The 144,179-nt window shown below is 43.8% G+C and overlaps 1 long non-coding RNA gene across 2 annotated transcripts; it reads right to left on the bottom strand.

Annotated features, from left to right (window-relative positions):
* Positions 1-45,444: 45,444 nt before the first annotated feature.
* LOC308072185 lies at positions 45,445-124,824 on the bottom strand. Of its 2 annotated transcripts, none has more exons than XR_013931567.1 (2): positions 108,937-124,824; positions 45,445-108,746 (listed from the first exon to the last, which is right to left on the bottom strand). It is a non-coding gene; the product is annotated as an uncharacterized lncRNA (long non-coding RNA). The 2 variants fall into 2 exon arrangements; XR_013931568.1 differs by having other exon boundaries at positions 119,045-124,824.
* Positions 124,825-144,179: the final 19,355 nt, after the last annotated feature.

Genomic DNA, 144,179 nt, shown 5'->3' with positions numbered 1-144,179 from the left:
TTTTTCTCAGTGCGTGTGAACAGCCACCAAGAGTGGTTCCTGTCACCAAAGACCCTGTCCACATGTAAAGGCAGAGCTTTGCTGGGACACATGGACCCAATGTCCAGATGTCAACCACAAAAAAAAAAAAAAAAAAAAAAGAGATTTTACTGAAATTTTACTGGTGTGAAAATAAAGGCATAATTTGGGGGCTAAAATTTGGCTATATCTGTCCTGCTGTCCAGGTGGAAGTATTTAATCAAAAAGTGAGTTCATAATCATGATGCAGTCCAGTTTAAACATAGGTTAAATGGGTTAACTTGTTTCCCATCACTTTGGCCACAAAGTGAGGAAGCTTATCCGCTTCTTCCTCCCCCATGCCTTGCAGCACCACACACTTAGACATCTAATGCTAATTAGATGAGTGGGAAGCTGATCTTCCCTTTATTCCATCGTGATTAGTTGTTTTGAATGGGAAAGACAATAGAAGTATCCTATTTATTAGTACAAACTTTCTGACAAATGTTGTAGTATGTAAAAATAATGGTGTGACAGACTCTTGGAAAAGAGCTAGTCTTTCTCCTGTGTATGGTACCTACACTACTTCTGTCATTTAACCCTTTGCTTCCCAAGCAGAATATATCTCAGACTCTATAAAGGGGCCATAATGTTCAAGGAGACCCAGAATGGATTAAGTTAGCATAAAATGTATGTAATCGTGCAATCAAAATCCTGTAACATGCAAGAAACGTGCAATGAAGTAACACAGAAGAAAGGTACTCCTCTTTTTCATTAGACATCCTGCTTTATTTTCAAAAAAGGAGGGAAGAATTAGAGAGTAAGGAAAAGCTGTCCTTGCCCTCTGGAATGCAAAATGTAGGCTAATAATTTATATCCTCGTCAAGCAGAATTTGCTAGTGGCTGCTGAAATGGCTTTTTTGGTGAGGTTTCTTAAATATGGGTTGTCTTTCTGTTCCTACTGGATTGCACTCTTGGCAAGTCACTTGTCAGTACTTTAAGAACTTTGGTTATGGGGCTGCAGAGCCTCCTTTCACAAATCAGGTAAATCGTAAGTAAATTTTGTTGTTTTGTGGGGTTTTGCAATCTTTTAATGGTTTTACTTTATTTTATTTTTTTAATTACTTTTGTCCAGACCTTGCATTCCCTGCAGGTCATGAGACATGCAGTGTGTTTAGCAGTGATGCCTGCTGGAAGAGTTTCCGTCTGCTGCTTGTCATTATAAGTGATGTGCTCCTAGGCAGAAAGCTACAATTTGCTGGTTGGTGTTTGTCACTGCCTTCAAGAGGAAACCTCTTATCTAGAAGCTAGGGGGAGAGCTTTTCAAATTCACTGTCTTACACAAGCCAGCTAGAGCTTATCGCTCCCCATGTGTCTTGCTCTGTCTGTGGAACCCATCCATTTCAGGCTCTGAGCTCTTCTTTCACGGAAACCATTATAAAATTCTCTTGTTTACTAAAAAGAATAAATAGAACTGGGTTTTGGTGTGGGAAAGAGGGCCCTATCTTTTGCACTTTGCTTTTTAGGAGACCTGTCAGGCTCCAAAAGACTGAGAAATTACTGTTAGGAAAACCTTTGGATAAATAAGATGATAATTTCCTCTGCAGTCTCCTACTTTCTGTCCTTTGGGTGGGACAGAAATGCAGCTATGCTAAGTAAAAATGCCCAAGTGGGATGAGTTTGAGGGCAGAGTTTTTAACAAGTCTATTTTAAGACAAGACCACTCTGGAAGGCAAGAGCTGTTCCCCAGGGGTACGGCTGGCATCGCGAAGGCAGGAGTGAGACTGGCAGCCAGACAATCACCCCTTGGCCAGCCATGCCTCAAAGGTGGTGGGTGGGAGAACAGTGAAAGGCAGCGGTTTCAGCCCCTGCATAAGGGAAAGCTGCTTTGTCCTGCACTTCAGTAATCGATTCTCCTTACCTGAGCCCACCCTCCCCCCAAAACCGCACGCATAAATGGAGAGGAAACAGGATCTAGCCCTCCCAGGGGGCAGCAAGTATCCTTGTAAAACAGGGTCTTTATGGGATGAAGGAAAAGAAAGTTGTAGGGGCTCCATCTGTGCAATAAAATATTTAAATATACTCTGGGACCAAATCAATAACTCTTAGTTTAAGCCAGGCTTGCTGCTGTTTTCCTTTTTATTAATATTACCCAGTATTAAAAAGACCAAAGTTCCTAATCCAAAAAAGTTGATCCAAAAGTTAATCCAAAAGTAATACAAAAGTTAGTAAATTCTACCCAAGTCAGCCTTTGACCATTAAGGCAACTTTAAACCTCCTACCCCACTGGTTCATGCCTCAGTTTACCTGCCCACAAACAGGACAGAAACCTCCTCTGACTGAGAGGCAGTGGCTGTGCAAAAGGGCTTTGAGGAGTTGGATATCATGCGTCAGAAGGACACTGGAAAAGAACTTCAAAACATTGAGTCAGTAGAGGTGTGGTGATTAAGGGAAGCTGAAGATCTGCTTTTCGATCGTTACATCCATTTACAGTGGGAATTTCACCTTATCTTTAGTGTTGTTTTAATAGACCAGAGCCTTCCCTGCTGTAAAGAAGCACAGCTCTGTTGGGGTGTTCTTTTTGTGCCAATTGAAGATCCTGCCAGAGTAAACAAGAATAAGGCTCCAGCCTTTTGTATTATAGGATGAAGGCAAAAGATGTATTACAAATTATAGGATTGCTCCAAGGAAAAGGTGTCCATTTCAGGAAGCCTCCTGTCAGCTTGGAAGCCACCATTGCTAGCTAGGGACGTGTTTCCAGGAAAATATCTCTCATTATATTAGTTCATGTCTTGAAGACTCTTAAATGTACTTAATTTTATTCACTTTCTCAAAGTGCAAGCGCAGCCTTGCCACTTATAACAGCCGTTTTCTTCTTGTACTTGCTTTGTTTAAAAACCTGACTTTTCTGGGAGACAAGATCGAAGGTCAAACAACCTGGTATTTCTTATACAAAGTTTAAATGGGCGCTGAAACATTCTGTGGTGGTTACTGCAGGAGAACCAGCGTTCACTGCTCAAGTCATATCTATTTAAGAGAGACACCACCAAAGAAGTGCTGTACTTACTGTTCATCTCCTTTTTGGGTGATTGTAACCTCTCAAAAATTCATCTCAAATTCAGTTTTAATCTGCTTAATGACTTCTTCAAGAGCTAGCTGACTAAGGTTACAGGGACGCCACCCCACAGGAGGTTCCTCCTTGCAGTCTTTGCACAGCAAGATGTTGCTGCAGAGCTCAGGACAAGATAAGGGTCCAAACTACAACATTTGGCTTCAAATTTCAAATATCCTGAAGCTTGAGGGGGATTCAGTTCTGTGGTTTTATTCATCTCCTCTCTTCAGAGCTACTAACAGATTTTAGGCTTTTTTTTTTTACTTTTTTTTTTTTTTAATTTCTCTTCTGGTGCTGTGGACTTTTACTGAAACATCGAGGACCCCAAGGAATAAGGACTAATGTTACTCTGTACACAGAGTTTCCCAGAACATCGTAACATGAGGAGATCTTTCTGTTGAGGAGCAGAGGTTATCTGAACTGAAGATACTCTGCCAGCTGTTACTGGTGTGTAGTCTGCACAACACAGAGGGGGATTCTCATCCCTGAGCTGAGATACACGCTGCTGCCAGTGCCTCCTCTTCCTCCTCACCCTGTTCCTTTGACTTAAGTCAAGACTTCCAAGTCCTATGCTTTTTAAGTATGCATACATATCCTTCTATTTGCAATTCTGTCTGGAATACACCAGTCTTAGAATTAATTACACCAGATATAGATGAGATAAATACTGTCATCATAAAGTTATACCAGATTTTTGTCGGCTCTCATGGTGCTGGTGAGCACGTGAATGGCTCAGCTGGACCCTGAAGTTAAAGTACGAAAAAGTTAATTAGTTTCATTCTCACTTTTTATCTGGAGAAGCATTTTCTAAATTAAAGCAGTCATATTGCTAAGCTCTTTAGAGTATAATATAGACTTGGACGACAGAACCTAGTAATACTGCAGGTTTATAAATCTACTCAACTGCGTACTGAGCCATGTCCCTTCTAAGTTAAAAAAAGAAATGTTCCACAGTTGCTTGCTAACTCCTAATGCACTTTAATATTAAGCAACCCAACCTATTTCTTTGGCTGCTGCTGTATAAAATGAGGTCACCGTTGGCTGTAGATGCATGCTGGAGTAGGACTGTTGAAGAGTGTCTGCTGATAATAAGGATATCTATTCACAGCTGATAATACTAGTTAGCACTTCTGTAGCACTTTAGTGCACACTCTCAAATCACTTCACATGTAAGTAATACTTTTCAATCCCCTCACCATACCAGGCAGATCTGAAAGAAATCTTATTCAAGTCACCCACATAACAGGCTACGTAGTGAAAAGGCCAAGGAGAAAATTCCCTAACATTGACTGGACAACACTGTTAATTTTCAGCTTTTATTACAGTGCTTCCAAACAGTCTCCAGCATTTTCATGATGTTTTCTTTTATGACATTGTGCACAGATCTGCCTGCTACAATAGAAAACACTTTAAGAGATTCAGTAAAGTGGAAAGTTATGTTCCACCTACAGCACATTAATCAGTGTGTTTATTTAAGCCTAAATGCTTGAAATGTGCTTGTCTTATCAAAAGTGTGCTGACCACACTAACAAATGCCTTCTTCTGGAAATATGGCTTCATAAGGCCCGTATGACCTGCCAGCACTGTCCATTCTTTGTACTAATTATGGGCTCCTCCCTAGGGGTTGGAAGTTGCTTTTGGTTTGCTTCAGGATCCAACATTTCAGATGCTAAACCAAACCACCTGTGCCTGCAAAACGGATAGAGATCTCAGGCGAACTGGTCATCTTTCATGATCTTTCCATTCCTTCCGCTTTGGCCAGAAACACAAAGCCATTAGTCTCTCCCGTGCTATCGTGGTGCCTCAAGTCCTGGAAAAACAGAGGCATTCAGGCCTTGAAGGATGTACTGAGGGAAAAATGCAATTGAAAACCTGTTTTCTTTTTAACTAGCTTCAGAAATCATTCAAGCTCTGACAAAATTGCTCAAAGTTATTTTGTTTAACCTGCTTGCCTGAGCCTGTGGCACATGGGTAAGGACTGTTAGCTTTGCCGCTGATGGAAGAAACCTGATGCTGTGTTAATTATAGAATTTCTGTGGCTATGATGTCAGAAAAGTAGAGCTAATTGGGATTTTTTGGCTTTTTTTCAAGAATGGTGATTTGCCTAAGGAAGAATTTTGTAGGAATATGCTGATCTTGACAGAGGTGACATTGGAAAGGCTTCTTAGGAACATGATTCAGTCACTCACAGAGTGATGGACATCCTTGTATTTCCCATATGCTCAGTGTGCTCTGACGCATCACCCTCACATCCCTGTGCAAGTGCCTTACTAACAGATCTACTAGTCCTTCTCCTCTGCTTCTTATGCAAACATTTAAATGCTTTTGTTTCCTATTCCACAGTAGGATTAAATCTCCTAGAAAGGGAAAAGCACTTGTTACCTAACGCTGCTTCAGTGGGCTGTACATGACCTTCTAGCCAGCCAGAGACCTAAAATCCCAGCTCTTTTAGGACTTGCCCAGTATGCCCATGGGGTTCAGTAAGCTTGGCTTACAGCATCACTAGCATCACTGTGTTTGCTCCAACACCACAACATTAGTGTCGTTGCACTTTAAGCATCGTAGAGCCTTTTCTTCATGCTCCCAGCACACTGTTGCAGCAAAGAACAGGAATCCTGGCCCATAACCAATATTTTTCTCATGAAAAGTGCTAAGGGATCATTAGGGTCCACCCAGACCAGACAAAACTCTCATTTTTAAGGCTTCATCTGAAACACCCACCCACTGTGAAGCGAATGGGACTGAATTTATCTTGAGGAAGATAAAGGCTGAGTCAGCCCAGCTGGGACTTGGACCTGTGGTTAGAGAAAAGTTAGGCACACCACACTTGAAGGTTAAACCACTAAGACATCCCCATGAGTTAAGGTAAACATACCATCATTTACCCTTCCTATCTTTTGCTTGCCAAGCTATGTATTATGTGCATAGCAAAATATGCATATAACTCAACTGCTGGAATAAACATGGGAGACTCTGAAAAAAGCTAAAGTACACTCTAGCTGGCTACAGGGACAGCAGAAGCGCACGCTTGTTCTCATAAAAGGTAAAGCAACTCAGCCTCAGTTTCCTAGAAGGGTCTTCCACCTCCACCACAGATTGGGTTTAGCCCCCTGCCCCAAACCCTCTCTCTGGGGAGAGCAGGCTCCTTCCCCCTCGGCAATGCCACAGTGTAAGGCAAGCTGCTTCTTCGTCTGAGCCGTCTGATGGGGAAGACAAATAAGGGCTGGAAGGATTGTTCTGAAGGGAATACAAGTCAGCTACATTTAAGCCTGCTGAAGAGAAGCTGTTCAGGCTTAGTGCCTAACATAATAACAGGAGGAGAAACCAGGTCAGGAGCCATTGCCCTCCAGAAGCTCAGTCCTCCTACTGAAGTCAAGAGGGAAATTATCATCGAGTGCAGTGGGACAGGAACTAAGCCTTGGAGAGGGAAAAGTAGCAGTACCTTTAGCAGGGCTGCCTTAGAAAAGCCTTTGCCTCCTGCTTTCTCCATGCTGTTTCCCAAAGCAGCACTCTGCGCCAGCAGCTGTGTTTGCTCTGTCGAGACTCACCCACCCAGAGTAATTCACCTTGATCTCTCACTGAGGAGCTGATGGGAATAAGAGGTCAGGCAGTAAGAACCATAAAAAGAAACAGCATCCACAGATGGAACTGCATTCCCATTTTTTCCATCTTCCTTCTGATACCTGGGTCTTTCAGCTTTCATTTGGGAGCCAGCGTTGGTGGTGTTGTGGTGCAGCACACTTTGCGTGCAGATCTTTACCCCCTGTCTCCTCATCCCCTCCATCCACTGCACCATGTTACCTTACCTAATTTATGGTCTGTGCATCAGATTCAAAATGTTTCAGCTCAAGAATATCAAACATGTGCTGGGTAATTTAATTCTGGTTTAACACTAAAACCAAAATGGTCTTTAATTTTAGGCAAATTATTAAGTTCCAGGCTTTGTTTTGTTTTTACAAGACATTAATATCCATTAAAAATGAGTATGTTTTCCAGGTGCATAGTTTCCTCTCCAAAAATGATTCCTTCAAGTGTGTGTTTAAGTCTGTAGCTCCAGCTCTGCTCACAGGATCCTTTCTCTTTAAATGTACCTGAATATGTTTGCCTTGGCTGTAGAGACTGGGCAGTATACAAGACATATTGTATACCCTGTGCTTTGCCAGATGAACTTCAGCAAGTTCATCCTTTACCTTGAGCTTCATTTTTCTGAATGTGAAATAGGGATAATATGGGGAAAAAAAGCTGTCTGAGCTCATAACAGAGCCACCTGAAAGCACTAGGTGAGGGTGTTAGCGTGCACGTTATCCCCAGTCCTCTACCATGTCATGGGCTGCCACGTAACGTGCATTGGAGCTTGCCTTGTTTTTCAGGGTGCAAGTTTGCTCCATGAATGATGTAGCCTCTTCCTACAAGCCCTGTATTTTGTCTGTCTTCACATACTGGCATGAAGCAGGAGAGCACAGAGAGGATGAGATTCAGTACCAGTTATAAAGAAAACCTGCCTCTAAAGCTGGGCCATTGCCCCATTTTCCCATCCCTGAGCATGCAGACTGTGTTGCACAGGGGTGCCAGCTCCTCAAAACACATGGGAAAAGGAGATCCCTTGGGACAAGGCAGGCACTTCACTCGTGGATGCAGAGATGGACAAGTTGCCCAATTCCTTATCACTCTTTCTTAACCTGGAGGCTTCTTTTCGGGAGGGAGATGGGTACAGCAGCACAGAGGTTGCTCCAATGCAGTCCTGATCCACCACCTCCCCGCAGTGGGGTGTCCCTGCAGCTGGGTCCTGCCATTCACCACCCTCTGGGTACGAAAGCTGACAGCTTCGCTGGCCCACTCAGTGTGAAGCTGTTCAGGTGCAGCAAGCTGCAGAGAGCTATCAGCGGGGGAAAGGCCACCTTGGGCAGCCTCTGAAGAGCAAATGTGCTGCCCAGCTGGCAGCTGCTGGGAGGTCGCATTTCAAAATCACCTGCCCTGGCTGAAAATACAGGAACTCGCCTGTCAGCCACTGCCTGGTATTTACACCAGGCTCATCTGCACCTTCCCTGGCTGCATCCTGATTGAAGTTTAACAGGTTTTGTCCTGAGTGTTTGAAAAATAGGCTTCTCTCAGTTAAGAATCAAGCCAATTAATATAACAGCTGAGTCAATTAATAATAGCAAATGCTTTATGCTCGGTTGGAAAGTCTGACGGTGCAGGTAAAATAGGCGTGCTCACACGTATGGGAGCCGTACTCGCACCTCTGCAGGAGCCTGATGCAGCCTTGCTCCACCAGCAGAAATCTGCAAAGGGCAGCTCTGACCCAAGCCACCAACCATAGCCATGACTGCAGCATTCCTTGTGGGTTCTCGGGTGCAGGCCCCCAACACCTCCAGCAAATCCAAACTGAGCAAATGCAGCATTTGAAGTGGCCTCTGACAGACTGCAAGTCAGGCTTTAGCCTTGCTTTATTTCTCTTAAAAATCCACTATCTCGGACACTTGTACAGTCAGTGGAAAATGGGAGAGGGGTACTCTCCTCATTGCTTGCTGCTAATAAGAAAAAGATTTCCTAAGTATATGAAAAGCATTAGTCTCAGCATAATGTTTCTTTTATGCAAGTGTCTGTGATTGCAAGGGAGCTATGGTGTAATGCTAACACAGAAGCAATGACCAGAACAAACCTTTAGAATAATAGTTCCAAAGACTTTTCATGGCTTGCTGTAAAGTATTTATTAATTTGGTTAAGAGATGGCCTTATGCCATATCCTGAATCTAACTATGTCTAAGAATTCCCCTGGATACTCCCTGGAAAGATTTGCCATTCCCATTACATGATAATGGGACAACTCAAAAAACAGATCAAAAGATGGCATTTTCAGAGAAGAAAACACTGAGACTGCTGTCTTCCTTACTTAGTCATGGCCATGTACAGCAGACTTAACTCTGGCCTTCAAGCTGCAGTTGGAACTTTGTTTTCTCTGGAGTCGTTTGCAATCTGAAAAGACATCCAATTTGCTAAGCGGAGGTTGTTTGTAACTGTGGGAAGCAAAACTCATTTCTCTACTGAGCCTGATTCTTTTGTGCCTTCACTCTAACCACTTCTTGGTTTGCTGCTATTTTTAATTGCAGTGTAGCTAAAATAAATAAAATGCTTGCCTACAACAGAAAAAGGAACAGCTTCAACCTCCAAAACGGAGGTGGCTATTGTCATTGTAATTTGCCAGCCTGTGGGAAGCTGAGATGACAGATCTGGCCCAGCTTAGATCCTCTTGACTTGTTTTGACTAGAAGACCCCCAGCTTTATGCCTGCCTATGCCTGCTCATAAGTGGACATGTCAAATGTGAGCACACCAGAAAGAGCTGCCTTAAATGCAGTACTTCTGTGAACAAATTTACAACATCAGGCCACTTAGGTAACTTAGACCAGGCCCATCAATCTATGAACTATCATCCTCCCCAAAGAGACCGCACAGAAAACATTGAGTATTCAGCAATACATCAGCAAAGCTAAAATTGTTTCAGTGTGATAACATGAATCACAGTTTGGCTGTATGCTCCAGAGTCTGATATTTTCCTAAGAAGCCTGTTGGAATATCATGGTATTTACAGCACTGGGAGTTATAACTGGGTTTGTACCGTGGCTGTTAGATGATAAATGATTAACTACAACCTTGCAGAGCTGTGCACCATAGCAGTAATGCACGTTGACTTCTATATTGGCAGTTTTTCCAGACAATTACCAAAGGCACAGTGAAACCCTGCAATATCAGGTACCAGCAGAGCCTGAGTGACATTCAGGCATCTGCGTTTCTGCAAAGAAACACATATCCCTCTCCTAAACCCAGATTTCTACATGCTGGTTTGCTCTACAGCAGGGCTGTGACCACAAAGGCCCGGCAGACACTACCGGTGTTTTTCCATGCTCCAACTATTCACTGAATTTTTATTTGTTATCTGTTTTGTTTATGGTTTGTTGCAATAATAGCTAACCCCTAAGACTTGTCTTAGGAAGGTGGGAGCATCTCACCTTCATGCTGTACTGAGCTGATCCTAGCATGCATCCGAAGTCAGAAAGCCAAGATCTTGGCTACTTTTTTATTAGTGTTGTTTTTGTCATTACTGATAGCACTGCTGAAAAACAAGGCAGAGTTAAATGACCACTGAGGCACAGTTTCTTTTTCTTAATATAACACTGTTCTATAGGGACTTGGGGAAGGATTTAGATGAATCGTGTACAGTAACACTGAGCACCTTCCAAATACAGTACTTTGGTGAAAGTTGTTCATTACTTGTTTAATAAAGATCATGTGCCCTGTTATAAGCATCAAAACTTCAGTCCATTAATCTTGGGAGAAATTTTCCCTCCAGTTCAGATCTTGACTTGAGGTAGGGGGAAGGGGGGCAGGGAATGGCCATTGAGGGTTTTTTCCACTTTCAGAAGAATGGCATGTTCCTCAGGGAGACAGTAAATTGAAATTAAGGCTGTTTCAGTTGGCCTACAGGATATGCCTGCAAATGTAGACATATCGAAATGGTGAAAAAGTCTGTCTGTGCCCATTCATATAAAGTGAATGGGTTGTAATGTTCTCCAGCCCTTGGGAACGGTGGCTAGATTGAGGAAAGAAGGCAGGAAGAATGAGATGGATTTGACATAAGTATATTTAAGTGCACTGAAGGCTTTCTCTCCTCCCTGTGGTTTAATGGTATATTCCACCGGGGTCTACAAGGAAGAAAGAGAGTGAATCCCTACAGCTTTTCTTTTTAAGGATAACAAATCTTAAAACAGGTGTGAGCACAGAAAGATCCTCTTATGTGTTGTTTTTAAGTCCTTCTCAGCCAGCCGGCATTCTGTGTGTATTATTATCATTCCACAGAACGAGCACTGGGGAGAGGGGACTGGGAGGGGAAGAGGAGCTGGAAAAAATAAATGACTGCAAATGAATAATATGAACTAAGTATGCCGGTCATGCTCTATGAAATTTATTATACTGTGGTTACCAAGAAGACATATTAGCCAGAGTAAAAAGCACAGAAAATAAAAGGTTGCACTGTAGGGAAATACCTTCTTGCCTCTTGGCAACACGCAAAACATGGGAATAAGCGTGACGGGAGCTCAGGCTGCTGAACAGCTTCCCTAGCCAAGGGGGCAGGCTTAGGCCGTCGGAGCACAGAAAGGTGTGCTCTGAAATTGCTTTCAATAAAATATCAGGTGTGTGTCTATGGGCAGGGGGGACTCCCTGAGGTGTTTTTTCTGTGGCCAGTGAAGTGGTGGCTTCCCCCCATGAGAGCTGATCCTGGCACTGCCACCCCCAGGTGGGGCACAGGAGAGGACACGGTACCACCTCAGCTTGCATTTTCAGAAGCTGCTTGTGAAGTCCTCCAGGTCCTCCCTCCAAGAGTACCCGAAATGGTATGCTCATTGACCAGGGCCCGCTTGCCAGGACTCCCCGATTGCTGTGCACCCTGCTGGGAATTTCAAAGGAGATGCCTGGATGTGGATTCCTGCTTAGAAAGAGGGACTAAGCACGGCTGGTGTCTCTGCCTCTTCTTTCATGCTCCCCGCCCAGCCCCTCTGGGGGAAGACTGGGGCCGACACAGCAAGCTCCAGTTGTCGCTTTGAGGGGCCTAGCAAGGTTTATAAGTCTTTCCCACCTGTGGGACGGTGCTGTCTGAAGTCAGAACCTTGAGGGGTATTAAAAGCATAGTAGGTCTCACTGAGTCTCTGGGTGTTAGGAAATGTCTACTGGGAGATTTTGCCACGGTTCTCATAATCCTGGTGAGGACTAAACAGTCAGTGGTTTTAAGGAGTGCGATCAGCCACACTGCAGGAGTTCACGATATGGTAACTCTTAATAAACAGGAAATAAAATTAACTTCCTTGCTCCCATTCCAAAGTGTTTACTAAAAGAGGAGACTAAACCCCGAACTCCAGAGCAGGCTTCCCCAAGTGGTTGGACCTTTGAAACTTGGAAGGGAACTTTACAACCTTTGCCCATATGTTTCTGCCCCCCTTCAGAAGTCTGGCAACTTTGCAGAGGTTTCCCCTTATAGTTGTGAATTTCACATGGAAATGTAATGGTTTCATCAGGAGTTTTGTGTTTCAGTTGTAATAAAAGAAGAGATAGGAATCAAAGACAGTTGTTCCAAGGGAGTGGAGTCTGTAGTGTATAATTACAAGTCCCTCAGCCAAGGGCAGATGCTTGAACTATTTCAATTCTTTTATTACTCTCTAGAACATAGCCAGTGAAATGTTGCTAACATACAAGGCTGCAATTGCCTCTCTTGTTTTCCCTTCTCTTTTTCCCTTTTGTTCGTCTCTTGGACAGGCAGGGAGAAAGCAATGCTCTTTCCCTGGATATAGCCCAGCAACACTATTTTTCAGTGAAAGGAATTTTCACCTGTAGAAAGTTAACACCATTTTAATCCCAGGTAAGATTTCATGGGTTTGCCATGAGCTACCTGAGAAGGTTTTTTGGCTCTGAGCAAGGGGGACCACCATGACTACCTTCAGTCAGGCTTGAGTGCAAACCCTAGGAAATATGTCACAGAAGCTAAAAACATCAGTTTTCTGGATGCAACACTAAGTTTTTGTGCATAATCTCTGCTTAATTAGTTGGTCTCTGTGCTACCGTTGACACAAATATAAAACAGTCCACCTGTTTAAATGTCATTGCTGTTGACACAAGTGGGAAGGGTATTCGGAGTCCAGATTTCTAATGAGGATTTGTCTTAGGCCAGCTAAAGTAGACCTGGATTTCATTTCTCTGGTTCGTTTCAACAGTTGTCTCTATTACATACTATAATTCCTGCATGTAGCTTTTTCAACCTGGCATAAGGACAATAGGTAATTCAAATATCTATATTGTCCCTGCACCCTATAATGGTATTACAATGACAATTTTATTACTCTCATAAAATTTTTGCAACTTCCCCACAGCACATTGTAATTTCACCAATGGTTGTAAAAGGTCTTAAATTATATTTGTACAAAATTGAGATGAATGGGTTTTAGTATTAATGCATTTCTCATTGTGTAATAAGAATTTTTGTCCCTTTCCTTTTGCCAAGTGCAGAGAAAAAGCAACTCAGTTTCAAGTATTTGTCAACTCCCATTAGAAACATTTAATACTAATAAAATTTATGGATTTAGTTTCCAAAGGATACTGCCAGCGAAGTTCATGATTACTAAATCAGTACTTAAATACAACCATTGTTCACCTTATAAATTTATATATGTTGTTTGACGTATATAAAGTGCAGCTTTGGAGGCTGAGTCAGCAGTGGAGGAGCTTTTTGCTTAATTCAAACTTATAAAATAAAAGAAAACTTATTACCAACAAACCAGCAACAATATGTTAAACGTTACATAAACATTTCCTAGGGATGGCGGGCAAAATATACCCTGAATCAAGAAACAGGTGGAGCTTGCTCTGTTCCTCTGAGCAAGGCACTGTAATTTAAGCTGCAGGTAATGAGAGCAAAGTGGGGTTTCATAAATTTGCTCTGCCGCCGCCTCCTGATTTTAGAGAAATCAGCCTGCATAAGAATAAAGTACTGAGCTGTGAAGTGCTGGCGTCCTTGTGAACGCAGCTCCCGGTTTGAAGTTTCAGTCTGCCTGATCAGTTATCTACATTAAAAAGCCTTGTCCAACTAAACGTGCAGTGAAGTGCGAAGGTACAGTTTGAGTTGGCTGGAGTCCATGCAGTTGTGATGAAACAGAAGGGGAAAAAAAGGTGGCATCAAGGGAAGGGTAAATTCTGCTCTTGACATCTTCAGCACTGGAAAAATATTGCAGAGGGGGAGAGGAAGAAAGCTGAACATCTTGATTTTTATTACACATAAACACAGCACTATTTCAGAAGCAGGAGTATGAAAACAAGTTTCTGTTCACGCTCTAGTTTTACTTGCCATTTCAGTCCTTCCTGGAGTTTCTAAATTCAGGCAAATCCACCTGCAAGGCACAAATGAATTTATCGTTCAAAATAGTCAAAGAAAATTGACTCAAGCAGACAGACTTTAACAGAAAAAGAATTGGCTCATGCAGCACAGGAGATTACTAAAAATACAGAAAGAGCAGAGCCCGTTTTATTTGCAAGAGAATCTTCTGTGGACTTTTTGTGTTTTCAATTTTGACTACATTTGTTCAGCTGGCTGCAGCTTTTGATTTCTGCATGTTTTGATATTCTTGTATTATTATTTTGGATAATAATTCCAACTTCCCTGGCTAGGACACTCCTTTTTTTTTTTTTTTTTTTTTGTTCCACATATGAGGAGCAAAATAATTGATGCTGTAACTCCCTCAGGCTCACTGAGCGCCTGGGAGAAAAACGGCAACAGCATTTCATCTGAAAAAATGTTGCTTGAATGAAAAACAAAAAGCTGAAGCCACATGTTTGGAGCAAATGTGCTTTAACTAATGGATCCCAGCATATTATTAACTCACAGTAACTCATAAATATGACAAGTGGTTTTTTTTTCATTTTACACCAGTGTCCAATTAGAGCCAAATGACGAACCGTCATTTGTGGCTGAGCTGGTGTCCCTGAACAGTACTTATCTCCTGAAGGATTGTCTGCAGGCCTGAGCCCGGCCGGGGAGGTGAGCGGGGAAGAGGGTGGCAGGAGCAAGCTGTGAACACGAGAAGACATTACAGCAGAGCTCTTGCGCACGAGGCGAGGAGCAGGGTGTCACCTGGCTGCACCCGCGGCCGTAAAGCTGACAACAAGGAGGAGAAACTAAGTCTTGCGGGGCTGCGGTGGGAGCAGGGAAGGGCTGAAGAGGGAATTATTGAAGGAAAATTTCCTGACAAATTAGTTTGTATTTTCTGGTTTTGTTTCTGACACGCGGAAGGAAATGCTCTGTGTTTTCTTAAGGAAGTGCAAATTTCTCCACTTCATCCATTTTAAATCCTCGCCCTTAGGCCTTTTGTACTGAAGCATAAAGTTTGGAGGCCTTAAATGGTAATAACGCTTCCCTGTAGAATTTGGCCTCAGAAACCTACTAACAATTCTGGAGGGCTAAAAAGGAAAACCATTTTAGAGCAATTTGGCAACATCCATTTATAGGGGGGTTCATATGGAGCATCAATTTATTCTCATGGTTTCTTTACCATATTTGATGAAATATAAGATGCAATTGGAACAAGCGGCTAAAGAAAAAAGACCATAAACTTTGAAATGGTGTTGTAAAACACACAGTGTGTTAACGTGAAATAAGTTACAGACTTAAAAGAATTTACAATGGCTTGCTCATATAATAGTAGTACAATAGGCTTGCAAGTTGCAGATGTTTTCTGGTAAATCTGGTATTTTAATACATGTTCTCCTTCAGTGAAACTGTGAGATTTGGATCTGGATAATAATACCTCAGTGACACTGGAAAGCAGAGTTGAAGGAAAACTAGTGAAAGAGGGAGGAGGAGAAATCAAACAAAAATAGAAAGCTCAGCAACTGTCCACTTAAGCAATACTCCAATATATTTCTGTGTGGAAAAAGTGTTAAGTTTGCAAGTCAGTCAAACAATCAGGTTTCTTCTGCTTTCCCCAGCTCAGTGGCCCTCATCCGGCGAGTGGGATGTGTGTTTCCCGGGACTCTCCACCCCTACATGGGGTAGGAAGTTTGGCATGAATACAGCAGGGAAGGGAGAGCAGCTGGGAGAGGAGACAGACCCTGGGCTCATATGCCAACATATATTCCTCTCCTGCACAGGTCCCAATTTGTGGCACAGGTCCACATCAGAAAAAGCTTGTTGCAAACTACCAGGAGCCACGTCCATCTCCAGGGGCAATTCCCAAACCCACAGAACTCATTTTGCCGAAGTCACTGCAATTTTTATTTATCATTGGGGTCTTCAATGACAGCATGGCCACAGCCTTATAGCATACCACATAGCAATGTGATTTAAATTATGTGATTTAAATTTCAATCTGCAGAGCTGTGGTATGGAGAAAAAATATCAGCATCTCATCGTCAGCTGTCCTAAGTCAGCCTTACAGACCAGCACGTGGCCTAAATGCTCCCACCACTCTGTTGGGAAACTGGGACCTTTGTGATTTCATGCCAAGGAGAATCAACCCCAGTGCTAAAAGTGCTGGAGCTTGTTCGTATCCTGGCAATGGACACATCAATTTGCAATCGGCAAGCATTGCAGGAGGGCTTACACGTGCTGTGACTGACAGCGTCTTTTTCCCAGCAATGCTAGTTTAGAGCAGAAAGGTACGGTTTAGCTATTAGTTTCCTTAGAAAACTGGGCTCAGCCCAATGTTTGTGTCTGTTTCTGTAAGCTGGCAGAGAGAAGGATGTGCAGCAAAGCCGTTGGTCCTCAGTAACCACCAGATTCTCTCTGAGGGTTGAATTCTCCATCATCCACTAGCCACATGGTGGAAACTTTGTTCCTCTGTGTGGATCTCTTCCACATGGGAGCAGAGAGCATTCTCCCACCATGCCAGTATGCCACCAGCCAAAGGCTTCCTTCACACTGGCCGTAAATGCAACGTGGTCTCTGCTGTCTAAAAGTAGGCAGCAGCAATCACGTGCAGCTTTCAGCCCAAGGACAATCAGCCCTGTGACATCTCCTTTATGCAGGAGCCAGGCCCATGTGAAGAGTTCGCATTTCAGTGCTTTTCCTGCTGCCTATATCAGGATAGGTCCTGCACACTGGAGCCTGAGCCCCCCAAAACAGGGAGTGTTCCACTTCTGGGTATATTTACACTTTTCACCAACAAAACAGGGATGTATTGTTCAAAAAAAAAAAAAAATTGTGCTTGGTTCTTTGCTGACATTTCAAAATTTGTCATCAGTTCTTCGCCCTCTCTTAGTCTGGGTGTAGTACCGACGTAACACACATGGTGCAATGTGGATGCATCAAAGACAGAGAAAACAAGAGAGAGGAGGGTCATTGCACCATTTTTCAGAGGAGAAGTAGGCAGCCTCCTTCCACCCTAGCTCTGGTAGTTGTAGAGCACCTTGCCCAGATTTCCTCTGCCATCAGTGGAGGCACTTTGACAGTGTGATTCCCCTCACTCCATCTTTCTTTGGCAACAGTGTGAGATTTCCAGAATGACTGGGACAGTTCTTTTCCAGCAACATGAGTTCTGACCCAAAGACTTGTTCCTGGCACATAAAGACCAGGAAAGGCAGCTGGAAGCAAAATCAGAGCAGGTCCCTGTCTTCTTCCTTGAAGACAAAGCAACGTTTTGATGGAGAGAAGAAAATCAGTGCAGTTGTCTCAGCTCCGCCATAGATACCAACCTGAGGTTGTCAGGCTCCTGTTAATGGCTGCAGTCTGGGCTTTCGGGTAGCTGTGGATGGCATTTGATCTCTGGGCCGTACTGCGTGACTCATTGCTGCAAAGATGACAGTGCAAGGAGGCTTAGTGCGCTGTTTTACATAATAGCTCTATTGAGTCTGTTTTCTTATAAAAGGAAACCCCTACACACTGGAGCAAAACTACTTTTTCAAGTAGAAAGAAAATACCGGAAGCTGCTGAAATTAAACTGTGGGGGAAAACATCCCCCATTATTTTCTTTGACCACATTGTTTTGTTTTTTAATAGATGTTTGGAAAAGTTCTGTTTCTAGAGTGAACATTCATATGAATCTGCTACCGGAAAGAAATGTCACAGAAAATCTACCACAGGATTAGAGAAGTCAGGAAAAGGGAAATCAGTCAAGTCAATATTGATAGGGACAAATCTCTGTTTAGTTTAGTTTTATGTCCCACAAAGAAGGGGAAGGGAGGAGGGAGTGCCAGGGAGGCACAGAGAGAGGGAGCTTTTCTGTGTGTAGTATTTGCCTTTATGGGTAACGATTTCCAGGATTAAAGTTCCCATCCAGGTTCCTGAGAGGGGGAATAGGAAAAAAAAGAAATGTGATCCATAAACATCTTCTCACAAACACTCTGAAAGGCAACCACCCACTGGAGTCATACTTTGCGTGCATTTGGACGTGTTAAGTAATCTCAGCCACCTAGTTGTCTTGCAAATGCCCTTTTTTTGTGGATTGTGAGCTTAGAGAGAGGAATACCAGAAGGAACCTCATACACCAGAGCAGGGCAATGCCACAAGACTGCTCCTGATTTGCAGCAGTGGGATAAGATGAGAACTGGGCATTGCATTTAAGCCTACAACATTAGTATTATATGTACTCTGTGTGTGTGCTCTGCTTTTCACACTCTCTATAATCTGATTCAAGCACATGTGCACTCTACTCAACAGAGACCTATTTTTTTTCTCTTGTATAGTTCAGGCCTGAGGTCACCTACAATATGAGACAATGCCAGTACAATATTTCTTTGTATCAGACTTGCCAAAACACCACAACTCTCCACTGTGTTTAAAAAGAAAAAAAAATAAAGAAACCACAAGGAATTTTTATTTTCTACAACCCCAATCAGAAGGCAGAAGAAGCTGCCAAATTATATGATAGAAACTCCTACGCACAGAACCCAGTAGAGTTGTAAACTGAACTTCTGTAGCTTTTCAATTGTAAATCCAGATGCTTTTATCCACAATTCTTTTCAATGACCTTTCACTTGAAAGTCAATTTGTCAGTCTACTTACAGTGTCTGAAGAAATCATCAAAGCCACAACACCAAGTCATTCTGAAGATGTTGTTCCCGGCACAACTGCAAAGTTGCTACACTTGTTTCCTGAGCCAGGATGCTCACATCTTGCTCCTGCCTGCAGGACTTGAACATGCTCCTTATTCCAGTCAACAGCAGCAGCACAGAACCTTGCCCTTTGTAATCTAAAGAGAGGAAGAAGAAGGGAAGGAAAATTACTAGGAAGCACAAAATCAAAGCCATTTCTAGTTGTTATCCCTGACCTCCATCGAGGGAATCCCCTTAGATAAATCTGGCTCTTTGTGTAGTTGCACAACTTGGGCTACTCTGAAGGAAAATACAGCTCAGATGCAATGGAAATTAGTAAATAATTTTAATGATGCTACAGCGCAGATGAATTTGGCCTCTGGCTGCAGGATGGTTGCACAGCATAGTGCTGGGCTTGGTTTCCCCAGCTGAGCACTGACTCTGAATTCCCCATCCAGGCGGGCAGAGCAGCACAAGGGATACTCATGTCTGCACACAGACCCAGTCACTGCAGGACTCACTGGCAGAGAAACCACAGAACATCCATTTGGAAAAAGCATCCAAGAGCTCAGATATGTTTCTTCCACTTCTTGGGCCTGAAAAACAGCCTTTAGAATTTCTGAAGTTCAGGCTCAGTTGTATTTCTGGTGTTTTCTAAGTTTGGGTGAGCCAGAAATATGTGAAAGCAATATTTGGTGAGGGTTGGATACTCTTGTTTGTTTTTGTGGCCAATACAGGACCTGCCAAACAGTGAGGATATAAAAAAGAACAAGGAAAGTTGCATGCTGCAGGAGGGTGTTTTAATGTGCAGTTTCTAACATGGAGAAAATTTACATGTAGGTTTTGAGAAAAAGCTTCTGGCTGGTTCTAATTATCACCTATCAGCTGATTCCATCAATCCTAAGGGTGGTTATGCTCCCAAAGTGTTGATTAATTTTACTGTTATTAATTCTTATTTATTTTAAGTGCTGACAATGTAATCAGCCCGATGAAGAAAACAGAACTAAAACTCCTGCACTGCTGAGGTCACAGGCTACAGGATAGGAATCAGCAAACAGATGATCTGAGTAGGCTTGAAGAAAGTGCTGATATTTTCAGAAGATATTTCCCTCTTCCCCTTTTTAGTTAGCAATGGACGGGGGAAAACATATACAACTTGTGGGAGCTGCTGCTCGTGAGTCATGAGGAGAGGACTCAGGGGTACAGAGAAAGGAGCAGAAGACGTAAAGAGCTAACAAAGCTGTCTGGCAGTCTTCAAATGAAGACCAGGAGAGAGAGAATAAAAAATTAGATCGTCAGCTAGTGCAAAGCTGCCCGGGGTGAGGGCCACCAGGGCCATGCATTTCTGGTAGGGAGGAGAGCAACAGTTTGGAAAATACAGTCTCTGTGTCTTTGGACTGACTAATTCTCCAGTCATTAATGAAAATATTTAACACTGGATGGGAAAAAGGCCAGTAAAGATGACAGTTATCCCCAGAGATGCAAAAATCAGTCCGAAGAGAGCCAGACCTGCCCTCAGCTATCATCCAAACCTTATATGGAATCGAATGAAAAACTTTTCAGGTTTGGAAAAACAAAGAAAAACTGGGTGAGTTTGGAAGCACAAATACAGGAGTATCATGAGGAAATCTGTTCTTCTATTACTGGCTCAGTCAAAACCAAGCAGTATTGGAAAGCTCATGAGAGAGTCTGTGTTTGTGCGATTCTAGTCTGATTTCTACAAGAAAAAGGGGTCAAAAGTTTATCCAAAGTTTAACCAGTATCTGAACTCTCCAATGCTGAGCTGAACTGAACCTCTAACCCAAATCACTCCTCCAAATGTGATGCTATTTAGATCCACTTTTTCAGTTAACCCACTTCATGCTCAGTTACAAGACTGCCTTCACCCTGTCTGCTCCTCCTTACTAACATGCATCTTTGGAGTTAATATTCCTACTATGGGGATGCAGCAATTGGGGCATGCCCTCCTCCTACTTGCTTTCCTTGTGCTCTTCCCACTTGGCACCTGGGCATGCACATTAACCCATTGTACATGTCCTTTACACTTGGGTAAGGGACTCAGCAGGGGAGATGTGGGCTGGATGGCTGCAATCACCCAGGCTGCTGTGGCTGCTGCTTTCCCCGCCGATCTTGGTCTCGCTGCTGTGTGGTGCTTTCCTGGTTTACCAGTGGGTCTTACTCAGTGCCTTTGCCTTTTGACAGCCCAGCCTTGGGGGCAGGGGTCGGGGGTCTGTGTGTGTCTCCAAGAAAAGTCCATCACGAGAAAGCTATGGCTCACGGTGTCACTGCAGCACAAGTGCACAGGCATGGTGCTTAAAAAGTATGCCAGGGTCTAAATACAGGAAAAGGTGCGGGGTTCCGGGGGCAGACTGGGATGGGGAGATTGCTACTTTTACCTCAGACTGTCTCTGCTGGCACCCATAGGTTCTGCTTAAGGCTTTTCTGCATTATCTGTAAATCATAGTGTAAGGAGAACAATACATTCCATCTCTTGCATGTCTCAGTGCAGATGCAGTTTGAAATAGCAGAACTGTGTTCCAACACAGCCAGGCCAGCCTAAGAAGCAAAATAAGTTCTTCTTGTAAAGCAATCCCCAGGTAGCTTTGTCAGCTGTAGGGACTTTAGGCAGCAGTTGTATCTGCCGCCGAGTTGCTGCTTCTTCACAGCTCTGAGCTGCATACTCCGCAGCAAAAATCTGGTAAGGTTCCACATAGCCATGAGAGTAAAAGCAAATCCTCCAAATTATTTAAACTGTGAGAAAGTAAAACCTGGAAAGTGAACTCTGAGGCTGTATAAATGAGGATCCCAAACTCGCTTTATAATTTAATCCTTAGACTTAATCTCTAAATTGATAATTGTTGTATTAAAAGCAGGAGGCTCTGAAATTTATTTAAACAGATACTGGAACTGTATCCCCTTATAAAAAAACTTCTCAGATTCCCCTAGGCATTTGTATTTTCCCGGCTGACTTTTCTGTTTCAATAGCAAGAAGAGATGCAACTTATAGAGAGACACCACTTCTCTTCTGTCAAATACTGCACATTCCAGAGTGCTTGCTCATGCTACATCCTTCCCTATGGAGCGGCTGCCTAACTTTCCCAAAGCTGATATTAATATCACAGACCATTATAATACAGTTATTTTCATGGAAGCCAGGGAAGCCTCCCATGGAAGCCTGGGAGGAAGTCACATGGCATTAATTGGTCCCTGGTGCCCATAAGGTCTCCATTTAGTTTGTTGTTTTTACTCACATAAGCAACAATGAAGTGAAAAGCTGAGGAAGTAGCAGTGATTGTCTTAAATGAGTAATTTTTTAGTACCTGTTTTGTTAATGAATCATTGTTCCTCTTAATTGGATGAACATATTTATTAGGCAGTGCGAGGATACACGCATACACATTCTCCACCAGCCAAACAGTTTTCACACCTTCTCCACATCTGCAAGGGCTGGACTGCCCTGGGTACTGGCAACAGTGTGCTGTGTCTAATGCCTTTGGGCCAGGCATCATCCCAGCTCTGTGTCAGGAAGGAGTATGATGTGGTGGCTGTACAGTCATCTTCCTCTGCCTCTGTGCTCTGCTGAGAAACTCAAAACAGTAGCAACACACCCGTGCGCACACGCACACACACACACACACACAAAGGATCTTTCTTGCCAAATACTTCTGCTCCTGTCACCTGCCAGTTCAAAGCAAATACAGCTCTTCCACTGGTGCTGCCTCCTATTAACCATATGTGCCCCATTTTGAGACAGCTAGAGCCAAGAGTGGCAGACTTGTCTGGCTATAAACTTGTCAGCGCATGTGCATGTGTGTACACTGGAAAACAGGGCATTCTGTGTCTGGCTACATGCAACATGAGTGCAGCGGAGAGGTGGGAAAGAGCACGATTCTGCAGGCAAAGGACAGCGCTGAGAGTCCAAAGAGCTGAAGTCTCATTGGTGACATGTAGCTTCTACAAGAATTAGCAAACTCCCTTAATACTGGGGTCTAATTATTTGCAGTGCTCTAAGGACGTGGTTTAAAGCTCTTCTGTTAGAGCTGGCTGGAAAAAAAAATCCTGTCAAACAATTTTTTCAGTAGAATATTGTACGTTAACAATTTTTTTTGTTACAATATGTACTTTCTGACAATTTTGTTGACTTTGCATTGAAGAGCTGAAAGTCCTCAAAACCAAAAAGTTTTTGCTGAAAACAGCAACAATTCAATTCAGAAATGCTACTGTGGTACCTCACAGGAACAGTAATTTGGCTGCCTCTGCCTTCTCAAGGATGTAGAATCCTCAGGTTAACACCACCTCCAGTATGCATCTCAGGGAGGACTGCCACCGTGCACCTTGACATCTTCCCTTCTAGGAGGAGCGCAGGTTAGAAGTCAGTCAGCTGGGAATGTGCTCCAACAGCCATTCAAACAAATGGATGGATACCTGAGGGAACTAATCCACCAGTGTCATACCAGCATTTCCTAATCAAAACTGTCCTCTTTTTTTTTTTTTTTTTCCTCCAGAATTTTTCAGGTTTGGAGGTATTTTGGGTGAAAACCCAGGTTTTCAAACATCTATGAGAAAGAAAATATTTTCCCACAATATTTAAAGGAAAAATGGTATTTGTGTATTTCTTTGTATTTGCATATATTTGTGCCTACATTTCTTAGCCTACAATCAATGTGAAAGAAAACCTCTGGCAAAGAGAGTAAAAGACTGCATCCCTCTAATCCACTGAATTGAAAAACTCTCCTGATGGTTTTGAACACTGGCATTGTGGGGCATACAGTGCTGGACATTTTAGCAACAGCACCCAATTTTCCCCATGTTCACTTCAGCTGCTTCCAAAGCTCTCCTGTTGCCAAAATCTTCAGCTTCTCTTTTGCCCATCAAAAAAAGGCTCCAGTGGCATCATCAACAAAGCCTGCATATTACAATCATGCCTGATCAACAAACAATTTTCAGTAGTATCAAGAACTGACTAGTAGTGCTAATGGACATGTTTTCAGCAGGTTGACACTTCATCAAGACATGCTATTGAACAGTATCAGCGCCTCTAAAAAGTTACAGCTATCCATGCCCCAGTCTGCCTGCCTTCTCCTAAAGCCCTGCCCATTACAATCACAGAATCATTTAGGTTGGAAAGGACCTTTAAGATCATCAAGTCCAACTGTTAACCTAACACTGCCAAGTCCACCACTAAACCATGTCCCCAAGTGCCACATCTACACATCTTTTAAACCCCTCCAGGGATGGTGACTCCACCACCTCCCTGGGCAGCCTGTTCCAATGCTTGATCAGTCTTTCAGTGGAGAAAGTTTTCCTAATATCCAGTGTACACCTCCCCTGGCACAACTTAAGGCACAACTTAATCCTCTTGTCCTGCATTGGGTGACCAAGGAACCCATCAGACGCAAAAAGGCCTCACAAAAGAAAAAGCTGGTTTTTATCTGAAATCAGCCATTTCAGTCCAATTCTATTCTGTAAAGAACTGAAAGGCTTTTTTGTTTTTATTCCAAAGCTGAATGAAAACAATTTTTGAACTTTAACAGTTGTTGCAAAGTGGAATTGTCATCTTGTGGACAGCACCACTGAGCATATGGTGTTACTGTCAAATAAATCTCATTTAATATCAAAGTGAACAATGTTGCACTGATCACATTCTTCAGTGAATTTTTAGCTCACTCAAGCCCTATCTTTTCTCATCTAAATAGACCTTTCAGAGAATCTAGGAGTTTGCCTGCAGCATTGAGTCCATTTTTCTATGCAACATATTTTGCTATGCAAGCTAAACATTTTGTTATGGTATTTGATTTGCTCTGCAAGGGCCACCACAACAGGAAAAAGCCTGTTTGCTTCCTCTTCCTGGGAGCATTGGACATCTTGCAAGAAAGCTTGTTCATCAAACTTTAACAAGCTATGGCTCAGCTTTGCTGTTCCAAGCAATTTGGATAATCTGGAGAAACATTCTTAATTTTTTCCTAAGGGGCCTAGTCACATCAAAGCAACCCTGCATTGTTAGTGTGCCTTTAGATATTTGCTAATGGAAGATCCCTAGATATCCAACCATGGCTGACCAACTGCGGCAATTTGTACCTTCACTTCTGCAAATTTCTTATCAATATGAGATTCCTTGTAGGTCTCAAATCTAAGCTAAAAAAAATATTTTAAGATGTTTGAACTCATTACATGCCTGTGAGGTACAGCAGTGTAACTATGTCCAGTACACCCAAGGGGAGCTAAGGTTCAAGGGTGTGAAAACTTACATCCTTGAGAATTTTGGTGCAGAGACCCTTAATGTCAAACCATGTTTGAGGAGCTGGACCAGAAGAGGTCCTGAAAGTTACTCAGAAAATCTGGAGCAAAATAAAGTAGTGGCCTGGGGTTTCTCAGCACCCAGCTCAGGTGAGGCAAACACCTGCATCAGCTGTACCTTTCTCATCAAGGTCCTAAGTATGCCCAAATGTCAAGGAAGCTCTGAGGCTAAAGCACTACGCTTTCCCTTTGCATTTCTTTATTTTTAAAAGAGAGATAGGATAATTGTTCTGCAGTTGTTTGCATTCAGTTTTATTTTGAAACTTTCTTGTTCTTTCTGAAATAGGAACTGCACACATATAGAACAGGCTGAACAAGTCATTTCAGCTCCCTCTGTCTCAGTTTCCCTTTCTGTGCAGTGAACAATGAAACTTCTATAAAAGTGTTGAGTACATATGGATAGAAAGATTGGTTCAGTCAAATTTGACACATTTCACTATAGACTGCATGGTTTTTTCTCTGTGTCCATGTTCGTGTCAAAAGATAGGGACAATTAGTACTCACAAACTAGCACCATACCTTGAAGGGCTACATCTTCGCCTGCTATGAACAGGCACAGCTCCATCCACGAAGCTGTGCCAATTAACCAGCAGAAGACCTACAGCTATAGCAAGGAGCAAAGGCAGGCGCAGCACTTCCCAGGGTTTTATGCTGACTTCAGCTCCTCTTGTCCAACACTTCACAAGGGGCCCAAGCTAAATAGGAGACCAGAGGGTAAAGGGCAAAAGAATGATACTAATTCACAAACAGCCTCACAAAACTATTCTTATTGGCCCTTTAAAAAGTTCTAACTGTCTGCCAAAATAACTACATATGGATGAGGTCACCATGAGCAGTCAGCAAGCCTTGCTATGCAAGAGAAACTTTGGTTCACATTTTACTTAAATCAATAGAGGTGTAAGTACAACAGAGGGGATCACAATCTGGCCAGCTGCCACCGTCCACCTATTTCCTTATCAGGCAGTCACCAGAAGTGGACAAATTTGTGCTTCGGTCTTAACTTAGTCGTGTCCATCGGTTAAAAAAATACACGTGACCCAGAGATTGTTTCCGTAAGCTGCTGATTCCCAGTTCAGCAAAGCACTTCAGGATATGAAAGTACCATTGGATTCACTTGTCATTACCTGCTGCTTCATACAGAAAGGACCGACCTTGCACACAGGAAAAGAGCCTGTTTTACTACTGTCAGTCAGGGTGCTCTCAGTGTTTTCTTTTCTTTACATAAGCTATCTCATTAGGCAAATAAAAGAGATTGCTGAAGAATACCACCTGCTCTTCTGTTTACAAGGGAAAAAAATCGCTTTCCACCCCACAGCTTTTTGAATCTCATAAATACATCGTTTGCATACCAGATTACTGTTCAGTTCCAGATCATATTTTATTCAAGTGTATCTTAGAATTCCATTTTTTTCTTTTGTCATAACTTCCCTGTCCCATATTTATCAAACAGACCTTTACTAACAGCTCGTTTTTTGTTTGTTTGGTGTGGTATGGTTTTCTGCCAACTACAAAGATTATTGATTTATTTATTGAATTGGTTTGGCAAATGGTAAAACTTCTTTCTCACGTAATTTTTTTGTGAGTTCTCTTTCACTCTTTCTAAATACATCATTCCATTAAGCAATGAAGCCTGCTACCTCTATATGCCTCCCACACAAGAATCACTTCGTTTATCACAGAGATGCAGCTATGAAGCAGTTATCATTTTACTTTGTTGCTTTTTTTAGAGAACTAATAAGGATAGTTTTATGAGATTGTCTGTGAATTAGCATCTATAATTTTCCGTTTGCCCTCTGATATCTCTGTCTGAGACCCTTGGCAAAAGCAGAACAGAATGAGCACAAGTTAATACAAAACCATGGGAAATACTGTGCCTGAATTTGTTTTACTCAACAGCTGGAAGGGAGCAACTTCAGTGGTGGTGCTAAGCTTATTTACACCAGGTGAGGACTAAGGATTTCAACCAGATGAGATAATTAGCATATGTATGCTCTGAAACAAATAGAGAAAACCAGGCTAACCAATTCAGAAATACTGGTTCAGTTAAACCGGGTTAGTCTGAGCTTTGGATGCTCAAGTTTTGATGTGGAAAACTGACTTAGTTGAGCAAGTGGCTCCACGAGGGCTAGAACTGCTTGAGTCAGGTCTAAGATGTCCTTGCCAGCACAAATTTTCTGCAGGCTACAAGGACTCAGCTCATCAGCCTTCTCCTCAATAAGAACACTAGCATGGTGTCTGTAGGAATTTTGTTTCTTCTAAACCTCCTGCCCTGTCCAATCAGGTTAAGTTGAACTGCCAGGTTCAAAAGTACTTGAGGGAAAGGACAAGCTAATACATACTCAGACACTCACACGCACATATGCGTGCACACACACAGAGAACACAATTGCATAAACTCCATTTCCTTAGGAAGTAAAACTAACATTGAAGTACATGTTTACATGAAATAGCAAAGCAAAGCAGCCAAGGCTTTGGAATGCTTTTAGCCAGATCCTTGTGTTCTGTAAATCAGTGTGGAGGGCAATGGAGCAGTACCAATTTGCACCAATTTGGTGCATCTGGCCCTTATTCTTGACTAGTCCATTGTATATCCAGTCTTTGCAAAATGAAAATGTCAGGGTTTTGAGACCAGGATCAAAGATGTGTTGGAAAGAAAGTTTGCTAGGGAATTGAAAACCCACAAGGGACAGACCATGAAGGCTAAATAATATTATTTTAAAGTAATGGCTACAACATTTTCAGGAAGCTTGCTTTCCCTGGATACATCCCATTTTAAGGCATCACTGTTCAGTCTCATAAAGAGTACCATCGCTGACAAAATAACTTCCAGTTCTTCTTGCTGTTTCAATTACTGCATTGATCAATTTGAAATGTCTGTTTGCTTGGCATGACTGTAAGTGTAAATGATCTGAAATGTGATATGGCATTACAAGATGATTTGAACCACGCTTTACAGCTTTCTTCCTTTCTTCAGAAGGGTGGTGGTGAGCCAAAAAAAAAAAAAAAAAAGAAACCTGATTTAGGGAAGCACCTACAACAGTTATGGCCTGCCTTCATTCAACCTGATTTAGGGAAGCACCTACAACAGTTATGGCCTGTCTTCATTCAATGTCCTGGATAAAGTGGCTATGTTGTGTTTCATTTAATAACAAAACTAAAACAAAAAGAGCCACAGAGTAAGTTCTTCTGACCACAGTTTATTAGGCAGCCTTTGCTCCCAAGCAATCTGTCCGTAAGGCCTTTGCAAACTGCTGAATTTCTGTACACACAATTGTGTCTCTGTCCCGGAGCAAATCGTTGCCAGGCAGGACCCTGAGAGAGTGGTCCAAGTGACACATATTTCTACATTTCATATGCTTCCAGGTAACTGGAACCTTCAGCTAGAGTCTTCATAAAGAAACAAAGAATGAGGCCCAAAGTGAATTAAGATTCATGCCCTCTACGGCACAAAAACTAGCTCTTTAGAAAATAATATCATCTAAGATGACAGGGAAATGTGTTTATAACATGCTCACTCCACAATCTAGAAGAAAAAGGTTAAAAAGCAAAAGGCCTGACCTTTAGGTCAGTGGCTTCTAAAGACTGTTGAGATGGGAACCCAACTATTTCTTTCAAAGTTGACCATTGGCATCAACATTACCATACTATAATCTTACAGAGAAAATAATTTGATGCATTATCCAAAAGCAAGGGTGTCATGTGGAAGACAAGGCACCTTGCCTATAGTCAATGAAAAAAAGACATCTCAAATATGAAAACAAAGGCAGCTGTTTTGGTGTGGTCTTTGTCCTTGTCTAATGAGCCGATCTGAAACATAGTTCCCAGAACCTGCCCACTGTGGGTGAGACTTTGAACAAGAAATCAGGTATTGTTACATGTGCACGTTCGCAGAGGCCAGGCACCAGATTTAGAAAAAGTCACTAATCTGGTTAGTATGGAGATTGTCTGAGCAGGTTTTACTTGTTCTGAATGGGTCAAACGTATCTCTTGTAATACCAAATATATCAAAGCATGATGTGTGAAAATTATAACCCACTTTTGCCCAAGTTTTTTTGTTGACTAATAGTTTATAACCTTTTCTTAGCTTGTTCCTTGTTTCTTCATGGTTGCAAGAACCACAGTAGAGAAATTAAGATCATACCCACCTGGCCATATTCTGGTCCAAGAAATCATAGTTCTATGTAGAAGAATCTGTAACCAGTTGATCACTGGTTATAATAAAACACAAACTCAACGATTTCCTTGCCCCAAGCCTACATCAGATTCAAAGTACTTCTTGTCAAGGCCTTCCACCCTGTTGTTTCTGCTACTGACTAGATGTGTACTGGAATCTGGCTCACCAAGAAGTGCTGGGAATATCTTCTCTGAGAACACATTTCATACTCTACAAAATAGTTTTGATCTAGCCAAGTTCCAGGAAAACATAAAATAGAGCTGACATCAGCTCAAAATCCAGGATCCATGCACCCTTAGACTTTTGGAGAAGTTCAGGCACGGATCCTAACTTGGCCACCCTCTCAGCTGCTTGATAACTGGAAATTAAATGCTGAAAATGCCTCCAAGAAACTTTGTGATGTGGCTCACAGGCATGATTTGAGTTGTTCCTCCTCCAGCAAATGATGCTATCAGCCTGATGCAGAATGAAACAGCCCTACTGCTGTTCAACTTTCTCTTCACTGCTGTTTCCTCATGAATCCAAGTACTGCTCCAGCATTTCCCACAAGGGCACCCTGTTATCCACAGCAATTAGATGTATGTATGTAAGGGTGATACTGAGGAACTCCTTGTGCAGACTGTCTCCTACCTTTTCAGAACATTTTCAAAATCTTTGTCCCAGATATCTTTGATAGAAGAAAATGAAGCTGTATGGCTTGGAAAATTGTCTGAAAAGATGCAATGTTTGGCTTCTTTCCTCAGATCCAGAATGTACTATGTGTTCCTTGGATAATGGACAGCTTGCTGGGTAGTTCCAGATAAGGTATCCAATAAGTCTATTTTGTATCCCCACTTTTCTTGCCTTTGTTCCAGAGAAAATTGGACAAGTGCCTGAGAAATAATTTTATTGTGAGGAGAGCTATTATGAAAATGTACTCTGCTATTTTTCATTGACCTCTAAAATGAACTCCCTAATTAAGTGCAAATGGGAAACTGACTTGGAGCAGGTTGTCTCTCATCTTGGACAAGACAGACAGAGTAAAGTTTATGAACTTGATAGACTGGACCTGCCAAAAGTTGATTTTGCTTTTCTTCCATACACTGCACATAGAATATCTATAACATGTTGCTGAAAATTATGAAAAAAGGGGATTCCTCAGACATCTGTTTGCACTGAAAATCAAAAAGGAAAAGCAGATGATATTCCATATGATAAACACTTGTGCAGATTAATCTTTTATGCAGCAGCTTTTACCTTCTTTTTAAAGAATCTTTTCTTCTTATGAAATATGAGTATATTACAAATTAGTATCTGCATGCATGCTGATAGAGCTACCAGAGATTTACCACTTCAAAAATGTTGAGCAAAAATGTATGGCATTGGCTCACATGAATGTGCCAGGCCAAGAAGTGATACCAGAATAAAGAACCCACCATAGTGGTTCACTTCTACACAGTCTGAACAATGGCAGTCCTGTATCAGAGAACCACTTGTTCCAGGATAAGGTTGCAAGCCAGACTTCAGAATACCCTAAGAGCTGGGGTGGGTAGCCCTACAGGTTGCCATGCTTCTAGGAGGTCCCCCTGGTAGGCATCCATGGGCAGGCACCACCATGGTGGCCTGAAGCTGAAACCCCTGCAGCTCAGTCTCAACTGCTGTCCTGTTTCATCTGCCTTACTTCCTCTACATTTTTGTTGTATTTTTTTTTAATTGACCATGATTTTGTGGCTTACCCTCATTTTATGGCCTTGATCTGAACACTAGATCCACTCTTGTGGTCTCCACAAATGCTCTTTCAGCTCATGTGCTTCGTGAGGGAGAGGGCACTGCCCAGCAGATCTGATGTCAGGCCAATGGACTACAGTGTTTCTCTTATTACCAGACTGTAGGGCATTAAGAGTAATGGAGAACAAGAGGACTCCAAATACAACTGTGAAAGCTAAGATAATTGAAATACAGGCCATAGAATGAATTTAGCTTCTGTCAGATTTCCAGTTTTTTTCCAGACCTCTGGCTGTAGGTATGTGACTGTGTTCCTGTTATTTCCCACAGTGGCGAAAACCAATAGTAGCTTTGCTGGTATCACTGTGAACTAGTTGGAAGATCAGACTTGAACTCAAGAGATTTATTCATCTGTTTTATTCAAAAATATGTAGTCATCAAAATCTGAAATGTGTTTTGTACCTATTCACATATATTCAAATACTCTTAAGTAATACAGATGTGAAGTCTCTTCACCAACCCTTGTAACACATCTGCTGGAAAGATCACCTTTCACCAGAAAGGAACGCTTTCTTTATGAGTGACTAAACTCCTTTGAAATCTTTTTTTTATTTCCCAGGGATGTGTTTTTCCCTAGCAAAAAATTTCCTCTTGCCCCAATAAGAAGCAACCATTAAGGTGTCTCTTGATAAAATCTTCTTTTGGCTCCTTGACTTTACCCGTCATTAGCGACTAGCATAGTATTGTCAGGCTTCTTGGTATCAAAAATGAAGGGCCATTTTCCTCTTTTGAGTCTGCAAGCAGAGACAAGCTAGAAAGTAGAGTTACAAATGCATGAGGAAACTGATACTTCTCTCATTGCAACAGACTGTTGTCGTAAATGACTAGTTTACACCAATGCCAGTGACATCAAAAAGAATATCTGCAGTATTTTAAGATGAAGAAATAGGGCAAGAAATGTCAAGTGACAGAAGAAAGGTCATTAGAGAAGATTCTGGGGTTAGAATTTGCTCACACTTCTGCACCGCAGTGCCTATGAATGTTTGTTGCATCTTTCTTTGAGCTTAAGTGTTAAGAAGCATCCAAACATGAATGCTTATCATACGTAGCATATCTAAGTACTGTATGAGTGATTTCAGAGTGTTCTGAATACAAGGGGAGCAGGACTTCTTCTCTAACACAGATTTACTACCTGCCATTTGGCAAAAAAAGTAACTTTCCATTTTTAGCATTCTCTCACAAAATGCTCAATTCTCCTGATGCTTAGAACTTTGTACCACATGGCCCTAACGATGGTAATATGATGTGCATAAACCAAATGGTGCCTCACAAGTGTACAGATGGTACTTTCACTGAAAGTCAATAGTGGCCACACACGTGCAGGCATGAGAAGATATTGCTGTAGAAGCTGCATATAGAAACCACATCTAAATTTTACTGTGCTACAAAACTGATCCTCAAAACTATTTTCAATGGCAAATGTCATCATTTAGTCTAACAGATCAAAACATGACATGGAAGTCCATCTGCACTATTCAAAGCCCTTGTGCTGCCAAACATCTTAAATCTAATTTGATTATTTTTTTACATGTACTTATTAGCACCTAATTCTGAGTTACATCACTGAAATCTTTCTTAGGACATCGGCATTTCCCCAGTAAGTCTATTTTGGCTTGATTTGTCTTTGTCTTGATTTGGCTCTATCGTGATCTTTCCCTCTGGATTTAATATAAAGGTATTCCTGGAACAAACACCTGCTGAAGTCCCTTGGGCATTCTGAGTCCAAGAAGAACAATAAAAAAGGCTTATCTTGAACGTAAGACTTGGTAAACTGATTTCTTGTAATAGGCAGCAGTGCATCATGATTCTGAATTGGGGTTGTTCCCTAGAGTGAGCCCTGAATGTCAGGTGTCATGAGAACGTGAGAACACCCACCTAATAAACAGAGATCCTTGTGACAGTTTCTCCACCAATTTTTTCACCTCATAAATATGTCACTTCAGCTCCATACTCTTTTTGAGAAATTTTCCACCAACTCTGATGAAATGGAACTATCCTGAAAGTACTTAAAGACAGAGCTAGGATTCCATGTATGCTTTTGCTGGAGAGAAGATATATTAATAAAAAAAATAAGGTCCCATTTTGGGTTCAGATCTATTAGACCGTCATGTCCCATCTTCATTTTGTCCTGAAGAGACTGGCTCTATGGACAAGTGCTGCCATGTGGGAGAGAGAGTTCGATCAGTTTGTCTCTGGGTTTTTAGAGCTGCAGACAGTTTGGAGAAACAGTAGGCGGTGGAATAGAAGAGACTGGAAATCTATTTCAGGTTCTGTTACAGATTTCCTGTGTCACTCTATATGCAATCTTTTAGGTCCAGCCTGTCAAAAGTCATCAATTAGATATTTGGAAAATTAATTCTGAGAGTTGGTTCGTATGACATCCAACTGCACCTCCTCAGTTCATGGCTCTTACAGAATTCCGCAGCATGCCGTACAAATATTGACTCTGAATACCAAATAAATATATTTTTAATCTTTTTTTATAAATGTGATCTTTCCTTCATATCATAGTAAAGATAAACTTGATGCTGGATATGCAAACATTCTTCAGAGCAGGACAAGGATTACTGAAAGACTTCCAGATAGGAAGGGCTGAACAGTGTGGAACTGTTCGATTTAGAGAAGGCTAATAGAAGAAATATAAAGAAAATTTTTTAAAACTAATCTAAGGAATAAAGAATGCTGTTGCTTTGCATTTCTTTATACTTCAAAAGAGCCAATGGATCATGTTCTGGCAATTAGATGGACTACTGAACTAAATGAATTTCTGCTGGAATCCCACTGGGCAATTCCTACAGCAGACACGGAAATGTGATGTGTGATGCAGGCCAAACTGAGGTCCTGCAAATGTGTTCTCAGTCATTACTCATCTTAAGGGAGTGCAATGCACTCTTAAAGATTTGTAAAGTGCTTGAGATTCTCTTATACAGGGTGTGAAAAATCCTAAGTGTGTGTGAGTGCATGTGTGTCTGCACATGCTTCTTTGAGAGGGTTTTAATTTATGGACAGAGACATTTGCACACAAATAAACACAGCCATACATAGTTTCATGTCCTTTTGAATTAACCCATCTGGCCAGACCTCAGTGTCATGGACTGGATTCATTCAGATAATGAAAGAGGAAAATAGAAGGATTAGTGAAGCTAAATGGAAAGTACAAGTGAACCCAGGGAAGCTGAAGGTGTCTGGACCTAGTCTATAGAAAATGTATTTTAAGCATCAGATTTTGTCCCAGTATCTGCCTAGTACAACTCTTGACACAGTTCCCATCACAGCAGTATCTGTGGGCTCTGTATCATGTGATGTGGAAGCTTGCACACCCTAACAAGTAGTCCCCTGGGCAGCTACTTTCTATTTTCTTTGCCTTGTTTTCAGTAATGTCACCACAGCAGCAGTTATGCTCAAGATGATGTGTCATGTTGAGTTACAGCTTGATCATGTCACATTTCTGTCATACTTTGACATTGGCTTCAAATTCAGTGATCATCTTCCATGTAAAATCAAAGTTACAAAATGCAGTCCTTCCCATGTGAGTAAACATGATAAGTAGAAGATATTAATTAAAAAAATGGGAATGTAAAGTTCTTTAAAATATTGCTAGCATGGGAGTTTAGCCCCATAGTTTAAAAGCACTTGATAAAGCTGTTTCCATGCTTAAAACAAGCTCTTAGCAAATGAGGCAGTATTTAATCAGGGTTTATTTATCATCATGGTCAATCTGATCAAGTTTAGTAAAGGAGATAAATATAGAGGGGTTTTGTTCAAATATTAAACATCTGGTACACTGGCAGCATTTTCATCGTGACTTAAATAGCAAAACTGTGAGTCCTTTTACTCACAGAAAATCAGAGTAACTCAGAGAAAGGGCATCACTGAAGCCAGCTTACTAACTGCTTGCCAAGGGGATTCACCCTGACCCCATAGGAGTTTTCAGTGCCTATGCTGTTGTTGTCAGCAAGCTGTAGAAAAGGATCAAAAGGAAGATGTGTGCCTAAAAGTTGGAAACGGACTTAGAACTCCTCAATCAGTAGCTGCTGAAGACCAGACTTGCCATCAGATGTTTGCAGATATGAAAGCTGCCTTCCTCTATTTTCATCCAAAGTTTTTCTTCTATATGAAATAAATGCATGGATTGAAGGAATACTGAGCTGAAAAGTGATGCTTGTACCTTACTCAGAAATTTAAATAATTTCTTCTGTTACCTTCCCCTTCAATTTCCTCCAGATTTAATAGAGTCTTTGCCTCCATGAGCACAGTGAAATTCAGCTTTGCTGATCATGACCTAAACACCACAGTCTTCAGCCCACTTGGTTAGGGCTCCTGCTAACTTCAGCAACATGGTACCAGGGCTCCAGTGATGTTTTCTTAAAAGCCACTTTTCACATGTGCTAATCTGCTAACCTCTTCTTTCTCCTCCTAGTGGTTATTACAGTAAAAGAAGTTAAGAGTAAGGACAGTATTTTTAAGGGAAACATGGTATTCTTAGTTTCACTTGTTGGTGCATAAAAGCTTGGAAGTGTGGGAATGTGACCTGATTGATTTCCAAGTACACAAACCATCTGCCAAGATCTGAGCAGACTTTATCAGGAAGATGGCTCAGTTCTCTGCCTGTGCCTGACTAGTCCAAAGGGCTTTTCTCTAGCCCAGGTCAGGATCTGCAACCATTTATAGAGCCGTTCAGAAAACTGAATTTTACAGACTTTTTTTATTTCAGTAAAATGATTCACAATCAAAGAACAGAAAAGGCTACCAAAACCTGCTGTTTCAATTACTGAAAACAAAACAAAAACCTCCAAAAAAACAGAAACATATTTAACTTACTAGAAACCTCAAGTACTGTTCCTAAGACTGAGTATGTTTGTTTTGAAGTTCCCTTTTACTGAAAATTTTCAACTAGCTTTTAATGAGCAGGGCCTTGGATCTGCTGTTGTTGAAGGCAACAAGACATCTGGCACAGGATCAGTCCTGCAATGATCAAAATGAGGATTTCCCCAGATGATCTCTTGCATAGGAATACTCTACACAAAAGTTACTGAAGAGAGCTGAAATAGAGCATAATGGAGAAAACATCCAGAAAAGTTTGAATAGGAGGCAGCAGATATTCTCAGCATAGGCATCTGTACATTAACGGTGACCCAGCTTTAAACAAAGCTTACAAGAAAGACCCTCTCCTGTTCCATACTCTTTTTTGGCTTCAAACACTGCAGATAAAGATGTGATACCTATTCCTTTCCACAGCACCTGGGACAAACAGTGCTGACCTTCCCCAGAGTTTTCATACATCAGTATTGACCTGATCCTCTGAAACCACTAATCCTTGACTACTTCTGAACGAAATAGAATATTAAAAGAGATTTCCTCCTGAGCCCAGTAAAGAGCTTGAAATTCTTCCAACTCTGCTAGCCTGCTAATCCTTAAATTATATATGTTTTTTTAATCTGGTCTAAGTGGGTGTCTCTGCTTTTAGTCACTGACAGACATGCCTTAATTTTGGTGACTGTTATCCTGGAATTTCTACAGCTGTACAGCCTAGGCTCATCATACGTCCACCATAAAATAAAGAGGACTGACTTAGATTTTAAAAAATGGGTGCTAGGCTGGGCTGCACAAAAAGACCTTCCAAAGGTTTGGACTTCAAATGACAATAGTCCTTTGGGTCTTTTAGAAGATACTGTCACCGGAACTTTATTTAGGCTCAAACTTAGTGCCTGGATTCTGCACGCTTAATGATCTGCCTGTGGCTTGCAGGGCCAATACTGGGAGCCGGCAGGCATTCAGTCCATTGGAAAATTGGGCCAGTTATCTAAATCCAGCCTGCAGAAATCTAATCTTAGCCAGAAGTTTGCACCATTTGTCAGCACACAACTCTTCCTTCTCCCCTCAGAGGTTTTCCAGATTGCACGTATCACATTTCACTGGGGACTCCTCTTATTTTTTGAGTAGCCTTATGCTACTTTTTTGGGGGAGTTGGTTGTTTTTGTTTTTGGCCAGCTCTGTCAAGAGATTTCATAAGGTAACTTCATTAAACTTAAGGAAGTTACCACACTGACAGTTTGCAGTGTGTTGTGAAAGGTGTAGTGACTTGGAAAGTCTGACTCGTTGTCAAAATGAAATGTGCTAGTGCTGTGTGTAAAAACCTACTGGCCCCTCAGGGAAAACAATGAAAATATTCAGCAAAGACACAAGCCTGCCTTTGTATTGTGTGTTTTCTGTTTCTCCTCTTCTATCTTTTTAGCTGTGGAGGCCCTCTGATAGAAAATTAAGGCTTTAGGTGTTTATTTTCTTGGTAAAGCAGGGCATAGAACTTGTCGCAATAGGAAATCAGCCAAATATGGGAGTGTAACTGCTAAAAGCAGTTAAACTTCTCTCATTTGCAAGGAATCTGAAGTGTCTAAAGGAGTTGTGTTCCATGGCAGCCTTCTTCACAGAGTCCAGATGCTGGTCCATGCACTGACTCACACCAGGGCCGTAATGTGCTCCTAGCAATTCCCAGGATGTCTGGAACTAAGGAACGTATGACCTGGAGCAAGTTCCCCAAGGACCTAAGTCCATGAAAATGTTCACTATCAATGTACCTGTTGTAAGAGGCTTCTTACATCAGGTGCTTAACTTAACCTACAAGTGCTTATATTGGTTCCTACATCTTCTAAGCTTGTTGCAAGGGAATGAAAATCACCTTTTAAGCCAGTGAAACTGCCAAGGAAGGGGGGCAATGGAATTATCTTGCCTACCCCATGCCCATCACCACGTGGAACAGGAGTAGTTGCTGGTGTTAATATTTGCCCTTCCATGCTCTTGATGCCAAGACGAAACCCTTTTTCCTTAAGGGCTTGCTTTTTCCTGGAGGCGATTCTCTGGATCCAAACAATGCACAGTGCCTTGTGTAAGGCTGAACTCCACCTGAGTGTGCCTGAAAGGTATAAAAAACACCAAGCTCCAGGAGTTCCCAAAGGCGATGGTTACTCCCTCTTCTACTTTTCATGTTAGATTTCCCTGTATGAGATCCATGGTGTTGATCTTTGTGATAAGTATTGTAGGAGGGACCATACATGGTTCTTCAGAGGACCAGGCCTCACCTTTACTTGTTAATTAAGCCTTTAAGAACAAACGGAGAGACACACACACCCAGGCAAAGAAAGGAGACAGCGCTGCATAAGCAGCAGCTTATTTCAGTTTCTCCCAGTTACATTGCTGTTTTGTAAGAAGACTGATCTGTGCCTTCAAAGAGCAGGAAAATCCAGACCTCACTGAAGCTAACAATGAAGCATTCATTTTTTTAACAAAACCCAGGTTTCTCTGCTCTCGTTCTACCTAAGTGTTTGAGGTACATTGGAATGTTATACTGCACCTTTGAGGGGAGAAAACCCTTCCTCACCACAGTAGCTGATCAAGTTGGACCCTGATGAACAGGGGTTTGCTCATTTTTAGTTTTCTTTCTGAAAAGCTGCCATTCTTTTCCCTGACTCATGTTAGACAATACCACATTTATTTATGTCCTGTTTCAGCTGCTCTCATGGCAGCTCTCTGGAGATGGGGATGGTGCCGATTGCATTTTAGCTCACGTGTGGCTCTGATAGATGATCCACCATTAAACCAGGAGTCCTTGCTGGCTCTTGAAAGAAAGATTAACAGGTAAAAGTTCAAGATGTCTGTGTCTGGCAATGCTTTCACTGCTATGCCATTAACAGACAAATAGCAGCACAAAATCTTCAGCGATAAGGCAGTGTATTTTATGAAGCAGGAAGCATAAATTACACAAACATACCAGTAGATCTTTAAAAGGCAGTGTTGTGAAAGTCATTTGCTGATTCAAAACACTTTCTTCTTTGAATTTTTCCTCATCTCTTCAATTTGTACTCATTGTTCTTAGCAAATAGAAAGAAGCAATACTGATGAAGTTGTATCAGATGAAGTTAAAACCAGTAGGAGGTCAAAGCCAAATAAGCTTATTAGAAATTAATTTGTTCCATTTTTTATTGAGAAACCATTTATCCTCTATTGATAAAGCAAGAGGCTAGCGCTATGTCCATCTCAGAGCAGGCTCTAGCTTTCTTTCTGTTGCACCCCTCTGCAACTCTGACATTAAATACAGCGGGTGCACCGGCCTGCATGGTTTCCTTCCTTTACTCCAAAATAAACCATAAAGGTAACACATTGCTGGTTTCTCAGGTGCCCTGTGAGTCAAGTGAGAGGGGAAAATGGGTCAACGGGTAGCCAACAGGGACAGTGATTCAAAGGGGATTATCTGGGATGGCGACCAGGCCCCCTCCAACGCCCAGGCTCAGCCCCTAGGCCCTGACCCTGGTCTGAGCCCAGGCGCAGGCCCTGCAGGTGCAGCAGGCCCGCAGCCACGGCAGTGCAGCAGACCCTGCAGCAGTGCCAGCGTCCCGGGGGAGCTGGCAGCCAGGGGGATGATAGAGCTGTCTGTCAGTTGCTGCTAATCCACTAGAGGCCATTGTGACACAGAGTAAAGGGTGCCTGACGGAGCATTTCACTCCAGTGCTGCTCAGCCGCCCTCTTCATTCAGTTCAAAATGTTAAGGAGTTTATTTAGTGGATGTGCAAGGGGCGGTGGAGCGGAGATGTGATTCCTCCATATGTTGCAAAATTTCCCGTATATTATGCAGGAACTTCTCCCAGGCAGAAGCATTGATTTGTGCCTGTAGTTCGTGTTTCAGCAATACAGCGTGTGTCTTATTGTGGCGTTTTGAACAGGATGTGCAGTACTGTGCAATTATTTGAAATCTAGAAAAACAACCCAACGATTTCTTTTCCTATTTACAGTATTTTAGAAAAGCAGTTTGCTTAAGGATTGGTGAGGAAATACTGTGATGGCAGTTAGAAGTTCATTAGTTTGCACTCTCTCATTTTCCATGAAAATGGAAGAAGAAAAGGGTCATTTTTGAAAGAGAAATGTGTTTCTGCTGTGGTGAGCAATCAGAAAACTTACATTTGCTACTGATGCAAAGGGAACCCTGGCAAATGGCGAAGGGGAGAAAAGGAATCCAATCAGGGCATATATATATATGGCTGCCAGGAAGATAATACAATGGTGAGAAAGGAACAAAAAGAGTTATTCAGAAGGGCAAGGGTCCTGGCCCCACGAGCCTGTGCGTCTCAAGGCAGACAAGAGATCATCTCTAAGATCTCCTCGGCCTACCATCAGAAGAAAGATCTGATCCATTTTAGTTGTCATTTCTATTTATCCCCGCACAGGCACCTGAAGATAGAACAACAGTATTTGATGAAATGCTGTAAGGTGGTCCACTGAGTTTTATCTTCCATTGAAAAGAAACCCTGACAAATTGTCAAATTAGTATTAGTGAGATAATTCTTCATCTCTTTTCTGTTATGTACTATACACTATACAACACAAAAAAAAACCCTTTTAAAATATATATATATATACCCAAAGATATTATTTCAGAAATCAATATAGGAACATTTAACATCTGCATGGAAAAAAACTACCAGAAAGTCTGCGATGATGCAGTGCCATCATAGCAAACATTGGGTTTTGTGGTAGCAATATCATAATCTTTCTTGCGTTGGGATTTAGGGAGCAGTAAACCTAATGATCCTTTCTCTGATCTTCCTGAGACTGGCAAAAATCAGGAACAATTCCACTGAAGTCAACAGACTTGACAATCACACACAGGTCCTGGGTACAGGATCAGGCTCCCTGTCTCAGGGTAAACATGAACATTGTCTCTCTTACCTCTTTTACCTGAAGCACCTGGAAACACATTCATGTGCGGAAAATACTTCTCTGGAAAACAGGGTAGCTTCTTGCATGTCTGAAGGGACTGATCGCACCTGTTTTTATGGCAATGGCTGCTCATTTTGTGAGGGTGTTGGGGAACTTGGTCAGAGTGGCTGTCAGCATCAAGTCTAAAATTAAGCAAAGCAGGAAACACTGATTTATTACACAAAAAGCAAATCTTTTATTTATGAAATGGAAAGTTTGCACACACATGTTTTCAGACAAGAATATTAAGAGGAGTATGCAAGAGACAGAGAGCGAAAAAGGAATGCTTGCTAGATAGGCAGGATTTTTTAAATAGAAATACATTAATGAATAAAGCATTGAACCTGCACTGTAGGCCCTGTGTTTTTAAAGATTTAGAAAGCTAATATAATATGAATCCAGCTATATAATCCTGTGTTCAAAAAATGTGAAATAATAATAACAATGTAACCTCATCCTCCGTATTTCCTCATTTCCTTAGGGCCACAGTTTCAAAAGGTCTTAAAAAACATAGCAACAATACATTCCAACACTTCCCTCCGATTATGGGAAAGCACCCTGCCCTCCAAGCCTAGGTAGGTGTTGACGTGCTCAGTACCTCCAACCTTTTCCTCTATGAGCAGTTAGAGGAATGGGTCACATGTGTGTGTGATGGGGGTCAGGTCTTTATTTCAGTTTTTGGGCCTGGCCCAGCAAGCATTTAAAATTAGGCTTGGGGTTTGTTATCTGAAGAGCTTTCATGGGTTTTCACTGAAATATTGTGTGGTACTTAGCACTGCTACCAATAATATTTTGGAGAACAGAGCTCCCTCTGCAAACTTCGATATTAATCTGCATATACAAGAGAGTGCATTTCCTTTTAGACTAAAGGACAACCTCCAAGTTGGTCTTTTAAATGACCTGTGAGGCCCTCATCCTGTGATAATACCACCCTGCCTTCCCTAGGCAGATTCCTCTATCTACATAGCAGCCTTGGACTCTTTCTGGGGTTATGCACGACCTCAGGGATCTATCAGCATGGAGCTTGCTGGAAGATTGATGGCTTGAAGAAAAGTGAGGGAAGAGTCAGACTTGTTTGGAAATGTTTAGCAACTTCTCTTGGGAAAGCTAGAAAAAGCCTGAATAACCGACAGGACAGGAGCAGGCATGGACAGACCTCTAATGCAAACTCTGACTAAATTGAAGAGTCCTGTGGACCTCACTAAACCACAAAGCAAACACAGTCTTTTAATAATGATCATGAGTGTCTCTACTTGTACTGAATATTTCATTCAAGAGTCTTGGGTAAATTTGTAGGTATTTTCTTTTTTCTGTGCATGAGTAAACTGAGGCATTAGAAAGCATTTGGCAGCTGATTTTGTGCAGATAACACCTGCAGATCTGGATCTATAATCGAGCAATTCTGATCGCTATATAACTGCTTCACAGTGCACCTAGAGAAAAAAAAAAAAAAGGAAATTATTTTTCTTTAAGCAATATAAACTAAACCATGGTTGTTTTGGTGTTTTGCTTTATTTGAAAATATTTGGATCTGGGTTTCCTTGTCTTTGAATGTTCTAGGGCAAAATGAACTCTACTCTAGTGCTATCATACTCTAAGTAGATTCTGGAAACTAATTTAATTGGATCCATCCCTTAATTTTAAAATAAGGGGATGTAAAATTATTTTGAACTGTTGTTTCATCAACTAATTTTAGTTCAGGTAAATCCTCTGAGGGATTTGGCTGTGTTCATGATTTTGTAATAAATAGTCAAAACACTACTATCAAAACAGCCTTTCCACAGCTAGGACAAAGCCACATCACCACCACAACATTTTGGTGACTTCAGCAGCACATGTTATGACAGAAATGCCTCAGTCTTGAGAGTAGCTACTTCCCTATTTTTTTAATTGTCTCTTTGTGCCAAGAATATTTGCCTTTCTTCTTCTTCCTCTTCTTCTTCTTTTATGCACATGAAACAGAGTTCTCCATTACATTGTGCTTCAAATCCGCATTTTCCAGTGCCTGGAAAAGACAACTTCTCAGCCCACACTGTAGCTCTCTGAAGTAAAGCTTTTTGTATGCAGTGAGGAGTGCATCATGCTTCAGCCATAACTGGAATGTGCACAGCTTTGTGAAGTTTCTCAGAATGACTCAAAGAGTGGAAGCAAATAAAAAACCACAGAGATATTTGTATCTTAAATGTGCTTCAAGTAACTGCATTATTACCACAGCACCTCCTAGGCTTCCCGTTTTTGCAGATTGCACATTGTCACCACTTCCTAAATAGCTGTATTTATTTATTGAAACTCAAGGGTTTTATTTAACATCTCACCTAACAAACACTTCTCCTTATCCAAGTCATTTAGGCCCACATCTCCAAATTTGGGTGCCTATAGCCACCCACCTTAATCCTTATTTAGATATGCATGCGAGTAGCTTCATTTTTAAGGGAACCAGCGGAAGCATTTGTGAAAAACATACTTCTAATTTCTTTGATTGCCTGGCTTTGAAATTAGGACCTAGTTAAAATGCCAGGTGATACGAGAGTCCTGAGCTATGGCAGGGGCTGCAGTCAGAACACTCGTATAAATTAAATATAAGCTGGGTTTGAGGTTTTGTTGCCTACAACTGGGACACATGGAATTGAGGTGAGATTGCTGTAGGAATGAAAGTTACGTGGTCATGTCTTGCTGGAGGGGGACTGCAGGGCATAATTCCCATTAACCTCTTCCAGGATCCCAGCACTGGCACTTATATTTGGAAAAGCTGATGGGAACATCGTTGTGTACTCAGCCATTAAACCTCAAAGCCAGTGAAGGGAAATGTTTTGGGAGAAGCTAGGAGCTAGTTGGAAACTTTCTGTGAGAAATACCAGAGATCTCCCTTGCAAAAGGCAAATGTGTCAAAAATACTTTTTGTCTGTGACAGACCACACACTTGCTTCCATCATCTTGAATGCAATGTAAGTAGGGTTGGAGGCTGCAAGGCAGACACGCAGCAGGCTGGGTCCAGTGGAGCCATGGCAGCAGCTGAAAATATCCCTCGGGTGGCTGATGGCTGCTGTGTCAGAGAACCACAGCACTCCTGGTATGAGCAATGAACATCAGCGAGTTGGGGAAGTGGCAAATTTTAGATTTTAATTTTGCAGGTTTAAGCCCCTGCCAAGTCTATAGTGTCAGCCAAAACCACAGAATTTCAAAATGTGCCTTAACAGCAAACCAAAAAATCAATATGCCTTCCTCATTTTCCCGGAGCATGACAGAAAGCCCATTTAGTCAATAGCTGTCTCTCTGTCAGTCTCAGTGGGCATTGTATAAAGTCTTGATGGACGAAAATGAACAGAGGGAAAATGAAGAATATGCTCACACCCAGAGGGCACTTTTCTGATAGGAGCTCCTCTGTGAAGGAAGCAAATGGGTCTCGTGCCATGTAAATAGATAAAACACTGCAGTCTTGCATGTAAGACATCAGTAGCAATGCATGTTAAGGACTACCTATTTAAGTTCATTTCTGCACAGTAGATCAAGTAAGAAAATGCTGAACTATAAATTTCTGTTAATTTACAAATGGGCACAACAATAGGTAAAAGCATAGTAAATTAGGAGAGATTAGATTGACAGCACTGTAGAAATCTTGGTTGGTAACCGTACTTAGATGACCAAGATCCTGATAGCACTTATGTAATAAAACTGCTCAAGGAAATATTTTCAGATTAAAGGGAAATGATAAGAGAGTAAATTATGTACACAATTTTATTCAACTATCCATAATTGTGGTTTAAAATGAAAATAGGAGGCCAGATTTGATCTCTAAATGAGTGCAGCTCCATGGATCCAGCTTGTGATTTACAAATAATTTATCTGAAGATAAAGGACAATGTGTAAAATTACTCATTGTTTGCATGGATTAATGTTAATTCATGTATATACATTTTTTTGCACTTTTCACACTTAGTGACGGAAATTTTGCAGACAAAATCAAAAATACAGTCTCTTGAGTCAAACTGTTTCTACCACTGTGTTACTGAAATTTCTAATCATCATCTCATGACAATAGTTTCAAGGGATTTATGAAAAAGTAGCAAAGAATACACTTTTCTGTAATTTACTATTTCCTGTAATTCATCATACCATTTTTTTCCCCAAATCGCTTTGACTTTTTTTCAGGAGTATCATATATCACAGTCCTACTGCTAGTGACCCTTTTTCGACTGATATTCTTCTGCCTTTATACATTGTTTATTAATTGCTGTTTCATTGCAAAGACAACTATAAAACTAAAAGACAAAGTGAGAGACAACTCGGTGGGGTAGGGTAGTTGACTCAAAGCCTACCTCTGCAGGGTTTTGTTTGGTTTACCAAAAAAAAAAAAAAAAGATTTAGTGAACTTAAAAACTAGGTATCACTGACCTAGTAAGTGAAATTCTATAGTCTGGGCTGCATAGAAAGTCAGACTAGATGGTCTACTGATCCATTCTGGTTTTATGATACTTAAATCTACTTCAGATCTATTGAAACCACTGACAAATGTTAAACATAGCCACACCAAGTACATTTGGAACTGATTCACCTTTGAGAACCATAACTAATGATGTAAAAGCAAAGCAAAAATAATGGTGTCAGTATCAAGAAGGAAATGCAAAGTAACATAACCTAAAGGCTGGCTAAGGTAGGAGTCCACATTAACTGGTTCACCTGTGAAGCTGATGAGGAGTGGCACAAGCTGTCACTTTTTGAGTGGTTTGTCTACTAAGCTAGAAGATGAGAAATAATAAGGTTTGTTTGGGGCTTTTTTTGGGGGGGGGAGGGGAGTTGCAGAAGCAGAGCAGGGAGGGTTGCTAACATAAATAAAAACAAACCACAATATAATGAGGACAGGAATTACTGTCCACAGAGGACAACTTGAACATATTAAACACAATATTCCAGAACTTTTGGATGCCCATCCGTGGCATCCATGTAGTGTTAGTACCTTTACAACTAAGTCACTTGAACACAAGGACAAGGAAATACAGCTTAGGGTGCAATGTTTATGACATGTCTTTTTAAAATCTGCACTTTCATAATGTATTTATGTACACTTTGAATCATCTTTCAGGATTCCCAGCAATTATTTGAGGGATGGCTGAACTCTCAGCAATCTTCCTATTGTGGCAGAACATGATCAAATAATTAAAGAGGTAGCTAGCAGCTGGAAATTTTGCATTCAGTTTCCAACACTGACACAGTCTTCATGTATGTCCATGGTGAAGACACACAAGCTTTTTATCACCCAGTTCCTCTTCTGTGCTTTGAGTATGTGAAAAAAATGAAGTATTTTTGTTTATCTCTCTGAAAAAGCATCTCTGATGTCAAACCTGCCAAGTACCTCCTGACCCACAGCCCAGTCGTTAATGTCTCTTTGCACAGTAAAAGTCAGTCTGAGTAACTAGACCTCATCCACAAAGATTTTTAGCAACTTACATGCACTGACAAGGAACCAGTGTAGTCCTGAGCTCCCATTCAATGAGCTCATGTTCCCCTGGTAGGTGGTAGCAACCTGATGAAAGTTTTACTAGTTATATATCTGGTTTTATTAAAAGAAAATTACTCTTAATTAGAGCAGTTCTAGGAAATGGGAAGTGTTGCTAGGCATGTAGTAATTACACAGCTAGTCAGAGATAAGTGTAGGGGACCAGCAGTGCAATGTACAGTATTCTGCTGGTGGAGAAAGCACTGTCACAGAAATTACAGCAAAAGAAGCCCTTACCCAGCTATACAGCTTTTGAGAATTTATCTATAAAGCACATTAGAGCTTCATTAGAGCCACACAATCAAGCCAACAGCTAAAGGAGCAGTACAAACCTTTCTTGGAGCCACAGCTTGCCACCAAACCTTTTGAGGAACAACTGGAATAGAAAGAAAAAATAGAAAAGGCCTCAAATGAAGATGCTGCTTGGCAGTACTAGCACGATTCCTCAGAAAGGGAGACTTTCCTCCTTATTGTCACACTTTGCCTTTTACATGTTGTCTTAACACCTCAGTGATAGGAGACACATTGACCATCACTTCATATTTGATAACCATGAAATAAGCATCAAGAGCAAACCACTGCATTTCAAGTGCTGCTCAAACCCTGTTTCTCTATTAAAAGGCAAGAACCGTTTTTTCTCTATTTTTCATGCCTTCACAGGTATCTAGGTCTCTCTTGTTTGAAATCAGCTCCAGGATTATGTGATCAAGGTACAGCATTTTTGCTTTTCTTTGTTGTTTGATTTGTGGAATTGCCTAGAAGAAGGTCAGTTTCCTTACAATCACTATGTGTTTTGTTTATTCTCTGAACTAACTGGGAATGTCCAAAATTTGTCCTTCAGTGCTGAGCTGTGACCAGTCATGGAAGTCATATGGACAAAGTGAGGATCTGATCCTTGCAAGGTGAAGTGACTGGGAGTTGAGGGTATGTTGGAGATATTTTTTTCCCTCATGGATATTTCCTCACACAGTTACAGAGTCGCTAGTTATGTGGCATTTATCTGGTTGCTTAGTCATTATCTTCACCCCATGACCTAAGTCTGCTGATGTACATAGCCTTCAAATCATCTCAGAAGACCTGTAGTAAGTACTTTAAACACTTAAATTAGTTTAACATCTGAGTCTATATTTATTTTCAACTTTTAAATTAACCTATGACTATATAATTGTTAGTATCTTTTAGTTACTTTATCTCTTTGTTAGCATTATCAATAACTTCTGCCGCATAAGTGACTGAATTTCAAAAGGACTCATTTCACATGCACCCTGGAACACTTCTTTTAGGATTGTCCTCCCTGTGTCCAGGGATGCCCGCACCAGTTCTGTCCTCCTCTTGCTTTTACGTTTTATCCATAAAGGAGTCTCATCCACCTCTTGGTGCAATGAACTATGTCTGCAGCACATCTGTGAATCCCAGTATCTCCATTCTAAGTCCAGCCAAAACCCTCTGAGAGTCTGTAGCACAGATGAGCTCCTGGGAACATATTTTGCTATCCGAAGGGTGTGTCATGCCTAGGGAGCCCAATCTGACTCATTACACTGGAAAAAGAGACAATTGTCTGCACCCCTAAATGGCCTGTGAATGCCTTGAAGAGGCATCTTGCTAAGTTGTGAAGGGCAATTGATGCGCTGTAAGTGTTTTGAGAGCTTCAAATTAAAAATACCGGACTTACATACTTTTTCCACCTCCTTGGAACTTCAAGGGGTAAATGCATTCATTTCCTTTCATTTTGCATCCATCTGATTGCTTTTAAACATAGTTAGGATCAAATCTTTGCCAACCTATGGCAAAACTCCCTCTGACTTCCATGAGACAGGGAATTGGCCCATAAGAATTAGTGTCTTGGGAGGATGCATTGAAATAAATGGTGATTGTCAAAGCACATTGGAATTTAGAGCACATTTGTTGCAAAGATAGAAGCTCACTGGGGTATCTGATTGTCAGAGTCAATTTTATTTTCCTTACTGCACATATGCACATATTTGAACCTTGTCATGCTGCAAAGGGAAATACCTCATTAGATTTCACTAGGGTTTCTTCAGAGTTGTTTATACACTACATTCAATAAAGATATTTTTTGTTTAATAAATGAAATACTGGAATGGCTTGTTCTATCAGGAAATTGAAGGAAGTGTATTTATCTCTGGTAAAGATGAAGCTCTACTTTATAGGGTGCAGAAAGCCTGCAATGTATATTATTTTTCAAATAGTTGAAAGATTTATAGTAGTAAATGGATTCTTTTTCAGTCTCTTGATCTTATTATCTGCAACAAAGCAAATGTTACAAATAAAAACAGGAGTAAACCAAGAGCATTTAGACATTCTGTATTTTCAATTACGATTTTAACAGAAATGAATCACTTGTCCTTTTTTCATTTGGAAACAGTTTTACTTCCCTTTTCCCCACTGGACATATAATTTTGATTTATAAACACAGCAATCTGGAGCAAAGGGAAGTTTTAAGCACAGTACATACTCCTGCTGAAGCCTAGTTTTATTTTGCTTAGAATTTTTATCTTTATTTTTTTATATTTTCAGATCAATTTTATCTTTCTACTTTAGAGATGAAAAACATGGTTGCAGGTGACATATTTTGCCCATTTCAGATTCACACAGGCCTAAGGTTTCATCTTGCACTCAAGGCCTCATTTTATAAACATGGTGAAAAGTTCTTCCAGTTAAAATGTGCTTTTAACTGGGATAAACCTGTCCCCCCATGTTAAGACTTATAAATCTTCTCCACAGTGCTATTTACAATCCAGCTACTGCATGCTTACTTTATTGACTATGAATGAATAAATCAGTTTTCCACATCACCCCATTCTCTCTGCTGATGTTTTGATTTGGTGTCTATCCAAAAGTCTCTGATCATAGACACATGATTATAAAACCATCTCTCGCACTGAAAACTATTTAAGAAACAAGCAATGGAATTAACTTCTTTTAGATATTGTTTTACACTGCACATTTGAACTTGGGGATATACATTTTTCACAGGGCTCAGTTCTGCTGGGCAGAACACTCTGATAAGACTGCAGAAGCCAAGAAATTAAATGAGGGTTTTTTTCATCATTCACTACTTGGCTTGAGTTTCAACAGCATAGAATCTATGTGTTTAACTCAACTTGGGTTCTTTGAGTGGATACAGGTGTCTCTATCCTTTAAAGATTTTTAAATCCTTTAAGAGTTTCGTAGGTTTGTTTTGATAAAGTTGGGATTTATATTTTTTTATTGCACCACTCAGGTGGAATTTTGCAAAACTACAAGAGGGAAACACATTGGCTGTCAAAGACTTACACAGGGTTTTTTTCCATTCCCTAAGAATGTAGGAAATCCAGAAAAGTATTTTCATTCACAACTTACTCTTCAATTTTGAAAACACCCTGGATAAAGCCTGTAGGAGATTCCTAGAACTACTAGGAAACATTTTATATACTAGAATCAGAGACTGGCTTGGGTCTCAGCAAAAGCATCTGTCATTCTTTTCTCCCCGTTACCTTAGGAAGAAAGGGATTGACATGAGCATTTCTAGATCTGAATCAACTTCTTTCCTTTGAATCCTGGGTAGAATTCAAAACTAGAAGGAGCCTGCAGAGCGCAGGCAACATCTAGTGATGGAAATAACATGAAGACCAGCCTTGCAAGGCATTTGATCTCACAGGAGAAGAGACCCTGAGAGCTGAGCATGATGGAATTCAAACCCCACGTGAAACATTTGCTCATTTTCAAAGCCAAAATTCAAATCTTATCCTACAGCTCATCCAGAGGCGAAAGGCCACTGCAGTGTGACACTTGACAATTCCCTTTGTAGGACAGGTATAACACAGTTTGTAAAGTGAGCCTTATATAAGCACATTGTAATCAGAAGAGAACAAGTGTCCTTTTTAATTTTAGAGAACATTAGGTAGCTGAAGGGAATGTGGGACATGCGGAGGCCAGCAGATGATCTGTCTTGGAAGATCATGGTTCTTTTACTCTTGATCTTGCAAAGATCTGTAGTATCAATATTACCTATTTCAAACAAGTCTTTTTGTGTATACCCAGCTAAGGCCTGTGCACCTAAAAAGATTGCATTAAGTTTCCTGAAACCAAATTCCTATATTTTATTATCTGAAATAGAGAACTACCATGCTTGCCTATCTTATTCTTCAGATGACCTTCAGTCTTATTCCAAGGGAATCAGATTTTGTTGTGCACTGAGAGGTGTGTCTGGCAATTGTAGCTTAATTATATTAAGCCCTTCATAAGATATGTTGAAAACAAATCTGTCACTGAAAACCCAGGCAATATTTATTTCAGTGTACTGAAATATTCTTGTCCAGGTTTCAGTGGCAGCAGTTAAGGTAACAAGGAATTGAACTGAATTTACCTTCAAGAAAAAAGCCTTTTGAAGTTAACACAGGACTGACTCAAGCTCGTGACACAGGTGATCTTATGCTCTCTGTCATTTCCCTTCTTTTCCTTTACTGGAATAAAACATGGAAGAGATACTCTGTTGGGATATTGTGCTCATCAGCCCCTCAGTGGCACCGTTGTTAAGGGTTATGTCTTCCCTCTGTGGTTTGACTGCTACCCATCTAAACTCTAACCCTTTTCCTGAATTGGCTCAGTTAGGAGCACAGTTGCGCTATGGTCTTACTATGTAATTTGGTAGTGGTTTAGTCAAAAGAGAAGTGAGGACAATTTCACTCATTTAAGATCTCAGTTGTCCTCTTTCTCTCTCTGCTGGCTTTGTAAAAGAGTGGCAAGGCACTTAGAGAAGCCGCATAGATCAGATGAATCTGGGCCTCTGGTTTGTATTCCCAAATTTTTCTAGAACATCCATCAACAAACAGCACCAAGGCACCAAAAATACAGCTAAGAAAAACTAAAATCCAAGCCAGAGAAAGTCCAGCAATTGTCCATTGTAGAGAAAAATGAGAAGATTCAAATTTAGAGGCAGATTATCTCTCTGGGACTATTTCAGATGGGAAAAATTACTCTGTAACAAGAGAATAGAACATTAAAATCCCAAAGAGCAGTAACAGACAAGACATTAGCTTAAACACCTCCTAAAAATAGTGAGACTTTGTCCTGGAAAACACTGACACCAACATGTGGCCTATCACAGAGACAGGGAGATACAGTGCAGAAAGACAGTGAGGATATGAAAAGAACAATGATACCACAAGTAAAACAACAGTTACAAGGAAAGCTGAAGACGAATGGTAAGAGAGCAACAGCAACAGATGTTTTCCCTTAAGGTCATAAATGAAAACAGAAATCCTGATGCACAGGAGCTTTTCTGGAGAAATACATCTATATCAGAGCATGAAACACTAGCGAAACAGAAACAGATCACAAAACACAAAGAATAAAAACAGAACAGCCTCCTTTCTGCAAAGAGGAATAGAGCAAATACCCAGGTAGCTGGTGATGGGCTGTTGTTTCCAGGGCAACGATCACATCTCTTCCCATTGAGACATGCTGGGTTCTGGTGATGTCTTCATGACTCACTGCCCAAGGGCGAGGTAACTGGCGCAAGATTTGGCCTGCGGTTGATGTGCCATGCTGTGCTCAGCAATGGGAAGCAGAGGGAAGGGAAGGGCAGCAGCGCTGATTGCATGGGCTGAGGCAGAGAGCAGGGCTAGTACCAGGGGCAGGAAGGTGGGTCCCCCTCACCAGTACACTGCCAGAGCTTGTGAAGCTGGCAGTATCCTCACTGAGTTCACAACCAGTGTCACAGCACACCTTACTAGTGAGTGAGTGAGAGCAGAGGGAGCCCAACAGCATTTAGTAGCTCTGGCTCACAGGAGGATACTATAGCAGCTTCAGGGAGGGCCTGATCTGGGATCACTGGTAGTGCAGAGAAGCTCCATGGAAGAGACAGTGTTACAGGTGCTGATATTCTCCCTTAGACATCTGTAACAGGCCATTATGAAGGAACTGAAGGGACCTTGGTTCTCACCCACAGTGTCTGTTTCTGTATCCCTGTGATGCAGTTTTCTTGAGCACATCATGATGTTCACAATACACTGTGTCATCGTTTATGTGCAGACAGGTCAATGCACCCACAGACAAGAGATGACTAAAATTTGAGATCCCTGCAATTTTCATTTTTCATTGTGGAGTTTCTTGTCAAGTGCAACACAATTCCTCTTTAATAGGGCAATGCTTTTTAGACAAAGAGGGCCAAACAGGATCCTCTCCAAAGTCAGCCACCTTTAGTCCTCTAATCAATTAGAGAAAAGCTAAAGCATTCTCCATCCTTCCTACGATCACTAGAGCAGGCTAATTCTTCTCTTCCATGTCTCCCCCTGGCCACAACCACTGCCAGCCCATCATCTCCAAGCAGTATGGTCTGCTGGGGTACTGCTGGACCCCTGTGTGCTTCATCTTGGGCCATGAGGTGCCCCTTGGAAGTCATAACAAGTTGTATATGAAGTGTCAGAGCACAGACTGCACTCAAGTGAACACTGATATGTTATTCTATCCTAGCAGGCGAGCACACCGCTGGCAGCTGTGGGGTGACCACATCCATAACCCTGATTTTCCACATGGATCTCTGCTCTTTATTTTTTCCCTAGAACATCCGCATTTGATCTCTGCTCAGGAAAAATGCAGTGAAAAGTGCTTTCTCAGACCAATTCCCTTTCAAGACTGACATTATCAGTTTGGAATATTTGCAGGGCTATTGGGTGTCCGGAAGAGGGAATGGCTGGGATCTGAGTGTACCGTTCAAGCCTAATCCAAACACCTCTCCAGATTTAGCTCAACCTATCAGGAAAGGTAATTTAGCACCTGGGTTAGATAGGGTTTGGAGCCTGCATTTGGCACGCCAGCCAGCCACCTCTGAATGGACCTTCCAGATGAGATATTCTGTCACAAAAAAAAGTTCACGGAGGTGTTAAGTGCAAAAGCATTCCTCAACAAATAGCAAATAAAAAGAAATAAGAATTAAAACACTTTTGCCAGGAAACAATAGATTTCTCTGTGTTTTTCAAAATATTGTTTGCATAAATAGCTGGGAAAGAAGGAAAACACAAGAAAAAATATTACTGTGATTTTCACAGTTCTGATAAACATGCAGAAGAGCTCTGGAAACCATCTGGTTGTGCAGTCAGTGTAGTGCATGCTTTGCTGGGCTATAGACATACCTGTTGAGTACAGGAGGCTAACAGCGCTTTATGCTATACAGCCTGACTGATTGTCAGTGGAAACAAGGGTATATGCATGTGTGCGTGTGTGAATCGTTGAGACAGCAGATACAATTTTAATGGACCTAAGGGACTTTGGATCCTGTACCCCATTTTTATAAGTGGCTTCTTGTTGGGAATTCAACCCAATGTCATGGCAACACTATAAGAAGTTGCCACTCCTCAGCCGAAGCACTTTTGAATGCTTGAGCTGAGAGCTCATCCTGCTCATGTGGTGTAACTCTAACCTCAGAACAGCCCCATCACGGCTGCAGTGCACAGACATCAAGCACAGGCAGCTTGTCAAGGGATGGGTGGTAAATTGTTACACTGCCGTAACTCAGTACTGTATGCCAGCACATGGATCCTGCTTTGGTTCTATATGCGTTTTTTAACAGGACTCCTAAATTGCTTGGATAACTTAAATGTTTTCTGCCTATTTGGGAGGCTGGGGGGGTGGTGGGTGGTGGAAGTAAGATAGAAAAGCTGAATGCTCACAGTTTGAATCAACAGGAGAGCTGATCATGAGCAGATTTGTGAAACATTATAGCACTGTTATTGTGGGTTTCCAATTGCAGAACCAGGAATAAAGCTGACACAAGATGTAATCAAAGAAGAAGTAAAGGACTGGAAAAGACATAATGCTAGTCAACATTGTTTTACGAACAATCAGTCTCCTCGGACAGATCTGATTTCATCCTCTAGTGAGATTATAAACTTGCTTGATAAAAGTGACTGCATAAATGTGACAGACGTTTTAAGGCTTTCGACCATTACTACATGACATTCAGACTTTCAGATGAGTTCATTCAGAACATCAGCATGTGATGTTCTGAATGGTCTTAAAAGAGCCAGCTGAGCATCAGGGCCCGAAAAGCAGTGGTCATCATCATATGGGCATGGACAGGGAGGCTAGGTGCTCTAAACTCCTCTTTTGGTTAGTCGGGAGAAATGGCTATCTGCAGAAGTCTTTGTGTTTCAGGAAAAAGAGCTTGACAGATGTGTATATACTCTATTAAATATCTGCAAACAATGTCACTCACCCAGACCCAAACTTATTATCCTGCCATGGCTTAAACTCTCCTTTGGATATTTCCAAAATAACTATTTTGGGGAGGCACTGAAGAGACACTGGGAATCAGTTTCTCAAAAAAAAAAAAAAGGAAAAGACCTGTTAGTTTGAGGAATAAACATTAAAGGACACAAATTATTTGGGGTTTGACTCTTAGAGCTGTTCTTCCTTAAATATGAACTTCCCAATTTCATATGCCAATAGTATTTGAAAACCATTCTGCAAAAATATGTCTCTCTTGCCATTATAATACCATGGTACTGATGGTCCCTAGTTTTCCTCCAATATTCACAGTAAGCAGACTTACACCTTGAAGTAGATCTCTCTTGAACAGTCTTGCACAACCTGTGACTCATGAGCTGCTTTCATTATATTTCTTTCATTATTTTTCTTTCATTATTTTTATTATTAATTACAATGCAAACAAAATGAAATGGGGGTGGGAGCAAGAGGCACCTTGTGTTTTGATGTTAAGATTGTAACAGTTCGCTTCCACAGGAGAAGGTAAACCACATCACCATTGTGAAAACTGGTGCGAATAATATCAGTATAAACTAAAGTATAAAAAAAGCTGAGTATAGAGCAGCAAACCAAAGACATCAATTTCAAAAATGAAAACATATTTTTCCCAAGCTAGTTATTTATTTTTCTGAAACTTTTTATTCTTTATTTCTGTGGCAGAAATACTGGCTTTGTAATCTGTGATGTTGGTGTAATATAGAAGAAATTTAATTCATTAGTTAATGTACATTTCAGTGTATCTATATCCAGATTTTGTTATTTTAAGCTAAAATCAGGAAATCTGTGGGAAGAAGGTGAAAATAACCACAGATAACTGAAAAAACAGCTGTAAAAAATCTTGCTTTGTATCTTAAATTTTAGACTGAGCACATATTTTATATAAATGTTTATGGAGAGGACACATCAAGCTCTGGTTGTTCTGTAACGTGGCAGAGTTTGTTCAAATCCAACGACTAGGGAGATTTTACTTGATCACTAGGAGCATGAAAGGCCAGTGGCTGGCTTGTTGGCTGAGTATTGAGCAGCAGTCCAAGGTGCTAACGGCACGGTTCTCCACTGATACAAAGGTGTAAAAACAGGGCAACTTTTAAGTTCAAGTTTGCATTCCTGAGGAGAAAGGAAGGCACTGAAATGAGGGCTGCTGTTACATATTCAAAAGCATCAGCTTCCCTCAAGCATCCAAATGACATACCACCATTTTTCATCAACCTTGAAGGTTCTTCCACTGAATATTAAACTGATTCAGACCCTTTCTTTCAAAACAACTCTCCTTCTCTGTCCTGCTTCACAACATGGACAGTCTCAGGTGCTGTGCAGAGTCCCATCAGTCAATGCGTCAAAGAAGAATTGAGCAAACCCCTTGGTCCAGCAGTGTAACCTCACATCCCCTTGCTGATGCCCGTGGCATAGCTGTGGCACCTTTGCACTAGCTAGCATTCAATATTAGAGCCAAATCTTCCTCTGTGTAACTGCTGCTGGAGATCTGCAGTGTTTCTGCTTTCCCTCTCACATCCCTATGAGCTAACCACATACCCTTGCTACTGCTGTCCTGTAACTGCCTTGAAAGGAAAACAAAATAGAAAAAATAAAAAAGGATCAGAAATCCCCTAACTAATTTTATCAGCTAGAGAGCTGGCAAGCAGAAGTGTATGTGCTGTAGAACCGAAACAGGTGTGGTTTGAGCATTTTCCATATTTGGTCTTGGCAAAAGTATGAACAGAGGGTATTAATTTCTCCACACTGATAATGGGGGTTGGAATCCATTATCTGAAATAAAAATTCTTGGCGGAATTCCTCATGTACTCAAAACGGGCAAGGAAAACAGATAATAATGGTTTTCTTCTTTTTTTTTTTTGTTATTAGGAATTTTTTTCATTAAGCATTTCTAAATGCACCAATTTGTGAATTTTATTGAAGGATTTTTTTGTTTAGTGTGCTTTACATGTGAAAACATCCCTGCTTCTCTCTTAAAGTGAGCTGGATCCCATGGCTCTGTCTCAAAGAAATACCCCATGGATAGGTTTGTGTCTCTGTGCATACGTGTGTGTGCCTCTGTGCTTCCATACCTGCCCATAACGTGTGCGACACAACCAGGTCTGGTGCACTTGCACAGTAAGAACAACCTATTGTCACCAGCACCTCTCTGCAAATGTAAGAAACTGTACATAAACCGTCTTCTGGATTCAGAGCTGGCTGATAAGTCTTGGTAGGTAAATCAGACAACATGATTATTGCAGTGCCTGGTTGCTTGGTTGGATCATTTTCTCTGCCATCTTTTCTGACACCGCATAGCGCTGAGCACTGCACACAGCAGAGTCTTTGGTGCCCCTAGTTTTGGGAGAGGCTGCAGCTGGCAGGTCACTGACAGTACAAGATTTAAGACACAAAGCAAATGAAGGGCCATTTGGTATTATGCATGGCCAATTCTACCTTTCTCTTATTCTTCACTCCCTCCACTCAGCACAAGCCTCCCATAATCATCCTGACCTTGGGGAGACACAAAATCCCTGTCAAGAAAATTCTGCTGTATCTGGGCTACCTGTGGATGGTCTAGTTGATGTGCTATATAGGGTGATGATGGTATCCCACACATTTCTGCTCAGTGGAGAACACAAGTTACTCTTTTTCTTGAACTCCTCCAAAGACCCTCTCAAGACTCGTTGCTTTCACAACACAGAGAGTGATTTGGCCAGCTAATAGAGGATTGATAATGCTCACAAGCGTGCCTGTAGCTGCGCCGTGTAAGTGAAACAGTCAATGGAAAACATGTAGCCAGCTCTCAGAATGGGGATTAGACTTCTCATATGCCCTAGCTCTTCGGCCCCTAGGCCAACCGAACTCTTCAACTCCCACACTCTCACTGTTACAAGAAAGCTCAGCATCTTTGTTGAAGTTGCCCTCAGGGTCTATAGGAGGCACAGGTTTGTGTCTTACTCAGATGAGCAAAACACTAGTTGGAGGTCCCCTCACTTGAGTATTCTGCACACCAGGCCATTGGCTATAAAAGCAGAACACTTGTTTTGGCGGTGTTTTAGTGTAGAGGAGTGAAGGCAGTGGGTTGATGAGCATTGATAACATGCAGCTGTGGCCTTGCCTCGAAGGCAGTGGGTTGATTGACATGGATGATGTGCAGGTGTAGCTCGTTCCCACTAAGTAGTTAAATAGCCCTGAGGATTATGGGAGAGGTGGTTGGATGGAGGAGGAGTAACAGTGTGGCCTGGTCTCTGAAGGAAGGTGAAGCAGCACAGACAGTAGAATCTGACTGATGGTAAAAGCCTTGTTTGCAGCCTAGTTGTTTGTGCTGCCTCGTGCGAGGCTGGCTGAGTTGGGCTCAGACTACAACAACTGGCACCCAACATAGCTGAGACGAGCGGGAGAACCTGCAACCTGTAACAGACACTGTGAGAGGTGAGCTGTTGACAACTAATTGATATGGGTGTATTGCAATATTTGTTGTCCATCTTAACTCAAATTGCAGCATTTTAGAAAAAGAAAAGATGGTCCTTTTCTCTTATGAAAAACAAAGTTTGCTGCAGAGTTTCAGACACTGACACCCAAATGGACAGACAGCCTCTGTGCCATGCCAAGTGAGAAACTGAGGTTTCTCCTACGCAGGCTGTGATCTGTGTGTGGCCTTTCACCAAAGCTGGGGCTTCAGGGCTCCCAAAACCCAGTCAGAGCAGCAGGATGTTCATAGATTTACAGATACTCAAGAAACATGGTTCTTCAGACCTAAACTGTTTCAGTGGTTTCTTCTTGTTACATTTTTCTGTAAGGAGAAATAGTACAACGGTAGTAAATTATCTTTGGGGTTTGGGGTTTAGGATTTTTTTCCTATGTCACCAGTTAGTCTTTGGTAAATAAGACACTACAGTTTAAATAGCCATATTGAAGTGTATACTCAATATGATGTTTATTGCAGCCTAAGGTCTGAATATTTGAGATATGGATTTTGTATCCCAATACGTGTCATGACTCTAAGTGCTCTATAAACACTGCATTTCCATCCTATTTGAGATCAAACTTCTCAGCTTATTTCTGGAGCTCCTAAAATTCTCATATTACGGCTCTCTTATTCAGCAGTATCACTCATAGTTACCTAAGTTTGAGGGCTGGACTCAGTCCCTTTTATGTCTTCAGCATCTTAACATCTGCATAGTTTGGTTAACGTAGTGCTTCTTAGTTTTGCCTTCAGATTTGCATTGATTTCACTGTGCTCGCTTTGGTTACGTTTTCCGGTGGCAGTATTCTCCTCACTGGCTGAATTCATCTCTGTCAACACAACAATGCCCGTCAATCACTTATACCCAGACTTGGCTTCTCAGTAGCAAGTCCCATAGGAAAAGCCAATGGTAAACGAGGGGAATTCTCAATGAAAAGCCGGACCACATTTATTTCTGCACGTACAGGCCTCAGTAACTTTTTTCATTCATTGGCCAAACAGAATATGCTGGAAAGCCTGTAATCCATAGATGGCCAAAGGATACGGGCTTATTCAAAGGCAGCGCTCAGGAAGGGTGGGGTAATGCCAAAGGCCTAACGTAGTGCTTTACAGCTATGAAATCCCAGCAGTTTTTGCCAGCTGTAGCAGGACTCCACTGTGTGGGCGCCAAGCCGCGGGGCCACACACAGGCTCCGTGGCTCAGCACCCACACAGCCAACATTTTCTTAAAAAAAAAAAGTGGGGGGGAAAAAAATGCTGAATCAGACTCTCAGAGCCTGACCAAAAAACATGCACATAAACTATAATTTTTATTATAAAAACTCTGGTTGGGAGCAGAGATATTGTAGAAAAGCTGGAGAAGAGGGGAAATATTCCTAGTGTTAAAAGCAAGCTAGAGCTCATGGTGTTAGACCACAATAGTTTTCTTGGCTGCTATGGTTCTATGACTGATTTAAGAGGGTTTAAGGTTAATAAACCATAGTTGCATGTTATTATCTGTGTAGTTCTTGCACTCTTGCTAGCAATGCCATTTATTCATAGACTTATGATGAACACCATAGTAGTATAGAGGATATGTGTTTTTTAGGAATGTTTGCTGGTGGAGGGAAAAAATGAGATCGGGGAGGGGAGAGGGAGACTTGATATTCTAATCCATAGTGCTGCTACACCCAGGCCATAGAAGGCATGGGTCCATAAGCTGGCTCAAAATCTAGAATGCACAAAAAAAAAACCCCAACCAAAAACAAAACCCTAAAATGACTCTTCCTTGCCTAACCAGCATGACCATAAATTCAAATATATCAAAAAGCATTGTTGGTGTCAACATGATTGACTGATGGGTGGCTGATAAAAAGTGGAGGTAAGTAGAAGTAGCAAAATTAATTGTTGTCCCTTGACAAAACAGGTAGCCTTTGCCTTTCATAGATTCCACAAACTGATTACTTTTAAAAAAGAAAAAAAGTAGGGGTCTGTTTTTTTCTTTTAGTCGTTCATTGTTTCAAGACTTTAAAGCCATACTATAAGAGCTGAAGGATGTTAATCTGTCATAAAAAGCTTAACACACAATGATATAAATGACAGGAAAATGATCTACAACAGTGTTAAACCACAGAATACTTATTAATTATTAAAGCCTCAGCTCCAAAATATTCTAAAGGAGTTTTCCTGCTTTCTGTTAAGTCAGGAAGAGAAAAAGTAAGAAAGAAAGAAAAGCCTATAGTCCGTTTCCAGTCTCTCATGCTTTCTGAGCTGAACTCTGCATACAAATCTATATTTGTAAGACACCCTCATCTACCAGTTAATCAAAGCCCTGGAAATTCAAGGAAACCTGTGTTTATGGAAATCTGGCATTTCTGTAAAGTTTTGAATGAGAGCTAAATAGAGCAGTTCATCTCATTGAAACTAATGGCTTCTGCCAAGTGGTTTTGCAGTGCTGGGTCTTCTGGCACAGTCAGCATTTAGGAATTCATTTATGAGCTGGGTTAGCTGGAGACTCTGGAATTCAAATTTATGTCTAAGACTTAGTGGTTTATTCCTGATAGGTCTCTGTAAAGAAATTGTAATCAATTTACCAAACTCGGACTTTGTAATATGCAGAATAGAAAGCTAGTCTTTTTTTCATGATTTAGGGCTTGGGATTTTTTTCCCTCTTTCCCCAGTGGACAATTGCAAACTGTACACATGTACATTGTGTAACTGAAGGGGGCTTTTTAATCACCCATTCATACTTGCTTTTGAAAAAGCTTTGTCCTTGTGCTCTTGACTTGACTTCCTACGGGCCTGATCCTGCTCCCACTGAAAGTGCTCACATTTTCCTTTAGGGGAAGAACAGAATTTGACTTCAGATGAAGTCACAGTTGCACATAAAAAGCAGAGAAAAGTGTGGCTTGTCACACGAGTTGATTTTATTTCAATCAGTATTTGCATGAACGTGCAGTCAGGCTCTATTAACTACTTGTTTGATTTGCTTTAAAAATATGTCTCCAGGAGCTGGCCAGCATATTTGAATATTGGGGGTTTTTTTCTGAGTCATAAAAACCTAGACATTTTTAGCAAGCAATGAACAAGAATTGCTCTACACTTTCAATGCAACTATAAATTTGCTCTTTTTTTTTCCCCTTTTAGAACTCCTTTGAAGAACTCATTGAATAAATTAACAACTTGGAAAGCTGCCTGCCGTTTTTGTTGGCTTTGGGTTTCAGGGAGTTGCTTGGTAAACAAAAGTCAATGGATTCAAATAGTAACAAAGTAATTTAGATGATTAATCAAGTGTTAAAACTAGCTTAACCTCTCCTGTTTTACAAACTCTATATCACCCTCACTAAACTAATAGAGGAATAAGACACCCGTCTGGAAATCTCATCTGAAATATTAGATTGAGAATCAAAAATTCAGCCAAGCAGTGTGGTTTGTAGGGATATCCTGGCGGATAATAAATTGCATTAATCTTACTTAAATTTTCCATCTAAATCATGTCTTGAGACCATATTGCACTGAGGGGAATGTACCTAGCTTTGAATGCATTGTGCTACTGAAAAGGTTATTAAAAGGGGAAAAAAACAGATAATGACTTTTTCTTGTTTTTCTTCTGACTTTTTCCAATATTGAGGAACCTATGTTAAATATTCTGGCACCTAATGAAGAAAGTCTGCTTTCTCCTGCCAGTGCTTGTGTTTTCTAATAGAAGATAAGAAACTCACATACTCAGAACGCCTGAGGCATTTTTTTTTTTTGTTTCTGGCCAGAAATTATATGTGTGGACAAAAATAACCCCAGAGTTTTCCCAGCATCATCAGAGCTAAGTAGTTTCCTCATCTTACTCATTCAGAAGAGTTTCACTTTTCCAGCTACCCAGAGTATGAAAACAATATCAGAAAAGCTCCCCTGGGTTTTTCATCAAGTTGCAAATCTGAAAGGAGTCCAAAGGCTATGAAGTTCTACCCATCTTTTCTGCTTCTGTCCACCATCTACCACACCAGCATCATTTCGTAAGTCTTAAATGAAAGATGTTAGAATGAAAGGAAGAGTGGCTTTAAAGCACAACCCCCTGAAAACTGGGAGTGGAGCTGTCAGCCATGCTGGCAGATGGAAGCGGAGCTCTGCAGGCAGGAGCATCATGCAGCTTGGTGTGTTTGCCATCAAAGTTGATGGATGGAACCATGATGATGTCCTGAGTGCTCACAGGGCATGTGCCTGGATTAAGGCTGCAATGGGCAAGAGCAAGGCAGGGGCTCCCACTCAACTCAAGCAAGTGGCAAGGGATGGTGCCAGCATGGTGACGAGGAGACCAAGTCATCTAGTGTTCAAGCCAGGCTGCTTCTGCTGGGCTTCGATGTTTGCCTGAGGTCCTTAGTCAGGTAAAGGAGAAGTATGAATTGAAGATGAAACTGCTGCCACTTGGGAGCAGAAAAGATGTAGATGTATTGTAGGAGCAGGACACAGCTATGGTCATGTTTCTATATGGTAGGAAGGAGGGAAAAGAAACATGATGGAAGCAATAAGCCCACAGAAATCAGCAGGATGGGGCCTGACGTGCTGATCAGAAGAGGTGGCAGTGTGGCTGTTGCCAGAGCTGTCCACAGAAAGATGCAATTATCACCAAACACATCAGTAACCACATCATTTGGGGCTAAGAGCAAGATTATTTCCAAAGAACATTACACAATATTATGCAATGTCATGCTGATGAACAATTTTTTTTTTCCTATGAAAATTTGGCCTTGGAAGCCTGAAAAGTTTTCAGTAGCTTCTGTCAGTATTTCATCCCCAATCCTAAGTCTTAGACCACTGTTGAAACAGGTATGCAACCAGCTGGTCTGAAATGAGAGAGGAAAATGGTCCCTCCGATGCCCTAGGACCCACCTGATGTGTATGATCAAGCAGGGGCTGAGGTGGACAGAAACATGTTTGGGTTCTCCCTACCCATGCCCAGCTCCTCCCAGCCATGGTCCTTCAGACCTAGGCTAACCAGCTGTGTGAGGAAGGGGCAGGGTTAGATCCTCCTGAATGACTCTTGCCGTATGTCTCGTGATGGTATCTGAGAGGCTTGCTTGCTTTTGCAAATGCTCTCAACTCCGTGAACACTGCAGTCACCATAGCAAAGGACTGCTGACTTTCTGAAGCCCTGTAAGAAGGGCTGTCGCAAAATATGTTTTCCACTCTTTCTGCAACATCAAAAGCCTAAGCAAGTCAAATCTATTTTCCATGCAAATTGTTTTTGCACAACTAGGAAAATACTGAACCAGCAAATTCTTCTTGGGAAACAAATTCCCATTAAAATCCATGAGGCAAGCTTCCCACTTGTTTCTATGGTGTTTCATTATATATTAAACAGCCTTATGAAAAGAAAACATCTCAGTTGTATTTAGAAGCATCAAAACTTTAATATGGATCATCTGAGCTTGAAGTTTGTACATCTTCTTACACAATTGTCGCAATCATCTCTAAACTGACTTTTTAAACTCTGGTGAATCAAAATTAAAGTTATGCTTCAGAGGTAGTAAATACTTTCAAGGCACCTGAAGATCCTTAATTCTTCCCTGAAGTCCAGGCACACAGAAAGAGAATAAGGGGGGGGGGGGGGGGGGGGGAATTTAAACAATAATGAGGCTTTTAAAAATCAATTCATTCTCATTTAAGGTCATAAACTCTGAAATAGCAGTCTGACTTGATTTCAGGAGAGGATTAATGTTGCCTGGGTGGTTTTGCCCTTCCTTTTTTCCCTTAATGCGTTTGGATTTGTTGTAAGTGCAGCCTTGACTGGCATTTACAGTGCTTGAGTTAGGGTAATCATATGACCATGCTGGGCTTTTTATCTTTTGAATATGGATATGTGTTCTCAGTCTTGGCTTCATTTTGATGTAAGGCTTTGTTCTTCTTCATGTCTGGCACAGTATCATAGATAGGTGCATGAAAGGTCGGGCCAGTTCTGAAGTTTTCCAAAAATTCAGGAAATTCCAATTCAGAATTAGTTTATCCCCTTATGAATAGCGCTGTGAGTTGGACCCCATAGACAAGCCACCTCCAAGCTTGCATCCTGTGTTTGGGATGATCTTTTCTTTGACAGGGCTAGGAAGAGCAGCAGGAATGCTTTCCACGCCTGAATCTGCTGGCGTTGAGTTTAGGGGTGTGGTACTTATATGCAGGCAAAATCATCACCCAGGCTGGGGACCTCCTCCTCCTTCCAGCTGGCGGTTTTGTGAATGATGCTCCCAGCCACAGCCCCTGGGAGGGATGTGGAGATCAGGATGCATACTGGGAGCTCAGCTCCCGCATCTCCCACTGCAAGGGGCTGCTCTCGCATCAAGTGCCACGGATAACAAAGCTCCCATTGATCTCCAGGCCACAGGATCAGCTTCATACAGGCCTAAATTGCTCATCTGTTTTTAATGCCAAGAGCAATTTGTTTTCTTTATGGACAGTGTGGTTGCAAAAACATGTTGTTTAAGATTAAATTATTTCATCTGGACAATGGCAGCAACAACGATGACAAAGAAAAAAATGCTTTTGAAAATAATGAAAAAAATCAAGTATCTTTTTTTTTTTTTTGCATAAAAGAAAGTAATTATATCCAGGCATCCACGCTGACCACAAATGCCAAGTTTGTGCTTGATGCAGTTTTAACTGGTTGAAATATTATTTCTAAATAAACAGTTTAAAATGGAAATTCTGACGAAGCTTTGACCATATTGCTATTACTATCATGTTAAATCATTGTTATTGTCCTAGTGGTGTCAGTGCATAGCTACAATTGCTTGTGGAATGAAGGAAGCTCAAATCCAAAAAACTCAGCTTCCCATATAAACTGCAGAGTATTCAGCTAGAGAAGAATTACACCAAACCAACTTTTTAGCACGAAGTCATACTGGATTTGTTATAATAAACAAGTTATTAAATGTAGCTTCTCTCTTAAATCATTTGCGTGCTTTACAGCCATTCAAGGAACTCTGGTTTATTTTTAGTACCCACACCTTATCTAGGATGCTCATCACAACAGCAATAGTTGGCAGAGTGATTTATAAGGCTGCTGTCCACACTGACCTTTATTTCTTGGTTTGCTGGAACTTTTTTACTGGAATGAACCTTTCAACAGGGATTTTTTGGGGTGTCAGCTGTTACAAAAAAGCTTCAGCAAGGTATAACTGGTTTGGTTTAGATAATTTACTTGGATATTATAACATTTGGAAAGCATGGAATTAACTCGGTGAAAGCGTGGTTATGGTGTTAAAACTGGACATTGCAGCGCTGGACTCTACTAACTGAAAAGTGTTTTACTTTCTCACGTGGACTCACAGATTTTTATTAACAAAATTAAGTTCACACTCTTGTCATGTATCGTGTAGCATCTACCACAAATATTTATTATGGTGTCCTCCAGCTGCTGCATATAGTGTTCATGCAAGCCCTCCACTTTCTGCTGAGAAGGCATTTAACTGGGCCTAGTCATTAAGAAGCAACACACACCGAGGAAGAAAAGCAAAGTTTCTGCCCCAAAGTATTCCCAGTGATGCCTGTTGACAGGTCAGGACCCCACTGCCCTAGGCAAGGAAGCTGGGATCCACATCTGGCACACAAACCCAGCACTCCTACAGAGGAAGTGATGCTGCACCACCTTCAGCATCGTCTGCTGGCATCCTAGCTCTGAAATAAACTTCTTTTGCATATGCATGAAAAAAATTTAATGTTATGTGCCCAAAGATCTGCACGAGCTGCAGACTCTTCTTTGGAGACATCCCAGCAAAATTATTAGGAAAAATTTCTTTGCCAAAAGGGTGGTCAAGTGCTGGAACAGGCTGCCCAGGGAAGCGGTGGAGTCACCATTCCTGGAGGTATTTAACAGACACGTAGATGTGGCACTTAGGGACTTGGTTTAGTGGTGGACTTGGCAGTGTTAGGTTTACAACTGGACTCAATGATCTTAAAGGTCTTTTCTAACTCAAATGATTCTATGATTCTGTGATTTTTTAAGCTATCCGTATGTTTAGGCACTTCTTTACCATTAACAGCCAAATCACAGTCTACCCAGCCCCTTACAAGCACCTTTGAAAATCCATCAGGAGTAGAGGGTGCTTACTGGCACGGTCATTCTGGGAAAAGCTGAAAGAGAAGAAAGAAACCAGCCTCAGAGTGAATGCAGGCTGTAATGCATCTTGTTCTGACTGCCTGGCTGCAGCAAGTGTGTGTGAGCCAGCCACCCTACCCTGCTCTGCACAGTCGTGAGCTAAGGTGCTTGTGCAAAGTCATCATTTTAAGTGGAACGTTGACAGGGGGTTATCTATGGAAACCTGTGTCTGAGAAGGACGTGTATATACATAGCGCAGCACACAGAAGGACACAGACACCACTGTCAGAGTGCAAAATCATCCAGCAGGCTTCTTGCAAAGCCAATCTTTTTGTCTTGGAGGAACAGTCGTTTGAAAGCTACTTGGCTGTAGCTTGAAAGCTCACTTTCTCATCTAATCACTGGTGAAAATGACTGCGGTGTCCAGGTGCTGCAGCTGAACAGTTTGGCTTGCTCTGTGCATTGCTACTTCCTTCCTGAGATGATAATGAAACTGTATCAGCCCACTGTGATGGCCACTAGGAGGAATTATTCTTCCCTTTCTCTGTCAGCCTGTTCTTATTTTTCGCCAGGTCTGTCATCCCATGTATTTACCATCTCACACCCCTCCTTTTGTCTAAAATAAATGGTCTATGGGAGGGTGAGAGAAGGGGTCTAGTGCCTAGTTGCTCCCACTGCGTATGAATTACAAGTCAAGGCAGAGCACAGATGGACAACACTCCTTGAGGTCCTCATCTCTGGAGAGAGACTGACAGACAGGTTTGGAAAAGTGAAGGAACAAAACCTGGAGAAACTGAAACTACCCTCAGCCCTTCATAATCCAGCATTCTAATATTCTTCGCTTGGAAATCAACCCCCATGGCCATGTGTACCTGTCACAGCTCTGCAGGCATCAGCCCCTGGGGACTCCAAGGCAGGACTCCAAGCTGCCAAGGCAGGCAGAGTCAGTCACTCCTCACCTCTGGTTTTGTACAAAACACTGAGCAATGGTCACAGACTCAAGGTATGAGGCTCCTTGGGTATGAACAAGGGCCTCCTTGGTGCAGGCTCCAGGGCAGGCTGGACTCCTAGACCCTTGCACACCATAGCCTAGTTGTAGCAAGCTGTCAGTCAGTCTGTGGATGGCTTGTCTGAAACCTCCGAACTTTCTGGCTTGGCAAGCTGGACACCTTAAAAAAAGTGCTCACTTCCAAAGGTGCTGGCACCTGCAGTTTTCTCAGAAGTTATGTCTTATTTTTTCCCCCCTAACTTCACTAGTTCAGTTCTTCAGCATGCATTCTTCTAATTTCATTGGAGAAAAAGGTGGTGTTCTAGACAAGACAGAGGCAGAAAGGGTGGGGGGGTGGGGGACGAGAAAGAAGATGAATTTCCAATAGCTCAATTTCATTTCAGTATTCATTTATTTTAGTAAAATAATCTGAAAGTTTGGTTTATCTTTATGTCTGAAAGAAAGAACCTGAGTTCTCATTAGCACGATGTTATTCATGAGCTCTCTGGTTTTTACTGAGTTTGCTGGAGACTAAATATGAAGTCAGAGAGGTGCCAAAGTGAGTGAAAACATGTTTTTCTGAGCAACACAGCAATTAGGGCTAGGTGTGGTACAGACCTAACCTCAGCTGGAGGGTTGCTATGCTGCAAAGCGGTTGTTCCTTGTCCCACAGCAATGGCATCCTTTGAATTCTTCTCTAAACTTCCCATCTTTTGGGCAACCCAGACTCAGTTTTAATCCTGGTTGCAACATGACTAGACTGAACTAAAGCCTAGAGTTGAAACACTTTTGAACTCAATCTAAATGCAAATCTGGACCTAACTTCACAGTTGGGACATGTCTGTGGCCCCCATCAGAATACACCGTAATAAATAACAGCTGGGGAAAGGGGTTTCACCCCTAAGTCCAACAGCACTTTATAAGAATGGATGTGCTGCTCCTTCTGTTCTGCAAATGAAGAAACCGAGGCACAAGGTGTTTCAAGCCATTATAGTCTGCAGCCCAACAGTCATTTCGGTGGGTCACAGTCAGCCCACGCAGGAGTCCTGTGCAGGCAATAAAGCCGCACCTCGTTTTAGTTAGTACGGCAATGGCAGCCTGATTTACACACTCCTCTGCTGCTGGGGTCAAAAATTAAGTCACTTTTCAGCCGTGGGGGCAGACCTGCCAACTGTAATTAAAAGCTTTCCTTTGAAATATGTGTCAGACTTTACACATGGTGAAAAGTGCTTCTCACAATATGAGCTTTCAGGCTCCTGCACTGAACAACATACATGCGGCTAACCACTTCTCTGTTGGGTCCCAACAGCATCTGTTCCTTTGCCAACATTTTACTGGCATTCCACTGAAATCGGTGTAGCGTGCGGTTCTGCCAGGTAGGGCCAGAAGCAGTTAAGAGGTTAATAGACTCAATCCAACTTCAAATGAAGACACAAACCTCAGAGGTGAACCGAACAGACTGATATCGAATGAGGAAAACAGAAAGACCTTGTGACGATTTGACTAATTGCAGGAGAAGTTGTCTCATGCAGATGGTACTCTTCTCACTCCTCCAAGATGCGTGCTGGCTGGCTGGGAGTCATCGATCACAGCTTGCACGAGAGTCTTAAAACCCCTAATTCAGGGAAGCAATCAAAGGTAACTGTGTCCCTCAGTCGTCTAGACCCCTTTGAAAAGCCTAGTGTTGTCTCCCTGTTCTGGAAAGAGCTACCTCCAAAATTTCAGCTCCTGCTGGGAAAGTGTAACACCATGGTGGCTGCCCCTCATGCTCTGACTTCAGCTCCTGCAGCGAGCGCCTCACCCACCACTTTTCAGGTGGATTAAGCTGTCTGTGGACAGTCACACAAGAGGCTTTCTTGTGAGATTTCCAGAGTGCCTTGTCTCCAGCCAAGTCAGAAATACTGCTAGCACAGCCACCTTGTGGCATTAGAGTATCTGCACTTTTGGTCCCGGGAGACAACAGGAAGCACAGAGTCAAGCCAGGATTTAAAATAAATACATAAAAGTTAAGCAAATATTTTTGAACCTCTCCAGCAGGTTTGGGTTTTGTTTGATTCCAAGTAATAATAATACTTAGCACTTATAGTGTACTTTATAGTTTGAAAACATTATGCAGACTTTAACTACTTGGGTTTTGGGCAATGGTCTGGATCAGCTCATTTGATCTGAATCGGTTCTCCCATGCCTGGAGAGTATATTTGAGAAGTCAGAAGAGAGAAACAGGAATATCCTTTGTGCCTTTTGTGTTCTTCTCTCAGTTTTTGCCACTGAGCCCATTTGTAGGAAATCATTCCACCTCTTTCTACCTTATTTTACCCAACAGAGATACGTGTTCTCCAGCCTCACTTGCAGGCTTGTTATGAAATTTAATTTCAATGATGCATCTAATGTCCCCTGACAGTTACTATGCAGATGCAGATGTTTCTCATTCTTCCTCACTTGCCTGGTGAAAATTAAAGCTTAAATTGTGAATTAAATATATACTGGCAGCTAAACAGCTCAAACTATTCACGATTACCTATATTGTTCTAATAGTAATCTCATCCACTGCCCAAGGCGCAAGGGTCTTGAAAAGGTTACAGTAAAATATGTAAATAGATGAACCATATGCATGAAAAAAATTCTCTTGGGTCCTAGTGTATGTCTGTTGTGGCTTGAGCTCTCCTTCCAAGCCTTGTTTTTCCAAGAGTCAGCTTTAAAACTCGGCATAGCTACTGGACCAGTTTATGATCTAAAGACATATTTACAAGTTCAAACCACTTCAGGACCTAATTATATTCTGGACATGCTACAATATTTGGATGCCAAAATGTCCGTATTCTTTGAAATGAATATTTGGTAGCTTTCTCAAGAAGACCTCGTTTCACAAACTCCAGTTACAACAAATGAACACATGTTCCTCTTTTTGTTTCCTCTTTTTTTGCTGAATTTGAAAAAAAAAGTAATCATACCGCAATGGAAAACACTTCATTTTCTCATTAAAAAGTACATTTCAGCAGCTTTTCATCACACTGTCCTGCCACTCAGCTTTCTGTGAAAGGAGCTGCTATGAAGGAGACAATCATCTAGCAGCCAGTGCGGCGTGGAGAAGGGACACAAATGACCACAGAAAAGCAAGCAGAGCCTTTCTCCATTGACTCCCATGGGTGCAAGGAGAGGCTCAGTTTAAGGGGAGCAGCAGTCACTAACCAAGGCTTCTTGTTCCTCAGTCAGGTTGTTTAGTCCCTCACCTTGACATTTCTCATGGAGCCAGCAAGTGGACAGCCTGAGTGGAGATGGATGGAGTTGATCTCACTGGACCTGGTCCTTGCCCCATACACCGTATACAGCTAAGCCAGGCACTGCTGCCCTGATTCCCAGTGTTGTGCCAGCAGAGGGGCAGCTGGCGAGCCTGCTGGTCTCTCTGGGCGTGAAGGCTAGATAGGTGCTTTGCTGGACGTGCTCAGTCCACAGCAGATCTAGCCCAAAGCCATCAGAGAAAGAAATCAAGAGCCAGAGGAAATTCCTCACTGACTTCAGCACGCATTTGGTGAGGCTCAAAGTGTGAGACAGCAAGACAGGACAGCAGCAAAAGTGGGAGCTCTGGGAAGAGACCATACAGCTGGTCATGCCCCCAGGACAGGAGGCTAAGGCAGATGGTACAAAGGAGCCCAGCCCTGGCATCAGGGAGTGTGTCGTGTCCCTGCATGGTGCCCCTCCAGCTGGGGAAGAGGCAGGAAGCTGCTGGTGGGAGAAAGCTGGAGGCCGAGCTGCTTTGCATCCTCAGGCCCTAACGCAGAGTTACTCGGTAACCAGTCTACAAGCAATGGGTGACATGCCAGCCCAGTGTGCACATGTCAGAGCCACGTCTGAGTGCAACCTATTTGCCATATCTAGAATCAAGTTTTTCAAGTTTTCCTTCTCACAACTGATCATTTACCATCCCTATGATTTTTCTCGCTGCTTATTCTCCATAGACGTTGCCACCTCTTTGATCTCTACATAAATACATGCAGCTCTTGAGCACACTGTTTACATAGATTAAAAGGAATCCTAAACCTTACATGTACACACTGATAACCTCAAATCTGATTTGTGATTGAGTACCTGAAAATGGCTTTTACTCTCTGGAATTTTAAGGTTTACAACAACAAGCCAGATGTCTTAAGCCTTAAACAGCACGGGCTTTCCCCTTTGAATATAGCAAACGCTGGCTTCCACGGTAAGGTCGGATCTCCAGCCGCGGTGCCTCTGAATACCAGAATGGCATTCGAGCCTGTGAATTTTACTGTGATCCACAGAGCCAGTTTTATCTTCTATGAGCAGGATCAGTTTATGCATCATCCTGACAGTGCAAGTATCTTCAGAGAGGTATGCTGTGTTCTTAAACCAGACCTTAAAACATAATGCGGTATGGCATGTGAAATAACTTGAATGCTATTAAGCCACTGTTGACTTTGTACAATTTCTTTATCTGTTAAACAATCTGATGAACTATATTGGTCACAGTCCTTCTCAGTAAGATGGCCTTATCTTTGCAAAAGAAAGGCATGAGAAATGTTAGCACAAATCTCGAGATTATGAAACTAGAGAACACTGCATATACATTAAGGCCAGTAACTTTCACAGGTTCTTGAATTCCTTGATTCATTTCTTACCCTAGTTGTATCTTCATAAGCATCATCACTGATTCTCAGCACTTCAATTATAACTAAGAAATTGTATTCTGGACAGTGTTCTTGCCAGTAGACCTGCATACCAATATAGACTGCAGTAAAATGAGCTTGTGTGTCTACACCAAAACCAATACCAAAACCACTCCAACTTACTAGACAACCTCACAAACATTTATAGGTTCATTAATTATAAACTGTAGTCATAAGAGGCTATTTTCCTCATGTACACTGACCACAGGACTTCCCTGAATTAAATCTTGCTTCAGCTAAGGTAGATCATTCAGGAAAAAAAGCACTGTAAGATCAAGTCACAAAGGTTTTTCTATTAGTGCCTGTACTGGGACCTGGGCTTTCAGAGCACAACTACCTGGTGGTACCACTATTGACCCAGAGTTACAGGAGTCTTTGATCTGCAGGGCATGGAGACTCTTAGGTGAAGAGGAATCTGTTACCACATTGATGAGGTTAATCCTTTACTACCACATCTGTGCTGAGCACTGCACTGCTTAGCTCAGCTCATCTAAGGCAACATCAGTTTCAGGGAGCCTGTGGTTATTTTTAAAAAGCCACAAAAGCTGTAGAGAAGCTTCTTTCTACACATTTGTTTCTGGAAGCCACTAGACAGGTAGAAAAATCATGGCACTGCAGGCACAGGAAAGATCTTATCGGGTACCCGATTATTTTCAGGAATGAGATGCCACAATGCACTGATTTAGTGGAATGGGTTCACATTGAATTGCACAAAATCCCAAAGCAGACAGTGTTTGGGGAAGATCATACACACATGAACAAAGGCTGTTTATGGCCTGAGTCAGCACATGAAGTTGCTGTACAGTAAGTCACAAGTGCATGGAAATTTACCTCACCAAGAAGAGATACTGTGATAACATTTAACAGATTTTTTTTTTTTTCCACCTGGCACTTGACACTTTAGTCCTTTTCAAGTGTCTGACCACCTCCATGTGCTTTGGAAACCTCTCTGCCAATCTCAACAAGGCCTGAGAAGATCACAGGCATTTTCACATACTTGGCTGCCCCAACTTATTAAACAGTCTCCTTATAGGATGTTTTTATTTTTCAGCCTATATCCCAAAACTCTGATGTTCTTGGACAAGGAAATGTGATTGCGGGTGGGCTCAGGAGTTTCTGCCCTCGCTGCTTTCCTACCTGGTCTAAGGAAAGTTCTTTAGACTGGAAAGAGGTTTCTCCCAGACTTCTCTAGGAGGTGATTTCACAGCCCCAACTCACACGGAATGGCTGTTAACCATACAAACAGCCAGCCCTTCAGCTGATAAAAATATGTATAGTGCCAGGGTTTGGCCCCTTCACACTGTATAGGACGACTCATGTGATCAACGGCTGCAAAATCTAGCTATGAATTTTACAGCTGTAATGCGCAGATCACCCACTAAACTCTCCAAGTGGGACCTGTAGACCTTTAAAAGCACACTTTTTAGTGAAAAGAACTACATGGATCCAATGCTGACTTTGAAAAAAGGAATTCCCTCTGTCCCACAAAAACTCACACCTTCCTCACTCCACCTTATTTTCAGGGGAAGCCAAGGCAAAGAGAGAAGCTTTGTAACATGTGTTGAAGGTCAGAAAAGCCAGACACGCATTCTTTGCCCAGAAGATGTGTAGGAAATCCATGTAGCTCTGCTAGTTTGGGAGGCTTTAGAAAGCCAGGGTAGGTATATCTGTGCTAGCATTCGATACCTATCCCTGAACTAGTATTCTTGACATCATACTATCAGCTTGAAGGGGAAAAGGCACTTACAGAACATAACATATCTTCCTGAGATAGATTATGAAGTTGGCCAAATGAACCATGCCCCCATACAGCCTGTATCTCTCCATGAAGAGGCTAGCTAGATATAGGAAACTACTCTGTGGGCACCTGCACTGGAGTTGTTAAGGCAAGTGAATCCTACTGGAGGAGACTGTCCTAAAGATACCCAAAGCCTCTGCTTTAAAGTAATGATAATATTGCAAGAGTTCCAGAAATAATTATTTCCTAAGTTACCAAGACATGATGAATTCTAGAGCTTTCCTAAATGACGTTTCCTACTAGTATCTTCAACCTGCATTCCTCCTGCTTTTCTGGAGTCAACTGTGGATAAAAGAAGCTGAGTCTGAGAACTGATGAGTGTCGAATCCCTGCAAGTACGGGGCAGTGTAGGGAGTCACAGCTTGGTTTCTATAGTTGTTTGTTTTTCAGGAAGCTGTCTGCATTTCTTTACAGCCCATCTTACTCTTTTGTGCCTACTTGGCTCCACTAGCCAGCACGTTTGAAGGACAAAGGCAATACTCCAACTATCCCTACCCAATTCTCTGTTCCCATCCATCTCTAGGAGGTTTAATGGTCTAGACCATGGTGGCTTCTCTTCTAGCTACTCCACACTCTTACCTGCAAACAAAAGCAAAGTACAGGAGTAAGAGGGGAGAGAAAGGTAGCTCTGTATGTCTTGCTACTGCTTTGCATCCATGTGCACCGAGGTTTGAACCCTACAGTAGTTTGTACTATAAGTCTGAATATCTCAAAAGAAGAAAAATGCAGTTTTGGTTGGTAGCTAAAGAAGTACCAGTGATGCTGCTGTACAGCCTTGTGTTCCTGGTCAATCCCTCATCGCCACCTGTCCTGGCCAATACTGAGTTGCCGTCTTTGTTCACTCCTGCTGAATCCTTTCCAGTAACATAGCAAGTCAGAAGAACACCTAGTCTCTCAGGAGTCATAGGTAGATTTCTCCTTAGTAATAGCTGTTATTTGAGCCAGGCTGGAAGAGTCTGGTGGCTTTTACAGAAAAACTCCGAGGTGAGTGAACACCCCTGTGATTTGCTCTTGTTTTGCCATTTCTAGTCCACCAACCAGGAGAACCGTTACTGAGCAGGACAGCTTGAAGTTACAGTGCGCATCAAAGAGGAAGTGCTGCCAATTCCTCTAACTCATCTATATTGATCCTACTTTATATCAGTGGGATATATTCATCCAGAGAATGCCTGACTGTCAGCAAAAAGGGCAAGTCTTCTTCTCAGCATTTGTCTTCCTGCAAAGATTAAGGACCTGGTCTCTAACTCTTTCTGTCATGGGGAACTTGCCCCTTTAATGTGGGTCCAAAGTCCCTGCAACAGAACATGTGCTTCCCAGATGGACCTAATTAAGACTTTGTGGTGGCATTTGGGGGTGAATACATAGAGGAAACTTGCTTGGTGGGAGGTCTATGGAAAGAGCTGCAGAGGACTGAGAACTGGGAGACCACTAGAGTGACCAACTGGTGTCTTCTCACGGAAAGCCACAAAGAGAGGAGGGCTTGTGGACTGAATCCTTCATGTTGTGGTGTCAAGCTTGAGGGCCAAAAGACATGGGGAACAACAGAAACAGAACAAAAAATAAATCTCATTATGTGTCTGGAGAGACACAGCTGAGACATGGCAACTGAGAAATTCCTGGAGGGAAGGACAAGGGATGGCTGCAGCTCGTGAGGGCAGATTTGCAAAAGATTTGTGGAATCTGCAAAAGAAGACGTAACTGCAACATTTGTCATGTTTGTAAATACCTCTGTTTGGGACAGAGCTGGTTTATTTTCAACCATTTGTATAGCTGATGAATACTACTTCTGTTTTCCCTCCTCAGAGAGTCATGTCTTCTTAAAGGGTAATATTGTAAGATTGTCAAAGGAGCAAGTAATTAGATTTTCCTTACCTGCTGGAGGGCAGTTGCTCCGGCTCTCTCCCCAGGTAGGTCTGACCAGCTCTCATTGCTTGGTGAGCTCACACCAGGACCCGTCTTTCGACAATCAGGAACTGAGGACCTACAATTTTGAAAACCAGTGTTGGAAAACATTGGTGAGTCTGGAGGAGAGTTAGGTTGACCATGAACAGAACGACATTCAATATTACCAATGTGACATGAAGCAGAGGAATGGCTGCAGCATCATAGTTGTAATTTCTTTGGACCCATGACTGCTCTTGCCTGTGGACACTGGAAGACTGGGGTCACATTAAGCTTTCTGGAAACTCATGTCATGCTACTAATGAACAAGTGTGGGCTTCTCCAGACTGGTTGGCCATCATCTCCCAAAGGAGGCCTGCAACTCAGCTCCTGCATGCATATTTAGTTCTGACTTACAGACCTGCCGAAATCCAGTGGGACAAGTGACATCATGGTTGTGAAACTAGGACTGAGTTTCATACAAAACCACCAAAACACTCCAGGATTTTTACATGGTCTTGAAAACGCCCAGGAGCTGTATTTCATAGTCATTGCTACTTTATTGGAAAGGTTTTGTTAGAAGTCCTGTAATCTGACACAGCAAGGGGCATTGATACCCTTAGGGACAATGACCAATTAATCTCTTTACATCCAGCCTGGGTTGAGAGACAAAAACTGAAGACCTCAGGCTCACCAAAGGGAAAGTGATTTGTGCTTTCATCCTTCAAAAGATCACAGTCAACCTAGCAGAGGGAAAGCCACGGTGGTGTTGGCAGCCTGGTGAGTGTGCATAAAGAAATCTGAAGATTCTGGAAACAAAACAGTTCCTCTTGGCTGAGGAATGAGTCTTCCAGGGGCTGTTCAGGCAGTTTAGTGGGTCCCTGAGCAGAAAGACGGGAAGCAGGTAAGGCTTTGTGTGTCTCTATCGGGTCAGGGAATAAATGCAGGATAAAGTATTGGGAGAGGAAACAAGTGCAAACACAGCCTTCACAAAACAACCACAGCATTTCAGGCAAAACAAACTAAATGTGTTGTGAGGAGAAGCTGACAAATGTGCCTAGTTCTTCTAAATAGGAGAAAGGTTTTCTTCAAACTTTTTTCTTTTTTTTCAAGTGCCTTGCTTCCCATGAAATCATTCCATTTACCGTTTACCTACAGGCATTTTGTGAGATGGCACTGGAGATTACAGGAGTTTCTCTATGTAAAGAGCTCTAACACCATGTCCTGCCCATTTCCCTTCCTCTTCCCAGCATTCTCCTCCCTGGGTTCTGAGTCTTTTCCAGAGTCTGACTCCAGTCCCCAGTTCCAAGGATGGGATTTTTTTTCTCAGGGAAGACTCCCTTAGACCTCTGGGCTGTAACCGTTCCAGGAATGTGGCCATGGGAGAGTAAAACGCCAGAAGAAATATGAAGATCATTTTTTCACTAAAATTATGATTTATGAGGAACAGCTGAACAGACTACGCAAGGTTTCATTTAAATAGAGGCCACAATGATTTAGTAGACCTGTATATGCTAACTCTTCTGTGAGACTTACACGTCACATACGTAAGTACCAGGCTCCTTTTCCTACTGTCTGTGTTTAGTCTTACACGTGATAACCATGTGCTTTCAGCACCTTGCATCCACTAATTTTTTTTCATGAGGAAGCCCCTCAAGAATTGTGGGATGGAGAAGTGAAATGAACCGACTAAGCACTCCCAGGAAAGCTGTAGGCGGACTGGGACCAGGCCCCAGGTTTCTCATGTCTCAATGCCAGAGCCTCAGTTGCTCCCTTTCTTCCACATTCTTCTGCTGCCATGACTACTCTTTCTCATCCATAGCTTCATCATATGTTCCTATGCTATTGTCACAAGTGACCACTCATGTCCAGGAGCCCCCCAGCACCACAGGATGGTGAGGAGCAAGTTGGGGACGTTCCTGGGCCACTGGGAAAACCTGCTGTTGCCCTGGGGGCTGGTGGCCACTGCCACCAGGAGTGCTTTGCCCTTATTGTCTTCATTGCAACTTAGATGAAGAATCCAGCTGAGCTCCAGGCACAGAAATGAGGAGTATTAACACACAGAGAAGAGCTGATGTTCTTCAGAGAATGACTGAAACACACTAGCTGAAAAAGTCACAGATGAATGGATTCCACTCAAACATAACCAGCAGGCTCCATCCGCTCAATCTACTGCTCCACTGCGGACAGCCTCACCCAGTCAAACACAATTCTCCCTAAAAGGTGGGTGCACACACTTGGACCCCATTTCAATAATGCAACACAGAGCCTTCCCTCCTATGCCAGGTCTAAGACAGGGACAACTATTTAAACTTAATGAGCTTAATATGTATTAAATATATATATAAGCTACAATAAGCTTAGCCCCTACCTCTAGCTAAACCATGCAGACAGGGAGTAACTTGGAACCATTTTCATTCCTGTGGAGTTTTTGTTTGGGCTGGTGCACTACATGTGAGGGGTTTAAGGATGTTTTCTCTGTCTAAGTTTCCCATTACCATGGTTGAAACTGTTAGTCGACTTTAACATATTTTCCTTGGCAAAATACCTTTGAAACGGGGAAGAGCCTTATCTTCAGTTCTGGAGGTCAGGGAAATATGAGGTCAATTTGTAAATCTGTTTGAATGCCTAAAGATATCAGGTAGGATTTTCAAGAGCATCAGGAGGTGTCAAATTGGGCCTTTGATAGTCCATTAGAAATCAACTGTAACCTGAAGTTCCAAAATCTCCTCAAAAAATGGTTTTAAAGTACCCTTAAGCATTCTGTGTGTCACTTCGACATCTGTGAATGAGCAGGGAGCTGAATAGTGGTTTCTTGTATCTCAAACAGAAGGCCCTAAAAACCAATTGGGTTTTCCACCATAAAATTATAGAGAAAATTTCTCTGTAAGTTGCATTTGGCAGACCATCTTCAGTGAATGTAATAATAAGTATGTGTCTGCTTTTGCACTCCCCTCACTTTCAAATTTAATTGTGTGTTGCTTGTAGTGCTTTGTAATGTAGAAACCCAACAGATATGAGAAAGTCTGTCTGATTGCTTTTCTTGCACTTAATGGATAAATGATCTGTTCTGAGATTAACGCTGGTAGAAGCTAAGCTCCCAACTTTTTCAATAAATCTATGTAATACATAAATAGAAATTATAACATAAAATTACATAAAATATATAATCTGTTTGCAATCTTTCTATGTCCAGATAGCTAATAGCTAATATCTCTTGTTTGTAATGATTTTACTTCTCTTGGAATGGCAACATGAAGCAAGGCTAATGTCTCAGTGTCACTTGTGTATCAATAGAAAGTAAGGTTCAACGTTGTGTGGAAGTGGTGTTTGCACAACCTCAGGTAGTGGCCAACCAAGACTAGTAGAGCTTTGTTGGCCCTTTCACCTCTGACAAGGTGTAGAATAGGGTCAGAATCCATTTCTTCCTGCTCCACCATCCATGTTACTTTTTCTGAAAGAGATAAACAAAACCTCTTCAGGGAATTGCTTGTGTTTTCTTCGTGTTATGATCAGACCATGGAGGTCAGTTCCATATCCTAAGTACTTCAAGTCCAACAGTATTTGGACACAGAGCTGGTCTCATGTCAAAGAAATATACCACCTGGAAGAACTATGTTTACATACTAATTTGTTTGCCACTACAAGCTCATACGTTTGAGCTTAAACCAAAGACTTCATAGATGTAGCCCTGGAAATCACTGTTGATGAATTTTACATCTAAGCTGTAGGTAGAAAGTGGCTCAGCTCCTAAAGTCTAGAAAAAAGTTACAGTAAATCCCTGTGAATTGAAAATGTGATGCATTCAGAGGCATACATGTACACCGCAGTAAAGAAATCCCATTTTACTTATAGTAAAATAAAAGCATGGAGGAAATGTTACCGCTAAGGTGGGTTGCATATGTGTTTTTGCAAGTGTGTTTATGTAGAGTTTTTAGATCCCAAAACTAGAGGCCTTGCTCAGGCAAAAATCCAACTGGCTGAAATGGAAATGTTGCCTTATGCAGTCTGCAAAACTGGGCTGGGAGTGCGTGTTTGTACATTCTCTGTGCATGCTAAAGGTCAAGGAAAAGGTTTCCAGGACTTCTTATTTGTGTCTCCCTCCCCAGTACGTAGCCAAGATGCAGGTAAAATTCCCATGTCTTTCAAGGAGGCTGCAGAATTTGACCCACTGGGTATCAAAACAGCTCTGAACGGTGGAGTACAGCTAAATTATTCCAACACCAGACAAATGGGTCTGCCTAACCTAAGCCATAACATTTGAATTATTAATGTTCTCTAATAAAGGGGATAAAGTGTCTGTAGAACAGAGTGTTTCAGAGCTCTGTTAAAGATCATGCCTATTTTAATTTAGAAGTCCAGCTTGAGGAGAGACAATGCTGGCATTGTGTTACAGAGATTTATAACAAGTCTGTCTTGAGGATTTTCCTCTGTCCTTATCTGTAATAATAGAATTTAAAAAAAGAGTCAGAGCAAGAGCAGCAGCACTGGAAAATATCTTTCTCAGAAACTATAGCAGACAGGTCACAACATTTTTAAACAATGATAGTAACATTTATTCTATCAAAGCCATTTTATGTTTTATTTGGAACTCTGGCGCCTTTATTTTTTTAAGCTCTCATAACATGACACTAATTACAGACATCAAGATGCTCTATAGAAGATACCAGTCAAAATCCAGATGCTGCTTCTTTTCCTTTCCCTGCACTCCCACCCCAGCCCTTTTGTGTGCATTACATCATTGCATAGTTTATTTTAAAAGTGCCTCAAAAATGCAATGATAGTAATCGTAGACAGCAGGAAATTGATGGTGAGCACCTCTGGTCTGCAAATTCCTTTACAAAGCACTCCCGCTGCTCATCAGAAGTCCTTCTTGTTAGCAGAGGCTTGAAAATACAGGTCAGTTGATGTGTTAAAAATTTTTTGGGCTAAAGTAATTTTCATCTTAGGACTGTGCATACATGTTTCTTCCTCTCTGTCTCCTCCACCAAATGGAAATGACCAGGTCAGTTGGAGGAATGGGTAGAAGGGTTTGTGGTGTTCCCTCTGGGAGGTTGATCTGCTGCTGCAGGGCCAGGTGGGAGCAGAGCTTGGCTCTGGCTCCCCAGTGAGCACCCACAGGTGAAGGTTTGGGGTGAAATATCTTGAGAGAGACCCTCAACTCAGGGGTGTCAGCCAGCCCAGAGAAACACAAGATGATATGCAGGCTACATCTCCTTTCTGTCACAGTTGGCTGCAAGAGGTCATTGCATATCTTGGGGAGCTCATGTACTCTTTAGTTCTTCAGGTGGTGGTGGCCCTCCACAAAACACCCACGGTGAAAATAACCAAGGGTGTTAGCAGCACTGAAACTGAAGTATCCCGTGGCTTTTAGAAACATTGATCCACTGCCTGTAGCAGGTGGTAAAATTACCATCCAACCCTCAAAACTGTTGAGTTTCACCCTGACTTGGCCACTTGAGCATTTACAGGCTATATGCGACACTTCAGCCAGGGTAGCATCATCTGAAAGGGCATCTGAGCCATGACCTGACTCTCTGCATGCCCCCACTGCATCCCAGGGGTTCTCCACAACTCACACCATGTTGCCCTGGGGCTGGCTGACATCACTGACATGGCCAGCTTTGGTCAGGACACCAGAGGCCCAGCTCTGCTGTGTGTCACAGATCACTTAGCACATCCTCAGAGCTTTGTGGTGACACATGTGCACAGCCCCGCCATGCTCCAGGGTTGAGTGACAGCCACCTCCCTCGCATTTTCCCACAGGCAGACAGTTCACAGGATGAAATCCCATCCCTGTTGTAAGTGTGAACCAGGATTTCAGCCAAAATGTTGCAGCAAACGCATTTGTCCTGCAGAGTAAGCAAACAAAGAGGCAACACTGCACCAGTAAAGAACAGGAAGCTTTTGATGACACTGGCTCCGATTTTTTAGCCTATTAAGATTTCCATTACCCTCAGGCTCATTATTCAGCAATAAGTAAACACCAATAAATCTGAAATAACAAGTGAAACACATGCACTTAAGCCAAAAAAAAAATATCCTAGGAAATATTCTTTCCTTTAGCATGTTGAAAAGGTCAATGCAGCAATGTTAGGGTGACTAGGAAGCTCTGAAATACATCCCATCCTCCAAAACAAGGGTCCCATGAGCCTGCTGAGATGCAAGACTTGGGTCTCAGGAGGATCTTAGGATTTCAGGGAGGAAGAAGGGAGGATCCCTGGTGAGATCCTTTATGCCCATATCTGAGAGGTTCCTTTCCAGCAGTAATGGCAAGGACTAAACTAAATGTGGTGATTTTCGTTTCCCACTCCAGTGCTGTCAGGAGCAGCGCAATCTGCACACACCTTTGTGTCTGCATCATGCTGTCAAGTACCCAGACTCTGTTTCTTGTGAAACAGAAATATGAAGACACGTGAAAATCATGTGTGTTTAGCTACTACAAAAGTCATATTCCCAAAAGAAGAAACATTATCTTTTTTGCCACTATCTGTGTTAAAATACCTTGTGGACCTGTGAGCAGATCCAAATTCTTCCTTTTTCATTAAACTGTGGAAGGTTTATTCTACATTTCCATAAGTAGCCATTTTAATTTTTCCATTTTCCTTTTTTAAACAGGAAACCTCTCCACTGCTTCTCCACTTTCTCTAAGCTCTTTGTTTATATTCTACTTCCATTACCAGAATTATTCTTACATTTTTCCATCCCCTATTCTGAACAAACATTTACGCTGAGTCTGAATGACTGGTATTATATATAATGGGAAACAACAAAGCAAGAGGGAACAAAAGTAACATCTCTGTAAGAGGATGAAATGTGGCTGCTACCTCCTCAGTGATAGCAGCCTTGAAAGGAAACTGTTTGCCAGTCCTGAGCATCCCTGGCCACAGGACCATGTTGAAAATGCAGAGATGCATCAAACAGAAAGTAGAGCCGTCTGACATACAGCCGTACGTGCCATGGTTCACAAAAGTAAATTACCTTTTCACCCATGAGTTTTTACCTAGTTATACAATGATTAATATACATCTGCCCACTTGGGCAGAGGAAAAAGGATCCAGCCAATACAAGGGATGTGGTTCTAACTGCTCCTTCAGGCTAGCAGCTCCATCAGCCCCACACTGCCTGAAAAGGGAGTGGTGGGCAGGTGGGAGCAGACAGGCCAGGAGCGTTGTCTTGGCTGTCTGGGAAGAAGCAGCAGGGAAGTGAAACTGCACTGAAGAGCAGGAAAAGCAGGCACGTCTGGACACATCTGGTCAGCAGGAAGGTGTCCACAGCTGTGGAGGCAAATGGTACAGTGGTACAAAGGGTTAGGTGGGGTCTCTAGGACAAGCTGCTGTTCTAGTTCAGTAGCCTGTGGTTAACAGGACTTACACTTAGGTATCAGGAGCCCTGTTCTCAGCTTTCCAAGATGTGTCAGAGCCCAGGCCTGGTGGTTGAGCACCCATCAGCCTTTGATTCTGTGCTCACAGCGCACACTGCCTGCCAGTTGTGCTGTTGTAGCAAGGATTTGTCTGTCCAAGCAGCTCCCAGAAAACTATTTTCATTCCAGGAGAGAAAAAGGAAGGTTGTCTTCAAACAGCTGCTCTTCACAGCATCCCTCCATTTGCAGCAGGTAGGAGCTGTGCAGGGGGAAGACATCTTCCAGTCTCCCAGCCCCCAGCAGCATGTTACAATACATGGGAACCCCAGCAGTCAACAGGGAGGAAGAGCTGAAAGTTTTCCCTCTCCTCAACTCCCACAGCCTTCCTTCCTTAAAACAAACATCCCTCTGTACATTTACCGAGTAACATGTCCTAATACATTGAGCACAAGACCAGACAACACCTCGCTTTCCTTTCTTCTACTGCTGGTTTGCTATTTGTCCTGTAAATATTCTCTCAGCATCTTATTAGTTGGGCTACAGATAATCTGTAAAAAGAAGGGAAATTTCCACGTTTATGTATATGTTCTCCATCTTTTTCCAAAATCCAAATAAGCTTGCAAAGTCTGTAGACATGTCAGGCCTTTTCCACAGATGGTCTTTAGAAACTTTATTGCTATCCATGAGAAACAAGAAAAGAATCTGCTTTGAGGTCCCAGGATGGATTTGCAGGCCTGGTGGTTGAAAAAAATGAAATGTTTTTACTTGAAAACTGAATATATTCATTCTGTAAATCATTGCCTGACAATAAACCCATGCTCTTTTCAGGGCTGCTTTTTACTGTAAGCATTTTACAGCCTAATTTCCAGAGAGAAGATCTTTGAGTAAAAGATCATGTGATAAAATTTCTTGACATAGTTCATGCTCTCTATGTGTTATTTTCAGCTTTATCCCAAAATAAAAAGACTGCTAAAATTGTGACAGTTCTGTATCTTATAGATCTGGTTTTAGTTGCATCTTCCATCCTTTTGTGTTTGTAAAATACAATTTACAAATGTCTAGATATTAACTCTACTGAAGTTGTCTTACAAGGCAGCCTTTTAGCTGCACAGCCAATGCTGATCCACCCACACATCCTAGTAAAGGAGCACAACGTTTTTTAAACTCTGGCTCAGGGTCTCATCTCTTCTGTGGCGATGGAAATGAATATTGCATCTATGGCAAGGCATGTCAAGCTCTCTGTGGAATTTATTATGGTCTCTGCACCAAATGTTCTACCAGCAGGTCTGCCTCGTGCTCTTCAGAACATGTATAATTAGAATTCAGCTAACGCTGGAAAGAATGACTGTCCATAACTCATCAGGTTAGAAAGCTGGAATCCCTAGAGCAGAAAAGAAATGAGCGGAATATTCAGCTAAAGAGGAAAAATTCATTTTCTTTGCTTTCTTACTGTGAGAATAAGTATTTTATATGTAAGATGTCAATCATCATCTCCTTTTCGAATAGGCAACCACATTCTTGATCATGCAGGCAGCAGACGCGTGACACTAGCAATGGTCCCGTGCAGCCCACAGCACAACCTTTGGATAGCTGGAAGGGCAGTTCTTGCTTCGGAATGCACTCTCTGATCCTGGGCTGACTGTGTTTCTGGTTTAAGTCCCTGGAGAAAGCTCTACCTTTTTTATGAGTCCCCAGGGTCTCTGAGAACTAATGCAAATTGGCAAAGCTCTTGGCTTGCCCCCTTCAGCTGCTGGTAGCAGAGAGCATTAGCAGTGGCTTAGACACAAGAACTTCAAGACTTGTGTGTACACAAAAACCTCAGGACCGAAGTCAATCGAGAGACCTCTGCAGTCAGCTTGAGCTGTGAGGGAACCCAAATTTGTTCCTTGGTGATGACCACCAGGATCCTTACTCTGAGCCGATTAACTCTAGTAGTTGTTCATGACTGCAGGATTTTGGACTCCACTTTTGCAATATCACAGTGTCTAATTTAACTGCTCTCCACATCTAACAGGCTTCTAACCACAAGGATCATGGGTCTGCATCTTTCTTTTCTCCTCATTGTAATGTCTTCCCCAAGTTGCCCAGCTGCTTCAAATTCCTTCCTCATCATCAGAACCTAAGCACTGATTTATTCTTAACCCTCCTGCACTCTGAATTCTCTGTAGAAACTGGAGGTCAGCTCCTTTGCTTTAAAAGAAGGGAAGAGCCAGCTTTTCATAGACATAGCCTTCACACAAAACTTACTCTTCATCTTCAAACTGGAAACACCTGCGTTAGGATGACTGACATGCAAGATAAGGCTTAGGGTTCATTAAAAAAAAAATTTAAAATTTTCCCAATAAATCATTTTTCTTCCCTTGGAAGTAAAACTCTTAATTGCTGGTTTAGGTATTGGAGATTCCAGGACAAGGAGATTCCGAGGCAAATACCTTTATTTTTAAAAGTTGATAAAGGCACTGGGATATCCTTTGTCGTGTTTGCTAAAAGTATTAATAATTGTATTTTGAGTGTGAGTATACTTTTGCCTGCCACACTAGCCAAATCTCTGCTTGTTTCATTTTTTTTAATATTATTCTCATCTGTAACTTCACTGCTAGAAGGCGGTGCTCATCATACAAGTCTGCCTTCAAGGTTTCAGCGGTGCAGGCTCGTAGTGACGGGGAAGGGCTTTCCATGGTAACGTCACTAATAGAAACCAGTCAATATAGGAGATGGGACTCTGACTTTTTAGTTCATCCTGGTGAGTCCAGTCTTCTGTGTATGTGACTAAGAAGTGTCTGGCTTCTTATATGGGCCAGGAACAGACATTTAGGGAAAGCACAGAAGAACCAGGGCACATATCCCAGAGTGATTCATCCCCATTACCCTCAGCCAGTTCCCAAGAAGCAAGAGGTTTGGATTTCCTGAGGTAGAAGTCACACATGGACAATCACTTTGAAGAGTCACTGGTTGACCTATCCTTAACAAATTTGTCTCATCCCTTGCAGAATTCATTAGTACTTTCGGTCTCCATGAGGCTCAGCATCCAGGAATCTCGTATCTTCCTCCATTGCTTTTATAACTGCTGCCTCTCACTGTTGCTAGTACTTGTATGAGTACATTGCAGTTAATTATTTCTTCATGTTCCCTGCCAGCTTCAGCACCTCACAGGCGTCTGTCAGATTCCAGATCTGCCATTTTTTTTCTGAGCTGCAGGGAACAAGACCTTCTAACTCCTCCTTGTAGAGAAGCCTCCAATCATCTTTATTGCCTTTCTCTCTACGTTTACTAAATTACCTGTATTCTTTTCAAGGTGCAACAAAATTTTAGGTCCTGGGTAAGTACCATTGTAGCAATAATAGAATCAACAGCATGCTCCCTCAATGGTACTCTCAGTCTTTCACTCCATCTTTCAGCTGATCAATCTCTCTTGATGATTTTTGGCCGGTTTTTTCTCATTTTCATTTTCCGTGGAGGCACCTCCCCTACATTTTCCTTCTCAACTGATGTGTGATGAGAGTGGGGGAGATGAAAGACATTGCCTGCTTTTCAGGTCTGCAACTGAAACAATACCCTAGAATACAAATAAAGGTATAGCACAGTCAAAGCATAAGATTAAAAGACTTACCTAACAAAAGATCATTAAAAATATCTACACTTAAACAATGGGTACTCATGATGTCCCCCTCGTTCCTTGCATGGTGCATGGGACCATTTCTGTGTACTTAATCAGAACACATTTTAAATCACACCGTACAGTATACTTTGTGGCAATACATGATGGCCAAGTATATAAAATATGATGAAGTTAAGAAGTTGCAGCTGAACTAACAATATATTCTCCTGGAAGGAGACATTGAATAAATTGTGGATGGTTTTTGATAGCCAATTAAAGTTCTTATAAGAGTTCTGATGCCTTTTTCTGCATTCTTCGGTCATAAACTTTTAAACAAGTATTTGCAATTGTAAATAATCCCCTAAAGTTCCCAGGTATTAATAAGTTATTGTGTCTCTTGCAATGATCAATTAGCATAATGAATACAAACTTAAGAGAACATTTCTCATCAGCAAGTAATAATTTTATCTAGTTTTTTGGTGACAATAGCAATTTCTGGTTTGGGACCAGTCATGTATATATGCTCACATATATTTCTTCAAAGACTGACAAAGTTGATTTAGAGTCAGACACAGATTTTCCCAACAGAAAGGACGCAAATTTCCCTAACGGAAAGATTTTTTTCCTCTCAGTATTGTCAAAGGCAAAAATGTAAGATACAAACAAAACAGTTTCCAATGCAATAGTGTATAATGAGCACTAATGAATGAAGACAGAAGGTGTGGTCTTGTCAACAATTCACAAAGATTAAGCAGAAGATCTGATTTTACCTTAGAGTTTGTCATTGAGTCATTCAGAAATCAAGCTAATCACTCTGAACCAGATTTCATAAAGTACCAGATAATTTCACTTCTCTCATTTTTTTCTGTGAGCACCATCAGAGAGGACCAAGGTTTGATATGACAAAATGCAGCTTCTAGAGAGCTGCATTTTAGAATTTCAATTAAAATTTAAATTAAAGCCGCAGATTCTCTGAAAATTTGCAAAGCCTTTCCTATGACCTTGACGAAACAAACTCCTTTAGCTTATGTGTAAATACATGGTTGCTCTCTCGCAGTGGCTGGCTCACAGGGGTCCCACACCGCACAAGCCACAGCTATTCTGCCCAGGGCCTAGGGTAGCAATGGGCTACCCCAGAAGCAGCTTTCCACCTCCCTTTCACCTCCCCCTCCCAAGCATGCAGAAAATGTCTTGTAGCTCTCCCCCAGCCAGAAAATTTTGGGGTGCCATTTGGGAGTTGACAATTTTTGCCTGCGACCTTTAATCAGCCACTTTCTTTAACATTAACTGTAGGATTTTTGCACTTCATTTCCTCTAGAAGGGACCGTGATCCTGGCCAGCTTCGCATCCTACGCAAAGTTCAGTTAGTGCTTGGACAGCTTTTTGAGGTCCAGACATGAAAAATACATAGCAATGCAAAGGCTTATCAGATGGTTACAGCATCAGAATATAATTATACAGCTTGAAACCCAGCTATAAAGAAGCATGTTGATAGAGAGAGGGTAAACACACTTGCATGAAATCTGAACCCATCCAACTTTTTCAGTTCAGACTGTATTAATCGTTTCCCTTTCCTGAGTCCTCCTTCCACCAATGCATCAACCTCAGGCCAGATTTGTTGTTCATTTGTGCCCATGCAAAGGGCTTCTCTAATGCTGCCTTGTCAGTGAAGACTGATCTCAATAATTTCCTTATTCTTGCTTGTGAAAAATATTTCCTCCTTCGCTCTGGAGGCACCCAGGGAGGTAGCAGTTAAAACTTGATGCAGTAGTGTATTTCTCTGGTTTATCAGATCAAAACCCATGTCTCATTGAAGAATTGTATTTGCAGCCTCTCATCACCCTGGAGATAAATTGCTGCAAGCATCACGAAGACTCACAGAAAGCTTTAGCCATCTCCATAATTAATCCTGCTTTTCATCGCTCCTGGCTTCACCTACTTTCCTGCAGTTCGATTCACAGACAATATTCTGCACAAGTGAGCAGCCATCTACCTACTAACCACAATAATTGCACCTCTCCTGTGGCTGAGGAGGCATTTCAGAGCCCCTTTTGCAATAAAAGCAGAAGTACTAAACTTGAAGGAAAAGCACTCTTCCTAACTGACTGTAACCTTGGAAGCCTCAGAGCTGATGCCTCTTCTCAGTGTGTCTTTTCTTACGCATATTTTTTTAAAAATAAACCAGAAGAAAGATCTAATTATTGGAATTCTGATCCAGATCAGAAGATCACAAACTACAGCTAGTGAAAATTTTTCTATTTCATGTATGAACATAAATGGAAAGTGATAACAGTCTTTCAACATCTTTCTCTTTTGTACTCTTCCACAAGCCCTATGGCTGGCTATACTCCCTGTGTGTGCATACTTCTTATATACACATATATAAAACAGCACTTTTAAACAGAATTATTCTTTTTAGTCTAGACCCATGGATACTAACTAAACTGTTGATGGGCAATTCATAATACAGATGAAGAAGAGGAGCCCTTTGATGGGTCCCAGACAGCTGGGGGATAACTGAAGTGAAAAAGAAAGGCTCTATGTCTTGTGGATGGGACCCAGAGCCCAGGGGCTTATTTTGCCTCCCACCACCCGACTCACACAGGTTGAGCCCCCGGCCCACCCCACACATCGAGCTTGCTCCTGCTGAGAGCGGCTGGCTTGTGGTCTCCCATCTCCACAATGTCCCAGAGAGATCTGGTCAGACCAACAGTGATTTCCAGCAGGTATCTGAGGAGATCAAGGCTGCACCCGCCCATGTCGACAGCAAAACCCGACAATGCAAGGATCCAGATTTGCCTCCTTCCTGTCCTGCTCTCAGAGAAGGTTGGTGAATAACTTCACACCTGCCCTTGTATCTCAGCCCCTGAGGCCCCTCCAGCTGTGCTGACTGTATTAAAGTCCTCTCTGGCCCAGTGAGGTGCCCCTCTCCTCACTCTTCTTGGCATCAGCTACCACACTGACATCCCTGAAGTCCTTCCTAATGTGCTGCACTTATTCTCCCCCTCTCTCTCTCTCTGGGCAAGTCTGAAGATTCCCCAGAAGTGATCAGTGAAGAGCCATCCTCCTACCACAACCAGCCAGTGCGAATGCTATGTGGTCTGCCCAGCTTCGTGCACCTCCCTGGGTTGCTGTCAGCCCCCCTGCATCACAACCCAGGCTCCTTTCAAATAAAACAAAAGAAGGAAAAATGAAAATATGCCATATGGCACCTCCACACACAGCCGCAGGGCCCTGGAGCACAGTCTGGGAGAGAGACACCCTGGTGCAAGGCAGGCAAGGAGCCTTCTGCCTTGCCCACTGGCAGCTCCCGTCTTCACCCCTGCCACATCTCCCTGGGGTAGCCGGGGGGCTCTGCCTGCCACCCTCGTGGCCTGGCAGCCCCACAGCAGGTCAGGGAACCTGCTGCCCTCCCGCAGGACCCAGCTGCAGTGCCCATCACCCACCACAGATACTGGGACAGCACAGGCTGGTCACCTTCTCCTCAGCACCCGCACCCTCCACACAGCACCTGTGACACGAACATTACACAGCGCTTGTGACACGAACATTACACAGCGCTTGTGACACGAACATTGCAAAAGCAAGAACCAGCTTTTTCCACACCAAAATTAAACAGTACATAAGATTGACTTAGAAACTGTGAGATTGTTATAACTGGAAACATATTAGGGGTGTTTTCATTTGCTCTCTGGGTTTTCCGCATTCCTGGTTGTCTTTCCAAGATTTCTGTTGCAAGAACAAGGATTAGAAACCATTTATTTCCCCTGTACAGCTAAGGTTGTCATATAAATGTGGTTCCGGGAGCCAGAGCTTTAGGAAACAAATGGCAAACATTTCCAGTAAAATTATGAGTGTCAGCAACAGTCTTTGTGTTTATGAAAACCTTAGTGAGGCCCAGCAATGAATAAAGATGGAGCTAAGACTACAATGAGACCTGAGAAGACCAGGTTTGACCCTTTGATTCGCCACAGGATTTCTGTATCACCTCAGGGAAGCAGGTCGTGCTTAATTTCGCTGAAGATGTTGAGTCCAATTAGTTTGGCAAGGCCAGGAAGAGTGCTCAGCATCTTGCACGACAGAGCCCTCGGTGCTTCAGTGTCCTGCTTCTTCTGTCCTCCTGCTCTCAGCTGAGCAGGGTGTTCTCTGCAAGCAGGGATTTTCCCTGTGAACTTGATACAAGTTCAAAAAACACTCAGTGACTATTAACCATAATTAATCCACCGTATTAATTTCCGCACCATCATTACTCTGGATGGGGTAACGTTTTGGTGTGTAGAAAAATTACGTATGTTGAAAAAGCATTGCTAGGCGAGTCTGCCTCCAGTGTGTGTGTATGTATATATATATATATACATATATATATGTGTGTGTGTGTGTCTGTGTGTGTTTCAGGGACCGCGTGGGGACTGTATACCTGGAGGATCCCACATGCAGCAAAGCAGCCAGTGATATGAAACTGAAAATAACACGATTTGCTAATTTACAACTAATAATTAAAAGGGCCTGTCAAGGAGCCAAGCTTCCTCAGCATGTGTTTAACATTACTTCTGAGAAGGTCATTGCTGGCTTCTCCAGGAAGGGAGTTCCGGAGAGGGTACAGTAAGTGCACGGAGTTTAAATGAGCAGCCCCGGCGCAGACATTTCACAGTCTTCAGGGATGCACAAACAATTCTGCCTCAGCAGCACAGAAACAATGCCCTGTATTCACAAAGACTACAGGAACTTCAATATTGTGTGGAGGGGAGGTGGGGGTGAGGGAAGTCTTGAAATGCAGATAAATTGGTATTCACCAAGTGCCATTCCTTAATTTACAACAGTCTTTAACTTCGGAGGCAATTGCCAAGGTGCTCATAAAAAGCGAAATGATGAATATTCAGGATGTCTTCTGAATCCATTAGGCAACTGAGGATGAGGTCTCCATATGTATAACTTCGGCTGTTTTCACATGCTGGTAGAAAGAGTGCCAAGATGGCGTCAGGAAGAAAAATGGCTCCTTCAGTTGCCAATGGGGAGAGAGGAGGGGGGGGGCAAAAAGTGTATATCAAGTGCATGGAAATGAAAATTTATTTAAATACAGTAATTCAACCTAAATGTGCACTGCATGGCACGGTGTGAACCTAGCTCTCCAAGCTCTCTGGCACGGCCGGCTCTGCGGACAGGTGTGTGCAGGATCACTGTCAAGTTAAAAGCAGCCACTGAACGGTTTTCTTTTTCCACACCATCCCCTCCAAGGGTCTCAGAGAGCCTGAGTGAATTCAGCCTCAGGACAAGGAAAGGCTCAGGCTACACCAAGGAGAGGGAAAGCTCAACCTACAGAGGCTGAGAGAAGCGCAAAGTGTCTGGCCTTGAGTGAGGAGCAAGTCAATGGTGGAACAGGCTCTCTCCTTCTCCCTCTCGTCCAGCTCCCCATTTCCCTCCCTGACAACCTTTACCAACATCCTAGATAAGGCAGATGAGGCATTTATAACCACAGCCGGCAACTGATGAGGAAAACATGCTGTCCAGCTCTTGCATCCCAGAAAATAATGTCTCCTGGATGCCATGAATCATGGAAGATCACAGGCCATTAATCATCAAAGGGTGGAAGGGACGAGTTTAAAGTCATGTGTACCAAACACAGCCATTTCTCTGGGGAATCTCAGACCTGGCATGATTCATTTTGCTTTCTCGGGGAGAAATCACAAGGATTAGAAGAATAAATAATGCCACAGCTTCCTGAGTTCAGCTGGTAGCAAGGCCAAGCCTCCCATTGAGGAAAGGAGGCTTTGGTCACAGGAGGTGCCTATTGCCACAGCAGGCATGGGCGTGGGAAACAGTGACACTCCTCTGGTCCCAGAGTCAGCGTAGGGGTACTATTTGGTCCGCTGGGTCTTCCCCAAAAGACTGTAGGGAGTCACTGGGATTCGCAGGGAAAGCAGAAGCGTGACAGCCCTCATTGCCCCTGTCTCTTGGGGTTGTCGGTATCCTGATCCGGTAACAGCTCAGCTTTGCAACCTGGCTCTGGAACGGCGCTGGGGCTTTCTAGAAGGAAGGAGCCATCCGCTGCAAGGCTGTATTACCTGCGGGCAAGGGGCAGAGGTCAGTTACCTGCCCTTCCAGCCATGACCGTAAAATGTGGTTGGTACAGTGGGGACACACAGAGAGTCTCATGGGGGAAGTACTCAGTGAATTTTAGTAGTCTTTGTTGCAGCCCTTTAGGCAAGTCAAGAACCAGCAGCTGATGACCAGGTAAGTAGTGCACGAGGCTCTACCACAGATACCAGGTCATCCCAGATCCATATTCCCAACTCAGGGACCTTCAAGTGTGTGATTTACCCCTCTCCTGCTCCTAAGTATGGCTGTGGGGAGGAGGCTGTACCTCACACCTGAAAGACGCACTACCTGCCTATCAAGAATGATTAGATTATAGTCATGGCTAGTTTAGTTGATTGTTTCCTGGGTTTTCCACATCAGTCTCCCATCCACTCTAAATAAAAAGTGCCAACACACCTGGAGCAGAACACTCAGATGACTTTCAGTAAAGACAAATACAGTTCTTCAGACTCACAGATTATCTAGCCACAGAGTTTGAGTTTGGTTCAGTTCAGAGCTGAGTTTTCCACTCTTCGCAATTATTTACAGAACACTTTGTGTTCACATAGCTTTCTAGGGTGCCTTTTTGGTTTTAGAAGAGTTTTTTCCAACCAATCGCTCGTTATTTTGCATATGGGACTGGTCACCACTTCTGGTTGGGCTGTTCCTAATCTGTGATGAAATGAGTGAAACACGATACATGAGAGAGGGTACTTCCGTCGTTAATCCCCAGCACTTACATTCACACACGAGTACCTTGCCCACATGCAAGCATGGGTATTTGCAAGAAGAACAATGAAAACTTGGCAATTGGCTGAGCAGCCCCCCATTTGAGTGTTTGCAGGAAGCTGTCAAAAAGGAGGAGAGTGGTAGAAGCACGCTGAGTCCAGAGCATTTCATAGAATTGTTCCATGGACATGTTCCACAATTGTCTTTCCTCCCTGTGTGCTCAGCTGCAGTCACCAGGAGCGCACAGGGGCATGGGCAACACGAGCACATGCTTTTCCCACTGCTTCCAAGGTTAGTATGAATAATGTTCCACAGTCTGTTATTGTGGAAATACCAGCGATCATCCTGCAAAAGCAAGCCAAAGAATTATAGCTAGACATTAATAAGAAGGGACCAAACAAAGCATCTCAAAGATGGCAGAATAACACCACTACAGTGACTAGCAGGAAGAAATAGCTCCAAAAGAGTTTTCCCTGATCTACTGTCAGCAATCATCCTTTATCCAGCGCCTCAAGGAGTTCGGCAGCACGGTGCGTTCCGGGCTTGCCGCAGCAGAGGCTGCGCTGAGGCGTACAGCTCAGCCCGTGAGCCCCAGTCTGTCAGTGCTGTGATTAGCCATGGTCTGAGAAGGTAGCCAGCAGTGTCTGCATTCCAGACCACAACTAAGAGTCTCTTTCACAGTTCATTGCACTGCAATGAAAATTAATTTTCCTTCATCATTTTATTCTTGTGAAAAGAAAAAAAAAAAAAAAAAGGAGAGAATTAATAGGAGGGAAAACCCACAGGGCACTTGGCTGAAGCAGCTCTCTGAAAGAGGCTCTAAAGATGGAAGTCTTGTCTGTCATCTCAGCTGCTAAGTAATACTAGTGGTGGGACTCTTGGAAAAATTAGTACAAATTGCATCACAGAAAGGACTGCTGCAGAGATGTTTCTGTGTAGTTTTATGGTTGCGGTGAAGACCAGTGGGCGTTAAACTTGTCTTCAGGGGTATAATTTGGGTAAATCTCAACTTTCAAGTCTTCAGTCCCTGAACTTAAAAGGCAGATTGCCCGCTAACCACTGCCCTGCTTCCAGATCTTGCTCTTACAACACAGTGTGCAGGTATTTGTGCCACCAAAAATCATGGCAGCCCTTCCAGAAGTGTCTGTATCCAGAACAGTGGGGTACATATTTTGGAAGCTGTGATGACTTTCCCAGGCCTTTCTTCCCATGGCAAAATGAAAAGCACCAGTTGGAAACAGAACCTCTGCATACTTTTCCCTTGCTATGAATGCAAGGTTCATCTATTTTTCTCCTTTTTTCCCTCAAGAAAAGTAGCCTTTCATATGACTTATTGCACAAGTTGGATGTTGCCAGGAAGAACCAGACTATTATCCTACTCCCTGCCTGTTCTTTAGCACCTATTGCCATAGGTCAGGACGTTTCCAGCGCCAGTTCAATGAAGTGATTTCTCATGGTTACCTACGATCAAGTACAATGAAAAGGCCCAGATCACTTACAGAGTATCAGTGATGATGCTGGTACCCATCGTTTTCATTCCTCTGCCATGGGAGATTCAGGTTTGGATATTTGTAGGAAGGCGGGTGCAGGACTCCAAGATGAGCAGAATGTGAGGACTGAAGTTCTTTACATTTCTACTCAGCACCAACTACAGCAGTGAAGACTTTCTACATGGTCGTGTCAAAGCGCCTCAGCACTGACCACCTCTCAGGAAGAGTTAGTGGTTTACGCCTCATGATCCTCCATGCCCATTCCCCTTTCTATGCCTCTGTTGGTTTTAGTCTTAAATAAAGAAACGTTGCAGAGTCAACGGCAGAGAACCATCTGAGCTGCTTTGCACGGCTGAAGGGCTGGCTGTGGCACTGCTGGCTGCTGGCGTTTGAATCGCTGCATTTAGGGGGTTCTGTTTAGAACAAACTTGGCTTATTAAATGACAAAGTCATCTATTCAAATGCAACGAGCTTAGGTTTTTTCTTTCTTCTAACAGCATAACTTCATTCACTTCAATGGAATTGCATTTGGTTTACACAGGTGTGAGAGGGAAATCAAGTAGCATATAGAAATGTTTTCTTTTGAAATATTTTTGGAGAAGAGGGGTAAAGAAACTGCTTTTAGACCAATGCAAACATTTTCATGGAAATTTTCATTAGGGTTAAAATTTTCTGGACAAAAACTGGAAATTATTTCCCCCCCTCCCCCCCGTAAAATAGTTTGATTTTCAAAAATCCCACAAACACTTAAATGGAAATCTCAATATTTTCACAAAAACTCTAATTGTATTTTTAAAGCTTTGGGTTTCCATTTTTTTATCAAAAACTGAAGTCTTTTGTCCAAACTACTTAGAAAACCTGACTTCTTTTTTTCAAAATTTCCCATAGCAGATTTTTTTAATGCAACTTTAACAGGAAGATTAAAAGGATTATGAATATGAAGCCAATAAAAACCCATCACAACTGAGCTGGACAAACTAAGTGCAGAGGTTAACATACATGAAACCTGGGATGGACATTTGTTGTTTACAAGTTTAAGATGTTTGTGCTAACATACTTCATAGAAGGGCAAGTGAAGGGCAGGGGGGAGGTTTTCCCTGAATTTAGATTTTATACAACTCACATAAAACTAAGAAGGAAATGAAAGAGGAATGGAGGGAGGTGTAAAAAAACCAAAAAGAGATCACAAGCAATAGACATCTCTGTACGTTTTGAGCTGCCTCGAGATGTTGACGTCCCTAGTATGATGTACTCAAGAATCCCATGGGTTCCACAACTGGGACACATACCCTGATGTCAGATGAGATCACGGCAAATGAGCCACAGACAGGCTATTGCCACACATATAATTGTAAGACTTTGCGTTCTGCAGCTGAAAGTTCAATATGTAGCTGCCCATGAGAAATTCCAACGACTCCAGTACTCACTTTGTCCAAAACAATTGGAAAGCTCTGATGTAGCTACTGTGTATATTTAAGCGCTATAACAGATACTCTGGAACTGAGTAAGCAGGGCAATAGTTAAGGCTAGGTCTCTTATTTTTCACAGCCACAAACAATCTGAATAGAAGCCTTCATTTAAACAGTGATTCAACACAGCAAAATGTTGAAGCTTCTTACACCTAATGGTAATGGCACTGCCTTATAATACAAAAGAATAAAGAGTGAAACTCAGAAAATACAGAATAAAACCCTGAATGGAAGCCTGAAGATGTGATTTTCAAAATCAACTCTTCCAAACGTGAGAAGGAAGTTGACTCTTTTGCTCATGAGCCATTTCTCTAGAAAGACCGTAAGAATTAATTACAATAAAAGCAGAAAGCACAGCTTCACAAGGACAACAGAGGGCCTAGTCTGAAGTGGGATCAACCCTACAGGTCCTTAAAAATATGGTTAATGGAAAAAAAAAAAAAAAAGAAAAAAAAAAGAGGAAGAGGACATGTGTACAGTCTCAACCTAGGACTGAATGGCTCCATCACAATCCTACTTGCACTTGGCAGTGCTGCCCAGTGCTGGCCAGGATATGTGCGGACACTGCCGGCTGTCAGCGAGCCCTGTTAGCTGACTGTGGTGGGGAGCACCACCCAAACTTCCTGGACGTACCTGGCAGGAACAAGAGGTGACTGATTTCTTTACCCAACCTCTTCCCCTGGTCATGCCAGGTTGGGGGTAACTTCAATTTAAGCGATCTCACAAGTTACAAGCTGAGTGAACACAAGAGGAAAAAAAAGGGTAGAAACCATTTGGGCAAGAGGTAAAAACAGACCAGAGAGTGTGCATTTGCTGTGTTGTGTACCCAACAAATAATTTTTAATAATATAAGATTTATAACATTTTGTAACATCATCCCAAGAAACAGGCCGTGTCTTCACTTGCATTAGATTGGCTGTAGCAAAAAACACAGAAATCATAATTTATGCTTAAAAAAATAAAAAAATAAAAAGCAAAGAAGGTATGCGGAAGAAACTGAAAAGGGAAGAGGGGAAATGAGAGTCATCACACCGTATCTGTCTCAGAAGAATGAAAATCCAGAAGCTGTTTTCTTTCAGGGAAAAGAACCAGGAAGGAAGTTTTCAGCAAAATAAGGACAGCGAAAGGGAGGTCAGGCTTCCCCCTGAGCAAAGAGGGAGAATTTCTTTCATGGGGTTGCAGTCTGAGTCTAACAGGAAGAGACTTAAGAGGTTACATCTGCTAGGGTTCCCCAAGAGATCACTAGGAGTTGACTTGACTGCCCTTCAGCCATCTACGGAGGGAGACGTTTCCCCCATCAGACGAGTATAACAAGGTCTAGTGACTACAAGATGAAACCGGCAGGATTAAGGCACACTGGTTATAACAGGGAGTGCTTTCAGCAACCCCCCCGCATGCACGGCAGATTCTCCCATGTCAGGCTTCTGAATCAAGGCAACATATTTGGAAAGGTAGGTTTTAACTTCATCTAAGGGTACAAATTCTTATGCAGGGTTTATTAAATTATAACACACGGCCTTTGTTTGACAGAAATTTAAATTAGATAACTATAATATAACCATTTCTTTTGCCTTGTAATCTATAAAATTGCAGAGGAACAAAGCTTATGTTGTTGTCCTTTTGCAAAAGATGCCATAATCCTTTCACACGAAGGTTCTGAAGCATTTTATGAAACATTAATAACCCCAAATAAGTGTCTTCAAATCAGCTGGGGAAGAGTTCAGGTCTCTTGAAGCAATGTCTTCTCCTATTAGTGCAATGCAGAGGCACTTAGTCTGCAGGAGTACAAATACATTTTAACATAACAACCCGGAATAGCCACTAAGGTGTTCTGTTTTATTCCAGTCTCCTGCAGTAAGTAGAAAAAAGACAAAGATTTTCAAGGACTGTAACAGAAATAATTGAGAAAAAGGGAAAGAAATTTAAAAGATTCAGCCTGGGTTTGGTAGAAAGGACATGGTTAAGAGTCAAATTCTCCTCCTTCGTAACCCAAGAACCCAAATGCTTGCAACAGTCAGGAGACATAACAATTTCAAAATTAATCAAGGAAATTGTTCTTCCACTGCAAAGTCCATTGCCAGTCTACGGCTGGCAGATTCTCGGGGTTCAGTGGAAGAATCATGTGATCCCTAGTTCTCCTCCAAGCCCTATGTCTATGAAGTCTCCAGCGCGTATATACACACCCTGGTCATGCAAGTCTATAATCCTATAGGTGACACTAGCTGGTAGAACAAGGTGTGTGCATTCAATGGGTTTGTGATCTCCTCAGTCACACAGAAGTCCCAGTGGCCCTGCTTGCCCTGGCCTCCCTTTCTACAGGCCACATCAGCCCTGTGTCACAAAGCTATCTCAGTGATCCATTCACAAAGCTTTGGCTTCAACAAAATTGCATTTTCTGTGCTTCAGGTCACACCGTTTATGTAGCGTAACACAGACTTCAGACTGATCATTACCTCAGTCAAACTACTGGGCCCAAGGGTCAGCTGCAGAGGACTCTTCCTTCAAAGTCAGATGCCATCAGCTTAATAGAGAAGAATTGCTGCTCCGAGCATCCCTTCCCAGAGGGCTATGGAAACTATGAAACAGGCTTCAAACAGCAAACCAAGAGTTCTCGAAGTATAGCCAAAAATCCTGGAAGACTAAGGAACATATGGCTGTACCAGGATGCAAACCCAGCCCTAACCTTGCAGGCAGTACCAATAGTTTCTTATGTTTCTGGCCATAATGATCCATCAGCTGAAGGGCACTGGGAACAGCACCTCTTTGTAATGGCATTTCCATAATTACCCAGTATTAATTTCTTTGCACTTATTTCCTAAGTCTTGGCTGCAGCCAGTAACAGGACACATACAACGGGGTGATCCAGTTTTCCCGTTTATGTCTTCTGCTCTTTGCCTCTTCTGTGGCTTTAGGCTTGGAGATGGTCTGTGTCTGCCTGGGTGTTTTAAAAGAGCCTGCTGGGTGCAGATGCTACTGCAAGTGTCATTATTTTTGCAATTAGAGTCATTATTCTGCACTCAGATGCCATGCAAGAAAATGAGGTATAACTGCCAAGATAGCTGGGGGGGCTAATAGATTATAGATTATACAGTGTCAGAGATGCAAGCAGTACTCGTCTTAAATAAGATTTTAATACCTTTAAAAGCTGTGATAAATTATAAAGAAAGGTAATATAAAATGTGGGATAAAGTGTGGGCTCGTTTTACTTCAGGCTCTCTACCACGTGGGGACCAAAGGAGAGGGGGAGAGGGGATGGATCGTGGTTTTTATTGCTTGGCTGCAATGTCAAAATTGGGTTGGTTTAAAATATTTATGACATGAGAGAAAGAAAATCTGTGAATTACTCAAAACTTAATGTATGTACTCTCAATGTGTTTCACATTTTCTTTAGTGGGGACAGCAGAGTGGGGAATTGAGGATAACTTGTTTACTGCCAAACAGCTCTCCTTGGTACCTAGTATTGCTATGTATTAAAAATCGCGGCTGGGGCCAAGAATGCTGGGGCTGGAATTAAAGACAAGAACACACAATAACTTTAAGTAATGGCAAAGAGATTTAAATAGCACACATCAGCAGAAAAGAATGGGGAAACCTACAGTACACTGACTTCATTGATACCCCATTTATCAGCAATTACTGACTCCATTAAAGGCAGAGTTTACAGCAGACAGAGAAACAGAGCCTAAAATATGTCCCAACAGATGGACGGAGAGTGTCAGTGATGCCGTATTTCAAAGGCATCTGCAACTTTGTTATCATTGTACATGGAGTCAGAAAGACAGCAAAAAACACTGGAGTAAGGGCCAGCAAATGATTTACTTGACCCTGCATGGGCAGAACTGACAGCAAAAACCTCATTAATTCCTCAGGTCATTCTGGAAGACATTAATTTGGTTTGGACTTGGGACGAGGGGAGATTTTCCAGACATACACCAGGAATTATGAAATCTCTATAGCCAGAGGAAAGTATGTCCAAATCACTTTCTGCATAAATCAAGCTGACTTTCTGAAGAAGGATAATATGCCTAATCAGGGGAGTTATGGAACTTCTTGTACTTATTAGACAGAAAATAAAACAGTATTTTATTTGATAATCAGCTTGGGGAGGTGTTTTTTTTTCTTTCTTTTACTGCTGTCTTCTCTTGCCAGAGATGATTTGGAAAAAAGACTCTGGTGCATGAATAATTGCAAGTGCTGTGATATTATTTGTTTGTTCGCGTGGCGACATGTGGGTATGCACATAAAGATATATAAATAGATATACATATATAGGTAATATATGTGCATCTTTTTAGTCAGCCTGCTGTATTTACACATCTTTTGGCCTTTTACCTCTATGCTGCAGAATGCCAAGTCCCATCACTTTCCCTCTCCAGTTTTAACTCTTACTCACCCTCAGCCAAAACGCATCTGGGTAAACAGGAGAGCAGAGCAGAGCTTGTCCTGGGGAGGCAGCCCTTGCACCATTCTTCTGCTCCTGCACAGTCCTTCCTCCAGCCCAGCTCCTACTGGCATTGAGGGGACCCTTCCCTGAGCAAGGACTGATCAAAAACGGGGAGTCCAGCCTGCAGGACTTGGAGCAGAAATGTAACTTGAGGTGAGCAGGAGCCCTGTCTGAGCAAGGGAACTAGGAATGACAGGCTCAGGTCCCAGCTATGACTTCTCCAGTTTGGCCCTAAATCTCTGAGCCTAAAAAACGGTCCTGGAACAAAGCACCAACTGGATGTCCCCAGCTCGGTGGTGGGGAGCTCCAGACTGAGCTGGGGTGAGCGGGACCCTCCCCTCCCACCTGGCTGGCTGCCACGATGAGGCCGCTTTGGCTCCAATAGCAGCCCCAAAAGCCCCCCAAAGCCATGCAAACAGCCAGGAGCTGCAAGAAGTTGCCCCACTAACCCCCCCACAGTACATGCTTTCCAGTGCTTATACAAAAGCCCTTGCTGCACAGGGTATCTTCCTCCATAAAAGATGCATTCATCATGTTTAGAGAAGGGTTATCTCTCCCTGGAAAGAACATGCATTAGTACTTTTTACTCATTCAACACTGGACACTCCCTATCAACGACAGCCTGCCGAAAGGGGAGAAAGAGGTGAATTAATCACAGGAAGAGACAATTTAAAGGAGTTTGGCTATAAAATGGAGTTCATTAGGAGGCCATAATGTATTTGGGACTAACAAGCTGCAATTTCCCCACCTCTGCTGTCCCAGTCAACAATAAGCAGCACTAATTGCATTGACACCATATCGCAGGATAGCCACCTACCTTCTTTTAGCTCCTTCTATAGAGCAGTCACACAAAAAAGTTATTTCACTTACTGCAAATGCAAGTTCTCTTTCAAGATGCTTAGCTCCTTATCTCCTTGGATTGAGAGAAAACAGTATTAAGTGGTCTGCAGTTTTCACTCTGGAGCGAAGGTTGTAATAATAATCACATTGCTTGGCTCTAAGACTGCACTTAGAGAGATCTCAAAGCACATTACAAATGTTTATGGTATAGACAAAATCTCACCGTAGGCACAGAACCAAGCAAACCCCGGTTGGGAACACAGCACAAAGCACTTTTTCCCATCCTTCCTCCAGGATACGACAGTATCTATTTTTCTTGTTTTTCCTGGTTTGGCTTGTTAAAAAATATGTTACATTGGCTAATAACCTTTTTTTCCTGGGCTTCAGATTTCTTTTCATTTTTATTTCATGTTACTATTATGCCAAAAAACCTATATAAAGCACTCTTGAAAACACTGGTGCTATAGGGAAGTGAGTCTAAGGCAAAAGAAGTAAAACAAGGACTGGAATACTCGAGTGACCCAAGTTTGTGCAGTGCTGCACGTCTGGACTTCTTTTGATCGAGTCAGAACAAGCCAATTTTTTCCTAAGGCTAAATTACAGTTCAGTCCTTTGTTGGGCTATTAGCTGGTGACTTTAGCTCTATGCAGCACACTAAAATCTACTAAAATACAGAATAAATATTTCATTTGGGAAGCCTTTGCTGCCTATCAACTGCAAAAGTACCGCAGGAGGTAACCCGGCTGCAGGGACCCGTGTGTGTCCCATCACCTAAGCGCTTTCGCTGGAGAGGGTTGTGTTACCGCTATTACAAGGGCGAGGGAAAGGCACTGCCTGCAGATTCAGGAGTTGGGAAGCTTCAGAAGGAAGACAAGCAACCAGGAAACATATTTTTATGGGCAAGGTAAATTATGGGACCAATTTGCAGTGCACAAATTAAATTACTTTATGCTGTTGATACTATCAGTTTAAAAATAAGAATAAAAAAACCTGAGGGGTTCATTTTCACATGTGCTCCAGCTATCTCTCTAGCAACGTAAAAGAACTGAATATAAAAGTTAATTATCTGTATGACCAGCCTGCCCGGCTAGAGCGATAGAAATTGATCTTAGCATAAATGAAAATCAGACAACAGGAAGAACCCTGTTCGATCATGGTGATTCAGTGTCCAAATCCAGCAGAATACATATTTTTAAAGAAAATTACCATGTTTTAAATAACAATTTAGATTATTCAAATAATAGCAGAGGTATTTTTATGCTCCTTGCACCCTCTGTGGTGTCTTTTCTTTTTTCTTATTTTCTTTTTCTCCCTTTTCCTCCCTTTTCCCTTCCCTTCCCCAGTTCTGTCAGCATAAAGACTGAACCGTCACTAACTACTTTCAGTTTGGTTTCCAGTCAATTCCTGCTGAATTTTACTTTCAGATTCTCATGCTCAATACAATGCTAGAAAATCTAAGTTGAAAATATAGTAATAACATGTTTGCTTGTTGGTCTTGTTTTTAAATATTTCCCTGGGGATTTGTAAGAAATCATAAAAATGTATTCTACTGGTCTTAAATATTGTAAAAGCTTATTTAATTTAATCAAAACTTAAATATTAAGCCAAACTTGATTGCACAATGTTCCTTTAATGGAAAGAGCTAATGAAAAACACACTAGGCCAAATTCACTCTATTTTCTTTACCAGGGAGATATTTGCTCCTTTATTACTAAGGATCATTTGTTTTGCTTCATTTTGCTGGGAACAGCCGGCAAATTTGTATAATCAGACTGTGTTCTGCACATATTTTTCATGGCTATTCTGAAACAGTTTTGTCCTCATTTCTACCCCTGGAATGGCTCTTTTTGAAATGTGAATCTTGGCTGGATGACTCACTGGGACACTAACTTTATCTTCATCTGTTTTACAGTAATTGGGCCGGAGTGATTTTTGTAGCTGTATCTGAGATTGTTTCCTGCTTTGAACTCAAGCACTCGTACTGTCATGTGTTAATTTTAGTGATTACACAAACTAGACTCTAGCCAATAAAGTTATTGTAGTCAAAAATATGGCTCCAATCCAAATTGCTCTTACTTTATCTGCGGCTGAGTAACTGCCGCTTCACACTATGAATGGACTAAAATCAAATAAAAATATTCGCCACAGTGACCTGCCAGCAGAACAATGTGCAGTATCGCTCCTTTGACTGTGTAGTTGAGAATGTTATACAGCTACATGGTGCATAGGAAAGCTTGAAAGTCTCCTATCTCGGTTATAAAAGGACATTTATTCTGTAAGGGAGGGGAAAAAAATAAAATGTTCAATGCTTTAGCTTTTATTCAGGTATAATCCCAGTTCAGAAAGGGCATAGAAGCATGTGCTGGAAATGAAGTGTGTGCTCAAGTCCCATTGAAGCCAGGTAGATTGTAAGCATATGCTGAAATGCTTATTTAAATTGAGCCCTTAATTATTATGTGCTATGAGATTGAACTACGTTTCATATTATTTTCATACATCTATATTTATATACGGGTGGGTTGGGAGGGTGTGCAGGGATATATGTAAGCTGTTCACTAAAGAACGTTAAAAATGAAAAAAAGAATCCTCCACACCCTTCCTCCTAAAATGGCAGGTTATTTGATGTTTTTGACAAGCAAGATTTAAATGTTTGGTTGAAATGGCCATTTTTTCAATGAAAGAAAAAAAAATCAGAACTTGTTTTTACTAATCTGGTACTGCACTTCAGGTACGTTGTACGTGCACACAGGGCTGCAGGGACCCCCTCATCCTTGCAGTCACCAAATGCGTCTCATTCAAGCAGAGCGCATCTCTGCTTGCATCCAGGGGTTTTGTACTTTAATGAATCAGTCGTCATTTTAACTTCTATCTGTCCTCAGATTCTGTCGATCATTTCTATCATTTATGGATAGCAAGTTAAAAGTTATGTGCACCTCCTGTTAGCCTACCTGGATTTTCTCCATGATAAATCTCTGTCCCATTGGTTTGCTAAGGGAAGAGCTTCCCAGAATTTGATCTGGTATCACTGGCCTGTGCCCTAACGAGACGAGCTTGTGTTTCTGATATTGTGCAAATGCAGGAAGCTAATAAAATGGCCGGGGGGGGGCAGGTCAATAGAAGATCTTAAATACACAGGTTAAAAAATGTTTTATAGACTGCCAAATGTAAGCTAAGGAGAAAATGAAGGCTTTGAGGAAGGATTTGATTTAGAGGGGCAAGATGTTTGGCTCCAAGCAGAGAGGAGGTGCAGGCACAAGTGAAACAGCTTGGACTGTCCCAAGGAAGAGACAAAAATACAGTCCAGGAGGAGAGCAGCCCACTGGTAGGAAATGAGGGAAGGTGAAGCAGAGTCCTGAGTGGTTTTACAAGGCAGGAAAGTGGGTTTGAATTGAATTCAACAATGGATAAGAAGGTGACAGGGGATGGGAGCAATGCGATCCTATTTCTCAGAACGAGAAATAATCCAGCCATGAAAGTCTGGATCCATTAAAGTTACAAAAGATATATATTTTTTTTATCTTTTTAAAATAAAAAAAGAATTTGCAATTGCTGAGGTGTAAAGTCAGGTCTGGGTATGGACGAATTGCCGTATTGCTTGTAAGATAGTGACAGACCTGCCAGCAAGGAGATGCAGCCAGGCCAGGGAAGCTTGGGCTCATTCCTTCAGAACCTGTCAAACACAGCTGTGCATCGTGCAACTCCCGGAGGAAACCAGCCCGCTGCCTCACATCCAGAGCCAAAGCAGAGCAAGGAAACAGGGGTAAGAGAGGCACAAAAATGTAAGAAGCCTTGCAAAATCAGTGAATGGCAAAGCTAAGGCTGTGCCCCAGTCTCAGGCTCTTGCTCAGTACACAATCCACCAGGGCAGGCAGATGGTGACTGAATTTTCCCAGTGCGTCTTAGCTCCCATCTTCTTGCTGACCAAAGCGTTGTGCTGCTGCTGCCCTCCTCACTTCTGGTTGTACTGCAAAAGTCTGCCACATCCATCCTGTGGGCAGACGGAGACAACAGCGGTGGCAGAAAATTTGTCCTGAAGCAGAAAGAGAGGACTTAAATGCCCAGAGGGTAGAAGGTAATTGTATGAAGAGATATACTACCTTCCACCAGCTAGCAAATAAGAAGCCACTAACAAAGAACAAGGAAGAAAGGAGACGTTTTCTGCTTGTCTACCAACAGACCTGGAGCAAAGGCTAGGATGCCCGTAACTCCTGGGTTCTGCAACTACCCTCAGCAGATTTCTTGCTAACTTTGTCCCAATTCAGCATTAAAGGTTGCTGCCAGTTCCCATAAATGTATCTCCCATATGAGACACGGCACTCGCAGCCCAGCTCCAGCCCTATTACACAATAAGCAAAAAAACATGTGTTGTCATAAGGTTTTATCACAGCTGGGCTCAACCAGGATGCTCAGAAAACAAACCCTCAAGCTAGTCAGTGCAACGCTGTCTCTCTTAGCATGCAGAAGGCAAACGGCTTCAGGAATGTTTTATGTTTCTGTTCCATCCCTGAAGTTTCCTGTTGTTTAGAAACCTCCTGGATACAAGGGAGATGAATTATTGATATGCCAGCCTTGGGAAGGAACAGCAAGGCAAGATTAGAAAAAGGGAAGGGACCTTTGTCTGGAGTAAACTGTATAAAAAAGCAGGACATTTGGTTCCCAAGGAGCAGTACACAATGAAGAGAAATCAGACTACCGTGGTCTGTGTAGTTTTTAAACTACTAATCATGGGTGATTCAGTGCATACCTCTGGCTGCGCCGGGCGCAGGGCTGCGTGGCGGCGTGCGGGGAGTTGGCCTCCAGCGGCAGGCGATGCCGGGGGGCACGCACCACCGCCCCCAATGCCCACCCTGCCGCACAGCCCCATGGTCAGGGTGATGCTGAGGACCTGGGTGCAGCTGGCACCACAGCCCTGGGCTAGGGCACCACGGGCATGCTTAGAGGCAGGGTAAGTGTGGGCAGGGACCCGAACACACAGGGTGTCTCTGCTGGTCCCTATGCTTTGCCTGCAGGGACATCGGCAGGGTTACTGTGAGTGCCATGCAGTCTCCAAAGCACCTGTGTCCATCAGTGGGGATGACAGCTTTCCAGTCGTCTTCCAGCAGCGTGCCAAGCCCTCGGAGACTGCTCACCCACCCAAGGTCCCCCCTTCCAGTGGGGGTGAGAAGGACAGGACCCTCGCGTCAAGCTCATGAGGAAAACAGCTGTCCAACCATGAAAAACAAAAAATCTGGTGCAGAGTTGGTCTGGAAAACAACCTTTTCAATTGAAAGTACCCTCCAGCTGGCGCATCCATCTGAGGCGATACCACTGTGCCCTCACCAAGGGCTCTGGGGTTAGGGCACAGGAGCTAAGGAATTAATCTGCCTTGCTAACGCCTTGCTCTGCAAGGACTCTCATTTATGGTTTGATTAACCCCATCAACTGGGACAGAGCACTTCTGCATGATTAACGTGTGTGGCATCACACTGCTGCTATCTCCCTACTTCTCTAAAGGTCCTATATATGGCTCACCACCAGCCACTTCCCCCTCAGCTGTGCATGATGAAGGCAGGCAGGAAAGTTGCGAAAACCCTTGCTCAGTCTTCTGTGTAATTATGTCCACACTGTTCTTAGAAAGTAAAGAGTCACGCTCTAAAACTTAACAGCATGTAAAGGCACACCTGCAGCACTCACGTCCTCCCATCACACCTTCGAAAGCCCAGCGCAGGCGCAGGGGCAGCGGCCAAAGCGTAGGAAGCAGAAAGGGGACCCGCTGCGGCTGCTGCGCTGCCAAGGGGTCACCCTCCCTCTGCCTTGGTCCCAGAGGGCCGAAATAAAAATCAGTCTGGCCGAGATATTTGTGGCTGATGGCTGTAGCTGGAGAATAACTGAAAGGCGCTGTTTGCCCAGAGAGAGAAGCAAAAACTTATCTTTCAGCTCACTGACAAAACCAAATGATAAGGGAGAAGCACGAGGGGGAAGAACTGCTTGAAGTGGACCTGAAATATGTGTTGGTTTGGGGTTGGGTGTTTTTTTGCAAAAATGAAATGTTGGAGGAAAAGTATTTGAGTTGAAGGCTGTGTTTTGGTTCCTTCATGAGCCTTTAATGTCATTCTCAAGCAGTTTCAATAAAACTGAAGTACATCTGAAACAAACATTGGTTTTGAATAATGCTATTGAAAGGCTGTCTTTAAAATGTCAGCATCAAATGTTTCAATGTTTTCAGACTTGTTTTAACAACAATTCATTTCCCTTTACAGCAATTTTGTATTTATGCTAAATACACGTTCACCAGTGGACTAAAAAAAATGTGGCTGAAATTTGTTACCCTGCATTATCTACCACTACAAATTTTCACACGCAAAGAAATATTACCAAAAATAAATGTCATCCAGCAAATAATTGAGTTGATTGGATGCTGCTTATAAGGTTGGGCAGGAGGCAGAAAGTACCATGACATCCCTAAGTTCAGCAGTTGGCAAGAGTGAATGGAAACCTCCTCCTAGAGTAGGATAAAAGATGGTTTAGATTTGCATTGGCCTCCAAGTCTATAAGTAAGATAAGGAGCTCCCCTGACAACACAAAACCAGGGTAGTCAGCACAGCCAGTTAAAAAATAACATTTGTTGGTCAAGAGGTTTCAACATTTTTGTCTGAATTTTCCACTAACCATTTATTTTCCTTCTCAGTTAAAAATAAGGAGGAGCAACACAGATAATGAGTTTTGCCACTTCCTGAGTGACTTCATAACTCTGAGAACTGGCTCTAAGTATGTTTGTTTATATACAACAAGTACCTGCATGCATTGTGAAAGAGTCTGTAATCAAATAGCTTGTTTCTGATTTGCTTTTTTTTTTCCCCTATAGTGCTGATGCCCCTTGTCACCACGTGCTGGCTCATGGTACCACCTTTTGGCTGGTGGTACCATCTTTTGCCCCCCATGAAAGCACATCTCCTCCGGGCTGGAGGAAGCAGCCAGCAAGGACAGCAGCCATCCCAAACGCCGAACCACCCTCCAGCAACTTCATCTGTAAGTTCTCAAAGAGCCTGACCACAGGGACAAGTGTCCACACACCTGGCACCGACAGACCGGGATGCGGCAGGATCGACAGGCACCACATCTCTGCCGTTCAGCCTGGGGTCTGGCGCGCTCATCGCCTCCCTGGCCCTGGGGGTTGACCCTCTGTGTGTCAGCCCCCCACCAAGCCGGGGCCCCCCACCGAGCAGCGAGCAGCGGTGGTGGGTGCTCACCGGCAGCCCTGGGAAGGACCGAGTGGGACCAGCCGCTCCTCCTGATTAAGACGAATGGCGCTGAGCGGATCGGCCGGACTATCTGGGGTGTCCATCACTTACCACTCGATGAGCTGTAACTAGCTCTGGGTGAGGCTGCACAGGGGAGTTGTGGCGCTTAATTTGTTGGGCCCGTCAGGCTTGAAGACCACAGAGGAGGCAGCAGAAGCAAGGCGGAGCATACCTAGCAAATCTGTGGAGATAGCAGCTGTTAATTAACTCTCTGTGTTTATTTGGAAGGAGAGCCGTGCAGAGTCAGGGGTTTAACCCCTGCCATCCCGCACACTCGGTTTCCCGCCTCATTCCTACAAAGCGACTTTTCAGACACATTTCTAGAGCAAATGCCATCATTTCTGCATTTGCATTTAAATCCTGGCCCCCACCTTTCTGGTGAGCAGTTGGACTCCGATTCGTTTCCCCGCTCCGAGGTTTCCATACACTCAGTGGAGATTTCCAGCCTGACCTGGCGGCACAGCAGCCCAGACAGCACGGCAGTCCTGAGATACTTTCTGAAGCAACTCTCGGCAGCAGCAGTAAACCGCAAACCATCTCAAACATGCCCAGACCAGACCGGCATGCTGTGGGGATATGCTGAGAATTAGACCCCAGAGAAATTCCAGCGCGCAGATACACATGAGAGAGCAAATAGGTCCAACCGCATCTGGCATGTGGACAGCAACAGGCGAGCTTATCTCTTGCATTTTATAATGAGAAAGTGATGGGCCAGATCTCCAAAGGCATTTAGGTGCTTCGACATTTAACCTCCCACAAGGAAATTAGGTGTCTAATTATTCTTGGAGGTCTTGGCCCCAGAGCTCTGCTTTCCTGCACTGTTTATTTCTGCATTGTTTATTGCTGTCCATGAAGACAGTAGACGCCCCTTGGCCATCTAGGTAGCGTGAGTTAGTGCTGTGAGATGCTGATCCCAGCCTCTCAGCCCACCTTCACCTCAAAGCTGTCTGCATGGCCACATACACTTCTTGTTCACAGAGCCCCTTGGCACTGCTTCGTTACATTTTGGGTGCACACAGGGGTGTGGGCATAGGAGGGAAGATGATAGCTCAGCAAAGGGCTGGCTGCTGCTACAGTGGAAAGCCTTGGGCTTCAGCATGAGCTGTGTCCATGGACCAGAGCTGCAAATGTCAGAGAAGTTTGAGAGACATCATGCTCACATGCCTTCTTTGCAAGGTATCTCGGGCAGTGTTGATGGCATATGGTGTGCGGCAACAGCTGTGCACAACTGGGACAGTCACTCCATAGCCACCATATTCTGGAGAGAGGCAGGAGGCAGAAAATCTCCCCAGGCAGCTGGAAAAGGCATACGGACATGAGGAGATGCCAGATGGTATTTTCTACCCCTGGTTGCTTTCGCTGAAGAGCCACGTACGGATTTTATCCATCCCTTCACCACCCCAGAAATCATGTGCCTAGGGAAGTGCAGACATCTCCTCTGTCTCTAGATCTAATGTCACCATCCTTTCCCAGTTACAACCTGTGTAATGTCAGAACTGCTCCACTGGTTAACTATTGCTGGTTAACCTGGCTGGTGGTCTGGTGGCCTCTTGACTTGTACAAATACATCGCCATCACTCTATCTGTATGGCCACAGTGCAAACCCCTTGTGCCTCTACCACCTTTGGTTCTGGTGGGTGATGAACCTCCCAGGCCCAACATGGCTGGCACAGGAGAGAGGTTGTCCACTCAAGGTGTGATGACCACCACTCTCTTCGTTTCAGAGCCCCAGACAGGCAAAAAACACTGTCCTCTTGCAGGGGTGTGGATAAGTCCCGTGGCACCACACAGGGATTGGCCTCAAATTGTTGCCAAATTCTTCACAACTGCTTTGAACCGAGCAAAGTCTGGCAGCCAACGGTGACTGTGCGCCCTGTGCGGTGTGCGGGCGTTTGCGATTTCAGAGAGTTGGACTAAGGGACAGGCTTAACTGTCAAAAAGTCCAAGTATTTCCTACAGCAGAGTTTGTAGCTGAGGCCTGTTTCTGATCACGTCATCGGTCCATACAGTTGGATGCTTTCCTGCATCCAGCAGTGGCCAAGAAGTATTCATGTCTACAAAAAAAAAAAAAAAAAAGAAAGAAAGAAAAAGGGGAAAAAAAAAAAAAGAACATTAGAGAATAAATTCGCTCCTTGTGAAATAGAGGTCAGTAGAGTTACGCCAGGGAGGAATTTGGACCAAGATACCTGGACTTTGATACATTTTAAATAGTAAAAATATTTTCAGTGGACAGGGAACTGTAAGAGGTTTATAAATGCAAAAGAGAAGAAAAAAAAATGGTGCTGCTCCCCCGCAGCCTCCTAAAAATAGCAAATTACACACCTAATAAATGTATCAGCAGCCCATGAAATTGACAGCCTGAAATTGAAGAACAGACCCGTTTTGTTTGGAGAAATAGCCTTTAAGAGTGTGGAGGTGAATTAGAAAAATAGCAACTGACATTAAGAGTGCAAGATTAATTCGACCGAGCTTTAATTGAGACAGCCTGAATGAGCCAGAAAAAGAGAAAAAGGGAGAGGATCCCAGCTCTGTCTGGCTCCATAGAAACTCCACCTACCATGTCCTTTCAGCTGGAGCTCCAGTTACAGCATTACATCACCCCAAAAACGTCCCTTTGGCTGATAATTCCCTGGGAGCCCCGCACCGGTGCTGTGCGCAGGGTTACGCATGAGGCCGCCGGGTGCAGATTCACCCTTTTGGGTTCATCGGTGCGGGGACGGGCCGAGAGCCACCCTGGGACAGCCCTGAAAACCCCCTCCTCTTCGGGGGCCGGGGACCGCTGGGGCCACCGGGTGCTCTTGGGGTGATGCCCCCAGCATGCCATCCTCGCGCCCGCGGAACCACCATGGAGCAGCCCCAGCTGCAGCTTTTCCTGGTGGCTGGGGGAGCTGGGACTCGCTGGTGCTGGCGGGGCAGGGGGGGGAGATGTTATTTATATTTCAGAACAGATCCACGTACTCGACAAACCCTGAAATCCCGAAGCCTGTAAAAGCATTAAGCAGCCCATCCCGACCGTGAGCCTCGCTCGGGTTTCCTGGCTTAAACAAGAAAGTCCTTCTCGTAAGCAAGGAGTAAGCTCTCGCACAGGCAATATTTCAAAAGCCTTGCTACTACTGAGTAAATAAATGTGCGTAGCAGATACAATAAACATTTTCTTCTGTTCTGAAATCAGATCTGCAGATCCCAAATCCCCCTGTGCTGTGCAGACTGTAATTACAGGATATGTTAAATTTTCTTTATAGCCAGCCCTGATGGTTGTTAAGTGACCGCACCGCCCAGTACAGCACCCCTCTCTGGTCTGCTACCATTCGTAATGAAAACCAGATGTTTGTTTAAAGTTAATAATCAATACAGCACTCATCCCAAGTCAAGTAGGGCTAAACATTTGCTTAGAGAAGCCATGTCAGAGCCATGATAAGCAGGGGCTTGGTGCAGCACGCTGCTCGGGACCCTGCTGGGGCGTGAGATAAACCATCCGAATTCCAGAGAGCGAGTGCTGGGAGCTGATCCGAGCCTCTATGAGTAACTAAAGCAACTAAAATAAATGCAGCCCTGGCCCCATCCAGAATGACCCAGATCCCTGATGGGCACCACAGCCCGGCTCCCAGCCCGCTGCCTGCTCTGGCGAGGCCAGCGCCTCGGCTTGCACCGTCCTCTGTCTTACACGCAGCTCTGAATGTAAGCAGGAGGAAGAGTAGGGTGCAGCTGAAAGCCACAGCGCTGGTCGGCAGCGAATGCTCCCTGATCACTGTAACGGCAGCAGGAGCTGACAGAGAAGAGGGTACCTGGCATCTCTTCACAGTCGATTGAGGTCAAGGCTGAAGTTTTCTGATCTTCTTAAATCCCAGGTCAGACAGGAAGGTGGGCAGTGAGATGGAGGAACTGTTGGGGCAAACTCTACATGTGGCCCATACACCTTCTCACAGCTGGCAATAGCCAAGCCTCCGTCTCAGCAAGTGGCTGATGAGGAGGAGCATTGGGAATGCTGGTGGGAACTCCAGATGGAGGTAACTCCAGCTGATCTGCTCTGCCCAGATCTTTCCTAACTGGGTCAGAGCTGTCCCAGTCCAAACATGATTTGGAAATTAATACCGGGAGAGTGATTCGCTGTTGCTCCGACACTGCTCATTGTTTGCAAACGGCTGGGTGGCCAAATCCTTTGTTTCCTGTGCTGCAGGTATAACTGCTTCAAAGGAGACGGAGTTATTTTTCTCCACTGTTTGCTGTTCAGCAGTCTCCTTGTCAAATGACCTCCACCACCCAGCCCAAGAGCTGAAACAACGCGGTGTGGTTCAGCTGCCCAGCCTGCACTCTGCCCTTTCCCCCCTGCCCTCCCAACCCTTGCTCAGAGAAGCCAGACACCATCGTCTAAGCTTCACTGCAATACCCACCACACCGTACTTCTGTATGGCAATACCCAAACGGATTTGAGTGGGTCCTGAGACTGAGCGTGTGGCCTGATGGTGGAAAAAGAGAATTCTCTTGATTTAGCCTGTTCCTTTCTGACGCTACTTAGCAGCACATGCCGAATGCTTGCCTATAGCCTAACACAGTGGCAGAAGTCACTGTTCAGCAACTCTGGTGTCAAAAAGACTGAAGTTTTAAATTCTAGGCTTTCCCTAGAAAACTAACAAGTAAAATGACAAAAAGAAATGATGGGGAAATGTATATGACTCACAGAATCATAGAAATTTTGGTTAGAAGGGACCTCTAGAGGTCATCTAGTCCGACTTCCCATTTGAAGCAGGACTATCACCAGCAGTGTTTTACTGAGGCTGTATTCCAGGGTATGACCTATGTGTTTGCTCCATCCTTTTTGCTTTCTTTTATGTTTTTTTCCCCTGAAATTTTTGTCTGCAACAGCCTTTTCCAAAACCTTAGAATTTAGTTGCATGTAGTATCTACTCCCTTAACTCATCTTAACTCACACAATTAGGCTGAACAGTTTCCATGGAAATATTTGTGTAGAGTGGGCAATCCCTAAACTCTTCCAGGCTTTTCGATCCTAAATAAAAGGCTTTGGCCCCTTAAGCAGCATATCTACTGAACTGAGGTGCCATCCCCATTGTCTCTGTCGATAGGGTGATGCAGCATCTGAGCTGAAATCCCAGAAAGGACAAGCGGATTACAATTCCTAAGGCGCAGGGCGACCTACACCAGCTTCACTTTTTATTATGCACGTGCAGAAAGGGAGACATGGGACATCAGAAACTCTCACATGACAGTTCTACTTCTGCACTGTGCTGTGTTGTTAACTTCCTTTCTTCCTCAGCACAGAAATCCCCAAGTTAAAGTACTCATTTAGAGTTACCCAGAAAAGCTGAAGATAGATTTGGATCCTGTTGAAAGCCACTGTTTTGTAACAAGCCAGAACCAGCCCTCTTGGCATAAAGAAAAACCACCCTCTATTCCACTTAAAACAGGTTCAGTAAATGATCTGTGACCAAAAACAAAACCAAGTACTAAAAGCTGGATAAAACTGCCTATCTCACCTCCAAATTAAATGATTCTGACCTGCACATCACGCACACCAAGACGTTCCTAGATCTCCACAGCTCGTGAACATATCAAAAAAGGCATTTATTAAAAACAAGTCCATTTGAAATGATACCAAGGGTGATTTTTTATGAAGAGGGTTCATCTGCATTCCCAGGTCGTACCATGCCTATGGAGCTACAGTATCCTTCTGATACACTACATTGTCTCTGTTTCCCCTCTACAACAGGACTCCAACAAAAAAAAAACCCTCAAAGCATAGCTCTGGGTGATGCTACAAGGAAAGCAATGGCTCTAGAAGTGGTGCCCATGGGTCTGTGTCCTCAGGACTAGTTTGCACAGCAGACACCCTCTGCAGCAAGCTCCTGGTCTCCATGTTGGCTCGGCAGTCCCTCCGTAGACCAGAGTTGGTCCGGAGAGGGCAAGGCTGGGACCACCGTCCCTTTCCTCCCCCCTTCTCCATTACCCAAGTTAGGTGGCCCAGCTGCTGCATGGCTCCAGCTTTCACCACATGTTGTCTACAGATGCCTAAAAGCTGGGCTTCGCGGTGCGTAATTCCCAAGCCTTGCCTCAAGCAGCCAAGTCAGCCACACCGTAATGCTTTCAAAATAGCAGTCCAGTGTCAGCCTTCGTGCTGAAAAAAACACCTTTCCTTGGGACAAAAGGCCTTCCAGTCTGGGTATTCCTGGGACCTGGATGAGCACATTGCTCCCATCACTCTCAGGAAAAGGCACAGGATTAGGCTGGTCACCACTGCAACTGAATCCAGCAGTATATTCTCATCCAAAATCTTCTTTCCCTGGAAAAAATACTGAGCTTTTTTTTCTTTGCTTTTTTTTCTTTTTTTTTTTTTCTTTCCCCCAGCTTGGTAAGTAATCCTATTCTTTACTCTTTGCTGTCTTGGCACCTTCCAAGCAAAATCTGACACTGAGGAATAGATCCTCTTTTTTTCGAATAATAAATGGAAATACATTTTTGCTGCAGCCTTCCAATCCGCACAGGCGACACTGTCAAAATGCTCTGAACTTTTTTTGGAAGCGGCAGATGACTACAGCTGGTTAGCACAATTATAGCCGTTGTGTAATGCTTGGATCCTCTGTTGTTTCATTCATTCTATTCATCAAATTCTGCATTATGCTGTGGGGGAAGATCTGCCTGATGGTAAATTGACATTTTTTCCTATGTTGCTGTTATTTTTCATAGTTAAAGGGACACTGGCAAGTGACACATCACTTTTTTAATATTGTTTCAAAAGTTGTTTACCCTGTAATTTACAGTATCCTCCTAGAAGCCAGAAGAATGGAGAGCTTGAGCAATTTGGCATTTCCTCACTCTTGTATATTGATTTTTTTTTTCATTGCGGGCTGGAGGAAGGTCAGACACTTTCTACTTAGAGTGGTTCACAGTGGACTTAAGGACAGAGGCTGCCGATATTCACAGCATTCCCAGAGGTAGGTAAGTGTTATCTGAAAACTATCCTCCCCATTTTACAGGCAGGAGGCAAGCAGCCCTTGCAGAGATGGGGCCAGAGCTGTGCTGTTTTGTACAGAAGTGCCTCTGTCCCAGACAGGGAGGCTGGGGACAAAAGAAGGACCTGCCCCAAAAAAACCTCCTCCAAAGCACCCATCCACCCCGGAGCGTGAGCAAAACCTCCTCGTCTTGCCGCTGCAGTCACAGCCACCACGGTCCTGCTACCCTGGATGGGGGAACAGCCCGGCTGGCCCCAGGTGTCCTCATGGGGTGTCCCAGTCCCACCAAGAAGAGGGTGAGGAAAAAGGGGTACGAAGCTGATCTCTCCTACCCATGATTATAGCAGCCTGAATTTTAATACTTGCACACATTTATTTATTTTTTTATAGTATGCAATATCAACATGGGGTCACAACAATAAAATGGGCACTGATGCTGATATTAATTTTTGGTTCTGTAAAACCAACACTGTATTTGAGCTTCCTTGGGTTTTTTTCAAGGTAGAAGTCCAAATTGTGTTCAGTTTTCCAACAAAAACCTTTCTTCTGCTGTTTTTCAGATGGACATTTTGGGGATCTTTTGCAGAATATTGATTTTTTGTGTTTCAAGGCTTTCACTGGCAAAGAGCAGGAATATATGAAAAGCAGTGACTTTCTGAAAGGATTTTGATATATAAGTGTTATAACAAAAAGAATTAAAAAGAAAATAATGGGATGGCATTAAAGGAAGAAAAAGGGAAGGAATATAGTGTACAGATGCTGTTCCTTATTTTTCTTCCTCTTTTTGGTCTTCCTATATTAAAAATAAACAAATGAACCAAAAATAAGATAGAAATGTTTGAGTTTTTGTAGCTCCCCTCTATGCAATTTTCTTTTATTGTTCCTTTTCTTTTCTTTCTCGCCATTGTTCAGTCCATAAAACTGTATACTTAAAATTCATTTGGGTAATTTAGTTAGTGAGAACAGCAGAATTTCATTAGGCTGGAACAGAAAGTGGCTTCAACGAGCGCCAGTGTTTTCACACGTCCCAGGAGGGGGTAGAAGCACAGTGTCACCCAGCATCAGCCCCTGAGCATCGGGGGGCTGAGGAGCCTGAGGTGAACCCTTAGACCTGAGATACACCTTGCTGTGTCGCGTGAAGCAGCCGCCCTGCGTAGTGACGAGTAGTGGCCAGCAGCGTTCCCGGGTTCCACTGCAATAAAGATTATTTATGCACCGTGACTGCTAAGTGCTACTAAACACAAAAACAAATGACACTATAGTTTCAGACCACTAAATTTGTCTCTCTGCTGTACATATCCTTCGTTTTCCCTTTGGCTGCCTTCTTGTTAGCTGTAAATTGCATAATTCATCCTCTCGGTTGTTTTATAGTTTTGTGGTGAAATTCAGATTTATCATCATTAAATATTGTTATCACTGTTTACACAGTGACGCAAACTGTCTGAAATGTGTCTCAGACTCAACGCTGACATCTAACCTCAGGAGAAGATGGGACTCTCCAGACCAACTCAGACCCAGCCTACAAGCCAAGTAATTGGGATGAAATCGGAGAAAACTATTGTAATCCTGGAAGTTGGGAGGGAGGATCGTGATGTGTTCAATTCTGCTTCTAAAAGGCAAGGGGACAACGCACAGTTTGTCAAAAAATGGGCCCATTGGGGCTTTTAATATTATCAGTTAGCAAGGATTATTCCTGTCCCTTGAAACATGAAGAAACCAAAGATACTGTAGAAGATGGGTCTGTGCCCAGCATGGGGGACAAAGCCCCATTTCTCCTCTGCTTTATGTCCTTTTCTCAGTCACCGGTAGGATTGTGAATTAGAAACCTTTCCACGATGGTTATTTCATGGCCTGGATGCTGGGGACCTGCTCTCTGTGCTCCAGGACCTGCTATACCCCTCATTCAAGACTTGAGAAAGCCACTGGTGGGACCATGCCTTGGTAACCCCCGAAACGGAGACCGCTATACCCTGCAGTGATGGGGTGCTGGCTTGTTTTGTAGGTCAGGAGGAACACACTGCTCCCCCCAAAACTAACTCCATGACCTGCCGGACCAGGGTCACCTGCAGGACATTTCGGTTAGCCCCACTTAAGTCACATCAAGGATTAGCAGGTCTCAAGCAAAGCCACGGAGCGCTGGGCCGCCGGTCTCGCAGGGCTGTCTCTGCTTTGGCTGGTTCATAATAATGTCATCGTGGAAGATTAAGATGTTGTAGCTTGGCGAAGAGGAGCGATAGCGCAATAAATCCTTCTGTTGGGGCATTTCCTCTGGCTGGTTGTCTGTGCAGCCATTTCAGGCTGCTCTGAAATTAATTTCAACATTCTTGTAGGCACTTATCTCCCCAAAGTGAGATTTCCTGGGAATCGTCGGGGAAGGAATGAAGACAGAAGAAATACGGCTAAACCCCAGCACTTAAGACCTGAGCCCTGTCTCGTTAATATTCTTGGTGTAAATCAGAAGGAATTCCACTTTCATCGAGGGAATTATGCCAGTGATATACTGTTATTGAGAGGAGATTCAGGTGTGAGTCCTTTTAGTTGGGTTTCTTTTATTAGCTTTTACGAAAAGGAGACCCTGATCCTGTGGATAGAGTCATGCTCGGCTTTTGGGTATCAGAGATCTTGGGGTGGAGAGATGGCAGAAGAAGCACGATCACTCGCATACTCAGACTTTACCATGTATGTAAAAGTTTCAGAATCAAGGCTTAGTCACTTCAGAGGGAAATTACAGTCACAGTCATAGTCAAATGCTAACTCAAAAATACTTGGAAATTGCTTGTTCTTTGATGCAATTAACTGTAAATTGGACACCCTTTCTATTCAGGGAAGTTGGGTTTTTTTCTCACTTTCAAACAAGTTGAATTCAGTCCTGAAGCCGAACATATCTAAAAAACCCTCTCTTTATTTGCTGCATTTAGTAAGAAACAAGTGATGGGAACTGAAGGTAGGGGAGGGAATAGTGCAGGGCAACAGATACAGAACAAAATGCCATCGTGGAGAAAGGCCTCTCACAGAGAATACAACCAGCTGGGTGTCTGGATGCTTTGTAAAATTTTATTGTGAAATGCACAGATGATGAACACAGCTGCAAAACATCAGGAGTGTTTATCATGATCTCCCAGAGCGTTCTGGGTGTGTTCCCCTTTGACACTATTTATGTAGGCTTAACCTAAGCTGATTTCAATGGAGACATCAAAATTGTTTCAAGGTGCATCCTATTATACACAGGATAAGCTTGTGGCTTAAGGTTTCTCTCCTCTGTCTTATGTGGTGTTTATCAGCATGCAAAGGACAACTGGATGAAGAAGTAGCTGATAGCATCTAACTAACCGGCTGCTGTTGCTGAAGCAAATAAAAGACGTTTCTGGCACTCACACAAGTATTAAAAAGGGGATTAAGCAGATTTTTTGGATGGAATTCAGGCTGAAAAATCTGTAATCCATCCTTCTGTGCCTAAACATTACAACAATCTTCAAGCAGCGGGCCTGAGTCTTCCCAGCGTTACTTATTTTACCTGAATTTGGGTCGCTCCCAGCCTTGTCCTGGTGTGATGTGAGAACAGCACGGCCAAGAATCAGTTTTGCTGTGCGGCGTGCTTCACCTGCTTGCGGTCCCAAAGGTTTCTCCGTGATCGCCTGCATCCTGTAACATACAGTCAAGCCCTAATTCAGTCAGACATATGTTCACAGGCATATGTTATCACGACTGTTGCACAAGCCTGTTGTACTACAGGGGAGGAGAAAACATAACAGCCTGTTCCCAATGCCCTCAGATAGCTTGCTGTAAAATAATAACAGTAATAATTAAAACAAAAAAAAAAACAAAAAAAAAAAAAAAAAAAGGTTTTCTGTGTATTTTATACTTCCTGATTTTGACAGGCAGTGAAAGCATCAAAATACTCCTAAGGAAGCTGGTTTTGCAAGTTCCGGCTGGTGGGGGGTGGAGAGAAGGGGAGCAAGAATATGACCTTCAGGGGGCAAGAATAGACCCTGACAGCTACCTGCCCGAAGAGAGCATTTACATTCAGAATTCAAGAAGTAACTTAGGAAATGTTGTTGATATAAATCACACAATTATGAAAAAGCTAAAGAGCTTTGTTATAATTAAGCTACATTTCTGGAAGATAAAAAGTAATTAAACCATAGTATTAATCTTAACGGCAACCCCCCCTTTCCCACACTAAGACCTTGTGACAGCTTTACTTAGTCTTCATTAAGCGTTTTCAAACAGTTCATTGCAAGCAGCGTCTGACATGCCTGTGAAATCCCTGTAGCGCTGTCACAGCTGCAGTGTCAGATTTTAGAAGTGAAGGAGCACTGGGAGAGACACTGTTTGTAATCACTAGCCCGGGTCTCAAAGCAATTCAGATTGAGCTGTTTACATTGTGCTTAGGAGAATTTTTTTTCTCCTCTCTGAGAGATTCACAAATCGCTTAACAAAAGTCACAACACCCATTTTTTTCACGTCAGGAGCTGAAATGCAGAATATGGGGAAGATTTACTAAAAACGGTTTGTTACAAAGCTAGGATTAGAAATCAGATCCTCTTAATGCAACCTCCTACCTAATCAGCAGAGACAACGGCTGCCTGGACCTAAAACAAAAATGAAGCTTCTTCCCTGCTCTTCCAGGGTTGCACAGAGAAGGAATTTTGGTTCTTCTGGTCCTGAGAATGGCCCCTTCCGAAGGAAAAAGCCACCTGCCCATCAAAACGCCTCTTTGCAGAGCAGGTGCTGGAGCCGAGCTGGGCACAGGTTCCATTGAAAAGACTGTAGGCTGCAGGTCAGCACTCCGAGTCTCCTTGCTGCCTGCTTGCAGAGGTGCTGCTGATCACAGAGCAAGAAAAAGCTGAAGGCAGTCCCTGGTGCTACGTCAAAACCTCTGATTACAGAACTTGTAAAAGCTGGAGTTCAGGAGGCGCGTTTCTGTACTCTCATAATTAATATTTTATACTCCCGTTTTTGCAAAGTTGTTTTTACAAAGCCAGATCTTGGCTGGGCCCCAGCAGCTCTTATCACAAATCAAATTTTGCATTTATTTGCACTTCTGTCATTGGAAAGGAGGAGTTTTTATGAATAGTAGTACTAATGTTCATATCTGGAATTCACTTCTGGATTGAGAAACTCCTGTGCCAGCGTTCAGCCAGGAGTGAACTTTATGATCGTGTTATCAGCTCTGAAAACAGGAGATTAAGCAACAGCCGCTGAAGTGGTAACAAATTTTAACTCTGTCAGAATCAGTTGCCCACGCCTCTCCGTACTGCTTCCCTGCAATACCAATCTCTCATATTTGAAGGCTTTCCCAATGAAAGAGAACCACCGTGTAGCGTTATTTGTAAAACAGCTCTGTCCTGAAACACGATCGTGCATGAACTCGACCTGATAATTTATGAACTCACAGCTAAGCAAGAAACAGTTCCCCTGCAGCCCAGGGAAAATGTACTGTAACATGCTAAATCTCTTTTTTAAAATGTAAAATCATATTGCCATTCAGGTTTGTGGCTTTCTTAAATGTGGTTGTGCTGGGAGAAGTGACTATAAAAATGACACACTTTTAATCAATGGATCTGCTGTCTTCTGCAGGAAATTTGAGTCAGATATGTTTCATTTACTGACAAAAATGATACCTTGTTTTTGTATTTTCTACTCTGCTAGAGCATAGAAACTATACAGCCCTGGGAAATGTAGCCAGCTCTCCTTTGGTTCACGCACCATCAACAGTACTGGTAATTAGTTTTAACCACTGAGTTTTGATTGCCTGTGCAAAGAGATTAGGTTGGCTTTCATAGCCGGGGCTGGATCTACTGAGCTACTGGCTAGAAAAACTGGGCCACTTTTTCTGCCGATAGGCAGCTCCCTCAACTGCAGCTGGAACTCTGAGCCTCCACCTCCTCCCTGCCTGCCCTCCTCGAACAGGCATCTCTGCTTGATGCTGCCCACGCCACGCAGCGCGCAGATTCGGACCTGGCACACGTCCCTGCACGGAAGGATGAATTACACCCCAGGACCAGCGGTGCAGCCGCCCTGCCGCCACTGCCCTCCGGCTGGGTGAGAAAACGCCACGCTTGGGAGCTTGGGTACCCGACAGGGCACATGCTCCTGGCTCGTCCCAGCTGCAAAATAAAACCCGTGCCTGTGAACCACTGGGACAGCTGGTGGGTAGATCATCTAGGTGGCAAATGCTGAGGTAAAACAAGGCTCCAGCCACCAGCAACGACACAAAACGACCATCAGTCTAATTCATAATGAGCTGTGCACCAGTACGGGCATGTAGTTGGTACCAGGAGGGGTTGGATAAGCCCCCTCGAGCCATGACATCCCTCCTGCTGACTCAGCCTTGCTGCCACCTCCCTGGCTGTGAGGGTTATCCCACATCTGCCATGCATTCAGCTGTTCTTAGGATTTAGCCAACAGGTAGACTGCACTACCAGTGCACTTCATCTGGTCCTGGCTCATTTTGTTTACAGTGCCAAAGCAGTTCAAAATGAAATTATCCCTTCGAACAGTTTCCAGATTACATGAGCTTCTAGCCTCAAATGAAAGCCACGCTGTCACCCAACAATCCAGCTGTTTGTGTGCAGCACTGGAAATCAGCATGCTGAAAGCAGACAAGAAAGCCTTCAAGTCAGCCCATTCCTCACTGCGAGAGATGACGAAGCTGCAATTGCCTCACATTTTCCAGCTAAACCAAAGCAGGAAGCTCCCATCCTGGTGGCCCGAGTTACAGGAAGGGCAGTTCTGCGTGAAAAATTCACATTTGTCGCAAACGAATATACCCTACACATGGTGGTTTGTGTGGAGATCACAGTGAGCTGACTCTGCAAAGCCAGTTTGTCAGTACCCCTCCCGTGAGGCCAAGAAGCGGTACCAACACTTACCAAACAGCTTTGCCAACTATGAGAGTCGTTGCAATTTCTGTGTAAGGTGTATGTCTCTGTGGAGCCACTTTCATGGGCTGTGATCAATTGCTAAATTAAGATCCTTTACAAAACATTCAATCTGTAACTGGATTTTCCCTTTCTGGTGATTTTGTGCAGCGTTTGACATTAAACACAGCTGTCTTAGGTAGCTAACTCCACTTGTCCCCGATATTTCATGATGACAAATGGGATGTATTTCCATCACTTATCGTAAGATCAACACTGCAGCCAAGCAAGTGCTAGCTTATTTATCGTCAGTCAGGGGATGGATGGTCTTAAGTGCCTCCCTTAACAGGGATGATTCCTTAACAAAGACTCTACTCACGGACTGAAGTGTCGGTCTTCGGGTTTTGTCCATCAGTCCATCAAATGTTGTCGGTCACACTGACTGCGGTGATGTGCAAAACGAGTTTGCTCTGCCTGACCCAAAATACAGCAGTAAAACAATAACAATTCTTAATTTCTTTCCCACTGGTGGGCACTTGTTAGTGTGATTTCCCTTCCTTGATCTGAAAGTACCAAGTGTGACTGGGTGCTCCTTCCTCCCCCTGGTTGCGTGGCATTTACACCACCAGCACGTGTCCTCCTTATTGATCCACCGTGTTTAGGGGAGGAGGTGGGCTGAGGGGGACAGTCACGGCACATGAAAACACTGCTTGTGTGAGACCAGCGGAGCTGAGGCTGCGTGCTGCTCCCCATCCACCCCAGCGTACCAGGACTAGCTCAGAAATGGCCACGGCCTTACAGCCTCATACCACAATGTTTTGTCCATTCTCGAGGAAGAGACTTCTCCGACGGGCTCGTGCAGCGCTGGCCGTAACAGCGAGCAGGCACGCCGCCCTCGCGCCAGGGCAGGCTGCATTAGCGGCGCTGCCACCATCGCCCCGATAAGCCCCGACCTGGTGGTGTTTGTACTTCTCAGTCACCTTTATTTGTTTAAGAGGCCAGACAAGGCAAACACTTGTGATGCCTTGTTTATCCTGCGGCTTTCACTGGAGCATATTAAACTCATCATTACTTCATATAAGCTTGAGATAGGCATTTTCTTGCTGGCAAGTGTTGACAGTAAGTAACAGACACTCTGCCACAAGGTAACATGTTTATATACTGGTGCGAATGCCTGGTGGATTTTATTCCTGTAAAACTATCGCAGATAAAGAAGCTACTATCAGATAAGTGACTATAATAAATGGCCACAATTAGTGCTCTCCTGATGAGACTACTCGGTGGTCTCCCTGCTCTGTTTTAGACAAACCCCAGGCTCGGCTTGCTTAGTATAAATGGAGACAAGGACCATTTAAAATAACATCAGCCTCTCCTGATTTCTGGGGGCGTTTTACCAAAATACCACTGTTAACTGAATTGAAATCTCCCTCTATTTATCTTCAGAGGACATACAAATGGGAAAATCAAATCAGACATAAAATAAAGATGTCCATTTATGCACACACAGAGTCTACTTACAGGTTTCGCTCACTTTTAAGACTTTAGGTTTGACTGCAGCTTTTGGTCCCAGCTGGCACTAGCACTCACCAGCCTTTCCTTCTGATGTCACTGGAAACAATGGTAGAAGTCAGAGATTTGGGGAGGCACCAGCATGAAGCTGCCTGCACCCCACTGGGGGTGCGTACACCCCACTGCCTGCCACCCTGAGCAGGGAGGAAGGGATGCCAAGAACCCAGTGGCCCACCACCAGCATCACATCATCCCAAGGCCCAGGTGGGAGCAGCGCCTCCCCCCTTGTTCTGGCTGTTCCTGGGAGCTTGCTGAACCAGCACAGGCACTGCAACCGAGGCAGTGCCACCGTGGTGCTAACCCAGGGGCAGCAGAGGCAGTGGTGGGTGCAGCTACCCTGAGGCCAGCATCCCGGGATGTCACAGCACTCTCCAAACTAGCTGGCTGTAACAAGGTCTTTTACAGTCTCATACCAACATACTCTTCATGACAGTCCCTCTGCTGCCTTCTCCTCACCTCATCCAGGGCCCAGTCTCTCTTCTCTTGTTTCTCTCTCTCCCCTTCCTCAGCTGCTCTCTTCACTGCCTCTCAACCACTGAACAGAACCAGCCACAGCTGCACCTTATCTGCATCAGCCAACCCGCAGCCCCTGAAGCCAGCCCACAGCTGGATATTATCAATGCTAATTAGCCCAGCTTCATTCCTCTACACCTGGGGACAACTGCTGTCTGCTCGCAGCCTTGCGCCAACCTTGATAGCAGTCCAGAGGGCCTGACACGTCTTCAGATGTCTGCTTATATTCTGTATATATTTATACTCATATGGCACTTAGTGCCTCTCTGAAGTCAGTGGACCAACTCCCACCGAGAAGCATATCTCCAAATGAAATCCTTTCCATTGAACAACCAAAGTTCTCCCCAAAACACCCACCATTCTCCCCAAAACACCCACCACCCATCACACACACACACACACACACACACACACACACCCACACACACACACATACACACACACACACACCCCCACACACACACACACCCCCACACACCCACACCCACACACACACCCACACACACACACCCACACACACACACACACACACACACCCCCCCAATCTTTACCAACAAGAAGACTGGAGAACAGCAACAGAAGGGACAGCACTAACCCTGGGGCTGCACAGACCCAAGCCCCAACCCAACCCAAGCTCCAACCCAACCCAAGCTCCACATCCTCCTGGTACCCCACTGGTAAAAATAATCACTCCTGAGCCATGCTCCAGGTCTGCAGCAGTGAGAAGGGGCTGTTGTATCAGCTGCAGCCTGACCCCGTTTCTCTTCATTAGCAGCCCTTGTTTGTAAAGTAAGCTCATGTTGCTTCATGAAGTGATCTTACAGTCGCTGTTTCAAAGACATCTCTCCTGACAACCAGCCAGATCTCATTATGGCCAGAGCTCAAAAACGAGAGCCTGTAACTTAAGCGCTTTTGCTGTAAAGCTCTTTAAAAGACATGTATACCCTTGCACAGTCTAGTCATTTATAGAATGGCATGTATTTACAATGGACTGCTTTTACACATAAATATGTGCGTATGTATATGTGCATACTCAAACACATATACATATACATATACATATACATATACATATACATATACATATACATATACATATACATATACATATACATATGTATATATACATATGAATGTGCTGAAAGAGATTTCCAACACACTTTTACTGTCACTAAAATAATGATAATAGAGAAGCTCAAAAGGACTGGTTGTAAAACACAGGCTATAATGCTCTGGAGTTATTTTTCACCTGTAACTACACATTTTGTTTACATAGTGCCAAAATGGCACCATCCAGCATGGCTGAAGGTGTCTCCTGATCTATCTTCTACCCCGTCCTAAAATGCAGTGACTTCTTCAGACCCAGCTAGTGGAAAAAGCTCTTGCGTAAAAGCACGCTCCTATTGGGGATTATAAGTCTACATGATTTAATATTTCCTTGTAATAGTTTCAGAGGAAATTGCATTGAATGGTAGAGGAACCCCTCCACATACACACTGCACCCCAGGAATTAGGTGCTTGTGTGCAGCAGGATTTATGGTGGTTCTTTGTATTCCCATTGCCAGAATATCTCATGAACTCAGAAAAGTTATGCAGGCATCAGTGTGTTTACCTTTTCATGAGCTTAAAGCTGATTTATTTCACCTCTGAAAAGCAGGATAATACTTCTTGTTAAAAACACCATGGAGTCCAGATAAAGGAAGACTGTCAAGCAGTTTAAGCCCCAAATCTGAGCTGCCTTTAACTACTACAATTTGAGGACAGTGTTCACTTAATTCAGCTGAAAACCAAGATATGATGTCTGCCCATCTATGCAATTTACACAGGTGAGCTCATTTAGACCTTTGTATGTATTAAGCCCCGGGGCTCCCCAGTAGCAGAGCAACTCGGCTGAGGTAACACATTGTAACCCAGCATTGCTCCAGCGCAAAGGCTGCTTTAAGACACTGCAAAAAACCCACGTGGGGCCTTGCACCAGAAAGGCAATGATAATTATTTCAGAATAATTACATGGGTAAGAACTTCCTTAGATAAAGCAGAGGTTTAGAGCAGATCAAGTCATTTCTCCCCGGTAATTTCTCATATAGGTCACCATTTGTTGTTTTGCGTTTGTGAATGTGTAGTGTGTATGAGGCAGAAATCTCCTCTTGTATTAGCTATTAAAAACAATTTACAAATTTCCTTAAGTGCCCCTTGACCTGCTGAGCGTTTGCAAGCTGTTGCATTGTGCAAGTTGTGTCCGTGGCCGTTACACCAAGCCCATTGCACTGCTTCTGGTCAGCAAAGGATACAATTAACCAGTACAGTACAAATCACAAACATGCAAATGTGGTTCCTCTGCTAGGAATTTCCAAGTCGCTCAATTTAAAATCAATGGTTTTAGTGTTCACCACAACCATGCACAGGAACTCACATATTCAAAAAGTGAATAAATGTGAAAAATCAGTAGGAAAAATTAATTAATTTCTCCCCAGACTGATCCGGGACTGGATTGCATACCAACAGACATGGAAAGTGAATAGACCCATTTATTTCACAGCATCGATTTCAGCTGTGACAAACGAGCAACAGATACTTACATGCAACCCCAAAGCAAATTATCTATGGCACCATACCTTGTTCAGGTGCTTTCAATAGATCGCTTCAAGTGAAACGATCAATTCAATTGAAATTGAAATTGAAATGTATTTTTAAAGACTGAATGCCCAGATCCACAAAGGATTGATATACTGAGGGAAGGGAAGCAGGGCTCCCTTCAGACAGAGACATGGGGAGCAACCCATGCTAGGTGAACACTTCATACACAGTATCTGGAGGCAATCTTGGCTGTCATGTGCCTGTGTGGAGTACTGTCAGGGTCCTGAGTTCACAACAGGAGTTTCACACGTGTATAGCTCATGCTGAGCCCCCCTGTTTCCATGGAAAGAAGATGACTCCTGTGGTCAGAAGAAGACCTCACTCTTAGATGAGATCAGGGCAGAAACCAAGGTCTGCCTGGCCTGCTTGTGCCCTGCATGTCTTCCTCAGCCACAAGTAAATGGTTTGACTTAACCACAGAAGTGCCTGCTATTTTCTACTCACTGTTCTACTGGCATTGTTAGTCCCCGTAGCTTCATAGGAGTGATCAGGTATACAAATCCTTTCAAATATCTCTGAAACTACTTATCTGTATGGAATCAAACAGGACAGACATGCATGATGTTGGGGGGAGGAGAGGGGAAGAACTTTTCAAATAACAGATGAAAAAGGTTAATTTTTCACATCTCCTTTCCCTGCTCTGGTCATACTACTGGTAGTAAGTATTTCTGAGTCAGCTTTCTGCAAAGCCATGTTTTAGTAAATTAAACAGCTATTAAATATAGCTCCAGAAATTAAAATAGCTATTGCATTCCTCCAAAATACCTCCTTAAATCACAGTTCAGGAAAACATCATTCACCTTAATGGAGAACCACTGTAATGAAGCAAGAAGCAACTTGGAAGCAGAAGCAGCGAAGACGGGAAGACATGGTTCAAGTTCCCCCTCATATTTTCTTAGGAAGCAAAACTATCTTTATTTAAGTAACTCACACAGTTCCAGCCAGGTCCACATAGATTTAGTCGGGACGTGGTTCAACCTCTCCTCTCTTGTCTTGCTTTTATATTAAAAGAAAAAGCCCTAGGAAAAAGTGTATTTTGCAAAGGCGCATACATATATCTTAAGACACATAGAGAACTACGTTAATGCTGGTGACTGGATTACTTTGTTCTTATGGGGGCTGAGAAAGGGTCCCTACACTCAGGTCTGTTTCCTAGAGTTTATTGGTCCTCACTGCAACCTACTCAAGATCGCAGCCAGTTTGAACCCTGGGCTAATTCACCATAACACACCACAACATGTAATTATATATCCCATTGTATGCGTACAATGATGACACTGTTTAATAGCTTGCCATAATTTCAGGCTTTAAAAAATGGTGGCCAGCGAGGTGGAAGGGAGGCATCCTTTCCATGCACAGGCTAGGCTAACCAGGGGAGGTGAAGTGCCTGTTGCTCAGGACCAGCCTGGGTTAATCTGTTCTGTTGGCTTTGATTCTCAGCCTGCTTTTATACCAAGAAGTCTTTAAATTCAGTCAAATGTCCAGATTCCAAATGTAACTGGGTTTAAACAACAAATATGTGTCTGCAATACTTGTCTGTGCCCCAGAAGCTTCTCATATTAAAAAAAAAAAAAAAAAAAAAAAAAAAAGGCACAAAGACTGGCTTTCCCAGTCTGGTCCTTGGTGGCTGATTTATTAGCTTTCCTATTTTCATCAACATGTTCAAGTTGCTGAAACCTGTCCTGTTAAGCCTAATGTGTCTGGCGTTCATCTCCTCAGTACCATCTGCAGTAACAGGCAGCAGTTCCCTGATCATCAGCTGTAATGTCTCCCCAGCAGTGTCCTCCAGTAAAAAAACAAAAAAACAAACAAACCAAAACAAACCAAGCAAACAAAAAAAAAAAAAAAATGAGCAGGATGAGCCTGTCTTCAGTTTGGGGCAATCCCTTAATTCCCTTCTCTTAGATAATCACAGTAAATTGTTGCATCACCTGCACTTTCATTTTCTAGTGGAGGGTGAAGGAGTTTCAAGGGTCCTCTGTTTTAATGAGCTTGCAACTTGGCAAGTAACAGAGGCTTTTCCTGTTCCTGTGGGAAGTATCTGTTCTCTTTATTTCTGCAATAGTGAAATAAAGCTGTGAGCATTGGGTAAGCACTATGAAAAGTGTCCTACAGACGTTTGTCCCAGTGAAGTTCTGTGTAATCAATGACATTTGCTTTCTACAGCTTCTTCTCCATTCACTTCTTCACCATTCTCGGTGGAAGTACCACTTTGCTGACAATAACATGAGTGAAAGGGGCAATTTTCATTAGTATGCCTGCAAATGAGCATCTGAAGCAAAATATAATCCATAAAATTCATGCTCTAAAATTTTCTCAGAGCTTTCTTAAGAGGACCAAAACCATGACCTGGAGTTGTGTCTTCAAGAAGGACCGCTGAAGGATGCTGTGGGTGTAAAAGCAGGGCGAGTGTCAAACCCTACCCCCCTCATGCTCTCCTGCCTCTACCCACTTCTAAGACATCCCACGTCTGATGTGTTCACTCACTTGGTGACACTGTGTGGATGTCCTGACACAAACTAGTTGTCTCCCCTTGAGTTTTGCTATCTTCCAGCATCCACCACACCCTTGGAAAGGCACGGTCCAACCCATCTTCCCCTTTTGTTGGCCTTGATCTTTGTTCCCATTAGTTTCGTTTGGTGGCCCTTGGTTGTGCACAGAAATAGGTGTCTCTGTGGGTCCTTTCGCATTTCTGCAGTGAAATGGGAGCACTAAAGTGTAGCTTCAGTCAGACTCAGATGATCTTCAGGCCTTCTAAGAGATGTTAACGACAGGGGAGGGAACGGCAGCTACAGCATGTGCAGCAAGTGAGCACTGTGCGTATGCCCCACAGGTGATGAGCTCGGCTGCTAGCTGAAAATCACTATTAAATAAAAAAATTGCAGGCATTCAGCCTCATGCATTTCATCCTGCAAACAGAAAAGGGAACTCTCATCTCCAGAAGTATTATGTTGCAATTAGTTCTGATGCAGGTCCATTAGTAACAAACAGGCTGAGGGAAGTAATTATTGTGGTAAATTTATTGACGGAGCTGGAAAATCTCTTTGTATCACTTCTCTCATTCTCTTCACTTTTTCTTTTGTTCTGCATACACACAGTATTACCTCTGCTAGTTTAGGCTCTCTAGGCTAAGGCAAGCTACACAAGAACTGCAATGACAATCTGAAAATTAAGTAGAAAAGTTGGCAACCAAACCCACCCTCCAGAGCAGTAGCTTTAATACCTTCACCTTAAAAAAATAAAATAAAATTAGGCAAGCGTTCTGAGAAGGAAAGGTGTGAAAAATATTTAGTAGGTGATTGGAGAGCTTTATTTGTGAGACAACAAGAGCTTCTCTCAGCAGAGCTTGACACTCGCTGAGATCCTAAAGGACATTATTGCATGGGGAAGAGAGGGTAGGAATTCAGCTTAGCCAAATTTGAAAGGGAACATCAGTATTGTTTACACCCATTTCTGACTTCATCAGCATGAAAGCCACCTGCTAAGATGTGGTTAGATTTCCTTAGAGTCACTTGTAGTAAATATGAGTCTAAATGCCTGCAAGCGATGTGCCTCGGCACATAGCTGGGAGTGTGCGTTACAGCAGAGCTTTTGGCCATACAGAAAAAGTGACAAAAGGCAAGACAAGAGAGTTATGACCGAGGTGGAGAGTTCCTGAGCATTAATAATACAGGAGTAGACTGAAATTAGATAGGTAGAAAACTGCTTTACAAAATCAAAAAGATTGATTTGGGATGGGAGCATTTTGCAGAGAGCTGGGGGCCTCTAGTAAACTGTCTGAAACTGGATAGCTGAACTCGGGCTGCAGCATTTGTGGATAAAGTTGGTGACGACGAGTTTTGTAACGGGATTCAGAGTGATTTGGATTTTTGAGCACTTTCAGATCTGATGAAAAGCACAAGAAGGAAGCCAAGCCTATAATTATTGTTATTATTATTATTAAAAGCAATATTACAACACCAATATTGTTATGAGTGAATCAGCAGATGGCAAATGCCTTTCAGTGAAGGCAAAGGCAAAATAACGTGTCTGGTAGCAAGGAGTGAAGCTAATGATTATGTGCTAAATGAAACAGCCATTCAGCATGCTGATCAGGAAAAAACATTTGGGAGTCATTGTGGAAAAAACATGGAAATCATTAGCCCGGTTCAGAATAGCAGGAAAGGTAAAAGCAAAGGAGGTTGTGTTGTTCCTGCACGATGCTCTAGTTGGGTGCCTTATTTCTGAGTTCTCATTTTTGTTGTAGTGTCTACATCCACACTGACCACCAAAAGGGAGGGTCTCATCCAGCTAGGCAAAGTGTCCCCGTACCCAAGAGGACAGTCCCTGGTCCAAAGCATTTAGGTAGAAATCTCCAAAATGCCAGAGGAGGCATTCACAGGGGTCCCCCACTGTCCCCATCGAGTGCAGAGGGCCCCCTTGGCCAGCCAAAGCTGGAGCTGCTGAGCAGCTCTGACACCAGCCATATGGGAAAGGTAAACCAGCCAAAGCAGCCAGCAGGACCAAGGGGAGGTCACAGCTCAGCACCTCCAGGCTCCCTCTGCCTATGGCATAAGACCACGTCCTCCAGTGTCACACAACCCCAGCCAAGAGGTTGAGGTCAACATCTCCAGGACCTGAGCTTGCACCCACCAGGAGCCACATGGACCCACTTGGCTGGGAGAGACGCTTCAGTTCTCCCAAAAGAGGTGGGTGAAGCTCCTCCATGAGAGCATCCTCAGGGGAAAGCAGGATGTGGGGCTGAAGCCAGAAGGGAAAGAGGTAACAGGGAATCCAAAAGTTAATTTTAACCATGTGACAAGGATTAACTGCACAGCATTCAAAGGGTACAAACCAGGGCTTCATTTGTTATGGTATGACACAAATACTCCAGCCCTCGCTGCCCACACCTTCCCCCACTTCAGCAGCATTTTCTAACAAGCCTTTCTGGCTGTCAGGGCTAGACCCAAACCATTAGCGCAGAGGTAGATGGCTTTTGTTTGCTTTTCGCCTGATCCCTTTTTTTTTTTTTTCCCCAAAGTGGGCTCTACTGCTAAAGAGTAAGAGTGCTTTGCTACTTTTAAAACAGAAAGGTCTGAGTCCAGTCATCTTTTAGTGACTCCTTTGCAGCCAGTTAGCCCACAAAAATAAGCAAACCGAGGAAAGGAGTCAGAGCCTAAGCCCTTTATGGGAGATTGATTGTAAAGCTGGTGGCAACATGACAAGCTGATTTGTGGTGGCTTCTCGTAGCTTGTTTGAACTGTAAACCCCAGTCACATTTATTTATTGTATCAATACAGGTTTGTCACAACCAGCCTGAACGTAAAGGCTGGTATCTCATGCCCTGACCAAGAAATGCCCGGCACAGGGAGAGCACAGGTATGTGTTTGTGCATGGCTGTGTGTGCGTACACGCGTGTGAGACCCCCGTGCATCCCCTTTCCAAGCCCCAGCAAACCTCTCCTCGCCCTCAGTGCCAGCCGCATCAGGAGCTCGGCTGGCTGCCATGCTTGGTGACACCACAGCTTTCCATGACGGCACTGACCCGGGGCTCCACGGCTCCTTTGCAGAGCTTAGACCCCTTTGCGGGCCTTAATTCCCTTCACTGTCATCTTTTCCAGTGATAGCTGGAGCAGCTGTTTCTTCTTCCTCCATAGCACGTGGATTGCCAGAAAGCCTGAGGGGCCCACCAGCTAATTTCCATACTTGGATCTAGGTTTGTATCTGCATCATATTTTCTTGAAACAGTAGTCACAGAGCGAGTCCCTCTACCTTCTACACAAACATGATTTAATGTCTTCCTCAGGAGCAGTGAGCTCATCTGCTAGAACATGAAATCATAAGAAGGATTGGCTCTTCTCTTATTAATGTAATCACTTTAGACTGGTTGATATGTCCTGTATACAGCTTACGGTGTAGAGTTTTATAGCATATTACTGCACTTCCCTATAAGTCTAAAATGATCATAAAACATAATCACTTTCTGAAGAAAAATATATTAATGCTGCTGAAACTAGGACACAAAGTGATTTTCATAGCAACGGATAAATAAAGGCCTTGGCAGAAATCCTATTCTTTTGCACAGAAAAATGCAGATAAAAGGGAAAGCGTTCTACCCTCCCTCCACCTCTTCCTCATCTTTTACTCTTTCCCTTTTCCTTCAAAGTACCCCATCAACCATGAGCAGAACCATGATATTAATAGAGCTAAAAGGGCTGCAAAATTCTTGCTTGGCCCAGCAACTCTTGCTGTTACCGATGTCCTGCAGATCCATGGGAAAAACTTCCTGACTCCAGCAGCAGTCTTGGAAATGTTTTTGCCATTTTTTTTTTTAGAAACATCAGCCGGTGAAGAAAATCAGTAACACTGGGAAGCAAGACCATGCCGTGCTTACCAAAACTGTCTTCTCTCCAAGTAAGCAGCCTTGAGGCAGACTCTGGTGCTGAGTAAAGCTTGTCTAGACACAAAATTAGATCAGGTTGAAAAGACGACTGCATTTCTGCTCTCTTCTGTTTATACGGCTCATATCAACACAGTATTTTAGTATGTGATGTCTATTTATGTATTTAACAGTTGTTAAACAGCTGTGTAAAGCACTGTCTGGATATTTTTATTTTAGTTCAAAAGTGAGTCAAAATACAGTTACATGTTTAGTATGCTTTAGGACTACCAGGGCTTTCAACTGCAAAAGGCAAAGGCCAAAACTGTTTGTGGAGAAGTTGTGATGCCCCATCCCTGAAGGTGTCTAAGGCCAGGCTGGACGGGGCTTTGAGCAGCATGGTCTAGCGGAAGGTGTCCTTGCCCATGGCAGGGGGGGTGGGACTAGATGATAAAGAGTTAAGGTCCCTTTCAACCCAAATCATTCTGTGATTCTAAGGTACTTAGGTAGACCTACCTTGCTGATAGCAGTGAGGTCCTCCCTCCATCTGAATAATGCGTCCTACATGAAGTCCTTCACAGTAGGACAGGATTATAAACACTTGCAGGGTAATTTCCAGCAAGGCTACAGTAGAAACAAATTTGCCAGAGCTGAAAAAATGAATCTGTCATCACCAGATCAGTGTTTGCAAGTAAAAGTGTTCAAGTTTAGCTTATGAAATTGTTTGCCTTGGCTTCGAGTCTGTCACTTTTAACGGATATTTTGTATTTCAGAGGCATTGAAGTGAAGGAGAGCATTCTTCCATCAAGATTTCAACAACCCCTGGCTTTGGAAAGATCTCAGACAGCCCATCTTTCCTTTTTTCTCCTGTGCACATGTTAAAAATGGCATGATCTCTGTTATTTCAACAGGTGGCTTTTCACTGTAACATGCTGCGCGAGCCTTTGTTGTGGTCTAGCAGCAAGGCACCTCCACCAGCAGAGTAAGCTTGGCCCTCGTATATTAACCCTGACAGTGCAATCCGAAAGCCAAAGTTTTGAAAAAATGATACCAGGCAAATGGATCCATGCTGGAAACAAAAAATAAATATAGCAGCTGAAAGCTGGATTTGTTTCACATGCCTGAGTGAGAACAAACTGAATCTGTCAGTCAGCAAAGGGGAATTACAAGGAACTGTCTCTCAGGAATGCTGCACTCCATCATGGATGGGGATGTTTTATCTCAGTCAAGCACGGGATACCTATGCATTTTCATGTCATGTTCCCAGGTAGCAAGAGAAAATTATATCAATCGTGAGATTCAAACTAAAAAGTATGTACCACTTCATCATCACAAACTCTCTCAGCTAACATCATCTTATCAAGGATCACAAGGATGAGGTCATTACCTCAGATGAACCTTCTCCGATATCCTCTTAGGCACTTCGGACTGACCTCACATTTCAAGGGACAAAATAAATCTGAAAGAGAAAAAAAAATTGTTCCCAGAAATACTTGTTTACAGAAGATGCCTCCTGCCTTTCAGCAAGGCTGTTTTGGAGGGGAACTGGTCAGCCTTCTACCAGAAGTGGTCTCTGATTCACATTTGGCAGCTTTGGCCACCAAACTATTATGAACCAGTTCTTGCACACAACTAGTTAGTACCAAGGCAAAATCTTTCACTGCACTACAGACAAGCTTAGGAAAGCCAAAGCTGAAAATAATTCAGCATTCCAGTGCAACAGCAGATTAAATAATTGCTCAAGAAAATGCGTGCAAGGCCCACTATGGTATCACAAGGAATATTTTAGGAAACCACTTCAAAAAAAGGACAACTATAGATGAAATATACCCACTTAGCATTTCTTTCCTACAGGGAGGAGCCTGGGCTCTCATTTGAGTGATTTTTCTGATTACTGTTCCACACTAGCCTTTTTAAACAATCTCGTTCAAGAAACCTTACCTGCTGTGCTTTGTGTAAATTGCCTTTAAAATACTTTATCATGCCCCCCCCCAAAAAGAAAAAAAGTTAATATTAATGAAACAAACACCATCTGCTTTCCCCCAGCAGGTTAGTGCCATCACTTTTCCCTTTTGCCTTGTTTCTTCTTCTGCCTCATTCATGGTTATACAGTGTTGTGAAACATTTATACAGTGTATGCTTCATTTTATATGGTGTATTCTTCAACATTTATAAAAAGTGAAGGATGGAAGAAAAAAGTGCTCCATGTTTCTCAGGATGGGTCCTGATGTGCCCAGTTTAAACGACAGAAACCTCATGAGGTTGCACTGTTACCCAAGCCAATTCCTATTCTACCACGTCGTGTTGTAACCCATCACCAGTCCTAGACTAAAGTGACAGGCTAGCATTTGTGGCCCTACTGAAATTTGGCCCAGAAGGGACAGTGATGGCTGGGTCTGGAGCAGTCCATGGGGTACTTACTGAAGAAGAGACCGACAGGGTTCAAGGCTTCAGCGGTGCATCTGCCCCTGGCACACAGACCACCCAGCTCACACTTACCCCACCACTTGTAGGACTAGACAGCCACCAGTTCCCACCCATGCCCTGCGGGTTCCTGTGCAGCGGAGGGTCCTCTGACCCGCATCTGCATGAACATCAGCCAGGCGAAACCCTAAAATAGCACCCTGCAAATCTGAACGGGACAGGGGAGGGAGAGAGTCTGATTACCTTCAAGGCAAATGGCCTTTCAATATCAAATTCCCAACCTCGCAGCAGCAGGAGCCTGACATCTCTGGGGTTCAATGTGACACCAAAGGGGGCGGGGAACAAGTCACTAAATGGTGCGTAGTGACCTAGTACCACTGCCAGTGGGTGGACAGGCTGGAGAGCTGCTTCTTCTGAACAGCGAGGCTGTGGGCCAGCTCCGGGGCTCATCTGTACAAGCATGGAGCACTCCAGCGATGGGGGCTACCCTAGGAGCTCATGCTTTTCGGAAACACACTAAATAAACAAGCGGACCGGGGATTGGTAACCACTGCTCCTGTAGGAAATCTATGCAATGAAAAAGTCATCAGCCCTGCCTTTTTTTATCCATTCCTCTCATTCCTCAGATTGAATTTCTTTCCATGCCATGCTTTCCCACCCCTCAGCCCCCCCCCCCCCCCCCAAACATCGGTTCCCTTCAGAGCTGCAATATTGGCCACCAGCAAGAAAGAAAAAGCTGATAAAAGATGATACACCACTCTCATTATTCCATAGTTTTCTCTTGATAGATTTAGAAAGGTCCCGAATGCAAAGAGAAATTAAATCAGCAGGTAGGAAGACAGATGCAAAGTGAAATTCAAGATGCTGGAAAGCTGCTTTTCTCCAGAGGTCCTACTCTTCCCTCCGTCCGGAAGACAGGAAAGAGCAGACTGTTCATGACAGAGGAGAGAAAACTTCTGGGGGTCTTTAGGGGGAACTCAATCAAAGAAATTATTTTCCCACAGACCAGAGCTGAGCAAACCTTAATGGCTTTTTCCTGATTGAAGAATAAACCAACTGTTAATTTATGACCTGAAGTGTATATAACAACACTCCAAATGTTTTCCAGTTCTGCAAGTAGTGATGCTCGCGTCCTTTTTTTGGGTTTTGTTCTTGCCAGCTAATTTAGCTAACGGGCTAAATATTCCTCATGAAGCTGTGGCTTCAAAAAAAAGAATGCTTAATTAAAAAAAAAGGCCAGCCATGTGTTTCTAGCATAATATTATACGGGTACGCATAGAGATCCACATGTATTAGAGATAAAGTTAAGTGTAAGCACATGGCGGGCTGGCGGGGAGGGCGTTTGCGTGGGGAAGCCAAGGTCCCATGTGCAGGTTATTAGTGGGGGGGGGGGGGGGGCGGGAATCCTGTACGGTGGGAGCAGAGGCAGTGTGGAGGGGGGGCGGGGGGGTCAGCACACACTGTCGCTGCCGGGACATCCTGTTAACTGGACCTCTGTGGAATTGATAAATGGCTCTGGATCACTTTGTTTATTTAAATGGAAGCCCAAGTTTTAACAGCAATAAAAGGCAGGCTAAATAATTCTCCGGGCTGGCTATCAAGACGAGTATGATCTCTGAAATATATGGACTGCACTGAAGAAACTGAACCCCACCGCCCTTGTTTGTATGCACATACTGCTTGGGCAGCCAGTATAGATTGTAAAATAAGATGACAATATTAGCATCTTCCCTTGGCTTCCCCTCACTGAAAGCAAACTGCAGAAGGAACACTACTCAGGCGTTTCCTTTATGCTTATAAGTTAATCAAGAAACATCAGGGAATGGAACAGTTTTATAGCTTTGCAGTAAAATGCGCTACAACGCACAGACACCGAGTGGTTTTACAGTTACCTTTCCAAAGTGTGGCAAACTGAAGAACAAGGAGAAAATAAGCCCAGCCAACGCTTGCCCCTTGCTCTGGGAGGCTGGCAAGGAGGTTGCAGGAGAAAATAATGTGTTTGTGATTTCCGAGCCGGCCGCCTACGGACAGAAATAACAACAGTAATGAAGCCTCGGAACATCTTGAGTAGTTTACGTGAGGATTGTGCTCAGAGTATTAAGCTCCACCACAAAAATTACACGATTGCTGTTGTTTCAAAGGCAGGGCTCGATCCTGCCACGGGTAGGGGGGGTTCTCCCTGATGCCTTTGGCAGCCCCGTCCCACGTCCCCCCTGTCCCCAGCCCATGTCCTGCTTAAGCCAGTTCCCCCAGAGCGCTCCCTGCCCTTGGCCGGGGCCGGGGTCGGGGCTGGGGCGGGGGGGGGGGGGGGGGGGAGGGGCGGAGGTAGTGGTGGGTAGGCCCGGGGGAGACTGAAGCCCCCCGGGGCAGAGCCCGGCTACTTGGTGCTGGACCCCCTGTAACATCCCTCTTCCAGGCTGAAACTTTAGCACCTCTTACACCGCTCTAAAGAAGGCAGTCAGAATTAAAAGAACCCCCCAAATAAACCCACCCCTCCTCTCACACCTTCGCCAGCCAGGCCTCTGGAACGGGGGGGAAGGGGGGAAAACCTCCCACCATCACCCACTTAATAACGCGAGTGGACCCCCCCGCATCCTCCCCTGCAGGTACTGCCGGGCAATAACACTGCCAAGGACCCCCCCCCCCTTCAAACGCTAGTGTGAGATGGCCTCCTGCCCAGCATCCCTGCCCAGCATCCCTGCCCGGCATCCCTGCCCGGCATCCCTGCCGCTGCTCCCCAGCGCTCCCTGCTTTAGGTTTGGGAGCCGTTCCCGCACCAATGCCTTTATCAAGAGAGAAGAGAGAGGCATCGGGAGGGAGCCCGGAGGGTGGCCGGGCACCCTGTGGGTTTGCAGCCCCGGCTCCCCTCGGCAAGCACCGCCGGTGCGTTTTGCTCTTCATCTGCCTTTCACCCGCTCCAACGTTTATAGCTAAACAAGTTCACAGTTTACACACAGTAAAACGCCGATATTACGCTTAATGCTTGCGCAGAAAAGGCTGTTCGCAGGGATCCTCATAAAAGCCCCTTTATTTAGTTTCGAGCATTTTCTGGTAATCAATAAAAGTTGGCTGTTATCTCCCGGCGCATTTAGCGGGGAAGTTTATTGCTTGCCGGGCGGATTAAGGGCGAGACGGGAGTGCACCATACAAGGAAGGGACTCCCGAGTCCCTGCATCCGAGCCCCGGGTTCATAAAATATAACCATCCATTACGTTGCCGATATCTGGAGCCAGCAAATATATACAGACTATAAATTGTCGCCGGCGGGGTGCGGGCCGGCCGCGGGCGCGGGGGCTCTGCCCGCCCGCATTCCTGCCCGCGCCGGGGGGGCGCCGGGGGGGTCCCCGGCCCATCCATCACCGCCGTTATGACTCTGCGATGCAGCAAATGGGTTGTGTAAAGAAGCAGCGTTTGACAAGGTGGCATGGTTATCCTGTCCAAATGATGCATAATATTAGTATTAGGGCTTAGATCATCGCATGCTTTTAAAATCATCACCGTTAACTGGGGGTAGGGCGGGGGGGGTGGGGTGTCGGGGCTGGGGCTGCAGGGGGCAAAAGTTTCCATGTAGATAATGATTATAGATGATGGGATTCATGAGGAGGGGTGCTCGCACAAATAAACACGTCTACTGTAGCCGGCGAGAGGGGTCCGATCCGGCCGGGGCCTCCCTCCCTGCCCGGGGCGGGTTGCGGGAGCGAGGGGCGGGGGGGCCGAGGCACCCCGCAGCCCGGGGAAAGCCATCGGGGCTGTACCCCTCCCACCCCCCGGAGGCGTCCCCAAGGGCTTGCTTGAGAAGAAAGCAGAGACCCTCCAGCCCGCACCCGCCGACCGCTAACCGGCCACGGCTGCGCTGACAGACACCAGCGGGTGGGGGCGGGAAGGGGGTCTCCAGGGCGGGGGAAGGGGCCACTCGGGCCAAACCGTCCGCACCGGGATCTGCCCCTGGAAACACAGTGTGGCGAGCGAAAATTTCGGGGAGACGGGCCGGCGCCGTGCAGCATCCCATCCTCCTCCTTCCCGCTTTCCGAGGCTGGGGCCAGGCACGGGCTGGAGGCTCGGGAGTCCCGGCGCGGCTGGGGGTCTGTCCCGCTCCCGCACGGGTCAGCGCCCTCCGCAGCCCGGCGTGGCTCGGGCAGGGCCGGGCGGGCCCCTCCGCCTGCAGCAGCCCGCCCGCCGAAGGGCTAAGGGAGAGAGTGCCTGAGGCGAGGGGAGAGGGAAGGGGGAAAGGGGGAGCCCCGGCTGCAGCCTTCCCGGTAACCCCGCCGCCGCTTCCCGGGCCGGGGCACCGCGCAGCGCCCGCTGCCCGCGAGGCGCCGTGGCAGGCGGCGTTTTTCCAGAGAAAACGGCTTTGGGCTGCCGCTCGGGCCAGCAAACGGGAAAGGAGGCGCGGGGGGGGGGGGGGGGGGGGGGGGGTGTAGAAAGTGCCTCCGGCTTTGGCATCTGCGCTGCCGCCTCGCCCGGGGCCGGTGCCGGGGCACGGCTGGCGGAGCGGGGCAGCAGAGCCCGGGGACAGCGGTGCCGCGAGGAGGGTAAAATCCCCGCTTGCCGTGATTTATCAGCCGTCTCTGACCCCTGAATAGTTGACTTACATGGTTGGTGACACATTACCCAGGAAATGGGGCTGGCGTGATTTGTGGAGTGTCTGTGCCCCCCTCTCCCCCCCCCCCAACCCCCTCCCCTCTTTTCTGCTGCTGGGCGCAGGAAACCTCCTGCCTCTCCGTCCCGCCCAGCATCCGCGTCCCCTCCATCACCCCCATCCCCGCATGCAGGCAGCCGGGGTAACCCCCACGGGCCCGGCCCGGCCGACGGGGTGGTCCCGGGCAGCCTCCTCCTCTAGGCGCTGGTCATCGCAGTGGAGGGGGGGGGAACAGGCGATGGCAACGAAGGCCGGGAGAGATGGCCTGGGATCAGGCATAGCTGGAGGGGTGTGATGGCTGCAAACCTTTGATTTGGGGTTTGCCTGGAGAACAGGGGTGGAGGAGGGTGGCCTGGGTTTTTTAAGGCAAGCAGAAATTTGATTATAGCGTACGGCAGAGGTCTGTGATTTGCGGTGAGCGGATTTCATTAACTACGGCCGTTTGAGTCTCGGAAAACCCGGTCAGGCCCGCGGGGCCAGGGACGAAGCTGACCCCGAGGGCGGCTGGCGAAAGGGGCTCGGCCGCGGCGCCGGTTCTCCGGGCCGGGGAGACCCGCGACGGCTGCGGGGCTGGCACAGCCGCGGGCACTGCCCTGCGGGTCCCTCGCCTCGGCCTCCCGCAGCCCCCAGGGCATAGCCCGGGGGGAAGGGAGGGCGGGGGGCGGCCGCTTTCCCCGCTGCCCCGGCGGGCAGGGGCAGTCCCGGCCCCTGCGCTGGCTTTCTGCAGGGAGGCCGTGGGGCGCAGGGCGCCTTTCGCCCCACCTCCACCCGTGTCACCTGCTGCAGCCGTCACCGAGGCGAGAGGAGGGTGGGTTAGCTCGCCCTACCTCGAGGTTTAGCTACGGCGGTCCCATTTTTGACGATGATGATGGTGGTGGTGGTGGTGGTGTGGTGAAGGAGGCAGCAGCGGGCGGGGGGTGTCCGGAGCGGCAGCTCAGCCCGCCCCTTCGGGGGCTTTCGGGCTGCCCGCCGGCGCAGGAGTGGTATCGGGTCTAATTGCCGTCAACGAATGTCACCGGCAGAAGGAAAAACAAAAGCTGCCTCCAAAGATCCCGGAGCAGAATTTGGCAAGGCTCCTAAAGACACCAATTAGCAAAGGCTAAACCCATTAATGAAGTGGCGGCTCTCTGGTTTCAGCCAGGTGGTGCAGATCAGAGCGCCTGTATCTGCAGCAGAGCTCCGCTTCCCTCCAGCCAGGACCTCACAGCAAACCTCCACATCAATAATACGCTTAATGGATCTCATTAGGGCTGGGGCCGCTGGTCCCGGCCTGGGAGCAGGGGGGCTGAGGGGAGCAGGGGGGCAGCACTCCCCCCGCGGAGGGACGGGCTGCCTTCCCCGGGGGGCGACGACCGGGCGGGGCGGGTACCCCCCGCAGGTACCTGGCTCTCCCCGCTACCTGTCCGAGCCCGTGGGTTCGAGCAAAACCCATTTCCAGCCGCCTCTTTCGAATCAAGAAGACCTTGCCGTCTCCTCGCCGGGCTCACACACCACCACCACCACCACCGCCCCTTTCTCCTTGATCCGAGCACTCCCGGCCCGCCAAGCCCCGAGCATCCCCGGGCGGTCGGGCAGCGGGAGGTGGCGGGGGGGGAAAGGGGGGTGGTTGAGGGGGGAACGCCTTGCCGCGAGCACAGCAGCCCCCGCCGCGGCTGTGCAAGGAGAGGGAAGGGGCTCTGCACATCGATTTAGGAAGAGCAGTGTCCAGACCTTACCTCTGTAAAAGGGGAGAAGGGAAGAAATATTTCCGCTTCTGCTAGGGGAAAACAAAAAACAGGAAAAAAAAAAGAAAAAAACAAAGAGAAAAAAGGAGGAAGAAAGGAAAGCTGGGGTAGGGTAAGCTCGGCCGAGGTGAGCTAGAATATTTAGCTAATGGAGGTGGACGATGAAAGGAGACTTCATATTTCTCTCCGAGGAGTCTCTCCAGGTCCGCAGCCGAGAATACACACAGCAAACGTTGTGCTTGAATTATAGCTGAGGGTTTGCTTTATTTGAATTCACTAGTGTTTATTTAAGAAAGTGAATAAAGGTTTTGTGTAAACAGCCATTATTTCTGATGAGCGCTCAACAGCAATAAGAAGGGGGTGGTTTTTTTAGTCGAGATTGTGGCAAAAGTTGACATTTCGGAGATTGCAGTTTGTCTTGCCGACGCCAGGCAGTCCCGAGGCATGAGCTGCAGGGAAAGCTGTGTGTGCCTGTGAGTGTGAAACGGCGATGCCGAGCGAGCCGGGGTCTGAAAACAATTATTTTTTAAGACATCAGCTTAAGCCCGACATTAAAATAAAATAAAAATATTTTCCTAAGGAGCGGGGCCGGTCTCGCTCAGCTAACGAGGGAGGCGAACTCAGGTTTCGCTGCCGCCGGCCCCGCGCCCGCGGGCTCTGCGGGGGGGGCAGCGCCGACCCGGGGGGCTGCTGCGGACACCCACCCCCCCCGGGCGGGGCAGCGGTGGACCCCAAGGCGAGCTCCTCGCCAGGCCCTTTTCGTACCGTAAATCACTCGCTTGAAGCATTCCGTCTGTTTTGGTTTATTATTGTTATTTCTCTCGTCTTCTTCTAACGCGGCTGTTATTTCCCAGGTTGACTCGAGTCTCTTTGGAGATGGGAGGTTTTTGGTAAGAAAACGGGCGAGAAGGAAAGGATCTCGTTGGACTTAATACAGCGCCCGGGGAAGGTGGTGATTATTAGTAAGCTGCTCCCCGAGAAGGAGCTCAGCAGGAGCTGGCTCTGAGCAGCCCGGCTGCGCACCTCTGCGGATGCTCGTAGACGGGGCTGGGATGCCGGGAGGGACACGGAGAGGCCTCCCGCTTCGTTATTAATCCGATTTCCCACACATGCCACGCAGGGAGGAGGCAGGGAAACCTCCGCTCGGCAATGCGTATCGTTCCCGTGTCTTGATCTCCCGTACAAGCTCTCATCTGAAATAAACCCGAAAAATCTCTGCCGGGCACCGGGGAGGGGAAGCGTGTGCTGAAGAGCCTGTCCTGGCCGCGGGGACGGGCGGCAGCGCGGGGGAAGCCCCCCCGGCCCCTCCGAGGGGACCCCGGCCCCGGCCAGGCGGGGGGAGCCGCGCCAGCACAGACCCGTTGCGGGTTGGGTGTAGCCCAAGGGATTTGGGTTCGGCTGGCACAGGTCTGAACAGAGTCACAACGGATTTAGGGGGGGTAAAGAGACCGCCCGAAAAGCTGCGACCCCCAGTTGAAAGACCGTCGAGGAACCGGATCGGCGGGGGAACCGCGGGCTCGGGCATTTCGCCTTCAGAAATAACCAGCATCAAAATCCTTCCGTGTTACCAGCGATAATAAAGCAAACAAAAAAGGGGTACCCCCCGAATTTTTTTTGGACCTGTCTGGGGGGGGGGAGTGGTGCATTGAGCTACGGACAGGTCGACTTCGCCGACGACCGGCGGCCGGGCTGTCTGCAATCACGACACTATCCAGACTTTTCTCCGCAGAAACGGAGCAGCAACTGCAGCCTCGCAGGACCGGGCAAACTCCCTTCCCTGGCGCGACGGGCACAAATCCCTCCACCCGTTCATCTTTCACTAAACTCGTTTTCGTGGGTTTGCTCTACCTGCCCGAAGAAGTGCACAACGGGAGCAATGGGTGGAGCGAGATTATTTTTTCCCTATCGGTGGGAGAAAGGAAA

The sequence above is a fragment of the Falco punctatus genome (genome assembly GCF_963210335.1).
Source record: "Falco punctatus genome assembly, chromosome: 12".
In the NCBI taxonomy this organism is placed as follows: Eukaryota; Metazoa; Chordata; class Aves; order Falconiformes; family Falconidae; genus Falco; species Falco punctatus.
The sequence above is the reverse complement of the archived record's forward strand: the minus strand, read 5'-3'. Positions and strand labels throughout refer to the sequence as shown.